The 144,179-nt window shown below is 44.3% G+C and overlaps 1 protein-coding gene across 6 annotated transcripts; it reads left to right on the plus strand.

The window, feature by feature from the left end:
• The first annotated feature begins 13,702 nt into the window (after window positions 1-13,702).
• Window positions 13,703-81,543, plus strand: C4H11orf58 (chromosome 4 C11orf58 homolog). Of its 6 annotated transcripts, XM_030201061.1 has the most exons (6): window positions 13,703-13,898; window positions 29,855-29,938; window positions 38,913-38,973; window positions 71,778-71,887; window positions 78,775-78,871; window positions 81,076-81,191. In XM_030201061.1, the coding sequence occupies exons 1-6, from the start codon at window positions 13,842-13,844 to the stop codon at window positions 81,087-81,089; spliced, it is 423 nt and encodes a 140-aa protein (XP_030056921.1). In that variant the 5' UTR covers window positions 13,703-13,841; the 3' UTR covers window positions 81,090-81,191. The 6 variants fall into 6 exon arrangements, with proteins under 6 accessions (XP_030056921.1, XP_030056916.1, XP_030056917.1 ...); XM_030201056.1 differs by lacking the exon at window positions 78,775-78,871 and having other exon boundaries at window positions 81,076-81,543; XM_030201057.1 differs by lacking the exon at window positions 78,775-78,871 and having other exon boundaries at window positions 13,703-13,883; window positions 81,076-81,543.
• Window positions 81,544-144,179: the final 62,636 nt, after the last annotated feature.

Here is a 144,179-nt window from a genome sequence, read left to right on the forward strand (position 1 = left end):
GACCCCTGAAGCAAGCCAGAGCCGCTACCTGGACTTTAAGGGAACTGAGCGACAGGCCTTTCTCCAGACCTTCTTGCAGGAACGCCAACACTGAAGAAATTAGAGCAGTGAAGGGAGAAAGAGAGCCTGCCTCACACCACGATGCAAAGGTACGCCAAACCCTTGCATAAGCAGTAGAAGTAGAGCGCTTCCTCGCTCTCAGCATAGTGGCAATGACCTTGTCTGAGAAGCCCTTCTTCCTCAGAAGCTGCTGCTCAATAGCCAGGCCGTAAGACCAAAGGGGGAGGGATCCTCCATCACCACGAGACCCTGGTGCAACAGGCCCCGCACCGCTGGCAGCCGCAGAGGGCCGTCCACCGAGAGCCTGATCAAGTCCGCATACCAGGGACATCTGGGCCAGTCCGGACCCACAAGGATTATCCGACCCGGATGCTTTGCCACCCGGTCTAGCACCCTGCCCAACATGGGCCAGGGCGGGAACACATAGAGAAGCTCCTGTGTCGGACACCGTTGGAGAAGAGCATCTACTCCCAGAGAGCGAGGGTCCCGTCCTCTGCTGAAAAAGCACGGCACTTGGCAATTGGCCGATGACGCCATCAGATCTAGGCTCGGCTGGCCCCAGCACTTCGTGATGTCCAAGAACGCCTGAGCCGATAGCTGCCACTCTCCGGGATCCAAGGACGACTTTAAAGCCGCCTCCAATCTTCTGTCTTGGGCGTCCTTTAGGGCCGTGCCACCTTCCACCGGCAACGCCGTTTTCTTAGTCACCGCAGTGATTAAGGAATCCACGGTAGGCCAAAGAAAGGCCTCCTGTTCGCTTTCCGGCAGAGGATAGAGGCGGGACATAGCCCTAGCCACTTTAAGGCTCGCTTCTGGGAAATCCCATTGAGCCGAAATCAATGTGTGCATGGCTTCATGCACGTGGACGGTTCTAGGCGGGCACTTTGTCCCCAGCATAATGGCAGAGCCAGCAGAGGCTGAGGGAGAGACGTCCTCCGGAGAGGAAATCTTCAAAATGCTCATGGCCTGCACTAACAGGTTAGGCAAATCCCCTGAGCGAAAGATCCGCGCTGCAGAGGGGTCATCCGCTCCATCCGAGCGGGAATCCGTCTCCTCCAAGGAATCCCCAAAGGACCGTTGGGAGAACTCAGATACGCTGCCCTCATCTACATCAGAGGAGACAGAGTCCTCTAGGGCCTGGAAATCCACCCGAGGGCGTTTGCTTCCGGAGGCCTCAACCCCTTTATCAGACAGGGGAGCAGGCGCAGCGTTTTGCATAAGAAAAGCCCGATGCAGCAGCAAAATGAACTCAGGGGAGAAACCCCCCAGACTGTGCACTTCTGCAGCCTGGGCCACGGCCCTAGATGTACCCTCAACTGGCGCTCGCAAGAGCGGGGGAGAAACATGCTGCGCATCCAAAATGGCGTCCGGTGCGAAACTCCGAGAAGCAACCGCGCGGGAAGAACGGCGCTTAACTTTGGCCGCTTTCTTGCCGTCGACCGAATCAAGGGCGACCATAGCATTAACGTCTCCCACCTCGAGGGCGGCCCAAGAAGAAGCCGTCCGAGCAGAGTGGCCGGCCAAAATGGAGGGGGCGAGCAGCGGGGGATGGGCGCTTATGGCGGGAAAAACCACCGCACCGGAGGAAGAACCGGGACATTGACCGGACTCCAAACTGACGCCCAAAAAGGGCGATTCAGGCTTTGAAACCCCCGCATCCCCGCTAGACGCGCACACGCGGTTCGGGGAGCGATTCTTCGCGCCCTCGCCCTCCATAAGCCACGTGGAGACCGATTGGGGAATCCCCTGCCCGCTACAAAAGGTAAAAATTACCTGCTCCTCACTACGAGCTGTAACAAACTGGTGTCCCAGTGAGCAGCTGCAATAAACGCTGATATAAACGTTGAAATAAACACCCTTAAAGGACGTCCAAAAATTTATTTATTTTTTTAACGGAGCCAGCGGGAGGGGGGAGAAAAGGAGGGACCTGGCACCACCAGGTTTGCACTTGCTCAAGAAGAGCCCTCAACCCCAGGTACTCAACAAAACCTAAGAATTAGGCCTGGAGACCTAGCCAGAGCTGCTGCTGTGTGTGACCACCACCTGCTGAGATAGAGAACATACTGAGGAGTTTCCGGCAGCACATGACCACATATACTACTACTACTACTACTACTACTACTAACTAGCATTTCTAAAGCGCTACTAGGGTTACGCAGCGCTGTACAATTTAAACATAGAAGGACGGTCCCTGCTCAAAGAGCTTACAATCTAAAAGACAAGAGAACAATCTAAAGACAAGTGAACAATCTAGAGGACGAGTGAACAGTTAATCTGATAGGGTGGATAGATTGGGGCATTCTATCTATCTAGGGAGGCAAAAGGATTGCTCTCTATCTCCACCTGCTGGCAGATGGACACAACCCACCAGTCTATAGATTGATCAGCATGATGATATGGAAATGTTGTTCCATAACTATGGAGGATTGTAGGACTGTGTTGAATAATGTGGAAAAGACATTCAGGGCATATATACTTCCCCCCCTCCCCACCCCCAACCAGGGCCGGTCCTAGGGTTTCTGGCGCCCTCCTGCAGCCTATTAGTCACCGCCCCTACCCATCCAGTGGCGGGATCACTATGGCTCAGCCCCTACAGTAGTCACACCCCTTTTACCAGCCATGGCATCATTGAAAATATTACACCAGTATAGAAGAAAAATTGTGTTTTTTTTGTTTTCATTATAACTAACTAGTAAAAAAGGCCCGTTTCTGACATAAATGAAACGGGCGCTAGCAAGGTTTTCCTCGGAGTGTGTATGTTTGGGAGAGTGTATGTGAAAGTGACTGAGAGTCAGAGTGAACGTGTGAGTGTGAGAGAGAGAGTGAGTCTGGGTGTGAGTGTGTTTGTGAGAGAGTGTGTGTGTGAGAATGAGAGTGTGTGCAAGTGTGTATGTGAGACACAGTGTGAGAGAGAGTGTGTGTGTGTGGGCGAGAGAGAGAGTGTGTGTGAGACACAGATTCTCTGTGAGAGTGAGTGTATGAGACCAAGCGAGTGTGTGAGTGACTGTGTGGCACATAGAGAGTGAATGTGATACAGTGTGAGACTGAGTGTGTGAGAGTGAGAGTCAGAAAGACATTGTATATGAGAGAGAAAGTGTGAGCCCTGCCCTCCCAATCCATGCCCATCTGTCCCCTGCCCCCTCCATTCATCCCTATCCAGCAATTCCCCTCTCCCTGAGCCCTGCCCTCCCAATCCATGCCCATCCATGCTCCTGTCACCTGTCCCCTCCATTCATCCCTATCCAGCAATTCCCCTCTCTCCCTGAGGCCTGTCCTGCAATCCATATCCATCCATGCCCATCTGTCCCCTCCATTCATCCCTATCCAGCAATTCCCCTCTCTCCCTGAGCCCTGCCCTCCCAATCCATGCCCATCCATGCTCCTCTGTCCCCTGCCCCCTCCATTCATCCCTTTCCAGCAATTTCCCTCTCTCCCTGAGCCCTGCCCTCCCAATCGATGCCCATCCATGTTCCTCTGTCACCTGCCCCCTCCATTCATCCCTATCCAGCAATTCCCCTCTCTCCCTGAGCCCTGCCCTGCAATCCATATCCATCCATGCCCATCTGTCCCCTCCATTCATCCCTATCCAGCAATTCCCATCTCCCTGAGTCCTGCCCTTCCAATCCATGCCCATCCATGCTCCTCTGTCACCTGGCCCCTCCATTCATCCCTATCCAGCAATTCCCCTTTCTCCCTGAGGCCTGCCCTGCAATCCATATCCATCCATGCCCATCTGTCCCCTCCATTCATCCCTATCCAGCAATTCCCCTCTCTCCCTGAGTCCTGCCCTCCCAATCCATGCCCATCCATGCTCCTCTGTCCCCTGCCCCCTCCATTCATCCCTTTCCAGCAATTCCCCTCTCTCCCTGAGCCCTGCCCTCCCAATCCATGCCCATCCATGCTCCTCTGTCCCCTGCCGCCTCCATTCATCCTTTTCCAGCAAGTCCCCTCTCTCCCTTCCATGACCCCCCCTCGCATCCATGCTCCTCTCTCTCCCATGTCCCAGCCTGGCCCGCCCTCTTCTCCCCCCCCTTCGCATCCATGCCCCCCCCTTTGCATCCATGCTGTCGTTTCTCCCCTGCCCTCCCACTCCCATTGTTCTACTTTACTGGCCACCCTCTTCTCTCCCCCCAACATCCCTTTTTGTTTTTTTTCTTCTTTTTAAATTTACCTCCGTGGCGGTTCCGGCAGCGAAGCGTCAGGGAAGGAGGCGGTGCTCCCGAAGTCTAGCTTTCCCTTCGCTGTGTTCCGCCTTCTTTTGACGTCATCCTTGACGTCAGAAGAAGGCAGAACACAGCGAAGAGAAGGCTAGACGTCGGGAGCGCCGCCTCCTTCCCTGACGCTTCGCTGCCGGATTTGTTTGGTTTTTTTTTTCCGCCCTCGACGTCATGACGTTTGACGCGAGGGCGGGGCAGAGACAGCTGGCTGGCTTGAAGGCTTCACACCACGAATCCACGAACCCTTCAGCCTGGGAGTGACGTCAGATGGCTTCAGAACGTTGTCCTCAGAACGTTGAGGGTGCGTTTTATTATATTAGATTTCTGTAAGCTGTTACAGCTCCATTATACTCAAAATAACACAAACCAAATTAGCATACAGACCAGGAATTATGAGAACAGACAGTCTTGCCAACTCTGAAAAACAATGTGTTAGCAAAATCTCAGAATCTAACAAACAGATCCCTATTCAGACACTTGCAACCTTGCAGTCACACATGCAGAACAGAGATAGTCCCTCTTCAAATTCTTCAAAAATTAACCTGAAATCCTAAGAAGTTAGACTTTGCATGCAGCACAATACCAGAAAAATAGAAAGAAACACATTGCTATACATTGCAAAATAAGATAGCAGATGTAAATTCTCAAAGCGGACATATTCCAAACACTAAAATGAAAATAAAATGATTTTTTCTACCTTTGTTGTCTGGTGACTTTGTTTTTCTGATCATGCTGGCCCAGTATCTGATTCTGCTGCTATCTGGCCTCTTAACTCCGTTTCCAGGGCTTCCTTTCCATTTATTTCTTTACTTTCCTCCTTTCTTCTTCATTTCTTGCTCTATATCCATAAGTAAAAGCTGGGTCCTCCGCAGACTTGACTGTCCACTGGATCCAGCTTCTGCCTATTTTCTCCATCCATGTGCAGTTTTTCTCCTCTCTTCCTTTTCCCTCATCTCATCTCCTTCCTCTCTCTTCCCTCCCCTCCATCCGTGTCCAGCATTTCTTCTCTCCCCTCCATCCATGTGCATCACCTTCCTGTCTTCCCTTCCTTCCCCTCCATCCATGTCCAACAACTCTCTCCCTGCCCTCCCCTCCATCCACCCATGTCCAGCAACCCTCCTCTCTCCACTGCCCTCCCCTCCATCCATGTCCAGCAACTCTCTTCTTCCCTCCCCTCCATCCACCTATGTCCAGCAACTCCCCTGCCCTCCATCCATCTATCCATCCATATCCAGCAATTCTTCTCCCTCCCCTGCCCTCCATGTCCAGAAATTTCTCCTCTCTCCCTGGGCCCTGTCCTCCCATCCATGTCCATCCGTGGCCCTGTCCTCCCATCGATGTCCATCCGTATCCATCGATGTTCCTCTCTCTCCCCTGCCTCCCTCCCTCCATCCATATCCAGCAATTCTCCTCTCTCCCCTGCCCTTCCCTCCATGTCCAGCAATTTCTCTTCTCTCCCTGGGCCCTGCCCTCCCATCCATTTCCATCGATCAATGCTCCTCTCTCCCCTGCCCTCCTGCTCCCATATCCACCTGCCCGCCCTCTTCTCAGCAACGCGGCCGCGCAGGCTTCTGCTTCTTCTCCCTCCTTTCATTCAGCATTTCTCCATCTGACAGCTAGGGTCTCCCCGTTTCTCCCCAGCAGTTTCGCTCTCTCTCCTGCCCATGTCCCCTCTTTCTCTCCCCATCTTTCCACTCATCTCTCTCTCCCTGTAGCCGTCTTCCAGCCAGAATCTTCTCTCTAGCTCTCCCCTGCTCTTTTCCATGTCCCCTCTTGCTCTCCCCATCTCTGACTCTCCCCTGCTCTTTTCCACATCCCTGGCTCTCCCCTGCTCTTTTCCATGGCCCCTCTTTCTCTGCCCATCTCTTTTCCATGTCCTCTCTTTCTCTCCCCATCTCTGTCTGACTCTCCCCTGCTCTTTTCCATGTCCCTGGCTCTCCTCTTTTCCATGGCCCCTCTTTCTCTCCCCATCTCTTTTCCACTCTCTCTCTCTCTCTCCTCCAGCGTCCTCACTTCCTTACCGTTTCCAGCCATGTTCTCTCCCTCCGGGCCTCTCTACAGCAGCACTGACACAAGAACAAAAAGAAGCGCGGGGCCGCAGCAGCCTTCAGGCATGCGCTGTCGGCTCTGCTGATCCTCTGCCCCCGGAACGGGAAATTGACGTCAGCAGGGGCAGAGGACTGTAGAGCCAACAACGCATGCCTGAAGTCTGCTGCAGCCCCGCGCTTCTTTTTGTTCTTATGCTGGCTGTGGAGAGAAGCGGCGGTAGCGGTTCAGTGTGGAGCTTGTTCCTGCCGTCGCTCAACAGAAGCTACAGCAGAATTCAGCGGAATTCGAGTCGGAGCTACATTTGGAAGAGGAGGCAGGCAGGGAAGGTCACAGCTGGGCTGGGGAGGCTTAGCCTCCCAAAGCCTCTTATACAGGGCGCCTATGGGCGGAGGAAACTGAGGGCTGGGCTGCTGTCGAGGTCCGGGAGCTGAGGTAAGCAGCGGCGGTAAGCATGGCGCAGCGGCGCCCTTCAGAGGTCGGCGCCCCCCTGCCATGCTTACCTCGCTTACCGGGTTGGGCCGGCCCTGCCCCCAACAACCTTGAGAATGGATGGGCACTTCATGACAGGGGTTCACCACATAAAGAAGGATGGAACTTAGTGGGGAGACACATGAGGTGCAAAGCGGGAGAAAAACTACCAGATGTGGATACCCATGAACCTGGTGAAAATAGAAGTAAGATTTGAATGCAGAGAACGGGGAACCCTTGACCATGAGGGATGCACACATCCATTCTCAGGGCCTCTTCCCCTCCGCCACCCCACAGGCAGCCACATCTGAGTGTGTCCAATAGAGAACAAGACATCTGTACAATGAATTGGGTAGAAACAATTATGGCTCTCAAAGTCCAGTGTATTACAGTCCACTGCTGTCTCTTGCAATCCTCTTGACCAGCTGTCCTGCAAGATGCAAGAAGTGTTTGTTTAGCACCTACATAGCAGAAAGGGAAGAGGTGGCTGAGAGGTATGAGCTTACCTTGTGGTGCAAGAATCTGTTGGCTCCAGGGGACCAGAGGCTGCCTGCTTCAACAAAGGAGAGAGAGAGAGAATGGGGGGCAGTGAGGGAGTACATCACACACAGCAAGGAACTCCTGGAGGGTAGAAAATGGAGAGTTCGTCACATGCAGAAAATGCAGAGTATATGCTAAGCTACCAGCTAACACCCAGTCTGAAACAAAGCCCACGCACCAGTTATCTTTCAAGAATTGGCAAAAAAGTTCCCTCCCCCCCCCCCCCAAAAAAAAAAAAAAAAAAAAAAAACAGGTGTACAAAAGCATACAGTGGCAAAAACAAGGTTTACTATAACTGGAGCTAAAACGCTTTGAAATACCACCCCATAATCTAAAGAAAAACCTCTAAAGTGCAAGCACAGAGAAAGCCGTTTTAAAGAGGCGCCAGTAAAGGGAATGCAAACTTGCAAATGGGAAGAGCAGCTGCGGACGTTTATCATTATCATCCTCAACTGAAATGAGGACACCCAAAACACAGAGCAGCTGGGGACGCCCATAGTTCCCTACCTATAATCGAAATTAGGGCGGCAAAAATGGCGAAGCAGCTGGGGGCATCTAGGGATTTTGTCAATAATCAAAATTAGGCTGATCATCTCAGAAACGCCATTTCTCATTCTCACATGGGCGTCCCTGAGAGCATATTTAAGCGCCCTTCTCTGTATTTTCGATTCTTTCCATCGCATTGGTACAATGGCACCAAAACAACCACCCACCCGCAAGGGTAATTTCACCGACCCTGAAATTGAATTGCTGGTTCAAGAAATACAGAGGAGGCACATGCATCTGTTTGCTCCCATGGGCCAGAGGCTAGCTGCTACAACAAAGCAGCGAGAATGGGAAGCAGTAAGAGACCGGCTCAACGCGGTCTTCCACTGTGGAAGGGATGTGGAAGACTGCAAACGAAAGTGGCGACGGCTGAAGCAAGATGTCAGGAGGAAGGCTGGTGCCAAGCCCCCCAGCAGATGACACCGCTAACTTGACCCCCATTGAGCGTATCATTCATGGGCTCTTGCCCCAGGAGGGGATCCATGGCATTGGGTCCCTTGACACATCAGCACAGCCTGAGGGTTCAGGTAGGTTGACCATTAGGAAGCTGGGGTTTCTGTTGTGCAGGACTACAGTCTGTTTTACACAAGTGGGGGCACAGTGTGGTGCTCCTCAGTAGGGAAAGGGGGGGGAACACCACATGCAATGCAAATCACTATTCATTACAGACCATGAAACAGGGAGTAGCAGGGGGGGAGGGGAGAGTTTTCACCAATGCATATAATATATCTAAATAATATATTTAAAATCTAAATTCTAAAGAAAATAATTTAAAGTGTGTGTAGGTTAACACTGTTTCACAGCTTTGGGGGCCTTCCCCATCACCAAACTCTGCAGATCTCCTTCCCACACCTCTGTGCTGTAGCCACTGTGTCCTCTGCACTCCTTCCACAGTTCTATGTCTACCCACCTGCCTGTGTGGCTCTCTTGCACATCAGTCTCTGTAGTACACTGCACTCCTCGTCTCCAGCTCTGTACCATGTACAGTGACATCTGTGGCTTGCCTGCCAATCCCATTCCTCACCATCTCTTTGCTGGGTCTTCGCCTGTGGGGCTATGTATATGAATGCTGAAAAACAAAAGTGGGTTATTTTGACCAACACACTTCCTCCCCTTTTGCTATGCAGGTGATGACAGCCAGTCAAAAGGAAGAAGATGGCCCTAGTGGCCACCAGCACCGACACACAGAGCACCAAACCAGTGGGCCTGCACAACATTCAACCATTCTGCTAATTTTTGTAGATCCCTTCTCATGTTGTCCACTACCTCAGGGAGTCCACTATGTTGCAAATCTTGGTACCATCCTAAAAAAGGCAAACTTTTCCTTTTAACCTTTCAGCAATGTCGCACATGCTCATCCAATGAATGGGATATAAACATACCAGGCTATACCCTATTTAGGAAAGATAGAGATATTTGGAATGGTGGAGGAGTATCTTTATATGTGAAAAATAATGTTAAAGCGGCTGAAATGCAGGGGTCCTGGGTAGAGGAAAAAGCAATATTTATTGTCTTAGAGAAGATGGAACATCCATCCATATGGGTATTGTCTACATAAGAACATAAGTCTGGCCATACTGAGTCAGACCAATGGTCCATCTAGCCCAGTTTCCTGTTTTCCAAACAGTGACCAAGCCAGGTCACAAGTATCTGGCAGAAACCCAAATCATGGCAACACTCCATACTACAAATCCCATACTCCATGCTTCCCATGTCTGTCTCAGTAGCAAACTATGGATTGTTCCTCCAGGAATTTGTCCAAACCTTTTTTAAACCCAGATAAGCTAACCGATGTTCCACCTCCTCTGACAAAAAGTCCCAGAGCCTAACTATTCGCTGAGTGAAAAAAATATTTCTTCCTATTTGGTACCACCCACAAAAAGGCAAACTTTTCCTTCTAACCTTTCAGCAATGTCGCCCATGCACTCCACTACTTACATTTCAATCCTCTGAGTAGACTCCATTTACCACTACCCTCTGCCATCTGTCAGACAACTAGTTCCCAATCCAGTTCACCGCTTTGGGGCTCATTTTCAAAGCACTTAGATATGTGGACAGATGTGAGCCAGTTCCTTTGTAACCCACTTTGGAACAAAGCAGGATATAAATCTCAAAAATAAAACACTGTATATCTGGACTTTCAAAAGGCATTTGACAAAGTGCCTAATGAACAACTCCAGAGGAAATTAGAAAGTCATGGGACAGGAGGCAGTGTCGTATTGTAGATTAAGAACTGGTTAAAAGAAAGAAAACAAAGAGTAGAGTTGAATGGTCAATATTCTGAATGGAGAAAGGTGGAGTTCTCCAGGGGTCTGTGCTTGGACCGCTACTTTTAAACATGTTTTATAAATGATTTGGAAACGCGAACAACAAGTGAGGTGATTAAATTTGATGATGACGACAACAGACCTTACGAGACTGGGAGACTGGGCACCCAAACAGAAGATGACATTTAATATGAGCAAATGCAAAGTGATGCATGTAGGGAAGAGGTACCCAAACTATAGCTGCATGATGCAAGGATTTAGGTATTGTCGTTGATATGTTGAAACCTCTGCTATGTGCACTAGCAGCTAAGAAAATGAATAGAATGATAGAAATTATTAAGAAAGGAATGGAGAATAAAACTAAGAATATTATAATGTCACCTCAAATATTTTGTGAAAGTTTGGTCACTGCATATCAAAAAACATGTATCAGAATTAGAAAGCATAAAGAGAAGGGCAACAAAAATGATAATGGGGTTGAGATGACTTCTCTATGAGGAAAGGAAAAGAGGCTAGTGGCTCTTCAGCTTAGAGAAAGCTGAGTGGAGATATGATAGAGGTCTATAAAATACTGAGTAGAGTGGAATGGATAGACATAAATTGCTTGTTACTCTTTCCAAAAATACAAGGACTAGGGGGCATGCAATGAAACTTCTAAGTAGTAAATTTAAAACCAATTGGAGAAAATATTTCTTCAATCAATGTGTAATTATACTTTGGAATTCTTTGCCAAAAAATGTGGTAAAAGTAGTTAGTTTCCCAAGGTTTAGACAAGTTCCTACAAGAAAAGTTCATAAGTCATTATTAAAATGGACTTAGGAAAATCCACTGGTTATTCCTGAGATAAGTAGCACAAAATCTGTTTTCACTCTTTTGGGATCTTGCCAGGTATTTGTGACCTGGATTGGCCACTGTTGGAAACAGGATACTGGGCCTGATGGACCTTTGGTGTGACCCACTATGGCAATGCTTATGTTCCTATGAACGTCTAAATGAGGATCCGACTGAACTTCAAGCACTGGTAACATACAAGCATTGCATGAAATTCCATTACCACAAAGTTATCTTCAGGCCAAATTATTGCCTAAAGTAGTGACACCTTTTCACTCATATTGGGAAAAACTGCTTTCTACTTTCTGTCTGAAGCCCCATTCACATCATCATGAGAAAGCCTTCCATACTCTGGATTGTACATGGAATCTCACCTGGTATCTAAAACAACTGAATCCTTTAGAAAGTGTACTCACCGTTTTTGTTTCCTATAATCTAAACAAACTTGTTATGCCAGCTGCAAAAATGATTTTAGCAAACTGGCTGGCTTTTTATGTACAATTCTGCTATGAACAAGTAGATGTTCCTCTCAGCTGTAAGGTCAAGTCTCATCAAATTGCAGCTACTGCAGTGATAGTGACCTTCTTAAAGTCCACCTCACTGAACACCATCTGCAAAATGCAACAGTGCATTATTGTATAGACCAAGCCTCAGAACAGCCTATGGTCAGCAGTGCTTACCAATTTGCCCTTATAAGCTAACAACTATTGCAACTATATGGACTTCTCTAAAGACTAAGACAAAATATCAAATTGAACAGTCCCTATACTTAGGAGTCACCCAGTTGTGTGCCTGATTCAGTTTTGCTTGTCAATGGAAAAAGCAATGCTGCTCACCTGTAATAGTTGATTTCCACAGACAGCAGGATTGATAAGGCACACAATTGCTCCATCTTTCCTGAGAGTTACTTACAATAAGCTTTGAAACCAACTGAAGAGTTGAGGAGACTACTGCATGTGGCAAGGGCCACGCATACTTTGAACTTTACACTAAATTCTGAGCTCTGGGAGAGCAATTCCATCCCAGTTTCTTATTAATCCTGATTTCAATGGAAAACACCTGTGACAAGTGAACAACACTGCTTTTTAGTTTTGCCAATAGCAATTCCTAGGAAGATCATCAAGTGCCTATAAAGAACAATTTTGGGGTACATATGGTGAAAGAGGCTGTGTTTCAGGGCAGGGATAAAAGAATGGCTTATTGTCCCTGATATGGACCTGTACTACAAGGCAGTTCAAATCTGGAGCTATTATGGACTGACAGGAAGTGGGAGGGGAGAAGCAATGACTTAGGATAGGGTAAGTATAGGTGCATAGATTAATAGATGCTATGGCTAATCCATTTACAAAATCAACTTTAGAATTTTGAGAAGCGCAAAGTAGGCTACTACAGGGGAAGAGTGTATCAGGCTTCATGCTCATTTGTTACATAGCCAATGGATGTGGTAAAAGCAGTTAGCATAGCTGGATTTAAGAAAAGTTTGGGCAAGTTCCCAGGGGCGTAGCCACAAATGGGTCTGGGTCCATCCACTCTTGCCTCAGTCCTACCAAGCAGCCAGAGGAAGGTGTAGCTGGGGGGATGCCCAAGCCCTGCCAGCTGAAGAAATCCAGAATCTCTGACTCCAGTCAGAAAAGCTCAGCAGTCAGTGGCAGCACTTTAAGCAGCCAACACAGGCACCATAAGCATGCTCAGTTCTACTCATGCTGTTTATGCATAGAACTGAGCATGCTCGCGGTGCCAACATTGTCCACTGACCCTCAATGTGCTGCTGCTGACTATGGTGCTTTATTGATAGGAGTGCAGGCTCTGGATTTCTTCAGCTGGTGGAGTTTGGGGATCCCCGCCAGCTAAGGTACTTTTCATGTTAATTTTAATTTTCATGTTAACTGCTGCGCTGCCCTCCCCCCCCTAAAAAAAAGCAGCTCATGTTTGGCTATGCAACTGGCAAGTTCCTAGAGCAGTGATTCCCAAATATTTTAGTATGGCAGTACCCTTAATATAATCTTCATACACAAAGATGCCTTCAATTTATGTAAACATATACAGATTCTATAATCTAATTTCTTAAGCAACCCCCGAAGAGAGTTTGAAGAATCCAGTTTGGGAAGCACTGTTCTAGACAAAAAGTCTATAAATTGTTATTAGAAGTAGAGAAATATTTACCCCTGAGAGCAGGTAGCATGGCCTCCTGCTACCTTTTGTGATCCTTGTCACCTGAGTTGTCTGATAGAAACAGGATATGGGGCTTTGTTCAGACCCAGTACGGTACTTCTTACATTCTTATATCAACCAACTCATCTTCATTCACGTGTTTATATATTTACAACTTTAAAAATCCCAATAAATTGGTAAGGCAGCCCTCCCTTTACTAAAACTATGTCATTTCCCATGTCTACTTGACTACTCCATCTGCTTGATCAAGGCTAAGCGGAACCTAGGAGTCCCTGTATGATGAATATTCCATCAAAAGGATATCAAGGTTGTACAACCAATTTGTTTATTGCAGTGAAGAATGCACTTGGTTACCATTTAAAAAAAATAGAAGAGTTGTGCTTTATTCTAAATGCCTCAAATGCAAAATCGGTACTTACTTAGCAAGTACCTCACGATTCACGAAGAAGTTAGTTTTAGGCGTCACTCCGGCTTTCTGGAACTTGTAGTTCATGCGAGACGGCGGCTGCGTTCCTCCCGAGTCGCCAAACCAAGAACTCCAAGTCCCGGCAAGCTTAGCGGGGGATGCGCCTCCATCGTTAAGGTGGTGGTGGTGGTGTTAGTGGGCCCGAGACGAGAGGTCCAGCCTGCAAATCGCGGGACCTTGAGAAAGGGGAGGTCTGGTGGCAGCGCGGCTCGGGCCCGGCTCGAGATGAGCTCCGCAGACGGGCTTCGGCGTGGAACAAAGCGAGAGGTCTCGACAGATGATGTAACGTGTGCTCTATGGCCATCTTTTGTGTAGTGCAGCGCTGAGGCCTAGGCCGGGAAGAGATGCTTGGGAGTTATATTGCCTTTTCCCATGGGCCCGGAGGAGATGGGGTGGCCTAAGAGGAAGCAGGGTCTTCGGTCACAATGCGTGTAAAGAAACAGGGCCGCGGCCATTTACTAGCGCCTCCTCTCCCTCCCCCCCCCCCCCCCCATAGGAAGATCTTGTTTAAATAAGCACATTGTTAGAGTTGTGGTTTTTATGCAGTGGTACTTTTCTTTCTTTCTTTTTTTAACTCCCTGGGGGAAGAAATAAAATCCGTGTCCCACCCCGGATGAAATTAGGACCATTTGTCGAGGGAAGGGGAGCCCTTCTGATTATTAATCCCTCAGTAATTATTGCTGTTTAAATAATTGAAGAAGTTTCGGGTGCTGTGCTAGCTATTATTGATCACTTGAGTTGGTAGAACCGTTAAAACCCTGGATTTTGAAAGGTAAATGGGACTTGATATACTACTACTGCTATAAATCACTTCTATGGCGCTACCAGTCTTACGCAGCGCTTTACAATTGAACATGAAGAAGACAGTCCCTGCTCAAAAGAGCTTACAATCTAAATCAGGACAAACAGGACCAAAAAGGATAAGGGAAGGACAGACAGAAGGATACATAAGGATAAGATAAGATAAAAATTACAAGTCAGGAGTTGAAAGCAGCATCAAACAGGTAGGCCTTTAGCCTGGATTTGAAGGCAGCCAGGGATGGAGCTAGACGTAATGGCTCAGGAAGCCTATTCCAGGCATAAGGTGCGGTGAGATAGAAGGAGCGGAGTCTGGAGTTAGCGATGGAGGAGAAGGTTGCAATTAGGAGAGATTTGCCTAGTGAACGGAGTTCTAGGGAAGAAGTGTAGGGAGAGATGAGGGTGGAGAGGTAGTGAGGGGCTGCAGAGTGAATGCACTTATAGGTCAACAAGAGGAGCTACGAGAATGGTATGGGATTTGCGTTACAAGACGTATGAGGAGAGACTTACTGAACTAAACATGTATACTCTGGAGGAAAGGAGAAACAGGGGTGATATGATACAGACGTTCAAATATTTGAAAGGTATTAATCCGCAAACGAACTTTTTCCGGAGATGGGAAGGTGGTAGAACGAGAGGACATGAAATGAGATTGAAGGGGGGCAGACTCAAGAAAAATGTCAGGAAGTATTTTTTCATGGAGAGAGTAGTGGATGCTTGGAATGCCCTCCCGCGGGAGGTGGTGGAAATGAAAACGGTAACGGAATTCAAACATGCGTGGGATAAGCATAAAGGAATCCTTTGCCGAAGGAATGGATCCTCAGGAGCTTAGTCAAGATCGGGAGGCGGGGCTGGTGGTTGGGAGGCGGGGATAGGGCTGGGCAAACTTATACGGTCTGCACCAGAGCCGGTGGTGGGAAGTGGGACTGGTGGTTGGGAGGCGGGGATAGTGCTGGACAGACTTGTACGGTCTGTGCCAGAGCCGGTGGTTGGGAGCCAGGGCTGGTGGTGGGGAGGTGAAGATAGTGCTGGGCAGACTTATACGGTCTGTGCCTGTGCCAGAGCCGGTGGTTGGGAGGTGGGGCTGGTGGTTGGGAGGCGGGGATAGTGCGGGGCAGACTTATATGGTCTGTGCCTTGAAGAGCACAGGTACAAATCAAAGTAGGGTATACACAAAAAGCAGCAAATATGAGTTACCTTGTTGGGCAGACTGGATGGACCGTGCAGGTCTTTTTCTGCCGTCATCTACTATGTTACTATGAATTGTATACGGAAACGAATAGGGAGCCAGTGAAGTGATTTCAGGAGAGGGCTGATATGGGCATAACGACTTTGGTGAAATATTAGTCGTGCGGCAGAGTTTTGAAAAGATTGAAGAGGAGAGAGATGGCTGAGTGGAAGACCTGAGAGAAGCAAGTTGCAGTAGTCTAAGCGAGAGGTGATGAGAGTGTGGATGAGGGTTCTGGTAGCGTATTCAGAAAGGAAAGGGCGAATTCTGGCGATGTTATAAAGGAAGAAATGACAGGTTTTAGCAATCTGTTGAATTTGGGCAGAGAAAGAGAGGGAGGAGTCGAAGATGACCCCAAGGTTGTGAGCAGACGAGACAGGAAGAATGAGCGTGTTGTTGACAGAAATAGAGAATGGGGGAAGGGGAGAAGTTGGTTTAGGAGGGAAGATAAGGAGTTCAGTTTTGGACATATACCGCCTTTCTGAGGTTATTGCAACTACATTCAAAGCGGTTTATATATATTCAGGTACTTATTTTGTACCAGGGGCACTGGAGGGTTAAATGACTTGCCCAAAGTCACAAGGAGCTGCAGTGGAAATTGAACTCAGTTCCCCAGGATCAAAGTCCAAGGCAAAGGTTGGATGCGTTTTCCCATTAACCCCCCCCCCCCCCCCCCCAAATCATCATCCGTATGTGTGACCGGCTGTATACTTACTAGTTCGGCTGGATTTCTGGTTTGTGTACTGCCATTATGCGAGAGGTTTAAAAAAAAAACAACAAAGGAATGAGAGGAGGAGAGGACATCCTGTTCAGTCTTAAATTGTAGAAGTTTGGCGTTAAGATTTGTGATATCCCTACAACAGTATATATTTTTTTACATTTTCCATATCTTATTCTTTTGTTTTATGATTGTCGTTTGTCGAACATAAATGTAAGCACTACTGTGTTAATTATGGACTGATAGCACAGAGAGAGAGTGGGAAGTGGACCAATGACTCCAGGAGAACGGGAGATAAGATTTCAAAGAACCATTTTATTCAATGACTCATTGAATAAAGTGGTTCTTTGAAATCTTATCTCCCGTTCTCCTGGAGTCATTGGTCCACTTCCCACTCTCTCTCTGTGCTGTTATTTTTACGTGGGAGTTAGTGTTCATCCACTTAGGTGGATTACTCTCTCCTAATTATGGACTGATAACATTTTAAGTTCTCCATGTGAGTTAATGAAACAGAGTTTTAGAAATTGAATTCAGAGTAAATACTTTTTCCTTCTCATCAGCAGCAGATGAATCCATTAACTGATGGGTTATGTCCGCCTACCAGCAGGTGGAGATAGAGAACACTGAAAAACCATAGTGCTTTATGGACGGCTAGCTCCATCTGCCTTCAGTATTTCTCTATCTCCCAGCAGGTGTGGATGTAGCTTGATCAGCTTCTGGAAAATATTCTGCCTGGGGTGGCTCCTGGCTTTTGCCAGTTGAAGCTGGGGTGTTGTGGCTAGTGGTGCCCACTTTGAAGGCATATAGGTTCGCCCTTTCCCTGCCTTACCCGTCCCCCTGCCTACCAGAGTACCTCTGTTGCTGCCTGCCTCCAACTTTCCTCACAGCGTCAAAAAAAAAAAAAAAAAAGGAGTACGCATTGGTTCTGCGTAGCTATTCTGAGGCTATTTTCCACATGCAGCTTGACCGGAGTTCGTTTGACTCGGTCTTTTGAGGTGAGAGTGGTGCCCAGCTCCTTCAGGAAGGTCCCGCGGACGCCGTTCCGATCAGGGTAAGTTTTGGTGCGAAGCCGCCATTTTACTTATATAATTCCGTCCGGTCGGACGATGGCTGCTGAAGCAGTTAAACGCTGCTCCCGTTGTAAACGTAGATCAGCAGCTGGGCTCTGTAAGACGTGTCTTTAGACGCTAGAGCTGGTACGAGCATGGTGAGCGATGGTTCTTCCCACTCAGTGGAGCTGGCAGTGGGTTCCATTTTGGAAGCGCCGCACGCCTCGACCCTTGCTGTTGCGGAGGAGTCTGAGTGCAGGGGGTTGCCTCGGTTAGAGGCTATCAGAGGAGCTCTTGTTCCCGTTTCTCCTGATTCGGAGACGGAGGGTCAGGGTGAGTTTTTCTCCCCGGAGTTTGTGCTTTTAATGCATAAAGCTTTCATGCTGAAAAGAGCTCTGCCGCACGTGTCTGACACTGCGCTGCTACCTGGTTTTCCCCCGGGTGTTGATGGCCCGGGGCTGGCTGATTCCCCCGAGCGTTGGAAGGACGCAAAACATAGACGGGTAAATTCCCCATCGGAGAATGGCGCACTTCCTCCCCCCCCCCCCCCCCCGTGGTCGGGTGGTGTGGATTCTGAGGGTTCTGCCATGGCCTCATTGTCTGAAGAGCCAGAGGAAAGTGCCGATTTGCCACTGGATCTGGATGATCCCAATGTGCTGAGGATTTTCCACCGCAATGAGCTGCCAGCGCTCATTTCTGACGCCTTTGCAGGCCCTCTCGATTGATGATCCTGTCAAGGGGCGAGGCCTCCTCTGGTAATCCGAGGATGGCGAGTACTAAGAAGCCTGCTCGAGCCTTTCCTGTGCATGACTCCATCCAAGAGCTTATTTCAGCTCTATGGTCTGAACCCGAAGGGCCTTTGAAAGTGGCCAGGGCTATGGGTCAGCTTTACCCAAGTGAGGAGCACTTGGACCCTTTGGAGATGCCTAAAGTGGACGCCTTGGTCACGGCAGTGACTAAGAGGACCACCCTCCCCGTAGAGGGAAGGGTTGCCCTGAAAGACATACAGGACTGGCGGCTTGAATCCGCGTTGAAACAGTCTTTTGAAATATCGGGCCTTGCCTTAAAGGCATCTATTTGCAGTTCCTATGCTGCCCGGGCCTGCCTTTCTTGGTCTTGATCTCATCTTCTCCTCCAACTGTTCACCTTCTAGTTTCCTTGCCTCTGATCATCCCTCCTCTGATCACCATCTTATAACTTTCACACTTAAATCTCCTCCCTCCCAGTCCCGTCCTATCCTATCTAATTTATCTAGGAATCTTCACGATATTGACCCTTCATCTCTATCCTCCCATGTTTCAAACCTCCTCTCTACTGTGGCACCTTCCACGTCTGTCAACGAGGCTGTTTCTTCTTACAACAATACTCTATCCTCTGCCTTAGACACTCTTGCACCTTTGATGACCCGCCCTGTAAGGCATACAAAACCCCAACCTTGGCTGACTTCTAATATCCGCTACCTACGTTCCTGTACCCGCTCCGCCGAACGCCTCTGGCGGAAATCTCGGGCCCTTGCTGATTTCTTACACTTTAAGTTCATGCTGACCTCCTTCCAATCTGCTCTTTTACGTGCCAAACAGGATTATTATATCCAACTGACCAACTCTCTTGGCTCTAATCCTCGACTTCTCTTCACCACATTGAACTCTCTCCTCAAGGTGCCCCCTCCCCCAACTCCCCCTTCATTTTCTCCTCAGACCCTTGCTGAATTCTTTCACAACAAGGTTCAAAAGATAAACCTTGCTTTCTCTACCTCACCACCTCTCCCTCCACTAGTCCGTTCCCCTCTCTCTCCTTCCCCTCATTCCCTTTCCTCCTTTCCTGAAGTTACTATTGAGGAAATTACACTTCTCCTTTCTTCCTCAAAATGTACCACCTGTTCCTCTGATCCCATTCCCACCCACCTTCTTAATGCCATCTTTCCTACTCTTATTCCTTTTATCTGTCACATTCTCAACCTCTCACTTTCCACTGCAACTGTCCCTGCTGCCTTTAAACATGCTGTGGTCACACCTCTCCTTAAGAAGCCTTCACTTGACCCTACTTGTCCCTCTAATTACCGACCCATCTCCCTCCTTCCTTTTCTCTCCAAATTACTTGAGCGTGCTGTTCACCGCCGCTGCCTTGATTTTCTCTCCTCACATGCTATTCTTGACCCATTACAATCTGGTTTTCGCCCTCTCCACTCAACCGAAACTGCGCTTACTAGAGTCTCCAATGACCTATTACTGGCTAAATCCAGAGGTCAATATTCCATCCTCATTCTTCTTGATCTTTCCGCTGCTTTTGACACTGTCGATCACAGCATACTTCTCGATACCCTGTCCTCACTTGGATTCCAGGGCTCTGTCCTTTCCTGGTTCTCTTCCTACCTCTCCCTCCGCACCTTTAGTGTTCACTCTGGTGGATCCTCTTCTACTTCTATCCCTCTGCCTGTCGGCGTACCTCAGGGTTCTGTTCTTGGTCCCCTCCTCTTTTCTATCTACACTTCTTCCCTTGGTTCATTAATCTCATCCCATGGCTTTTCCTACCATCTCTATGCTGATGATTCCCAAATCTACCTTTCTACCCCTGATATCTCACCTTGCATCCAAACCAAAGTTTCAGCGTGCTTGTCTGACATTGCTGCCTGGATGTCTCAACGCCACCTGAAATTAAATATGACCAAAACCGAGCTTCTCATTTTCCCCCCCAAACCCACCTCCCCGCTCCCCCCGTTTTCTATTTCTGTTGATGGCTCTCTCATTCTCTCTGTCTCCTCAGCTCGAAACCTTGGGGTCATCTTTGACTCTTCTCTCTCCTTCTCTGCTCATATCCAGCAGACCGCCAAGACCTGTCGTTTCTTTCTTTACAACATCCGTAAAATCCGCCCCTTTCTTTCCGAGCACTCTACCAAAACCCTCATCCACACCCTTGTCACCTCTCGTCTAGACTACTGCAATCTGCTTCTTGCTGGCCTCCCACTTAGTCACCTCTCCCCTCTCCAGTCGGTTCAAAACTCTGCTGCCCGTCTCATCTTCCGCCAGGGTCGCTTTACTCATACTACCCCTCTCCTCAAGACCCTTCACTGGCTCCCTATCCGTTTTCGCATCCTGTTGAAACTTCTTCTACTAACCTATAAATGTACTCACTCTGCTGCTCCCCAGTATCTCTCCACACTCGTCCTTCCCTACACCCCTTCCCGTGCACTCCGCTCCATGGATAAATCCTTCTTATCTGTTCCCTTCTCCACTACTGCCAACTCCAGACTTCACGCCTTCTGTCTCGCTGCACCCTACGCCTGGAATAAACTTCCTGAGCCCCTACGTCTTGCCCCATCCTTGGCCACCTTTAAATCTAGACTGAAAGCCCACCTCTTTAACATTGCTTTTGACTCGTAACCACTTGTAACCACTCGCCTCCACCTACCCTCCTCTCTTCCTTCCCGTCCACATTAATTGATTTGATTTGCTTACTTTATTTATTTTTTGTCTATTAGATTGTAAGCTCTTTGAGCAGGGACTGTCTTTCTTCTATGTTTGTGCAGCGCTGCGTATGCCTTGTAGCGCTATAGAAATGCTAAATAGTAGTAGTAGTAGTAGTAGTTACAACAAACAGTGGAACAGCCCGCGGATGGTGCGGAGTCCCTCGCTGAGGTTGCACCACGGATGGAGTCGGTCATGTCTTTTTTTGGCTGACGCCCTCTATGATCTGGTCAGAGCTTCGGCTAAGCAGTCTGTGGCGGTTGCGGCCCGCCGCCTTCTATGGCTACAGCATTGGGCGGCTGACGTGGCCTCTAAGCATAGGCTGTTGAAGCTTCCCTTTCGGGGTCACCTGTTATTTGGAGAGGAGCTGGAGAAGATTGTGAAAGACCTGGTGGTCCCTAAGCCCCAGCGCTTACCTGAGGATAGGCCGAGGCCTTCTTCCAAGGGTTCTGTGTGGCCCTCCTCTTCCAGACTTTGCTTCCATGAAGCTCGCAGGTATCGCCCGGGGCGCTCTGCTGGGGTTTCTCAACGTGCCCGTTTTCAGCAGAGGAACTCCTTTCGCTCGGACAAACGTTCTGCAGCGGCCGGTTCAAGGCCTTGAGTTCAGGGGCGGCCTCCTCAATGACGGGGCGCCGGTCCATTCCTCGATTCCTGCAGTAGGAGGACATCTTTTTCCTCTTGAGGAATGGACCAAGATTACCTCCGATCAGTGGGTCCTGGACCTGATCAGAGAAGGTTACTGATTGGAATTTAGCACCCCGGTTAGAGACGTGTTTGTGGAGTCCCGATGTGGTACTGCCGTCAAATGGGCGGCGGTAGAGGAGACTTTACAAGTCTTGTTGCACCTTGGAGCGCTGATCCCCGTGCCTCCCGCCGAACGCGGCTGTGGTCGCTACTCCATTTACTTTGTGGTGCCTCGGAAAGGCGGGTATTTCCGACCCTCAATTTAAGGTCAGTCAACGAGGCACTAACAGTGCGACATTTTCGCATGGAAACCCTGCGCTCCGTCGTTGCGGCAGTAGAGCCAGGAGAATATCTTACGTCTCTGGACCTAAAAGAAGCTTAGTTGCACATTCCTATTTTGCCCCTGCATCAACAGTTTCTCCGGTTTGCAGTGTTGGGAAAACATTTCCAGTTTCGGGCCTTGCCTTTTGGCCTCACCACAGCTCCCCGCACCTTTTCCAAGGTTATGGTGGTAGTAGCTGCTTTTCTCAGGCGACAGGGTATCCGGGTTCACCCGTACTTCGACGACTGGCTCATCAGAGCGGATTCGGCAGACGAAAGTCGTCTGACCACAGCCAGAGTGGTCTCAGTACTTTAATCTCTGGGCTGGGTCGTCAATATAGCCAAAAGTCACCTGACCCCCTCTCAGTCTCTCGAATATTTGGGGGTCCGGTTCGACACGGCCTCGGGGTTTGTCTTTCTACCCGACCAAAGGCAGTGCAAAATTCAGAATCAGGTCCGTCTGCTCCTGCGGATGCCTCTTCCGCAAGCTTGGAACTTTGTCCAGCTGCTGGGGTCGATGACCACTTTGGAGGTAGTAGCAGCAAAAGGAAGTGGAAAACACAACTTCAAGAGATCAATCCGAGACACCAGGGTGAGCTGCTCCAGAAAAACCTTTATTAGGACCCTACTCGGTCCGTGTTTCGGCTTTTAAAAAAGCCTTCATCAGGGGTCTATAAAACAACATATATATAATAATTAAATTAAAATCAGACAAAATATATAACAACAAATATGAAAACACACCATATATTAGATTAGTTAATAAATTAAATATAATCCACTAACTTAAGTGTTGGAAAAATTAAAACATTAAATGTTAATTAAATTAATAAAGATACTGTTACTATATCATCAGACAAACATCATAGATAATAGGAGTCAAATAATAAATAATATTTGAATAATTTTGGAAGCTTTATAAAAACATACCTCAAAGAGATATATCTGTATCTCCATGGGTATATTATATTAATCCATAAATACATAAGTTAATGTGACGTGCAGCAGAACAGATTTATCTAAAAAAAACTAAAGAATAATGATAATAATATAACATGCTAAATAAAAATACAAATATCAACCACAAATGATTTCATTTGTTAATACATACAAATTGAACAGAAATGAAAATTGAACATACCGATCAGTGGGTGAACAAAGTATGTACTGATTGACAGTGGAGCACATGAAATGTCGTCTCTATAAGAGAACAACAACAAAAAAATTACAGAGATCAAAAAAACATATGAATGGAAAAAATGAAAAAAAGGAAAAAAATAAAACTGAATACAAAAAATATTAATAATACAAGAGAAAACATATAACGACCAATATCATGAAAGAAAAAATGAAAAAAAAGGAAAAACGATAAAAATAAATGGAGAAAATATATCTATATGTTTAAACGTTTACATCTATACTTAAAATGTATATAAATGTATTTCATAAGAACATCATGGTAATGAAAGTCGCAAGCAAATTCAAAAAGTAGCATAGAGGTAGACAAATATATATTAAAAATGGGGCATATTATGTTAGCAAAGCATGATGGACAATGAAATATAGAACGGACATCTATAAAAAATAAATAATAAAAAGAAGTGCATAAAAGGTAAATATGTATATTTAGACGTCTATACCAGTCTTCAAAATGTATATAAGTATATTTAATAATTATGATATCCCATGATAAAAGCCACAGACAAAAGCAAGAACAACAAAAAAACAAAGCTACCCCGGAAAATGAATAAGATGTGCAATCTCGCACCACAAAGTGTGAAAAGAAAGACACAAAGGACTACGTACAAACGTGGACATATGATATGTACTACATTTCAAATATGCTGTCGGGTGAGCTACAAATGAATGTATATATCCATAACGGTAAGAGCGCCAAAAAATGTACAAACAAAAACGTAGAATAAAATGCTAGGCAAATAATTATCAAGCTATAAAACTAAGGGCGAACTGGGAAATGTATCAGTAATGCTGTAACAACAAAACATGGTAGAGTAAATAAAATCCAAAGTAAAAAGTACCTTACCTAAATAAAACGAGGTGTACTGCCTCGCACCAACAGGTTCAGTTTGAAAAAATTTGGCGCCAAAACCAACCCCTAAATACCGCTGTACTAAAACGTGGACTTTATTGATAGGATACGTTGGGTTTTAAAAATAAAGATTGACAGGTATGCTAATAAAATGCGAGTGACAGTTATATCAGACAATTAATTAAGAAGCTGATGAGTGAAATTAATAAAAACGATCAAGGGTCGTAGAAGATGTAAAAACTGATTAACTGAAATTGATACAAATTCAATAAGCTGGACAATGAGGTGCTTAAACTACATACTCCGGAGGTAGTGATTAGCGAGAGTGGTAAAATGATGATCGGATATTTAATCAAGAAGTACTTAAGTCAATAAAGGATGTGTATAAATGCCAGAACAAACGAGGAATTAAAAAACTGATAACAAACGTAAAATTAAAAACCTAAACTGACTACATGTGTATAGAATCATTAAAGAAAAATGTGTCCGCTGAATTAGTTTATGAGTAGGTAATATGCCATAAGGATGGTTAAAAAGAGACAGAACATAAAAATAAACGCTAGCCAAGTGGTCCTAATAAAGAAGAAATTAACGAACACACTAAAACCTATTGTGCTCTGTTAATTATCTACCTAAATCAAAATAATGGCCTCACTGCACGAACTAGTCAATAAACTGTTGGAAGATAACAAAATAATACAGATAAAGATATATAATCAGAAAGAAATATATATATCAGAAAAAAAAATAGCAATAAAAACAAATAATTATATCCCTTGGTCATAAAATTGTGGCATCTAGACACAATTGCACAAAAATTGATCCAATTATAAATTTTTTTAATTAATATACTCTGTTGATGTATAAACATCACATCAGAACACAAAACAATATAATGGACTCATAAATGATGAATGAATTGTGACAATGTTGATATTGTAAATGGGAATAAATGCATACGGTATATATATATGGAGAAAATAAAAATAAATTAAATGAAAAAGAATTTGATATTTAGATACTTAAATACCCTTGACAGAATTGACTTGAGGACACTATAAAAAAGGGTATATTAAAAATAATAATGAAGGTAGTAAAGATAATGAAAAAAAATTAAAAAATATATGAATATATGATATTGGTCATAAATAAAAAATATTAATAATTGTATTGAAAAATTGTAAAGAAAAAGATATGCAAAAAATAGACAAGCTAAAAGAATAAAATGAAAAATAAAAAAATGAAAATAAACACTGCCAATAGATAAAAAGGATAATAAAAAGCACTCAGAGAAAGTGTAGATATTCAATATGTATCTTTGAGTTATGTTTTTATAAAGCTTCCAAAATTATTTATTCAAATATTATTTATTTATTATTTGACTCCTATTATCTATGATGTTTGTCTGATGATATAGTAACAGTATCTTTATTAATTTAATTAACATTTAATGTTTTAATTTTTCCAACACTTAAGTTAGTGGATTATATTTAATTTATTAACTAATCTAATATATGATGTGTTTTCATATTTGTTGTTATATATTCTGTCTGATTTTAATTTAATTATTATATATATGTTGTTTTATAGACCCCTGATGAAGGCTTTTTTAAAAGCCGAAACACGGACCGTGTAGGGTCCTAATAAAGTTTTTTCTGGAGCATCTCACCCTGGTGTCTCGGATTGATCTCTTGAAGTTGTGTTTTCCACTTCCTTTTGCTGTTGAATTTTTGTGGAAACTGCGAACCCCATTTGTTTCTGCACTTTGGAGATAGTGCCATGGGCGAGAGCGCACTTGAGACCTCTGCAGATTGCCTGCTTCAACGATGGTCTCCAATGTCCCAGGATTATCAACGCAGACTCACGTGGCTCCCTGCGGCCCGGCTCAGTATGGAGTGGTGGCTCTCCGACAGCATGCTACGGCGAGGAATGCCGCTGGCGCTTCCCTCTTGGTACTTGGTGATAACCGATGCCAGCCTGGTCGGCTGGGGAGCACATTGCAAGGGAAGCTATGCCCAGGGCCTGTGGACACCGCGGAATCGGGGTGGTCCATCAGTTGCTTGGAACTGAGTGCGATATTCCAGGCTCTTCTGGCCTTTCACAAGTCTCTGGAGGGGCTGGCTGTCAGAGTTCTGTCGGACAATATGACAGCTGTGGCCTACATAAATCGACAGGGTGGCACTCAGTGCACAGCACTGGCCGCAGAGGCCGCTCAGGTTTGCCACTGGGCCGAGCTACACCTGCAGCTTCTGTCAGCAGCTCACATAGCAGGTCAAAGCAACGTGGAAGCCGATTTTCTAAGCAGGCATCAAATCGACCCAGCGGAGTGGGAACTGGCAGACGAAGTGTTTCTTCAGATCTGTGCCAAATGGGGAACGCCCGTAGCGGATCTAATGGCATCAAGCGCAAATGCCAAAGTCCCATGCTTTTTCAGCAGACAGAGAGATCCTTGCTCGGCAGAGTTGGATGCCTTGGCTCAACCCTGGCCTCTGTAACATAGTAACATTGTAGATGATGGCAGAAAAAGACCTGCATGGTCCATCCAGTCTGCCCAACAAGATAAAGTCATGTGTATACCTTACCTTGATTTGTACTTGCCTTTTTCAGGGCACAGACCGTACAAGTCTGCCCAGCAGTATTTCCCGCCTCCCAACCACCAGTCCCACCTCCCAACACCGGCTCTGGCACGGACCGTATAAGTCTGCCCTCCACTATCCTCGCCTCCCAACCACCAACCTCTCTTCCCCCACCTGCTCCGCCACCCAATTTCGGCTAAGCTTCTGAGGATCCATTCCTGCTGCACAGGATTCCTTTATGCATATCCCACGCATGTTTGAATTCCGTTACCGTTTTCATCTCCACCACCTCCCGCGGGAGGGCATTCCAAGCATCCACCACCCTCTCCGTGAAAAAAATACTTCCTGACATCTTTTTTGAGTCTGCCCCCCCTTCAATCTCATTTCATGTCCTCTCGTTCTACCGCCTTCCCATCTCCGGAAAAGATTTTTTTGCGGATTAATACCTTTCAAGTGTTTGAACGTCTGTATCATATCACCCCTGTTCCTCCTTTCCTCCAGGGTATACATGTTCAGGTCAGCAAGTCTTTGGTCATACGTCTTGGAATGCAAATCCCATGCCATTCTCGTAGCTTTTCTTTGCACCGCTTCCATTTTTTTAACATCCTTCGCAAGGTACGGCCTCCAAAACTGAACACAATACTCCAGGTGGGGCCTCACCAACGACTTGTACAGGGGCATCAACACTTCCTTTCTTCTGCTGATCACACCTCTCTCTATACAGCCTAGCAACCTTCTCGCTACGGCCACCGCCTTGTCACACTGTTTTGTCGCCTTCAGATCCTCGGATACTATCACCCCAAGATCCCTCTCCCCCTCAGTACCTATCAGACTCTCACCGCCTAACACATACTGTTTTGCTGTTTCTACTCTGGCCTCTGGGCCTCATGTATGTGTTCCCTCCTTGGCCCTTGATAGGGCGAGTGCTCCTGCGAATTCGACTACATCAAGGAGTGCTGATTCTCATTGCCCCGGATTGGCCCAGGCGGCCGTGGTACGCGGACCTCTGGCGGATGCTGGTGGAGGCCCCTCTTCCTTTGCCTCTGGTACTGAACCTGTTGATGCAGGGCCCAGTGACCATGGAGGACCCCTGCCGCTTTGGTCTTACGGCATGGCTCTTGAGAGGGCGCAATTGAGAGACAAAGGCTATTCTAACAAGTTAATTTCCACTCTCTTGCAGGCCTGCAAGCGGTCCACTTCCATTGCTTATGCTTGGATCTGGCGCCAGTTTGGGGTGTGGTGTGTTTCAAAGGCGATCACACCCACGAGGGCTGCAGTCTCGCCGATACTGGAGTTTCTGTAGGATGGTTTACAAAGAGGCTTGGCCTACAATTCCCTGCAAGTGCAAGTGGCAGCATTGGCATGCTTTCGAGGGAAGGTCTCTGGCCTTTCCCTGGCCGCTCATCCGGACGTTGCCCAATTTCTCAGAGAGGCGCTTCGTGTCCGCCCGCCAGTGCGGCTGCCGTGTCCAGCTTGGAACCTGGGGCTGGTGTTGAAGGCTCTCCGGTGTTCACCCTTCGAGCTGCCTGGCGAGCTTCAGAGAAGGATGTGACTCTAAAGACAGTGTTTTTGGTGGCCATAACCTCGGCGAGACGTGTGTCTGAGCTCCAGGCTCTGTCCTGTCGAGACCCTTTTCTGCAATTCTCAGAGTCCAGAGTTACGGTGCGTACCGTGCCTTCCTGCCTAAGGTGGTTTCAGCATTTCACCTAAACCAGCCCATTTATCTGCCCTCCTTTACTAGGGAGGAGTTTCTGGAATCTTTTGGGCAGTTACATCTTCTGGATGTTCGCAGGGCTCTCTTGCAGTATCTGCAAATGTCAAATGACTTCAGGACCTCTGATCACCTTTTTGTCCTGTTGTCAGGTCCTCGACGCGGGTGTCTGGCGTCTAAGGCCACTATAGCCTGTTGGCTCAAGGAAGTCATTTTTTCTATGTATCTGCTTTCAGGCCGGTCTCCGCCTGAAGCGTTTAAGGCGCATTCCACGAGAGTGATTTCCTCCTTGTGGGCTGAAACGGGTGCACTCTCTCTTCAAGAGATCTGTAGTGCGGCTACTTGGGCTTCTCAGTTCTCTTTTGTCCAGCATTATAGGCTGGGTGTTGCAGCGAAGCAGGATGCGATTTTTGGAGCACAAGTGCTTGCTCGCGGTGTGGCCTGTTCCCACCCTAAGTAGGGATTGCTTTTGTACATCTCATCAGTTAATGGATTCATCTGCTGCTGATGACAAGGAAGGGAAAATTATTTTCTTACCTTGGTAATTTTCTTTCCTTTAGTCACAGCAGCTGAATCCATGATTCCTCCCTGTCTGTTTATTTGTTCATTTGTTTCCTGCAGACATGTTCCCTCATTGGGAGAAGTTGGAAAACAGTCTACAGGATTTCTGTTCTGTTACAGGAGGTTGAGATCGTCCCTCCTTTGTGTGATTATTGCTCCTGTTCTGGGGCATTCGTTCGCTGTGAGGAAAGTTCATGTTATTCTACTTTTAGGATACACTCTGCTTTGGAAGTTTCAAATACTGAAGGCAGATGGAGCTAGCCATCCATAGAGCACTATGGTTTTTCAGTGTTCTCTATCTCCACCTGCTGGTAGGCGGACATAACACATCAATTAATGGATTCATCTGCTGTGACTAAAGGAAAGAAAATTACCAAGGCAAGAACCTAATTTTCCCTTTGTTTCAAATTCATACATGTTTCTTTGAGGTATATTTGTTAACTGTCACATTGAACATCATTGATACCCCCTCTACTTAAATGTATGCTTTTTGTTCAGTGACATTCACTTCCTGTGCTCAAGGACAGCAAACAGTTCAGGTATTCTAGCTATGTTTAATGAAGATGCAAGCGAAATTTGGAAATAATAAAGGTAGTTTGATTTGTATGCATGCTTAGGTATATCCATTACGGATAGGTTGAAAACACAATGGGAGGCCCTCTGTTTGAGAATAACCAGTTTACTGATTGCACCCTGCAAATTTATGGGGCAACATATTTGAATAATTAGCAATAAGTGTGTGTGTGTGTGTGTGTATAAAAGAGAGAAATGTAAGTGAAAAGGTAATTAGAAATCTAAATTGATTTTGTACCATTTTTATCCTACAGCACACTTTTAAATATGGTGTACAAGGAGTTCAGCTCTTCTAAACTGTAATTGCACGTTTATATTAAAATATACAGTGAATTAAAAAATAAAAGGGGGGTGGGAGAGAATGACTCATGCAGGAGTTCTCAGCAAAGTTGTGTAATCAGACAGCAGGGAAGGAGTGTACAGGTAAATTACAAGATTTTCTTTTTGTTCCAAGCAAACTGATCCTGTTTAAATTGATTGACAAGTGATATATCTTGTTTTGTAGCAAGGATCTGGCAACTGGGAACAGGCAGATTTAGGTAATGAAGAGCGAAAGCAAAAGTTTTTGAGACTCATGGGAGCAGGCAAGGTGAGTTTTCCTTTTGGTTTTTGGTAGTACATTAGTTAAAGTTAAACATTTGAAAGCAGCAGGGGCTGGGAAAAGTTGTGGTGTATCCTATTATAATTTTGCCCATAAGTCACCATTTGGGCACTTGAAATAGTATGCACTAGATGGTAAATATATCCCAAGTAGAACTTTGCACTCATTGCATGACTATAGATTAATGATGCTGCATCAGACAGAAAAATTCTAATCATTGTCGCGTAAAAGGGCATTCTTTGGTTGGCACCGTAGTTTTGGAATAAGATAACTAAAGTTTTTCGAGGAGAGGCAATGTTAAATTCAAGGTCTTGCTAAAAATTTTGTTTAAGCAGGTTTTTTTTTTTAATGAGTAACTATGGTGGTGGTGTACAGTAGAGGTTCTGTGAATTGAAAAATATAGTTTTTATTCTGTTCTGTATATATGGCTTGGGGGTTGCCTTTTGTCTGGGTTAGGCTTTCCTGTTTAATTGTGGTGGTCTATAAATCATAATTGCTTTTAGATGTTAATGTTTTATGGTGTAAACCACCTTGTACTATATAGTTTAAGTGGTATATTTAATGAGTGGATAGCAAGGGACCTAGGACCTCATGACTGTTTTCTTGGCTTCCCCTATAACTTCATTTTTGTGTAAACTAGATTTACTTTAGTAACAAGATGTTTCACATAGCATGGAGGGGCGTAATCGAACGGGGACGACCATCTCTAAGGGCGCCCCGGCGAAGGGGCGGGGAAACCGCTATTATCGAAATAAGATGGGCATCCATCTTTCATTTCGATAATACGGTCGGGGACGCCCAAATCTCAACATTTAGGTCGACCTTAGAGATGGTCGTCCCCGTTTTTCGGCGATAATGGAAACCGTGGACACCCATCTCAAAAACGACCAAGTCCAAGGCATTTGGTCGTGGGAGGAGCCAGCATTCGTAGTGCACTGGTCCCCCTCACATGCCAAAACACCAACCGGGCACCTTAGGGGGCACTGCAGTGGACTTCACAAATTGCTCCCAGGTGCATAGCTCCCTTACCTTCGGTGCTGAGCCCACCAACCCCCCCCCCCCCCCCCCAAAAAATAAAAACCCCACTCCCCACAACTGTACACCACTACCATAGCCCTAAGGGGTGAAGGGGGGCACCTACATGTGGGTACAGTGGGTTTCGGGTGGGGTTTGAAGGGCTCACATTTACCAGCACAAGTGTAACAGGTGGGGGGGGGGGGGATGGGACTGGGTCCGCCTGCCTGAATTGCACTGCACCCACTAAAGCAGCTCCAGGGACCTGCATACTGCTGTCATGGAGCTGGGTATGACGTTTGAGACTGGCAAAAATAAATTGTAACTTTTTTTTTTTTTTTAGCGTGGGGGGTTGGTGACCACTGAGGGAGTAAGTGGAGGTCATCCCCAACTCCCTCCGGTGGTCATCTGGTCAGTTTGGGCACCTTTTTGAGGCTTGGTCGTGAAAAAAAAAATAGACCAAGTGAAGTCTACCAAATGCTCGTCAGGCACACCCTTCTTTTTTGCATTATTGGCCGAGGAAGCCCATCTCTTAAGCACGCCCCAGTCCCGCCTTCGCTATGCCTCCGACACGCCCCCATGAACTTTGGTCGTCCACGCAATGGATTGCAGTTGAGGACGCCCAAAATCGGCTTTCGATTATGCCGTTTGGGCGACCCTGAGAGAAGGACGCCCATCTCCCGATTTGTGTCGGAAGATGGGCGCCCTTCCTTTCGAAAATGCCCCTTCTAGTGTTGTCCCGTCCCGTTCCCCCCCACACCCCCCCCCCCCCCAAAAAAAAATGCCCCATCAGAAGCTTCATCTTAGAGAATGACACGGGGACGGGGAACTGCAGTAACCGTGGGGATGGGGACGGGGACCCGTGTCATTTTCTACTTTGAAGCCTGTTAATGAACTGGACTGTTGTTTATGTTTAAGTGATGCCTACAAAGATTTTGATTTTTTTGGAAAAACAAGCAAACATACTGGCCACAACTAGCAAAATTTGCATGGGAGATCCTGTACATCCTGCTACTGGCACATCTTCTAAGAAGACAACTTCTATTCCAGGAAGGACTGTGGAAGACAGGAGAGCTAGATTGAATCATAAGATTGTTGATGATTTCTTATTTATCCACAGATTAAAAAAACCATAACAGTGCTATAGGGCATATTTTTCCCCTCTAGGGCTAATAGAACGGGTTGTATTTTATACCTCTGGACATTTTAACTGTGAATTAGGATTCCTTGGTGTAGTAGAAATCACCTGTTGTTGGGGTTCGAAGGGTAGAGGGTGATGGTGGGGTTATTATAGCTGCTATTGTTATTATTCTCTATTTGTAATTTATACACAACAGTTGCACAGCATATTGTTCCTTTTTACATTTTAATAAGATTTAAATATAAAATCATAAGTGTTCAAGGCTTCTGCAGTGAGGACAGAGCCGACGGGGACAGAACCTGCGGGGACGGGGTGGGGATGAAGACAGGGCCTGCGGAGACGGAGACAGAACCTGCAGGGATGGGGTGGAGACGGAGACAGAACCCATGGGGACGGAGACAGACTTTGTCCCCGTGTCATTCTCTACGTCATCTAACCTTTTGACAAGTCTTGAAATGTTGATATGGAAATAAAAAGGTATCAGGGGCTTGATTATCCACGGTGATATGACTTCTTTTAGAAAGGAAGTTAAAAATGGGACTGATGGTTCTTGTCCTTTCTTATGTTTAGAAACTACCATTCTTGTTTATAGTAAAAATAAGTTTTGTCCTGAGTTAAAAGTAGTGCTGGATTTAAAATGTCAAAATTCTCTTCTCTGCGTTGAGCTTTGTTGTTAAACTGCCTAAATCTGTGTATATAGTTGGAGCTGCACTGTAACATGTCCCAATACAATAATACTTTAAATGTACTAATTGCTTTGCAGCTCATTGCAGAGTACAGCAAAAGATAATTAGTCATCATTAGAAATTATTACAAAATCAATAAAAATTTAACAAAGTATTTTATCTACAATAAAACAAACTTAATTGTAAAAAGAATCTGTTTCAGAAATAGAACAATTTTCACTTCATGACAATCATATATTCAAATGTGGCTAGAAAGCACGCATGTTTGATATATTTACTAGGATTTATTTACCGCCTTTTTGAAGGAATTCATTCAAGGTGGCGTACAGCAAGAAGGGTAGTTAGTGGGGTTCCTCAGGGGTCTGTGCTAGGACCGCTGCTTTTTAATATATTTATAAATGATTTAGAGATGGGAGTAACTAGCGAGGTAATTAAATTTGCTGATGACACAAAGTTATTCAAAGTCGTTAACTCACGACAGGATTGTGAAAAATTACAGAAGGACCTTACGAGACTGGGAGACTGGGCGGCCAAATGGCAGATGACGTTTAATGTGAGCAAGTGCAAGGTGATGCATGTGGGAAAAAAGAACCCAAATTATAGCTACGTCATGCAAGGTTCCACGTTAGAGTTATGGACCAAGAAAGGGATCTGGGTGTCGTCGTCGATAATACACTAAAACCTTCTGCTCAGTGTGCTGCTGCGGCTCGGAAAGCGAATAGAATGTTGGGTATTATTAGGAAAGGTATGGAAAACAGGTGTGAGGATGTTATAATGCCGTTATATCGCTCCGTGGTGCGACTGCACCTTGAGTATTGTGCTCAATTCTGGTCGCCACATCTCAAGAAAGATATAGTGGAATTGGAAAAGGTGCAGCGAAGGGCGACTAAAATGATAGCGGGGATGGGACGACTTCCCTATGAAGAAAGACTAAGGAGGCTAGGGCTTTTCAGCTTGGAGAAGAGACAGCTGAGGGGAGACATGATAGAGGTATATAAAATAATGAGTGGAGTGGAACAGGTGGATGTGAAGCGTCTGTTCACACTTTCCAAAAATACTAGGACTAGGGGGCATGCGATGAAACTACAGTATAGTAAATTTAAAACAAATCAGAGAACATTTTTCTTCACCCAACGCTTAATTAAACTCTGGAATTCGTTGCTGGAGAACGTGGTGAAGGCGGTTAGCTTGGTAGGGTTTAAAAAGGGGTTAGACGGTTTCCTAAAGGACAAGTCCATAAACCGCTTCTAAACGGACTTGGGAAAAATCCACAATTCCAGGAATAACATGTATAGAATGTTTGTACGTTTGGGAAGCTTGCCAGGTGCTGTTGGCCTGGATTGGCCTCTGTCGTGGACAGGATGCTGGGCTCGATGGACCCTTGGTCTTTTCCCAGTGTGGCATTACTTATGTACTTATGTAAGTCAAACATAAACAATAGACAATTACAGCAGTAAAAATATTCAAACAATACAAAGTATGGCATAGTATGCTACAGTACACAAAACATTTTTATAGATAGCATAGGGTGTAAGCAAGATAGAAAATATAGATAGAATAACAGGAGTAAGAAAATAAGGAGATTAATTTAAAGAAAGTTGCAAGTGAGGTCAGAAAGGTGCTTAATCATTATCTTAGCTAGGATAAGAGTGGGTAAACATGTCCTGCTATAGTATATGCAGCTGGTGTCATTTACTTCTTCCATTTAAATGGTTGAAGATCCAAGCGTTCACCTGCTTCCTGAAGTATAGATAGTCGTCTACTGTGCTCTCTTTTTTTTTTTTTTTTTTACTTCTTATAGATATGTGAAAGTTTTAGGACCTTAGCTGACATTTGTTTCTAATCTTAATGCAGTAGCATAGACTTGAAACAGTAAATACCATGAATAAATGTGCCTTGGGTATGAACAAAACTCCACAAATTTCAGATTCCAATGTTTGTAACCACAGGGGCCCTTTAAATACTTAGGGCCCTATTTACTAAAATGTAGTAAAGTTTTGCATTTACCATACAATTATGGTAATTAGTATACGTTAACGACAGATGTTCTACTTTAACTGTTGTGGCATCCCAGTACCTTTCTGTTCAGTTAGCACAGAGGAAATATTGCTGCATGTTAAATGCATTGCAGATATAGAGATACTAGTAAAAGAGGCCCGTTTCCAGCAGAAAGGAAACAGGCAATAGCAAGGTTCCAGGGCCCCCTCCCTCCGTCTTCTGATGTTCATGCCCCCCCTACCTGCCTCCCTCCCTCTCCACCGAGTTCCAGACACCCCTCCCCCTCCTCTGAGTTCCAGGACCCGCTCCTCCCCTTCCCTCCTCCTCCTCCCCCCATCTCTCCTCCTCCTCCCCCATCTCAAGACTCCGTCCCCACTCCAGTCCAACAGCCCTACTCCCGTGCGTTTTCCGCCGCCCCCCCCCCCCTCTCCTTCGATTTCCGCCACCCAGCGCCTCCCTCCCTCTGTCTCTTTGGTCTCCGAGTGCAAGGAGGACATGTGCGGGTGCCCCAACCCTTCGTAAGTGGCAGCTGTTGTTTAAAACATTTTACCTCCCATGTCTCCCCATCTCTCTAGGTCCTCCCCAATGATCCTGCCCAAACCCTTGTAGTTTGCATCAAAAAGGTTTGAAAGATCTTTGGTCAAATTAACCCCCAGGTATTTAATTTGCGTGTGAACCCACCGAAAGGGGGAGGATCTCTTTAAAGATTCCACCACTTCCTCTGGTATTGTCATGTTAAGCGCCTCAGATTTTGCCATGTTCACCTTAAAGCCAGACACCGCAGAGTATTCATTTATCAGTCGCTCTAGGTGTGGGAATGTAGACTGGGGATGAGTCACCAGGAGGAGAACATTGTCTGCAAAGAGTGCCAGTTTATGAATTCTGTCCGCTATCCGCACTCCTGTTATGTTTGGGTCCAGTTGCACCTGGTCTGCAAAAGGCTCCATCACCAGAGCAAACAGCAAGGGCGACAGAGGGCAACCCTGTCTAGTCCCCCTGTACAATGTGAATAAGTCTGAGTTACCACCATTGACTCGGACGCAGGCCCTTGGGGACTCGTAGAAAGCCTGAATCCATCGCCTGAACTGCCCTCCAAACCCCACAGTCTCCAAGATCCTGTGCATGAAAGGCCAGTGAACCCGGTCAAAAGCTTTTTTCGCATCAAGGCTCCTGCTGTGCCGGCAGCAGAGAAGTCCAACACGCACGGACGCCGCTTCAGACTGCCTTTGCTTTCGCTTCTGTTTCAGCTGTTCCTCTGGTCCCGCCCTCATTTCCTGTTTACGGAAGCGCGGGACCAGAGGAACAGCTGAAACAGAAGCGAAAACAAAGGCAGTCTGAAGCGGTGTCCGTGCATGCTGGACTTCACTGTTGCCGGCAGAGCAGGAGGTAAAATGTTTTAAACAACAGCTGCCACTTACGAAGGGCTGGGGCACCCGCACACGTCCTCCTTGAACTCAGAGGCCACAGAGGGAGGGAGGCGCTGTGCGGCGGAAAAAGGAGGAGAGGGGGGCGTGGAACTCGGACTGGAGTGGGGCGACTGGAGTGGACCCTTGGAACACGGACGGGAGTGGAGGGAGGTAGGGGGTCATGGAACTCGGGGGGGGGGGGGGGGGCACGTTTGTTTACTCACCTCCGGTGGCCGCTGCTGGGTTCCCTTCCCTCTCACTTCCCATTGGTCCGCCCTGTGATGTGATCCCCAGGGCGGACCAATGGGAACTGTGTTACGAACCCAGGCAGCCAGACGGAGGTGCAAATTATTATATAGGATAGTTAGTTACACCTACTAAGATAACATAAGAACATAGAGTAAATGGGTTATCGGGGGAGGGATTATGGGTGGGGAGGAGGGGTTGGGGAGGGGGAAGGGAATGGGTTAGGGGGGAATTTAGGGAGATAAGGGGGAAAAGGATGTTTAACAATTTTTGGTTGTTTGAATGTAAACTATAAGATGAAAAAGTTTGGAGGGCCCTGTGCTGGTGTAGATGTGCTATTTTCAATTTCAATAAAATTTATAAATTAAAAAAAAAAAAAGAACATAGCCATACTGAATCAGACCGGTATCCTGTTTCCAGCAGTGGCCAAAACTCAAATTCCAGGGTAAGCAGTCGCTTCCCCATGTCTGTCTCAATAGCAGACTATCCAGCTTATTTTTGAAGGAGATCGACGGCCATCGTCTGACACAAATCGGGAGATGGCCGGCCATCTCCTGAAGCCAGCCAAATCGGTATAATCGAAAGCCAATTTTGGCCGGCTTCAGCTGCGTTCCATCGCGGGGCCGGCGAAACTTCAAGGGGGCGTGTCGGCACGGTAGCGAAGGCAGGATGGGGGCAGGACGTGGGTGTGCGTTGAGATGGCCGGCTTCGCCCAATAATGGAAAAAAGAAAGCCGGCCTTGACAAGCATTTCGCCGGCTTCACTTGGTCCCTTTTTTTTTCAGTCCCAAAAAAGTGCCCGAACTGACCAGATGACGACCGGACGGAATCGGGGATCACCTCCCTTGACTCCCCAAGTGGTCACCAACCCCCTCCCACCCTCAAAAAACAACTTTAACAACTTTTTTGCCAGCCTCAAATGTCATACTCAGGTCCATCAAAGCAGTGTACAGGTCCCTGGAGCAGTTTTAGTGGGTGCAGTGGACTTCAGGCAGGCGGACCCAGGCCCATCCCCCCCCTACCTGTTACACTTGTGATGGAAAATGGGAGCCCTTCAAAACCCACCCAAAACCCACTGTACCCACATGTAGGTGCCCCCCTTCTCCCCTTAGGGCTATGGTAGTGGTGTATAGTTGTGGAGAGTGGGGTTTTTTTGGTGGGGGGGGGGGGGGGGGGCTCAGCACCCAAGGTAAGCGAGCTATGCACCTGGGAGCTATTTTAATTTTTTTTTTTAACTTTTTAGAAGTGCCCCCTAAGGTGCCCAGTTGGTGTCCTGGCATGTGAGGGGGACCAGTGCAGTACGAATCCTGGCCCCTCCCACGGCCAAATGCCTTGGATTTGGCCGGGTTTGAGATGGCCGGCTTCGGTTTCCATTATGGGCAAAAACCGAGGCCGGCCATCTCAAACCCGGCCATCTCTGACATTTGGGCAGCCCTAACCGTATTATCGAAAAAAAGATGGCCGGCCATCTTTTTTGAAAATACGGTCGGCTCCGCCCACTTGTGGAGCCAGCCATGGAGATGGTCGGTGCTGTTCGAAAATGCCCCTCCACGGAATTTTTCCTCCAGGAACTTGTCCAAACCTTTTTTTAAACCTCTGATATTCTAGCCACTGTTACTACATCCTCTTAAAGTATTTCCATGTAGTTTCCTTGAATGTCCCTTAGTCTTTGTACTTTTGGAACGAGTAATAAATCAATTTACTACTTCTCGTTCTACACCACTCATGATTTTGTAGACCTCTATCATATCTCCCCTCATCCGTCTGTTTTCCAAGCTGAAGAGCCCTAATCTCTTTAGCCTTTCCTTATATGAGAGGAGTTCCTCCTTCTTTATCATTTTGATGCTCTTCTTTGAACCTTTTCTTATTCTACTATATCTTTTTTGAGATATGGTGACCAGAACTCGATTTTTCACGCTTTCAAAAAGTACATAGACTAGGGGACACTCAGTGAAGTTAAATGGAAATACTTTAAGAAACAGGAGAAAATATTTTTTTCACTCAAAGAATAGTTAAACTCTGGAACTTGCAGCCGGAGGGTGTTGTAACGGTGGTTAGCATATCTGGGTTTAAAAAAGGTTTGGACAAGTTCTGGAGGAAAAGTCCATAGTCTGTTATTGAGATGGACATGGTGGAAGCCACTGTTCGCCCCGGGATTGGTAGCATGGAATGTTGCTGCTAATTGGGTTTATGCCAGGTCCTTGTTACCTGGATTGGCCACTGCTGGAAGCAGGATACTGGGGTAGATGGAGTATTGGTCTGATCCAGTATGGCTATTATGTTATGTTCTTAAAACTACTTTGTCTCCCATTTATGATAGGGGAAGAAGGTGGTGTAGAAAAAAACGTGGACAGCTCAACTTCATAAATAATCGTATAACTTTCTTGATAAAGTTTTTTTTTGCTAACTTTAGATGTAAATAAAAGTGGCCTCAGTTTAACTTCTTTGTATTTGGTTGTTGTATGTATACAGAAGGAACATACCGGCCGTCTTGTCATAGGAGACCATAAATCTACTTCTCACTTTAGAACAGGTAGGTCTGACTCCCCCCCCCCCCCCCCCCCCCCCCCCCCCCCCCCCGCCACACACACAATTATTTGTTAAATCATCACTAATTTTAACCTTGTGGTTCCAGAACAATACAGGAGGAGACTCTCTTCTGTTTCTATGATTATAGAAACAAAGTTCTTTGCAGTTCAGGATCACTAGGTCCATCTAGTCTTTACAGTTAACTTAATGTTAAAAGCAGAGATGGAAATGTATTTCACCTTTTCACTGCTGCCTTTGGCTCCTAGCCGCTACTCATTTGCCCTCCTCCTCCCCTATTCCTCTTTACCCTGTAATTCCCTTGCCCGTAATGTCTTGTCTGTCTGTTTTACCTAGATTGTAAGCTCTCTGAGCAGGGACTGTATCTCTATGTCAAATGTTCAGCGCTGCGTGCGTCTGGTAGCGCTATATAAATGCCATTAGTAGTAGTAGTTAGCAGTATACATCTGTGAAGTGGGATTTCTCAAAATGCAATAGGTTAGTAATGATGGAAAGGGATGGTGCATAACATTAGCAACTGCCTCCACTTCTGAACTGCACATGTGCAATCTTGCTTCTCCATGGAGTAAAACTAGAACCAGTTGGTTTTGCAATGTGTAAGAAATATAAACTTTTCTTCAAATGCAATGTACTCACTTGCTGAATTTAGTTAATTTTGAGAATGAGAGAATGGATTATAAAATTCTGTTATAGATACCACAAAGGAATTTAAGGTGACTGGAAAATTAAGAGAAACAATTTAGATTCCCCTTTGAGTGCGCTCTGGACTCCCCTTTGTTTTATTATAATGGCAGAAGGAGTATTGCTTTACAAGACAGTAAAATCCAGTTTGTCTGCAGCAATGCGAACAGTTAATGTCGGCTCTTAAGCCTAACAGGATGGAGGATAAGTAGAATTTGCTAGCAATTCTTCTGAGGGAAATTTGGGTACACCCAGCAGTTATGGATTCTCATTTACCAAGGTGCACCGAAAAATGGCCTGCGCTGTTGTAGACGAATGTATTGGATGCGTGCAGGTCCATTTTTCACCACGACTGCAAAAAAAGGCCTTTTTTGGGGGGGGGGGGGGGCTGAAAATGGATGTGCGGCAAAATAAAAATTGGCGTGTGTCCATTTTGGGCCTGAGACCTTACCGCCACCCATTGACTTAGCGGTAAAGTCTCACGCGTTAACTGGGCAGTAATTATCAGTTACCTCATTACTGCTCAGTGAATTTCCGGTGCGCATAAAAAATGAAATTACCGCCTGAGCCACATGGTAGCCAGGTGATAGTTCTGAATTGGCGCTCATAGTCACCTTCGTGGCTTAGTACAAGGGCCCCTAAATGGGGAGAAAACCTTAAATGTTGTTACTTAAGAACTTTATGGCTTCAACAAGAAAAGCTAGAGACTGACACAGAATTTAAGTATCTAACTTTGGAGTCAAGCTCCAAAGTTAGTACCTTGGAACATTTACTAGGGCTGCATTCCTAAATATAAGTTTCTTGGTTTATTAAGATATTTTAAAAAATGAGTGCTTATTGGGGTGGATTTGGAGTGTGGAGGGAAAAACAAAAAAGTTTTCTCTAATTTTCAGCACTAGTAAAGTGAGTTGCAGACCTAAATTTAAATGAATTTTTAGCTGAAAATTGGTGCCAAGCTTAGGGCCCTGTTTACTAAGGTGCGCTAGTGTTTTTAGTGTGTGCTAAACAGCGCGTGCTGTGTAGATGGCCATAGGAATATTATGAGTTTCTACACAGCATGCACTAAAAACGTTAACGCGCCTCTGGCGTGGCTTAGAAAACAAGGCCCTTAGGATTCTGAATTTAGGAGCTCAGCTTTATTTGTAGAACTTTATACATACTCTGAGCCAGCCCAATTTTACGTAGATTTTCGAGGAAGGAATTGAGATGTCCAGGTCAGAATGTTCACAGTTCCCAAAGTATTTTACAAAAATGCTTGCTGAACATGGTCCTTTAGTAGGTATGGTATGTTATGTTACTTCATGCTTATATTCTGCGGCTACCATAAGTTCAGCATAGATTGAAAAATTAAGATTAACTGGATGAGCAAAATACAGGAGCTACATAGTTATAACAATTCTCTTCCAATAAAAAACTAAATAATAGTTTAAATAGCACATATTTACAAAGCATAAGGAGCGTCAAAGCAAATGCAAGGCGCAGATAAAGAAGACCAAGAGGGATTACGAAAAAAAGATAGCATTAGAGGCATAAAAACATAGTACAAATTTTTTTCGGTATATTAAAAGCAGGAAGCCGGCAAAAAGAATCGGTTGGGCCGCTGGATGACCGAGGGGTAAAAGGGGCGATCAAGGAAGACAAAGACGTAGCGGAGAGATTGAATGAATTCTTTGCTTCGGTCTTCACTGAGGAAGATTTGGGTGGGATACCGGTGTCAGAAATGATATTTCAAGCGGACGAGTCGGAGAAACTTACTGACTTCACGGTAAACCTGGAGGACGTAATGGGGCAGTTCAGCAAACTGAAGAGTAGCAAATCTGGACCGGATGGTATTCATCCTAGAGTACTGATAGAACTGAAAAATGAGCTTGCGGAGCTACTGCTAGTGATATGCAATTTATCCTTAAAATCGAGCGTGGTACCGGAAGATTGGAGGGTGGCCAATGTAACGCCCATTTTTAAAAAAAGGTTCCAGGGGAGATCCGGGAAATTATAGACCGGTGAGCCTGACGTCAGTGCCGGGGAAAATGGTAGAGGCTATTATTAAAAACAAAATTACAGAGCACATCCCAGGACATGGCTTACTGAGACCGAGTCAGCACGGCTTTTGTGTGGGGAAATCTTGCCTGACCAATTTACTTCAATTCTTTGAAGGAGTAAACAAACATGTGGACAAAGGGGAGCCGGTTGATATTGTATATCTGGATTTTCAAAAGGCATTTGACAAGGTACCTCATGAAAGGCTACAGAGGAAATTGGAGGGTCATTGGATAGGAGGAAAAGGCCTATTGTGGATTAAAAACTGTTTGAAAGATAGGAAACAGAGAGTGGGGTTAAATGGGCAGTATTCACAATGGAGAAGGGTAGTTAGTGGGGTTCCTCAGGGGTCTGTGCTAGGACCACTGCTTTTTAATATATTTATAAATGATTTAGAGATGGAAGCGAGGTAATTAAATTTGCTGATGACACAAAGTTATTCAAAGTCGTTAACTCGCGACAGGATTGTGAAAAATTACAGAAGGACCTTACGAGACTGGGAGACTGGGCGGGTAGATGGCAGATGACGTTTAATGTGAGCAAGTGCAAGGTGATGCATGTGGGGAAAAAAGAACCCGAATTATAGCTACGTCATGCAAGGTTCCACGTTAGGAGGTACAGACCAAGAAAGGGATCTGGGTTTTGTCGTCGATAATACACTGAAACCTTCTGCTCAGTGTGCTGCTGCGGCACGGAAAGCGAATAGAATGTTGGGTATTATTAGGAAAGGTATGGAAAACAGGTGTGAGGATGTTATAATGCTGTTATATCGCTCCATGGTGCAACCGCACCTTGAGTATTGTGTTCAATTCTGGTCACAGCATCTCAAAGCTATAGTGGAATTGGAAAAGGTGCAGCGAAGGGCAACTAAAATGATAGCGGGGATGGGACGACTTTCCTATGAAAGACTAAGGAGGCTAGGGCTTTTCAGCTTGGAGAAGAGACAGCTGAGGGGAGACATGATAGAGTTATATAAAATAATGAGTGGAGTGGAACAGGTGGATGTGAAGCGTCTGTTCACGCTTTCCAAAAATACTAGGACTAGGGGGCATGCAATGAAATTACAGTGTAGTAAATTTAAAACAAATTGGAGAAAGTTTTTCTTCACCCAACGCGTAATTAAACTCTGGAATTCGTTGCTGGAGAACGTGGTGAAGGCAGTTAGCCTGGCAGAGTTTAAAAAGGGGTTAGAAGGTTTCCTAAAGGACAAGTCCATAAACCACTACTAAATGGACTTGGGGAAAAATCCACAATTCCAGGAATAACATGTATAGAATGTTCGTACGTTTGGGAAGCTTGCCAGGTGCCCTTGGCCTGGATTGGCCACTGTCGTGGACAGTATGCTGGGCTTGATGGACCCTTGGTCTTTTCCCAGTGTGGCATTACTTATGTACTTATCTTAAGAGCTTTTCGAAACTGTTAACTTTTAATATTCTTATAATGGCAACAAATTCCAAGACAGAGATGCTTGGTATGAAAATGAAGAATTGTTTGTTTATTTGTTACATTTGTATCCCACATTTTCCCACCTATTTGCAGGCTCAATGTGGTTTACATAGTACCGTAAAGGCGTTCGCCAAGTCCGGTAGAGAAACAAATACATGGTGGTGATGTGGTCAATTAAGGTTCAGGCGCAATGGGGATCGAAGAGAGGAGAGGTTATATAGAGGCATATTTTCAAAGCACTTTGGGAGGCTAAGTTCCATAGGTTTCTATGGAACTTTGGAAGGCTAAGTGCTTTGAAAATATGCCTCATAGTGTCCATTATGAGGTTTGCTGTGTTGCAGAGTGTAGGTATTTATGTTGGGTCAGTAGGGTACGCCCTTCTGAACAGGTTGGATTTTAGTGATTTCCTGAAGTTTTAGATGGTCTTAAGTTGTTTTCACAGCTTTTGGCAGTGAGTTCCATAGTTGTGTGCTTATATAGGAGAAGCTGGATGCGTAGGTTGCTTTGTATTTGAGTCCTTTGCAGTTTGGATAGTGGAGGTTTTAGGTATGTTCGTGATGATCTGGATGCATTTCTGGTTGGTAGTTCTATGAGGTCTGTCATGTAGCCTGGGACTTCGCCGTAGATAATTTTGTGGACCAGGGTGCAGATTTTGAAGGTAATATGTTCTTTGATTGGGAGCCAATGCAGTTTTTCTCGGAGGGGTTTGGCACTTTTGAATCGTGTTTTACCAAATATCAGCCTGGCTGCTGTGTTTTGAGCGGTTTGGAGTTTCTTTGTGAGTTGTTTCTTTACATCCCGCATAGATTCCATTGCAGTAGTCTGCATGGCTTAGTACCATTGATTGTATTAGGTTATGGAATATTTCCCTTGGGAAGAAAGGTTTTATGCGTTTAAGTTTCCACATTGAGTGGATCATTTTCTTTGTTGTGGAGTTCACTTGGCTCTCAAGTGTAAGGTTGCGGTTGATTGTAACGCCGAGTATTTTCAGGCTATCTGAGATAGGGATGGTGTGGTCTGGGGTGTTTATGGTTGTGGGTTTGTACGTGTTGAGATGAGAGGATGAGGCAGTGTGTTTTGTCAGTGTTCAGTTTCAGTTGAAATGAGTTTGCCCATGAGTCCATAGTGTTCAGACCGAGCTTGATTTCATTGGTGATTTCTGTCAGATCATGTCTGAAGGGAATGTATATTGTGACATCGTCTGCGTAGCTACCTTGATTGGATAAGGACTTAGCCAGCGGGATCATCATTATGTTGAAAAGTATTGGTGATAGTGGTGATCCTTGAGGTACTCCGCAGTCTGCTTTCCAAGGTGGTGATATGTTTGAAATTTGATTTCAATTGATATGTTCTTGTGGTTAGAAAACCCTTGATCCAGCTGAGTATATTTCCACCAATCCCGATGTAGTCTAGGAGTCTTAGTAGTACATAAGTATTGCCATACGGGGAAAGACCAAAGGTCCATCGAGCCCAGCATCCTGTTTCCAACAGTGGCCAATCCAGGTCACAAATACCTGGCAAGATCCCAAAAATGTACAAAACATTTTATACTGCCTAACCCAGAAATAGTGGATTTTCCCCATTTAATAACGGTCTGTGGACTTTTCCTTTAGGAAGCCGTCCAAACCTTTTTTAAACTCTGCTAAGCTAACTGCCTTTACCACATTCTCTGGCAACGAATTCCAGAGTTTAATTACACGTTGAGTGAAGAAAAATTTTCTCCGATTTGTTTTAAATTTACTACATTGTAGCTTCATCGCATGCCCCCTAGTCCTAGTATTTTTGGAAAGCGTGAACAGACGCTTCCCATCTAACCGTTCAACTCCACTCATTATTTTATAGACCTCTATCATATCTCCCCTCAGCCGCCTTTTCTCTAAGCTGAAGAGCCCTAGCCGCTTTAGCCTTTCCTCATAGGGAAGTCGTCCCATCCCCTTTATCATTTTCGTCGTCCTTCTCTGCACCTTTTCTAATTCCACTATATCTTTTTTCAGATACGGCGACCAGAATTGAACACAATATTCGAGGTGCGGTCGCACCATGGAGCGATACAAAGGCATTGTAACATCCTCATTTTTGTTTTCCATTCCTTTCTTATTAATACCTAACATTCTATTTCTTTCTTAGCCGCAGCAGCACACTGAGCAGAAGGCTTCAACGTATCATCAACGACGATACCTAGATCCCTTTCTTGGTCCGTGACTCCTAACGTGGAACCTTGCATGACGTAGCTATAATTTAGGTTCCTGTTTCCCACATGCATCACTTTGCACTTGCTCACATTAAACGTCATCTGCCATTTAGACACTCAGTCTCGTATGGTCCTCTTGTAATTTTTCACAATCCTCCCCCGATTTAACGACTTTGAATAACTTTGTGTCATCAACAAATTTAATTACCTCACTAGTTACTCCCATCTCTAGGTCATTTATAAATATGTTAAAAAGCAGTGGTCCCAGCACAGAGCCCTGGGAAACCCCACTAACTACCCTTCTCCATTGAGAATACTGACCATTTAACCCTACTCTCTGTTTTCTATCTTTTAACCAGTTTTTAATCCACAGTAGACACTACCTCCTATCCCATGACTCTCCAATTTTCTCTGGAGTCTTTCATGAGGTACTTTGCCAAATGCCTTCTGAAAATCCAGATACACAATATCAACCGGCTCCCCTTTATCCACGTGTTTGTTCACCCCTTCAAAGAAATGTAGTATATTGGTGAGGCAAGATTTCCCTTCACTAAATCCATGTTGGCTTTGTCTCATTAATCTTTTGAATATGCTCTGTATATTGTGGTTTACCATGTCGAATGCGCTTGATATGTCGAATTTGAGAAGTTCGCTTTTACCTGAAGCTATTTTCTGCTTGAATTTGGCCAGTAGAGTGACTAGCACAGTTTCGGTACAATGGAGGGGGCGAAATCCTGATTGTGATTCATGTAGTATTGAGAACTTGTCCATGTAATCAGTAAGCTGTTTGGTCACCTTGCTCTCCATCCGTTTGACTGCTAGTGGGATAGATGCAACTGGGCAGTAGTTGGCGAGTTTGTTTGTTTTTTTTTTTTTTTCTTGGTGTCTTTTGGAATTGGGGTGAGTAGGATGTTGCCATATTTCTCAGGGATGGGACCTTGTTGGAGCATGTAGTTTAGGTGGGATGTGAGGTCTGCTGTGAAGTGGTTGGGAGCGGATTTAAGTAGATGGGTGGGGCAGGTGTCCAATTTGCAGTGGATATTGGAGAACCTATGAGTCACATGGGTAGCTGATTCAACGGTGAGGAGAGCAATGTTTGACCTGGTTCAGTCTGCTGGGTATTCTCCAGAGGGTGGGTCCAAGCCATTGATGAAGTTTTCGATGTCGGTGTTGTGCTGAGGAAGTGTATTGCATAGCTTTATTATTTTTTCGTTGAAGTATTTAGCAAGTTTGTCTGCGGATGGGATGTCTATGTTGGTTGTGGTGACTGGGGTGGTGTTTAGTAGCTTATTTACGAGTTGGAATAGTTTCTTCAAGTCTTTGTAATCCGGTCCTATTCTGTCTGGAGAGGGAGAAACAAAAAGAATGCCATGAAGAGAAAAGGCCAAAAATTATACGTCCTCTCTCTCCCTTCTCTCTCTCTGTCACATACACACGAAGCTGTCTTCCCTATTATCAAGCCGATCAATCCATAGACTGGTGGGTTGTGTCCATCTACCAGCAGGTGGAGATAGAGAGCAATCTTTTGCCTCCCTATATGTGGTCATGTGCTGCCGGAAATTCCCCAGTATGTTCTCTATCTCAGCAGGTGTGTGGTCACACAGCAGCAGCTCTGGCTAGGTCTCCAAGCCTAATTGTTTAGGTTTTGTTGAGTACCTGGGGTTGAGGGCTCTACGTGAGCAAGTGCAAACCAGGTGGTGCCAGGTCCCTCCTTTTCTCCCCCCTCCCGCTGGCTCCGTTAAACAAAAACAAAAAAAAAAAATTTTTTTAAACGTTCAAAAAGGACGTCCATTTGCAGCTGCTCACTGGAACAAGTCGTCGCTGCTCGGAGCAAGAAGCAGGTAATTTTTACCTTTTACTAGCGGGCAGGGGGTTCCCCGAACGGTCTCCACGTGGCTATGGCCGCAGAGGGCAAGGGTGCGAAAAGACGCTCCCCGGAACGCGTTCGCGCGCCTAGCGGGGAAGCAGGGGGATCGAAGGTAGAGTCGCCCTTTTTGGGCGCCCTTTCGGAACCGGGAGAATTCTCCGGTTTTTCCTCCAGCGCGGCGGCCTTTCCCGCCTTAGGCGCCCATCCCCCGCTGGCCGCCCTCCCGGTCGTGACTGGCCACGCGGCTCGGTCGGCTTCCTGGGCCACCCTCGAGATGGGAGACGTTAACAGCTTGGTCGCCCTTGAATCGGGCGACAGTAAGAAGTCGGCGAAATTAAAACGCCCTTCTTCCTGCGCGGCTCCTCGGAGTTTCGCGCCGGACACCATTTTGGACGCGCAACACGCCTCTCCCCCGCTACTGGGAGCGCAGATGGAGGGCGCCTCTAGGGCCGCAGCACAGGCTGCAGAAATGCACAGACTGGGGGGTTTCTCCCCTGAGTTCATTTTGCTGCTGCATCAAGCCTTTCTTATGCAGAACACTGCCCCTGCCCACCCCTCTGATTGGGGTGATGAGGCCTCTATGCTTAAGCGCCCTCGGGTGGATCTTCCACCCTCGGGGGACTCGGTCTCCTCTGATGTGGATGACGGCAGCATGTCTGAGTTCTCCCAGAGATCCTTAGCGGAATCGATGGAAGAGACTGATCCTTGCTCGGATGGAGTGGACGACCCCTCTGCAGCGCGGCTTTTTCGCTCAGAGGATTTGCCTAACCTGCTTGTGCAGGTCATGAGCATTTTGAAGATTGCCTCTCCGGAGGAAGGCTCTCTCTCAGCCTCTACTGGCTCCGCCATTATGCTGGGAACGAAGCGCCCGCCTAGAACCTTCCACGTTCATGAAGCCATGCAGACCTTAATTTCAGCGCAATGGGATGCCCCTGAGGCGAGCCTGAAAGTAGCCAGGGCTATGTCCCGTCTGTACCCCTTTCCTGAGGGGGAATGGAAAGCCTTTGTCTGGCCCACGGTAGATTCCTTAATCACTGCCGTGACTAAGAAAACGGCGCTGCCGGTGGAAGGTGGCACTGCCCTGAAGGACGCCCAAGACAGGAGAATGGAGGCGGCCTTAAAGTCGTCCTTTGAGGCGGCTGCTCTGAGTTTGCAAGCCTCGGTTTGCTTCTTCTACGTGGCTAGGGCGTGCCTGACTGTTTTGCAGCGGGCTTCCCCCTCGGACCCTTCGATGAGACATCCGAGCAGTAATGATAGACTTGGGCGTGGATTCCTGCTGAATTTTGTGGTGTGGAGCAGTAGATCTGGGAATCATCAGCATAAAGATGATACTGAAAACCATGGGAGTAGTTCAGAGCTCCAAGGGGTCCTTTTACTAAGGTGCGTTGAAAAATGGCCTGCGGTAATGTAGACGTGTGTTTTGGGCGCGCACAGAATTATTTTTCAGTGCACCTACAAAAAATGACATTTTTAAATTTTTGCCAAAAATGGATGAGCGGCAAAATGAAAGTTGCTGCGCGTCCATTTTGGCTCTGAGACCTTACCACAAGCCATTAACCTAGCGGTAAGGTCTCATGCGGTAACCGGGCAGTAATGGTCTAAGCGCGTCAGAAAATTTTGTGGATGTGCGCCAAACTCGAACACCTGTATTTCTTCCTCTAACCTCATCATAATAGGAGATATTAACCTACACATGGAAGATCTCACCAAAACAAACACCCAAGACTGTAAAGAGTTCTTACAACTATGGGATCTACAAGGATCAAATACGCAACCAACACACAAAAAAGGACATACATTAGACATCATAACACACAGATTTGACGACGACGCAAACCTCAAATTAACATACACTAAATGGTCACCCATACCGTGGTCAGACCATTACAAAGCACACATCACCCTCCAATGGAGAATGAAAGAATCGCCTAACAAACAAATACGAAAAACTTACACTACAAGAGGAAAAATCGATCCGGTTAAATTCTGGCAACAGATCTACCACGACGAATGGACAATAGAAACAGATACAATCCAATTCCTTTCCATATGGGATAACTGATGTAAATTAATACTAGATAACATTGCCCCAATCCAAACCAGAACCTCGCACAGAAAGAACTCAATACCATCTCTCTATATAAAAGGCAACCCCAACGTTCTGAAGCCTCCACGGAAGTTGAGGCGCCCAAGATATCCGGTGTGCCCTGGAGTGTCTGCACCGCCCTCGCGTCAAAACGTCATGACGTCGAGGGCGGAGCTATAACACTCGAGGGCCGAAACGCGAGGCGAACGCCAACCCCGAACAAGTAACGCAAGTAGCTCCGAGGGACGGAGGGAGGGGGCCCCTTGCTAGCGCCCGTTTCATTGCACTCAGAAACGGGCATTTTTTCCTAGTGGTTCAATGAAGAACTGAAAAAACTCAAAACACAAGTCAGGAAACTAGAACGTGCGTGGAACAAAAAGAAAGACGAGCCCACACTTAACGCTTGGAAGCAACTCCGAAGGAAATATAAATATACCATAAGACAAACCACAATACTACAAAACTGAAATTGGACTAAATTACAAAGACACACACAAACTCTTCCTACTCGTCAATAAACTTCTGGACACCCACCCCAGTCACCAACAACAGCAAAGACACACCAGGAGCTGATGACTTGGCGAAATACTTTAAGGAGAAATCATACAATTGCGACTCAAAATACCTGCTAGCCCCATCGAATACACCACAATCCTAGACTGCCTAGATCCAGACCCTGGAATCTATCCAGCTGACAGGATCTGGACCGAATTCACAATTCTACCGGAAGCTCTCATCTCACAAAAACTGAAAAGATTCGCCAAATCTCACTGCAAATTGGACATATGCCCAAATAACCTCATGAAGTCGGCCCCTCAACAATTTATAACGGACCTAACAAACCACGTGAACTTTATGCTACAAAACGGACTATTCCCAAGAGAGAGAGGTAATATTTTACTCACCCCTATACCCAAGGATGCAAAGAAAAATGCTAATGAACTAACGAACTACAGACCAGTAGCATCCATCCCCTTAATTACCAAAATAACAGAAGGCTTGGTAACCAATCAACTTACGGATTATCTAGACAAGTTCTCAATTTTACACGACTCCCAATCAGGATTTCGCTCTAATCACAGTACCGAAACCGTACTAGTCTCGCTCATGACCAAACTCAAACAACTGATAGCAAATGGCAACAACATCCTACTGCTACAATTCGACATGTCAAGCGCATTTGACATGGTTGACCATGGAATTTTACTACACATCCTCGAATACTTCGGAATCGGAGGTAACGTTCTCAATTGGTTCAAGGGGTTCCTAACCTCACGCTCATATCAAGTGACATCAAATTCGACCACATCAGCTACATGGACACCTGAATGTGGAGTTCCACAGGGTTCCCCCCTTTCACCAACCATATTCAACCTAATGATGACACCCTTGGCCAAACTACTATTGAATCAGAACCTAAACCCATATATATACGCTGATGACGTAACGATCTTCATCCCATTCAAACAGGATCTAAGAGAAATCTCCAACGAAATCACTCAAAGCATGCACATCATGAACTCCTGGGCAGATGCATTTCAGTTTAAACTGAATGCAGAGAAAACCCAATGTCTAGTACTCACCTCGCAATACAATAAGAATAAATTCACTACTATTAACACACCGAAACTAAATCTACCAGTCTCGAACACCCTAAAAATTCTTGGAGTCACCATCGATCGACACCTAACTCTTGAGAATCATGCGAAAAACACAACTAAAAAGATGTTTCATTCAATGTGGAAACTAAAAAGAATTAGAGCATTTTTCCCAAGGACTGTCTTCCGCAATCTCGTACAATCATTGGTACTCAGTCTTCTGGACTACTTTAACTCACTCTACGCCGGTTGCAAAGAGCAAATACTTAAAAAAACTCCAAACGGCCCAGAACACGGCAGCCAGATTAATATTCGGCTCATCAAAATACGAAAGCGCAAAACCCCTAAAAGAACACATCACATTCAAACTCTGCACCCTAGTCCATAAAATAATCCATGGTAACGCTCCTGCCTACATGTCAGACCTAATAGAATTACCACCAAGGAATGCAAAAAAATCTTCTCGCACTTTCCTTAATCTTCATCCTCCCAAGTGTAAAGGTCTGAAATACAAATTGATGCATGCATCTACCTTTTCCTATTCGAGCACACAACTATGGAACGCGTTGCCACGGAACCTGAAAACGACTTATGAACTGACCAATTTCCGAAAATTACTGAAAACCTATCTCTTCGACAAGATATATCACAAAGATCAACATGAGTAACTTCATAACCTCTAAAACTTCCAGAATTGTCTTATAATGTCTGCTGCTTAATACTATTATTTATTTCATCACCATGTAACACCTAATCCTCTGTAACCAAATGTATATTCTCTTCCACTTCCAATATCCATGATGAATTGTAAGCCACATTGAGTCTGCAAAGAGGTGGGATAATGTGGGATACAAATGCAATAAATAAATAAGTAAATAAACTTGAAATTACCGTAAGGGCCACGCGGTAACTGGGTGGTAACTCCAATTTGGCATGCGTAGGCGCCTATGCAGCTTAGTAAAAGGGCCCCCAAGAGAATAAGTATAGATGGAGAAAAGAAGAGGTCCCAAGGTAAAGTCCTGAGGTACACCAACCAATGGTGGGTAGTAGCCAGTGCTGATGCATAAACGCTTTTTGAATATCTTAACAATATTAAAAGAACTGTTTTCAATATGATGCTCTTATTGGAAGCTTGGCTTGTACAAAACTCCTACAGTGAAGAACATTAAGCATGAGGTTTCCATTACTACGGTATTAACATTTAAATATTTTTCTTGTGAACTATTGTTTCTACTTTGGAGATGTCTGTTTTGCTCATCAGTTATATGAAATCAGAGTAACTGAATGATTTGCTTTGTACCTTGTGGTTGTAGTGATGGACCATGATGTAAAAATTAAGATGTTTAGCCTTTGTTTACTAAAAATAATACGGCCTTACGTCTGAGCATGAAGAACTAGAGAATTCAAACAGTTGAACCATAGGCTACTGAATTTTGTTGTCATTGAACCCCCAGGACGTTTTGGTAATAGCACAACAGACTTTCCCTCTGACATGTTTAAATATATTGCCTCCTCAGAACAGAGGACTGAGAATGAGGCCTTGGGATGAAAACAGTTTTCTTTGGACAGTCATAATGTTAATCGCATAGTAGAAGGATCAGTGGAAGGACATTGACAGCTGCCCTCATAGTCTCCAGTGTTTTCCATCCAGACCCTGATTGGATATTTTAAAACTTATTTCTATCACAGGAAGAAACTTTACGAGAAGACATTTATATGTTTCCCTACATCTCCAGCTTTACCCATGAGAGCCATAAACAGTTTCTTTTATTACACCAGAAGGATGTTGTCCTTGTCACTCATATATTTTATGTTTTCCTGTACATTTTTGTATGTATTTAAATGAGGTCAGAGATTTTCTGTGATCTCCAGCATAAGACTTTTTCTGAAAAATGAGTCTCGGGCTGGTTTAAAATCTGCATCTGCCAAAGCTAGTGCCCTATAATGTTTTTTGTTTTTTTTTTGTTTTTTTGGGGGGGAGGCGCTTAGAATAAGTATATGCTTGCTTTTTTAAATGCATTTGTTTTGATTTCTTAACTTGATATACTGCATTTACATAAAAGCATCAGAGCAGTTTACAATAAAATTATATAATACAGTTCAGAAAAATATTAAAATAAACATATTAAAAAATCACACTAATACAATTTCCCCTCAAAAAGTACATAAACCCAAAATATCACTCTACAATTTTCCAAAGAGAAAGTTTCACTTATATAGTTTCCCAAGAGAATACAGAGACAACTTCTGGTTGTTACAGTGCTCTACAAATCAAAATGCAGGCGCACTAATACAATTTCCAAAGAGAATTAACAAAAAAACAGAGAATAAAATTCTCTGAACGAACTTGCATAAAGCTAAGTCTTCAAGGCTTTATGAAACATAAGGAATGTTTGAGCCCCCTCCCCTGGAGGATTAATATGCATTACATCAAGGCTTTGTTTCTTGTTTACTTTTGTTGAACTATATTGAATATGATTTATTGCAATCTTTATGTATATACCTTGAAATTTATTTTAAAAACCATTGCAAAAATCACAGCTCTCAATGGTAATCAATGTGTTCAAATTTGACTGCCCATCCCTAAGATTTGTCTTTTTTTTCCCAAAATGAATGTCATTAATAGTGCCCTTTCTTTAAAAAAGTGTGCACTTTCCTGATAGTACATTTTATCTTAAATGACAGCCCATCCTTAGTTCAAACAGATAGTCTAATGCAGATTAATCCAGTGAAAATACCAGCTGAGTTTGTTTGTTTTGTTTTGACATTTATATCCCATGTTTTCCCAAACAGTGTTTAGGTTCAATGTGGCTTATAGATACAAATATTTAGAGAAATACATATTGTAGAGTGCAGTTGACCGCAATTAAGCATAGTATATTTTTTAATATAGTTTATAAATCAAAACAAAAACATGTGAATTGTTTTATAATGTTACAGAATCATTAAATGTGTTACTATAGAAATAGTCAAAGACTGTATAAGATTGGATTAGAATTCATCTTTTTGTTGTAAGAACTTTTTAAACAAAGGTTTTTAGTGATTTCCAGAAGCTCATATAATCTGGGATAGCTGTTTATGTTTTTTTGGTAATGAATTCCACCACTTAGTACATTAATATGAAAAGTCAGCTGAAAGGACCGATTTTTATATATAATTTTCTCACAGTTGGGGTAGTGAAGAAATAGGAAGTCCCTGGATCCTCGGATGGAATTACTAAGGAAATTCAATCAAGGGAAGCATGTAATCCAATGTCAATCCATAAATGATTTGGAAAGCAAATACACATAATTTAAAAGCTACCCTAGCTTTAATCGGAAGCCAGTGTAATGAATGAAGCAACAGAGAGGGTTTGTTAAATCGTAAAACATTACAAACAAGTTTTGCTGCTGTTTTGAGCAGTTTGTAATTTCTTCACCATTTTGTCTTTGCAGCCCACATAAACTGCATTTCAGTAGTCGAAATGGGACAGTATTTAGAGTTTGATCTAAGTTCCTGAATAATTCTTTACAGAAAAGGTCTAATTCTTTTCAACCGCTAGTTTTTCGTTACTACTGTTGCTTGAGGCTCAAAAGAAAGATGTTGATCGAATATTACACCCAGGATTTTCATATTCTGCTCTAATGGATATTTGCATTTGTCTATGTTGAATTCTACCTGGTGAATCCTTTAGTAAGGTAGGAATGAAACGAGCCTGTTAAGACTAGAAATTAGTTTTTTCCCTGTTTATAATTAGTTGGAATCATAGGCATCAGCATTCAGTTAGGTCAAATCCTGATTTAATGCTGTTCAGAATTTCATTAATATCATTATTAAATAGTAAATGGTCATGTCATCAGTATAAAGCCACTTGCTTCTAGATTCCTTCCCAGTGGTGCTATAATGATGTTAAAGAGGATAGGGGATAGAGGTACTCCACATACAGGAGACCATAGCGGGGAGATGGAACCTGCAAATTTCACTTGGTAAGGTCTCAACTTGAGGAAGCCATTGAAGCACTCAACACCCATGTTGTCTAGAATGCTTAGTAGAATATCATCGTCTACCATATTGAATGCACTAGACATGTTGAATTGTAAAATGAGTTTCTTCCTCCGTTTACTTCCTTTGAAAAGTTTGATATTAGAGTTGTTAGAACTGTCTCATACTGAAGCATGGTCTAAAGCCAGACTGTGATTTGTGTAATAATGAGAAGGAATTTTAAAATTCCATAAGTTTCTGGGCTACCTTGCCCTCCATTAATTTGACAATCAGTGGGATGGATGCCACTGGTCTATAATTGGACACATCATTTTTATTTCCAGATTGGTTTTTAGGAATGGGAGTTAACATGATATTCTCCGAGGACAAGCAGGCTGCTTGTTCTCACATGTGGGACGGCGGCCCCAAGATGGGAAGATTTTCCAGTAAAATCTAAAACTTTTGCGACGGCCTGCAGGATGCGGGACGGAGGCACCGCGCATGCACAGCCATCTTCTCGCCCGCGCGCGTCCGTTCCCACCCAGTTTTTTCTTTTCCGCGGTGGAGAGTGGCTGTTTTCGGTCTCTCTCCCTTAGGTCCCAGGAAAAACTAAACTTAGGCATCTTTTGTTGCCGTTTATTGCTTTCTTTTTTTCTTGTTTTTCTTTTCCAGTTAAAAAAAAAAAATCCTCTTTTTTTCTAGTCTTTTGCCCTGGTAAGTTTCCTTTCGATTTTCGTTGTGGCCTTCTTTGGCCGCCCGTCTGTGGTTCTCCTATTTTGTGCCCTTCATTGGCACCATCGAGCTGTTTGACTTCACCGCTGCAATTTTTCCACTGATGTCCTCGAAGCCTCCCAGCAGCTTCAAGAAGTGTGCTCGATGCCAGCGGTCTATCGAGCACTGACCCGTACTCCTGGTGCGTCCAGTGCCTTGGGCCCGACCATCGCCCAGACGCTTGTAAGTTGTGTCTGAGTTTAAAGAAGCGGACACAGGCGTCGAGAAGAGCTCTTCGGGACTGTCTTTTTGGAGCTCCGACTGATTTCTCGGCGTCGACATTGACAGCGGTACCGAGGTCGGCGGCGGCGATATCGGCACCGGGGATGGGATCGACACCAGGAGCGCAGGTAATGGCTGTCTTAACTTCACCTTTAGCTGGGAGCAGTGAGCCGTCGAGTGGGTCTCCACCTGTCTCCAAGGATCCTGCTGGGCAGGCCCACTGGGACCAACCGATGTCGGACCCGACCCCGAGGAGGCATGTGGATTCCACGTCCTCCTCGTCGGTACCGAGGAGTACCAGTGACGGCACCGGTCTCCTTCGAGGCACGGTACGGGGAGCTCTGGGGCGTCGAAGGATTCGGCACCTGGAAAGCGTCAACGCCGGGAGGAGCGCTCACCCTCCATACAAGAGATGTCGATCTTCAGACAGCCTGGTACCGCCTCCCCGGCCTTCACAGATTCTGACTTCGACTCCGGTACTGGCCCCACAGCCTTCCTCGACAGCGACTCTGGAGGAGAGGATTCGAGCCATTCTTCCAGGCCTTCTGCATCACTCTGTTACGGTACAGGGGGTGCTTGCGCCCTCGGTACTGTCGATGGAAGCGGCACCTGGCTCCGTGCCTGTGGTGAGGTCCCCAACGCCAGTACCGCTTGCGGCATGGGCCTCGGCTGCCACCCAAGTCGACGTCGTTGGAGGAAGCTTCATCGCCGCTGGCATGGGAGTCAGCTTCTCAGCATCACCATCGGGGACATCATTCCTTGGCGTCGAGACGGGCCCGGTTTCGGACTGCAGTTCGAGAACTCTTGTCCGATACCGAGGAAGATGCCTCCTGGGATGAAGAGGATGATCCCAGATATTTCTCTTCCGAGGAGTCTTGTGGTCTTCCCTCTGATCCCACTCCTTCACCTGAGAGGAAGCTTTCTCCGCCAGAGAGTCTCTCCTTCTCGTCATTTGTCCGGGAAATGTCTGTGGTCATTCCCTTCCCGGTGGTAACTGAGGATGAGCCCAGGACTGAGAGAGATGCTCGAGGTCCTTGACTATCCTTCGCCACCTAAGGAGTCATTCACTGCTCCTCTGCATAATGTCCTTAAGGAGACAGTGCTCAGGAATTGGATGAAACCATTATCTAACCCCCACCATCCCCAAGAAAGCGGAGTCCCAGTATCGGATCCATGGAGAACCTGAGTTGATTGAGGTCGCAGTTACCTCACGACTCTGCGGTTGTGGATTCCGCTCTCAAGAGAGCCAGAAGTACTAGGGATTTCGCCTCGGCGCCCCCAGGGCGGGAAGCTAGGACTTTAGACTCTTTTGAGAGGAAGGCCTACCAGTCCTCTGTGCTCGTGTCCAAAATTCAGTCCTACCAGCTCTACACGAGCATTCACATGTGGAACAATGTTAAGCAACTGGCGGACTTGGTGGATAAGCTCCCTTCGGAGCACGCCAGGCCTTTTCAGGAGGTGGTCAGGCAGCTGAAGCCGTGTCGTAAATTCCTGTCCAGGGGTGCTTATGACACTTTTGATGTGGCATCCAGATCCACTGCTCAAGGTATAGTGATGCGCAGACTGTCATGGCTGCGTGCCTCTGACCTGGACAATCGGACCCAGCAGCGGCTTGCGGATGTTCCTTGCCGGGGGGATAATTTTTTGGTGAGAAGGTCAATCAAGTGGTAGAGCAGCTCCACCAGCGAGAAACTGCCCTCAACAAACTCTCCCACCGGGCGCCTTCAGCATCTATCTCAACTGGTAGACGGTTTTTTTCAGGGAAGGAGGACTGCTGCCTATGCTTACAATAAGCGTAGGTACAATCCACGTTCCCGACAGCCTATTCAGGCTCAGCCCCAGCGTGCTCGTTCGCGTCAACAACGTGCGCCCAGACAGGCCCCTGCAGCTCCTCAGCAAAAGCAAGGGGCGAGCTTTTGACTGGCTCCAGCTGAGCATAGCCGCCATAAAAGTACCTGTGCCGGATGATCTACCGGTCGTGGAGAGGTTAAAGTTTTTTCACCAAAGGTGGCCTCTCATAACCTCCGACCAGTGGGTTCTTCAAATAGTCCAGTTAGGGTACTCCCTCAATTTGATCTCCAGACCTCCAAATTGTCCACCGGGAGCTCAGTCCTTCAGCTTCCAGCACAGGCAGGTACTTGCAGAAGAACTTTCCGCCCTTCTCAGCACCAATGTGGTCGAGCCCGTACCACCAGGGCAAGAAAGGCTGGGATTCTATTCCAGGTACTTCCTTGTGCAAAAGAAAACAGGGGGGATGCGTCCCATCCTAGACCTGAGGGCCCTGAACAAATATATGGTCCGAGAAAAGTTAAGGATGGTTTCCCTGGGCAGCCTTCTTCCCATGATTCAAGAAAACTTTTGGCTATGCTCTCTGGACTTAAAGGATGCTTATACACACATTCCGATACTTCCAGCTCACAGGAAGTATCTTCGAATTCGTCTGGGAGCACAGCATTTTCAGTATTGTGTGCTACCCTTTGGTCTCGCGTCTGCGCCCAGGGTCTTTACAAAATTCCTGGCAGTTGTTGCAGCGTCACTACTCAGACTGGGAGTGCCTGTGTTCCCTTATCTCGATGATTGGCTGGTGAAGAACACCTCAGAGGCAGGAGCTCTACAGTCCATGCAGATGACTCTCAAACTCCTGGAGCTACTCGGGTTTGTCATAAATTACCCAAAGTCCCATCTCCTCCCAGTTCAACAACTAGAATTCATAGGAGCTCTGCTGGACTCTCGGATAGCTTGGGCATACCTTCCCGAGGCGAGGGCGGACAATCTTCTGTCCCTGGCTTCCTGGGCCAGAGCGTCTCAGCTGATCACAACTCGGCAGATGTTGAGACTTCTGGGCCACATGGCCTCCACTGTTCATGTGACACCCATGGCACACCTTCACATGAGATGTGCTCAATGGACCCTAGCTTCCCAGTGGTATCAAGCCAACTGTCCACCGAATTTCACAATTCCCTTCAATGGTGGACCATTCGATCCAATTTGATCTTGGGACATCCCTTCCAAATTCCTCAGCCGCAAAAAGTGCTGACTACGGATGCATCTCTCTTGGGGTGGGGAGCCCATGTAGATGGGCTTCACACTCAAGGAGCTTGGTCCCTCCAGGAATCAGGTCTTCAGATCAATCTCCTGGAGTTGCAAGCGATCTGGAACGCTCTAAAGGCTTTCAGAGATTGGCTGTCCAACCAAATTGTTCAAATTCAGACAGACAACCAGGTTGCCATGTACTACATCAACAAGCAGGGGGCACCGGATCTCGCCCCCTGTGTCGGGAAGCCGTCCGGATGTGGCTTTGGGCGCGCTGTCATGGCATGATTCTCCAGGCCACGTATCTGGCAGGCGTAAACAACAGTCTGGCCGACAGATTGAGCAGGATCATGCAACCTCACAAGTGGTCGCTCAACTCGGGCGTAGTTCGCAAGATCTTCCGAGTGTGGGGCACCCCCTTGGTTGATATTTTTGCCACTCAGATCAATCACAAGGTCCCTCAGTTCTGTTCCAGGCTGAAGCCCATGACAGGCTAGCATCAGATGCCTTTCTTCTTCATTGGGGGAAGGGCCTTCTGAATGCTTATCCTCCCATACCTCTGGTGGGGAAGACTTTGCTGAAACTCAAGCAAGATTGCGGGGGACCATGAGTCTGATTGCGCCCTTTTGGCCGCGACAGATATGGTTCCCTCTAATTCTGGAGTTGTCCTCCGAAGAACTGTGGAGATGGGAGTGTTTTCCAACCTTCATCACTCAGAACGAAGGGGTGCTTCTGCATCCCAACCTCCAGTCTCTGGCTCTCACGGCCTGGATGTTGAGAGCGTGGACTTCACCTCCTTGGGTCTTTCTGAGGGTGTCTCGTGAGTCTTGCTTGCTTCCAGAAAAGATTCCACAAAGAGGTGTTATTCTTTTAAATGGAGGAGGTTTGCCATCTGGTGTGATAGCAAGGCCCTAGATCAGTGATAGCGAACCTTTCAGAGACCGAGTGCCCAAACAGCAACCCAAAATCGAATTATTTATCGCAAAGTGCCGGTACTCATTATGGGCGGGGTCACCACATATGACTCCACCCCTATGATAGCCACACCCCTTACACCAGCCATTGAAAATATTATACTAGTATAGGAGAAAAAAATAACATTTTCTTCCATTATAAATCATTTCTGTAAGCTGTTACAGCTCCAGTATACCCAGTGCAAAATAAGACAGCAGATGTAAATTCTCAAATTCGACATATTCCAAACACTAAAATGAAAATAAAATGATTTTTCCTACCTTTGTTGTCTGGTGATTTTGTTTTTCTATCCATATTGGTTCTAGTCGCTGATTCTGCTGCTCTCTATCTGTTCTCTTAACTCCGTTTCCAGGGCTTCCTTTCCATTTATTTCTTTACTTTCCTCCTTTCTTCTTCATTTCTTGCCCTCCTTCCATGTCCAGCAACCATCCTTTCCCCTCCAGCCACAAATGTCCAGCAACCCTCCTCTCTCCTTCAGCCACAAATGTCCAGCCACCCTCCTCTCCCCCCTGCCCTCCCTCCCACCCAGGATCAGGCCTCCCTCCCACCCAGCACCCACCATCAGGCCTCCCTCCCAGCACGCAGCAGCAGGCCTCCCTCCCACCCAGCACCCAACACCAGGCCTCCCTCCCACCCAGCACCAGGTCTCCCTCCCACCCAGCACCCAGCATCAGGTTTCCCTTCCTCCCAGCACACAGCAGCAGCCCTCCATCCCACCCAGCAGCACACAGACAGCACCAAGCCTCCCTCCCTCCCAGCACCAGGCCGGCCTCCCGCCCTCCCTCCAACCCAACAAGCATCAGGCTGGCCGCCCATCCTCCCTCCCTCCCAGCACCAGGAACCCCCCTCCTCCTGAAATTTAAAAAGCGTACCGTCCTCTGAGTCGGGGTTAAGGCGGCGTGCGTTGGCAGCGAAGCACGTGTTCTTCGCTCGGCGCGCCTTCGGCCTTCCCTGTCTCTCAAGCTGTGGTCCCGCCTAGGTTCGCCATAGGTTCGCCATCACTGCCCTAGATCCTCGCTCTTATCCTAAATAGACCCTGCTTGAATACCTTCTACACTTGTCAGTGTCTGGTCTGAGGACCAACTCCGTAAGAGTTCATCTTAGTGCAATTAATGTGTTCCATTATCGTGTAGAGGGTAAGCCTGTCTCTGGACAGCCTTTAGTTGTTCGCTTCATGAGAGGTTTGCTTTTGTCAAAGCCCCCTGTTAAACCTCCACCAGTGTCATGGGATCTCAACTTCATCCTCACCTAGCTGATGAAACCTTTTGAGCCACTGGATTCCTGCCATCTGAAGTACTTGACCTGGAAGGTCATTTTCTTGGTGGCTGTTACTTCAGCTCATAGTCAGTGAGCTTCAAGCCTTGGTAGCCCATGCTCCTTATACTAAATTTCATCATAACAGAATAGTCCTCCGTACGCACCCTAAGTTCTTGCCGAAGGTGATGTCGGAGTTTCATCCGAACCAGTCAATTGTCTTGCCAACATTCTTTCCCCGTCCTCATACCCGCCCTGGTGAACGTCAGTTGCATACATTGGACTGCAAGAGAGCATTGGCCTTCTATGTGGAGCGGACAAGCCCATTCAGACAGTCCGCCCAAATGTTTGTTTCTTTTGATCCCAACATAAGGGGAGTTGCTGTCGGGAAATGCACCATTTCCAATTGGCTAGCAGATTGCATTTCCTTCACTTACGCCCAAGCTGGGCTGACTCTTGAGGGTCATGTCATGGCTCATAGTGTTAGAGCCATGGCAGCGTCAGTGGCCTACTTGAAGTCATACACTATTGAAGAGATTTGCAAGGCTGCAACGGTCCACAAATTCACATCTCATTACTGCCTTCAGCAGGATTCCCGACGCGACAGTCGGTTTGGACATTCGGTTCTGCAGAATCTGTTCGGGGTCTAGAATCCAACTCCACCCCCCTAGGCCCATTTTTATTCTGTTCCAGGCTGCACTCTCAGTTAGTTGTTTCTTCGTAGGTCAATCTCAGTTATGTCCTTGCTGTTGCGAGGCCCAATTGACCTGCTTTTGTTGTTTTGAGTGAGCCTGGGGGCTAGGGATACCCCACATGTGAGAACAATCAGCCTGCTGTCCTCAAAGAATACCTGCTACAGGTAAGTATCTTAGCTTTACCCTTCCATTGAGGAAAGATGGAATCGAGGGCAGATTTTAGATATAACTTGGGCATGAGTCCAGGATGCAATGTGAGGAGGAATATTTGAGGAGGGATTTGTTTTTTCTGAAAAGTTGGTATAGAAAAGTTGGGCCATATTCTGTCTGCTGCAGAGGGCAAATCAGTAGGTTCTTGTAAAAACTTGTCAAACTCCCTAGTCAATTGGATTACATTTTGTCTAAGCTTACAAATCTTTTGTTTAAAGTATGTAGCCAATTGAGAAGCAAAAGGCATAGATTCATTCGGGGATATTAACTCTTGATTATTTAACAGGTTTTTGACCAAGGCGTATAGTTTTTTTCATATTCGTACATTCAGCTCCTTTTTATTCAATTGAGTTTCATTTTAATAGGAGCTATATCATCTAGAATTTAGTAAAACATTGTCAAGAGTCTATTTCAGGGACGAGTTGGTGTTCATTAAATTTGGACCAAAATTCTATAACATTGATATTGCCTCTAGTGTTGCATATAGTAGGTTTATGTCTGGCATTTGTGTTATTCTTATCCTAATTTCCAATTATTAATTGATTTTAAACAGTAATCTACTATGATCTGACCAAGTTATTGACCCCAAGCCTATCTCGGATATAAAGAGATTAGCAGAATTTATAAATTTATAAGCTCGAGTATATGACTTTTGTTACGGTCCTTTAGGTTGGATGAAGTTCCATAATTCAAGGAGTTCTGACAAATCTTTTGTTTTAGTGTCATATGATTTCTCTAAATGGTGAGAAATGTCACCTATCAAAATGGGTACAAAAGCCTCTGCAGCATCATTCCAATTTCCTGGAGGACGATAGAATTAAATTAGAGATAGTTGATCGCATAATATATTGGTGATATTGCAGGTAAGGATTTCTAAATTGGAAGTTGGGTTATCTGTTCGAGTTTTAAAAATGATTTATTAATTGATATGCCTCTCCCCTCTTCTTTTATGTCTAGTAAGATGTTGAATTTTATAACCTAGAGGGCAGATGTCAAGTAGAGTTTGGTTGGATTTTTTTTCTTTTTTTTTTTTTAGTGCTATTGTAATTGCCATGGCACAAGGAAAGGATAGGTAGGCTGGCCTGGCACAACACTTCCGTGGGAACCCTGCAGGACCTGCTTCCATTCCCGCGGGAGTCCCCCATTCCCATGCAGCTCGGTAGTCCAGAGCCAGCGTCTGGTAGTGAGGACGGCACTATATCTCACATCCCCAGTCCTGAGGACTTTCTCATCCTCTGCCAGCCCCTCCCATGTCTTTGATGGCTGTGAGGGTCCAGTAAACCACTGGTGCACTTGTAAGGGCTAGTGCCAGGAGGACAAAGGTTAATGACAATGGGTCCTGTTGCTGAAATACACGTGTACTAGTTCAAAATGATTTGGGTTTAGCTCAGGCCTTTGTTCAAGTTGTTGTATTCAGGTACTTGGGTATTTTCCAGTCACCAGAGGGTTATAATCTGAGCCTGGGCTGCTGTGAAGGGGGGGGGGGGGGCGCAAAATATCCTGGACTTGGCCTCCAAAGGTCTGTTGTTCTCCAAAGGTCTCCCAGTTACAAACAAAGTACAAATAACCTGGTGGGGAAGTTTGCTTAATATAAGCTAAGTCGGCAGCCTTGTTTCTGTTATGCAGAAAATCCATAGAGAGTGGGATAGGATAAGTTTGTGGATTGAGTGATGTTTATCTCGGATTGAACGCAAGTTGAGGAGGCCTTTAGAGATAGAGAAAGTGGAAGAAGAAGTTGATTCAGGCCGTGGTAACTGTTTAAGTGGGATAGAGCGAAGGGTCTTTACTTGTGGTCGGTATGTCTGAGTAAAATGGCTGAATGAAGCGATGACCTCACAGGACCGATATTGGCTGCGCAAGGCACATCCCGAAATTTATGATTAAAAAAAGAGTGACAGTCTAAACCTTGACCATAATTGTAAATGGGTGTGTTCTGCTGCGGTACACGCTTATGCACCGCTAAGAAGGTCAGTAATAAATCACGCAACCAGTGATGTCACTTCTGGAGCCAGTTGCGCAGGATCAGCAGGGAACTGCCGCTTCGCGGCAGTTCAGGAGCTCAGGGTCAGCACAGAAGTGGCTCTGAGAAACGGCAGCAATCAAGCAGAGTCAGAATACATCATCCCGCTGGAGGTGGTGGAGATGAAAACGGTAACGGAATTCAAACATGCGTGGGATAAACATAAAGGAATCCTGTTCAAAAGGCAGGGATCCTCAGAAGCGTAGCAGAGATTGGATGGCAGCACCGGTGGTGGGAGCCGGGGCTGGTGGTTGGGAGGTGGGGCTAGTACTGGGCAGACTTCTACAGTCTGTGTCCTGAAAATGGCAGATACAAATCAAAGTCAGGTATACACAAAAAGTAGCACATATGAGTTTATCTTGGGCAGACTGGATGGACTGTGCAGGTCTTTTTCTGCCGTCATCTATATGTTATGTTATGTTATATGTTTGTAGAATGCCATGCTTCTGTTTATCAGTGCAAGCCCTTGTTCTTTCTCAATCCAAACACAAGTAATGCCCGTTTTGTTTACAACAGATCTCATGTTAACGTATCCTATGGAGATAGGAACATAAGATTTTTATGTTTGTTGTACGTGGTTTTATATGTATTATTTGATGATTGGGTTTATGTGTATCAGAATTGTGATGATGACAATCATTTTTTGTAGAGTGTAAAGACGAGGTCATCCCTGTGATTCTTTCGTGACTGCTAGAGAATTGGTCTCTTGAGGGATCTCACCTGGACCTCAGACAAGTTGTTTGAATTACTGGGATACTTTGAAATTCAGAGGTGGCAGTTTGGAGAACTGTATCTTGTGCTCTTCAGCCAGATATAGAATATGAAACACATGAACCATTTCCCAAGTAAAACCATTTTCTCTGAGACTGAAAGTGACAGATTAATTTGCGGAAATTGAGGCAAAGTTAACATACACATTATTTAGTAAAGTTATCTGTTAAAACAAAAGACAGGATTATAAATGCAGTAAACTATTAAGCTTGAGGTGTAGCTGAGCAAGCTAAATCAGAACCTAAAATCTGTTAAATATATAGGGTAGAATGCTTTAAATTTACCTTGAATGAAGGAATCTAGGTGAATATTTTTGACGTGATAAGACAAATTCTAAGAAGGTAAAAGAGAAATTCTTCGGTGTTGCTTTGAAAGTTGCACACGAAGGGGTGTGATCTGCCCCTTCAGCCTCATGCCTCATTGGCAGGCATGCTGATCTACGGATGAAGTCACTAACTGCTATAGTGATTTAAAATGGAAAAGCATTCAAAGATTAAATAACTCACTGAAGCAGCGCTGTATTTGCTTTTAAGGGCAAGTTGTGATGTAGTTGTACCTCTCGGTGGTAGGCACTCTGATCTACTCCATGTGTAATGTCACTAACTGCTATAGCGATTTAAAATGGAAAAGCATGCAAAGGTTCAGTAACTCACTGAAGCAGCACCGTATTTGCTTTTAAGTACAAGCTATGATGTAGCTGTAGCTCTCGGTGGCAGACACGCTGATCTACTCACTGTGTAATGTCACTACCGCTATAGCGATTTAAAATGGAAAAGCATGCAAAGGTTCAGTAACTCACTAAAGCAGCACTTTCCTTGTCATCAAGCAGATGAATCCATTACGAGTGGGTTGTGTCCATCAACCAGCAGGGGGAGATAGAGAGCACTGAAAAACCATAGTGCCTCATGGCCAGCTAGCTCCATCTGCCTCTTCAGTATTCTCTATCTCCCCAGCAGGGTGGTTGCAGCTTGTTCAAGCTCCTTCAGAAAATCTGCCTGGGGTGGCTCCTGTGCTTTTGCCAGTTGTAGCAGGGGTTTTGTGGCTGATGGTGCCCACTTTAAAGGCAAATAGGTTAGCCCTTTCCCTGCCTTACCCGGCCCCCGATGTGAAAGTAGACAAATAGGCAAGCCCTGTCCCTATCTTTGCCCACGCTGTGGATGCAGGCACATAGGTTCGCCCTTTCCCTGCCCTTGCCACGCTGCTGATCCTCCGGAGTTGGAAATTTGCCTCTTTCGCTGTTGCCTCAAACTTTCCTCACATAAGTATATAAGTACATAAGTAATGCCATACTGGGAAAAGATCAAGGGTCCATCGAGCCCAGCATCCTGTCCACAACAGCGGCCAATCCAGGCCAAGGGCACCTGGCAAGCTTCCCAAACGTACAAACATTCTATACATGTTATTCCTGGAATTGCGTTTAAAAAAAAGTTGTGTCGCGCTTTGGCACTGCGATCCCAGAAAAGAGGTTTTCTTCTGATTGTGCAGCGTGACCGGAGCTCGGAGACTCGGTCTGGTGAGGTAAGAGCATTTTGTAGCTCCTCCGGGAAGGGCCCGCATTCGGGACGATTTTGGCGCAAATCCGCCATTTTGAATTTCCGCCGTTTTCGGCGATGGCTGCTGAGAAAGTAAAGCACTGTTCCGTTTGTGGCAAGCGCAAATCTGCAGCGGGACTCTATAAGGCGTGCTTTTCAGACGGTAGAGCCAGCCCGAGCATGGCGAGCGATGTTCCTTCTCGCTCCGTGGAGCTGGCAGTGGGCGCCATTTTGGAACAGCATGGCGCGACCCCCGCTGAGGCGGAGGGGTTTGAGCCTGGAGGGGCGCCTCGTGTAGAGGCTAATAAAAGAGCTGTTTCCCCCGGACTGGAACCAGGAGGCCAGGGTGAGCCATTTTCCCTTGAATTTGTTTTATTGCTGCATAATGCATACATGTTAAAACGAGCTCTTCTGCAGGGGTCCTCTGCGGCCCTGCTTTCTGTATCCCCTCCAGTGGAGTCTGGCCTTGGATTACAGTCAGGCGCGTTTTCCCCTGACAGATGGCCGCAAGACAAGCGCAGAAAGGTGAATTCCCCTTCAGAGAGTGGCGCACCCCCACCCCCCGTGGTCGGGATGTGAGGACGCTGAGGGGTCTGGCAGGGCTTCGTGGTCTGGAGAGCCAGAAGAAGGTGCAGGATTGCCAACGGATCCAGATGATTCTTCCGCGGTGAGGATTTTCCACCGCGATGAGCTGCCAGTGCTTATTACTGATGCCTTGCAGGTCCTCTCTATAGATGACCCTTGGAGTTCTGAAACCTCCTCCGGTAATCCAAGGATGGCAAGTACTAAGAAGCCTGCTCGAGCCTTTCCTTTGCATGACTCCATCCAAGAGCTTACCACGGCTCAATGGGCTGACCCCGAGGGGCCTTTGAAAGTCGCCAGGGCTATGGGGCAATTATACCCTCTAAGTGAGGAGCATTTGGCGAGCCTAGCAGTGCCTAAAGTGGTTGCCCTAGTCACGGCTGTGACAAAGAAAACTACCCTCCCAGTGGAAGGAGGAGTTGCCCTGAAGGACATGCAGGACCGTCGCCTGGAGGCAGCTATGAAATGGTCCTTTGAAATTTCAGGCCTATCCTTACGGGCGTCTGCATGCAGCTGCTACACTGCCTGAGCCTGCCTCGCTTGGTTACAACAGGCAGTGGAACAGCCCAGAGATGGAGCGGAGCCCCTTACGGAGGTGGCACCACGGATGGAGTCGGCCTTGTCATTTTTGGCTGACGCCCTTTATGATCTGGTCAGAGCTTCGGCTAAACAGATGGCTGGTAGCGGTGGCGGCTCACCGTCTTCTGTGGCTACGGCATTGGGCAGCTGACATGGCCTGTAAGCAAAGGTTGGTGAAGTTGCCCTTTCAAAGCCTTCTCCTGTTTGGTGAGGAGTTGGAGAAAATTGTGAAAGGCCTGGGGGATGCCAAACCCCAGTGCTTACCCGAGGATAGGTCGCGGCCTTCTTCCAAGGGTCAGGCAGTTCCCTCCTCCTACAGACCTTGCTTCTGTGAAGCTAGAAGGTACCGCCTGGGGCGTTCTGCTGGGTTCACTTCGCATGCCCGTTTTCAGCAGAGGAACTCCTTTCGCTCGAACAAACGTTCCGCAGCAGTAGGCTCAAGACCTGGAGTTCAAGGGCGACCCTGTCAATGATGGTGCACCGGCCCCCTCCTTGATTCCTGTGATAGGAGGACGACTTTCCCTCTTTCTTGAGGAGTGAGCCAAGATTACCTCAGATCAGTGGGTCTTGGACCTGATCAGAGAAGGCTACAGAATAGAATTCAATGCCCTGATAAGAGACGTGTTTGTGGAGTCCCGATGCGGTTCTGCCGCCAAATGGGCGGCGGTAGAGGAGACCTTGCAAGGCGTGATTCACATTGGGGCGGTTTCCCCGTGCCTCCCGCCGAATGCGGCTCTGGCTGTTACGCCATTTACTTTGTGGTGCCGCAAAAAGGAGGGTCTTTTCGGCCTATCTTCGACTTAAAACAAGTCAACAAGTCTCTGAACGTGCGGCATTTTCACATGGAAACCCTGCACTCCGTCATAGCGGCGGTACAGCCAGGAGAGTTTCTCACATCTCTGGACCTGAAAGAAGCTTACTTGCACATTCCAATTTGGCCCCCCGCACCAGAGGTTTCTGCGTTTTGCGGTGATGGGAAAACATTTCCAGTTTCGGGCCTTGCCTTTTGGCCTCGCCACAGCTCCCCGAACCTTTTCCAAGGTAATGGTGGTAGTAGCTGCTTTTCTCAGGCGAGAGGGTATCCGGGTTCACTCGTACCTAGATGACTAGCTCATCAGAGCAAACTCTGCAGAAGAGAGTCATCAGGTTACAGCCAGAGTGGTCTCAGTACTGCAATCTCTGGGCTGGGACGTCAATATAGCCAAAAGTCACCTGACCCCCTCTGTCTCTAGAATCTTTGGGTATCCGGTTCGACACATCCTTGGGGATGGTCTTCCTACCCGAGCAAAGGCGGTGCAAGCTTCAGAACCAGGTCCGTCTGCTCCTGAGGATGCCTCGCCTGTGAGCTTGGGACATAGTCCAGCTGTTGGGGTCGATGACGGCCACTTTGGAAGTGGTGCCTTGGACGAGAGCGCACCTGAGACCTCTGCACTGCTCCCTGCTTCAACGGTGGTCTCCAATATCTCAGGATTATCAATGCAGACTCATGTGGCTCCCTGCGGCCCGGTGGCACTCAGACAGCATTCTGCAGCGAGGAATGCTGCTAGCGCTCCCCGATTGGTGCCTGGTGGTAACAGATGCAGCCTGAAGGGCTGGGTGGCACATTGCCGGGGAAGGCATGCCCAGGGTCTTTGGACACCAGAGGAGTCGGAGTGGTCCATCAATCGCTTGGAGTTGAAAGCGATTTTCCAGGCACTTCTGGCCTTTCAATTGACCCTGTAAGGATTGACTGTCAGAGTTCTGTCGGACAACACGACAGCAGTAGCCTCCATGAATCGCCAAGGAGGCACTCAGTGCATTGCACTAGCAGCGCAGGCCACACAGATTTACCACTGGGCCGAGCTTCATCTGCAGTTTCTGTCAGCAACTCATATTGCAGGTCAGAGCAACGTGCAAGCCGATTATCTGAGCAGGAATCAAATCGACCCAGCGGAATGGGAACTTGCAGATGAAGTATTCCTGCAGATATGTGCCAAATGGGGAAAGCCCGTAATGGATCTTATGGCGTCAAGCACAAATGCCAAAGTCCCATGCCTCTATAGCAGACGGAGAGATCCTCGCTCGGCAGGGTTGGTTGCCTTGGCTCAACCCTGGCCTCAGGGCCTCCTGTATGTGTTCCATCCGTGGCCCTTGATAGGGCGAGTACTCTGCGGATTCAGATCCACCAAGGAGAGGTGGTTCTCATTGCCGTGGATTGGCTCAGGAGGCCGTGGTATGCGGACCTCCAGCGGATGCTGGTAGAGGATCCCCTGCCGTTACCTCTGGTACCGAACCTGTTGTAACAGGGCCCGGTCACCATGGAGGACGCCTGCCACTTTGGTCTTACAGCATGGCTATTAAGAGGGCGCAATTGAGAGACAAGGGATATTCCAGTAAAGTCATTTCCACCCTCCTACAGGCCCACAAGCGTTCCACTTCCGTGGCTTATGCCAGGATTTGGCACCATTTTGAGGCTTGTTGTGCTTCTAAAGCGATCACACCCATGCGGCCTTCTGTCTCGCCGATACTTGACTTTTTGCAGGATGGTTTACAAAAAGGCCTTGCCTATAATTTCCTGCGTGTTCAAGTGGCAGCCTTAGCATGTTTTCGAGGGAAGGTCGCTGGCCTCTCTCTGGCTGCTTGCCCGGATGTGACACGGTTTCTTAGAGGGGTGCTTCGGCTCCGACCTCCCGTGCGGGCCCCGTGTCCGGCCTGGAACCTGGGGTTAGTTTTAAAGGCCCTTCAGTGTTCGCCCTTCGAGCCGCTTAGGCGAGCTTCGGAGAAGGATGTGACCTTAAAGGCGGTCTTTTTGGTGGCCGTGACATCAGCGAGACGGGTAACTGAGCTCCAGACACTGTCCTGTCGAAACCCATTTCTGCAATTCTCAGAGTCCGGAGTAATGGTACGTACGGTGCCTTCCTTCATGCCTAAGGTGGTTTCAGCATTTCACCTAAACCAGCCTATTTTCCTGCCCTCCTTTTCTAGAGAGGAGTTTCCAGAAGCCTATGGGCAGTTGCACCTTCTGGATGTGCGAAGGGCTCTGTTGCAATATCTGCGCATGTCAAATGCCTTCAGGACCTCTGACCATCTTTTTGTTCATTTGTCAGGTCCGCGCAGAGGGTCTCCAGCGTCTAAGGCCACTATAGCCCGTTGGCTCAAAGAAGCTATCTTTTCAGCATATCTGCTATCTGGCCGGCCTCCGCCTGAAGCCTTTAAGGCACATTCCACAAGAGCGATTTCCTCTTCTTGGGCTGCAACTGGAGCACTCTCTCTTCAAAAAATTTGTAGTGCAGCTACTTGGGCTTCGAAGCTCTCTTTTGCCCAACATTACAGGCTGGATGTGGCTGCCAGGAGAGACGCGCATTTTGGAGCACAAGTGCTGGCACGTGGTGTGGCTTGTTCCCACCCTATCTAGGGATTGCTTTGATTCCCACTTCAGGCACAGGCAGCTCCTTGTGACTCTGGGCAAGTCACTTAACCCTCCATTGCCCCATGTAAGCCGCATTGAGCCTGCCATGAGTGGGAAAGCGCGGGGTACAAATGTAACAAAAATAAATAATGGATTCATCTGTTTGATGACAAGGAAGGGAAAATTAGGTTCTTACCTTGGTAATTTTCTTTCCTTTATTCATAGCAGATGAATCCATGAGCCCTCCCTCAGTGGTTCATTATGCGATTCATGTTACTTTTCTGTTCAGTTTTTCCTGTAGATATGTTCCCTCATTGGGAGAAGTTGGAAAACAGTCTTCAAGATTTCTGTTCAGTTACAGGAGGATGAGTCCATTCCCTCCTTTGACTTATAGCTCCAGTTTTGGGGCGTTCATCCGCTGTGAGGAAAGTTCATGTTGTTATGCTTTGCGGTATAACACTGCTTTGGAAGCTTCAAATACTGAAGAGGCAGATGTAGCTAGCTGGCCATGAGGCACTATGGTTTTTCAGTGCTCTCTATCTCCCCCTGCTGGTTGATGGACACAACCCACTCGTAATGGATTCATCTGCTATGACTAAAGGAAAGAAAATTACCAAGGTAAGAACCTAATTTTCCCATAATTGCTTTTAAGTTTGACTGGTTACTGCTGAAATAGCAAATGTTCTATAAATTATTTCAAATGTATTTCAGTACAGACTTTTGATGCAGGTATTGAAGGTCACTATGTCAAGGGTGATTTCTTTACTCATCCCTTTCCAAATGAAAGCAAACTGTCATAGTCATGTGAAACCTTGTACATACTTTTGTAGTTATTGAGTAATCAAATGTTTTTGTTTGAGTGAAACGTAATCAAAGTACACTGGACATATAGGGGCAGAAGATGAGAAAATGAATGAAGAACTGGAACATCAGTATCAGCAAAGCATGGACAGTAAATTGTCTGGAAGAAACCGACGCCACTGTGGACTTGGTTTCAGTGAGGTAGCTATTAAATGTTTGTTTTCTATAAACAGGTTGTGATCTTATGGATAGTTGCCTACCAGTTCTGTAGTACAATAAATGATAAAATGTATTACAGATTTTTATTGCGGGTACTACAGAGGAATTTAAAGTGGATTGGAAATAGAAAAATTTCCTATGTTCTTCCTGCTACTTTGTCATAGATATGAAAGTTGTCATCTTCATGCCGGAGATCCATAATTTCTATAAAAGCCACTGAACTGCAAAAATAATGGCAAATTTCAGCTTAAAAAAAATTTTGTTTTGATAGTTTTGGCTGATGTTTAGGTTTGCAACCAGGGTTGCACTGCTAAAGCAGAAGCTTCCTCAACAGCACCACTAGAATCACTTTTTTTTTTTTTTTGCCTGGCTAAATTTGGCTATCTTGTGACTTTAGGGAGAAAATTCAGCTAGTCAGGGGAAAGGCTGGCAAACTGAGTTAGCCAGTAAAATATTTTGAAAGGAAAGGCAAAGCTTCCTAGTTATGTAAATATCTGATGCATATTTATTTTGAATACGTGGAAACTAAGTTTATAAAAACTTAACCATATTTATTATGAAAGCTTAACTGGCTGTTGGGTCCATAAGACAGGGAATGCCTGCCTTATTTGTCCATAGCCCAAGTCCCAGCCAGCATTTGGGTGGTAGATTGGAACATAAGTACATAAGTAATGCCATACTGGGAAAAGACCAAGGGTCCATCGAGCCCAGAATCCTGTCCACGACAGCGGCCAATCCAGGCCAAGGGCACCTGGCGAGCTTCCCAAACGTACAAACATTCTATACATGTTATTCCTGGAATTGTGGATTTTTCCCAAGTCCATTTAGTAGTGGTTTATGGACTTGTCCTTTAGGAAACCGTCTAACCCCTTTTTAAACTCTGCCAAACTAATCGCCTTCACCACATTCTCCGGCATAGTAGCAGTGCAGAATGTAGGAGCTTGCACTACTGATTTATTTCCTAATAAGATAATGTTCTAACCTGTACAGAACAGATAATGCAACCACATTTGGTTATTAGCTCTTCTCGAGCTGTTACTGTGGAGCTGCCCTCTGTAACTTGATGGTAAACAATTCAGCCAGTGGTTTTGCTTGTCTGACGAGGAGTATTCTCCTCAGTTTTTTTATTCTTACTTGCTAATAGTTGAGGAAAGGAGCTTCAAAAATGTCTCTTTACAAGCCCAGTACTGACCTAAAGGGCGTTGCACAGGTACTGAAGGACTCACTAACACCACCAGAACAAAATGCAACTATCCGTATGTAAGACTACTGGCGGAAGCCAGCTCAAATAAATCCGTGCTGTCTGTTACCTTTCCCTCAGGAGTGTACATGCAGTAAGTAAAAACAACTCATGCTGACAAAGCTGTTAAATCTTCAAAGAGACAACTAACTATTGACACAATAAGACACACAGCCTCATGATCAAAAGCAAACGCCGGTGCTAGAGGCTGTTAGCGCCATACTAGCGCCGGCGTTTGCTTCCGCCCCATGATTAGAGCCCTCGAGTGCGTGAAACAACGCGCTCGAGGGGTAGCATGCAAATGCATGCTAAACAGGGCTCAGAGCATTCATCTCCAATGATCAGCGACCAGGGCGCCAAAGATTAGGTCGCTGGCTGCGGCAAACCCTACGCCAGCTCCGAGCTGGCATTAGGGTTTGCCGATCATTGGGGAGGAATGGTGAGCCCTGTCCAGTAGGCCCCCGTTCCCCCCACCCAAAGCAAACCTGCCAGGCTGCCAACAGGGGGCTGGAGGTCCGGTGGACCTCCGGTCCCCCCCCCCCCCCCCCAAACCTCCTGAAATTGGTCCCTGGTGGTCTAGTGGCCGCCAGCAAAACCCCCTCCCACCCAGCGAGCGACCGGGGAGGGGGGGCTGGAAGTCCCCCCCCCCCCCAGCATCCGAGCGATCCCTGGTGGTCCAGCGTAAGGACAGCCCCCTCCCGGCCCCCCTACCTTAGTTGGAGGAGGGACGCAGCCTGCCTTCCTCCTCTTGGTTGACGACACAGCAAAGAGGAGGGAGGCAGGCTGCGTCCCTCCTCCAACTAAGGTAGGGGGGCTGGGAGGGGGCTGTCCTTACGCTGGACCACCAGGGATCGCTCGGACAACGCTGTTGGGGGGAGTTGGGGTGGGCTGGAGGTCTGGCGGACCTCCAGCCCCCCCCCCCCACCCCCGTCGCTTGCTGGGTGGGAGGGGGTTTTGCCGGCGGCCACTAGACCACCAGGGACCAGTTTTTTTTGGGGGGGGGCTGGAGACCCACCGGATCTACAGCCCTCCCTGAACCTGGGGGGGGGGGGGGACCGGAGGTCCACCGGACCTCCAGCCCCCGTTGCTTAGGCCTCAGGGCAGAGTGTTAGTTGACGGGGTAGGGTGTTTGACAGGTTTGGGCTTTTGACAGCCCAGACCTTGCAAACAAGTGCGGGAGAATTGTGCTGAGCGCATGCTCAGGCACAATTCGCCTGCACTTCTACCCGATGATCAGAGATAATTGCGCTGCTTAAATTTGCATGCATTATCTCTGATCATCGGTGCGGTAAAGCGCCGCGCTGTTCCAGCGCTATTTTAGAGCACTGTTTGGAACAGCGCGGGGCTTTTGATCATGAGAGTGACAGTGAGTAACAGTTTCCTCAGTTGGGGTCTAGCACGCTAATCTCTCTCCATACACAGCACAGACACATAGTTCTTGTACCTTCATTGGCACAAAATAAAAAATCTTACTTATCTCCCCTTCATCTGTGCTTCTTTCAAGTCAAACACATGCTCCGGCTACGGAGTCTGTCTCTCTTAAAGGTACAGGCACACCCCGGTCAACCCAAGACACAGCTATGCTTTTGGTGAAATTATTCCAAAACATACTTCAGCAACAGCCTTTACAGTTTGCTTCATTTTCTCCACAGCTGCAAACTTCGCATAGCGGTTTTCCTGAACCTCACAGCCCCTCACGCACTGTTCGCTAAGATACCTCCATCTCAATCTTCAGGATGGCACATGTCACCTTTTCAGGTTCTTCTTCCGAATGGATGGAAGGGTCCTATCTCAAAGTGAAATCTTACCAGATGATTTACAACCTCAAACATCAGACTCGCAGAGTAAAGCACCTATTCTTCAAGAATCCTCAGTGGATACCAGTTTTATTTATTTGTGACATTTATATCCCACATTATGCCAAACAAGTTTGAGTTCAATGTGGCTTACAATAAACAGTATAGGATACGTAACAAAAAATAGTGCTGATTCTTATAAACAAATACTTATGAAAGTAATTTGTTGTAAGAATCCAATTTTACAATACAGTATCATAAACATACTGGGAAGCTATGGATGTTTAACATTTAGAAAATCTATTATGAATGAGAAATTGTACATGAAGTAAAGACTGCTACTGCTACTTATTTCTAAAGCGCTACTAGACGTATGCAGCGCTGTACACTTGAACATGAAGAGACAGTCCCTGCTCGACAGAGCTTACAATCTAATTAGGACAGACGGACAGAACAAACAAGAGATAAGGGAATATTAAAGTGAGGATGACAAAATAAGGGTTCTGAAAAAAGTGAATAAGGGTTAGGAGTTAAAAGCAGCATCAAAATGGTGGGCTTTTAGCTCAGATTTGAAGACGGCCAGAGATGAAGCTTGACGTACCGGCTCAGGAAGTCTATTCCAGGCATATGGTGCAGCAAGATAAAAGGAATGGAGTCTGGAGTTAGCAGTGGAGGAGAAGGGTGCAGATAAGAGAGATTTACCCAGTGAACGGAGTTCCCGGGGAGGAATGTAGGGAGAGATGAGAGTGGAGAGGTACTGAGGAGCTGCAGAGCGAATGCACTTATAGGTCAATAAGAAGAGTTTGAACTGTATGTGGAAACGGATAGGAAGCCAGTGAAGTGACTTGAGGAGAGGGCTAATATGAGCATAGCGACACTGGCGGAATATTAGTCGTGCAGCAGAATTTTGAACAGATTGAAGGGGAGAGAGATGGCTAAGTGGGAGACCTGTAAGAAGCAAGTTGCAATAGTCTAAGCGAGAGGTGATAAGAGTGTGGATGAGGGTTCTGGTAGTGTGCTCAGAAAGGAAAGGGTGAATTTTGCTGATATTATAGAGAAAGAAACGACAGGTTTTAGCAGTCTGCTGAATATGTGCAGAGAAGGAGAGGGAGGAGTCAAAGATGACCCCAAGGTTACGAGCTGATGAGACAGGAAGGATGAGAGTGTTATCCACAGAAATAGAGAATGGTGGAGGAGGTTGGTTTAGGGGGAAAGATGAGAAGCTCAGTCTTGGTCATGTTTAGTTTCAGATGGCGCTGAGACATCCAGGCAGCAGTGTCAGACAGGCAGGCTGATACTTTGGCCTGGATTCCTGCTGAGATTTCTGGTGTGGAGAGGTAGATCTGGGAGTCATCAGCGTAAAGATGATACTGAAAACCATAGGATGAGATCAGAGTATCAAGGGATCCTCATATCCACCCTGGTGAAGACAAGTTGCACACCTTGGACTGTAAGAGAGCATTGGCCTTTTACGTGGAGCTGACAAAGCCCTATAGACAGTCCGCCCAATTGTTTCTTTTGACCCTAACAGGAGGGGAGTTGCCATCGGAAAACGCACCATCTCCAATTGGCTATCAGATTGCATTTCCTTCACTTATGCCCAAATTGGCTTGTCTCTAGAGGGCCATGTCACGGCTCACAATGTCAGAGCCATGGCTGCGTCAGTGGCTCACTTGAAGTCAGCTTCTTATTGAAGAGATTTGCAAGGCTGCAACGTAGTCATCAGTCCACATTCACATCTCACTACTGCCTTCTGCAGGATACCCGACGCGACAGTCGGTTTGGGCAGTCAGTGCTGCACAATCTGTTCAGGGATTAGAATCCAACTCTACCCTCCTAGGCCCATTTCTGTTCCAGGCTGCACTCTCACTTAGTTGTGTTTCTTTTCAGGTCAATCTCAGTTATGTCCTCGCCGTTGCGAGGCCCAATTGACCAATGTTCATTGTTTTGAGTGAGCCTGGGGGCTAGGAATACCCCATACGTGATAATGTTCAGCCTGCTTGTCCTCGGAGAAAATGAGGATACGTACCTGTACCAGGTATTCTCCGAGGACAGCAGGCTGAACATTATCACAACCCACCCTCCTCCCCTTTGAAGTTGTTTCTCGTATATATATTTTGCTTTTTACTAACTGAAGGAACATGCTTGCGTCGCAGGCGGGAAGCTGCTCATAAGTGCGATGTCGCTTTCTGGAAAGTTCTAACTTTTTGACTAGTTCCAGTCTCCTATGCCGTTGCGGACGACGACCCATACGTGATAATGTTCAGCCTGCTGTCCTCGGAGAATACCTGCTACAGGTATGTATCTTCTTTTTCTCTGTGTACAGGAGGATAATGCAAACACGCCTTCCCACCCTTCATCCCCTCAAAATTAAAACGGAAAGTGGGGAGAACCAAGGAACTGCAAGAGACAAGTGTAGTTATTTTTACTTCATTTGTTCTCTCTTGTTCACTTATGTTCTTAAAAACTTTATTGGTAGCATTATCTTACTGTTCTAGATCTTCCTTTGTTGAAATATGGCTATCTGTAAGAAAAGGAGTTTTACTCCTATTACTCTATGGTGCAGTATTTCTTTATTAATATCCCCCTTTCACACTAGCTACGTATCAACTGAGGAGAATACTCTTGTCAGACAGGCAGGAAGCAAAACGATTCACTGACTTGTTTACCATCAAGCTAGAGAGGGCAGCTCCGCAGTAACAGCTCAAGAAGTACTAATAATCGTGTGTCTACATTATCCTACTGTATATGAGACACACATGGACTGTTGCTGCTATTTGGGTTTCAGTCAGGTACTTGTGACCTGGATTGGCCACTGCTGGAAACAGGATGCTGGGCTAGATGGACCATTGGTCTGACCCAGTATGGCTATTCTTATGTTCTTATTGTACACAGAGAACCCCTGTTACAGGTAAGCAATCCCACATGTAATTATTGTGGCTGATATCAGCTACCACTGCTTCAGGAATAGCATCCCCTTTTGGTTAGCACAGTACAGATCTTAGTATATTTGAGTAACAGTGTTCCTGAACTCTTATGATGGTCTTGAGTCTCGAGTCACACAGCTCAGATTAGCTGAGAGTGGTGACTGGAAAAGAACAGTGTCCTGTAACTGTGGCAGGCAGAGTCAGCAACATATGGGTGCTGGAGCTAGCTAGTTGGAGGATGTGATGGGATCAGGGGGAGGATAGGGATATGTAGTGGGGGCCAGAGTTAGGAAGACTGCTTAGGATGGCAGGGGGTTGACTACATACCCATATGGTCTTTTTCTTGTGTCATCTTTCATATTTGTATAGGAGTGACTGCCACTAGGTTGGGAAGGTGAAGGAGAACTTGTTGGGGACCCAAGCTACAGTGATGTGACTAAGGTGACTTGTGTCTTTGATTCACTGATCAGGGGGCGCTAGCACACTGGTGACTGCTTTGGGGGGGTGCTCATAAAACCTTTCCCTTCAACCTCCTTCCCATAACCACAACAGAAAAGCCATCGTAAATCGCAGACCTTAAGGAACTGTGTGTAATTGAGGAGAAACCCAGTATTAGGAAACTCGCTGATGTGTGTTTTGGAAGCAGCACCTCCCCTCTGGAACTACCTTCCAAAAGTGTCTGCAAAACTCAGGACTGTCAAGATCAGGAAACAAGTCATTAAAGGGATGATACTACTGACTGGAGAGTTCATCACAATGCACAATTCGATGGATCATTTATAATAGTTACATCTTTGTTTTCTCACTCGGGATGTTAAAACATTTTGTTATACAGCTACACCTAGTTTGGGTTACTTAAACTGTTGTATCTCAACATGGATTAATTCTTTTTTTTTTTTCCAAAAGGCAGGTAATACAGTAAATCTTAACAAAGATGAGACATGTCATTTCATTTCCACATTCCCCACAGTTCATCTTCAGAGTTTGAGGCTGGGTCCTAGAGGTAAAGGAAATTTGGGCCCATTATTCAGAAGGGTTTAACTGGGCAGGAGCATATACATAAGCATGGATTAATGAAACAAAGCCAACATGGATTTAGTCAAGGGAAATCTTGCTCTGCCAATCTGCTACATTTCTTTGAAGGGGTGAATAAACGTGGATAAAGGTGAGCCAGTTAATATTGTGTATGTGGATTTTCAAAAGGCATTTGACCAAGTACCTCAGGAAAATCTCCTGAGGAAATTAGAAAGTTGTGGGATAGGAGGTAATGTCTATTGTGGATTAAAAACTGGTTAAAAGATAGAAAACAGTAGAGCTGAATGCAAAGAATAAATAGTGGAGTTCCCTAGGAGTTTGTGCTGGGACTGCTGCTTTTTAACATTTGTGAAGTGATTTAAATTTGCTGATGACACAAAGTTGTTAAATCGCAAGAGGTTTTGTGAAAAATTGCAAGAGGACCTTATGAGACTGGCCATCCAAATAATAGATGACATTTAATATGAGCAAATGCAAAGTGATGCATATAGGGAGGAGGAACCCAAACTATAGCTATGCGATGCAAGGTTCCACATTAGGAGTCACCACCTAGGGAAAGGATCTGTCGTCCTTTCCCACTGCTTAGTCAGTCTGCAGCGGTAGCTAAGAAAGCAAATAAAATGTTAGGAATTATTCAGAAAGGAATAGAAAACAAAAATGAGAATGTTACAATGCCTTTGTATCTCTCCATGGTGTGACCACACCTCAAATACTGTGTGCAATTCTGGTCACTGCATCTCAAAAAGGATATAGCAGAATTAGAAAAGATATAGAGAAGGGTGACAACTTCCCTATGAGGAAAGGCTAAAGCAGCTAGGGCTCTTTAGCTTGGAGAAGAGATGGCTAAGGGGAGATACGATAAGCGGTGTATAAAATACCGAGTGAAGAGGAACAGGTGGATGTGAATCACTTGTTTACTTTTTCCAAAAATGCTAGGACAAGGGGACATGCAATGAAGCTACTATGTTTAATAAACTGGTGAAAATATTTCTTCACTCAACGCGTAATTAAACTCTGGAATTTGTTGCCAGAGAATGTGGTAAAAGTAGTTAGCTTAGCAGCGTTTAAAAAAAGGTTTGGGTAATTTCCTAAAAGAAAAGTCCTTAAGCCATTATTAAGGAGGAGTTAGGAAAATCCACTGCTTATTTCTAGGATAAGCAGCATAAAATCTGTTTTACTGTTTTGGGATCTTGCCAGGCACTTGTGACCTAGATTAGCCACTGTTGGAAACAGGATATTGGGCTTGATGGACTTTAGGTCTGTGCCTTTATGGCAGCGCTTATGTTCTTATGGAACTATATTCAGTGCTGATGCCCACATATCTAATTGGGCAAGTAGGATTGTGTAAATAGCAATCCTAACTTTCCTCAGCTATGAGGATATGTTATTGAATGTTGGTCATACCCATATAACTTCCCAAGTAGGATTGTGTAAATAGCAATCCTAACTTTCCTCAGCTATGAGGGTATGTTATTGAATGTTGGCCATACCCATGTAACTTCCCAATTTTCAGTGCCAAGGCCTGGATCTAATTTATCCAGCAATGGCACTTATAAAAACGCTGCTGGCTGAATATTACCCCCTTTGTTTTTAAAATGTGTGTATACATACACACTTCTATGCTTTTATCTTTTTTTTTTTTTTTTACAAATATTGAAATTGCGCTTTAAAACTATTCTTTGCATGAACAAACTAGCAAAACCTGAAAATTTTATATTGGAGCGTATACTGCTGCTTCAGACCTTTTTCCTTGATCACCTATATCCACTATAGAGGGGCTGTTGAATCAGGGAAGGATTTTTTTTTTATTATTTTGTTTTTTTGATTCTGGTGAAAATTGCTGAAGTTGAAGCTGCAGAAGTTACTGTGTGAATACTTAATCTAAAATCATCCAATCCAGATGTTGGTGGATTCAGAAAATTGTGTTCTAGCTGCTATATGCATGAGAAAATCCCTGGCTGAATTGGTATTTAGTGGTACGTTTACTAAGGCGCATTAGCATTTTTAATGTGCCTTTAACGCAAATGCTCCTATACATTCCTATGGGCACATTAGCGTTTAACGTGCAGCCACCATTTATGCATGTTAAAACCACTAACGTGCCTATAGCGCACCTTAGTAAACATAGGTATTAGTGACATCTGATGAGCATTTGGCTTTTCTTCATTTCAGGCAGAGGAGCCTAAAGAAAAAGCTACTGCCAGGAGCTCTCCTGAACCTGAAAGATCAGAGGACTCTGACACTGGATGTGAGAGTGAGAGTGAGAGTGAGAGCGAGAGCGAGAGCGAGAGCGACAGTGAAGAAGAGGACGTGGTGTCTCCAGAAGCAGAACAGTTTCCCAAGCAGGACCTTGACAAGCCCCCAGCTAGCAAGAAAGAAGACAAGAAAAGCAATTATAAGATGTCCTTTGTTAAATCCAGTACTTCATAATTCCTTCCTGTAAATAGTGTTTGTATTCAAGTTGAGCCTTCCTGCTACAGTGCACAGCAGAGGACAGCTTATAGTACAAACCCCTGTGTTACAATTTTAAAAATCCTATTTTTTTTAAGCCATTGGAACTTTTATTAGCATGACCTTGATCCTTTTTTTTTTTAACTGTAAACAGTTATATCATTGAAAAATAAATTAAGATTCCAGTTTTGTTTCTGTTATTTAATTTTGATAAAGGGATTGGTTCTTTTTTTATGTATTGGTTAAATGACCTATGGTGAGGCTATAGTGATGGGGGAGGGAGATTTCAGTTTTAAGGGTTCCCTCCCCCACCCCCAATCTATGGATAAAGTTAATGTGTGTACTGAAATCTTCTCAAAACAATATAGTAACAGGTACCACATGGAAGAATATCATAATTCTGTAAATTAAAGGCTTTTCTGTGTATTCTGATTAATATGATTGCTTTTGTTACCAGGCACGTGTTCTTTGCCTGAATTGGAAAAGTACTAAACAGGGATTTTGAAATATATTTTTGGGAGACAGCTTTTGTCATTTTAAACTACAGTTGCACAACAGTTGCACTCTCCCACTGTGCGTATAGTGAGAAATAAATGTCTCTCTGCTTATAAAGTGAGTTTTTGCTTCTTAAAGCATTGATGTTACTAGCAGCAATTTCTGCCTTGTCACTCTTCTAGAAGAATGGTCTAAGGTTTGGCAATTAAAATTCAATGCGAAGAAATGCAAAGTGATGCATTTAGGGAGTAGAAACCCACGAGAGACTTATGTGTTAGGCGGGGAGAGTCTGATAGGTACTGAGGGGGAGAGGGATCTTGGGGTGATAGTATCCGAGGATCTGAAGGCGACGAAACAGTGTGACAAGGCGGTGGCCATAGCGAGAAGGTTGCTAGGCTGTATAGAGAGAGGTGTGATCAGCAGAAGAAAGGAAGTGTTGATGCCCCTGTACAAGTCGTTGGTGAGGCCCCACCTGGAATATTGTGTTCAGTTTTGGAGGCCGTACCTTGCGAAGGATGTTAAAAAAATGGAAGCGGTGCAAAGAAAAGCTACGAGAATGGTATGGGATTTGCGTTCCAAGACGTATGAGCAGAGACTTGCTGACCTGAACATGTATACCCTGGAGGAAAGGAGGAACAGGGGTGATATGATACAGACGTTCAAATACTTGAAAGGTATTAATCCGCAAAAAAATCTTTTCCGGAGATGGGAAGGCGGTAGAACGAGAGGACATAAAATGAGATTGAAGGGGGGGCAGACTCAAAAAAGATGTCAGGAAGTATTTTTTCATGGAGAGGGTGGTGGATGCTTGGAATGCCCTCCCGCGGGAGGTGGTGGAGATGAAGACGGTAACGGAATTCAAACATGCGTGGGATGTGCATAAAGGAATCCTGTGCAGTAGGAATGGATCCTCAGAAGCTTAGCCGAAATTGGGTGGCGGAGCAGGTGGGGGAAGAGAGGTTGGTAGTTGGGAGGTGAGGATAGTGGAGGGCAGACTTATACGGTCTGTGCCAGAGCCGGAGGTGGAAGGCGGAACTGGTGGTTGGGAGGCGGGAAATACTGCTGGGCAGACTTGTACGGTCTGTGCCCTGAAAAAGTCAGGTACAAATCAAGGTAAGGTATACACATATGAGTTTATCTTGTTGGGCAGACTGGATGGACCATGCAGGTCTTTTTCTGCCGTCATCTACTATGTTACTATGTTTCTGTGAATCCAGTTTTCTCTCTCTCTCTCTCATGGGGCATCATGAACACTGATCTTAGCAGAAAGGCCTGTAGTTCTTTTGATGATGATCTGGAATGTTTTGTGACTCCCCTTCACTCTTGGAGTAATTTTGGCAGGCTCTAAATGGCTTTGTAACCCTATCCACACTGATACTTCAACAACTTTTGATCATGGCATAGTGTTCTTGTAGAAATTTGGTGGTGAGTACTTCACTCTCAGGGTAAGGTTTAATAAGCTGCCTGCAATCAGGTCTGGCTGTGTTCAAGCAGCTGAATCTACTTATCAATTAAATTTGCTTGATTGCAGAACTGAGGGGGCAGTGAGTGTTGGATAACTTTGTTCCTTAAATAATTGTTATATGCTTTTTTCTCAGCTTCCCCTTTATTATGCTTTGTTTAAAGATTAGAAACCATTTGAAAGTATGACATATATCAAGGGCAAGGAGAACTTTTTCACATTTTATTTAATTATTGTAAATAGTTTGTTGCACCACACTAACAGCATCCAGTATCAAGGTGGTTAGCATTACAAATGTAGAATAAAAAAACCCCAAAACTAAACAAGGAAAGGGATATTATAACCACACCAATAATAAACCTAAAAACAATTATGCTGGTGCATACCTCTTCAGGTTCCAGCATTGAAAAAAAAATGTTAATAGAGTAGCCACATTCAAAAAGCAGATTTAAACGGAATCAGAGATGGGTCCAATCAACAAAGATGTTAGTAACTGATTCGAAAGCTTAAGAGCCAGGCAGGAGAAAGCCATCTCATGATGGGTTTCAAGACTAACTGGTGTATACATAGGAGCCAGCTCTGTGGGTGCTTGACCACCTCCAATATGAAATAAACTCATTCTCCAGGAAGGTGTAATTTCCCTTGGGTTTAGTACCCTCAATCATACTAAAAAGTTGGCTCATGGGGGCTCTTTTACAGAGCATGGGCTTAGTGCTGGCCCAACATGGCTGCCGCGGTAGTCCCGCCCTGAGCTTGCGCCATTTCCAGTGGAAAAATGAAACCGCATGGCCATGTGCGCTGGAGGCTTTTTTTTTTTTTACCCGCTGTGGTAAAAAGGTCCCTGGCACGTGGGAAAAATGGCCCCCGCCGCAGCTTGGTAAAAGGACCCCATGGGTTCTATATGATAAATGGTCAATAAATCACTAGAAGCAAGTCTCAGTAAGAGAATAAGGAAAGGTTGGAAAATGAATAAAAGATAACGAACTTTTATAATATAAAGAACAGGAAAGAGATGAAAGAAACTGAGGTGGAATCAGAAGAAAGGAACACTAAACAAGAATTTGAAAACATTTTATGTAAAAAAGAAAAAAAAAAGCTATATTAGAAAGCAAATTGGCAGACCAGAAGTACCAGTCACTGGTGGCTTTAGGGTTTTTCAGGCTCAGGAAAAGCATTTGGGACAAATTAGAAGCTTAAATTAGATAACCTATAAGATGAGATGTGTACCTGGGAACCTTATGTTAAGTCCACTTCAGTGCTCCACTCCGCTACTGGGATGTTTGCGTGGCCAGTCTGCTAAGAATACTGACTTCTACATCCCAGTGCATTTTTCACTTGGATTTTTTTTTTTCTAAAATGGACCAAAAAGAAATGCACAGAGCACAAAAGCATCTAGCAAGGAGCCAGTTTCAAAATAAAAAATGTTTTGAATTTTTGAAACTTGCTATGTAGTTGCTGTTCATATTCTGAACATTTTGATCAAAATGTCCAACATTGGACTTAGATGTCATATCATAAATGCCCCTCCATGTGTATTTAGAATTTTTTGTTTTTTTTAGAGCCACGTTGCATATTTTTTTTATATTCATTTCACTTTGCCCTCGTCACAAAAATATAAAATTGTGTCAATATTCTTAATATTGTTTGGGGGAAATTAGATAAAATGTAAATACAGGCATCACTTGTCAAATTTTTCACCTAACGTAAGATCCCATGCAATTGCCATTGAGTTATGCTTATAGTAATATATCACAGTTTCAAACACACAAAATGTGATTTCCTCATTAGATCAGTGGTATACAGCATTGATTATTTATTAGGATGGCTGTAAGACCTTTGGCTTCACACCATATTTGTCCCAGCTGTTTCTGATCTTTGGCTTGGGTACTTCTCAAGATGTTTGATACGATAAAAATTTAAAGATGACTGTGATTCAGTGTTTATTGAATGCATAATCAGAGGGAGGGACAAGATGGAAAAAATTAAAAGGGGCCCATCCACAAAAAATGTTCCCAGGGACCCATAAGTGGTTAAAGCAGTCCTAGAAAGAAGCCTTAGTGTGAATTTACAAGATGTATTGTATGAGGATAGTAGTAATTAGGATAAAAGCAGTGTTTTTGTATTATTTCTATGATTGTGATGTTATACATCATTTATTTAACCAACTGATATCTCTGTAAGGCACTTTGAAATTTTGATAGACTGGTTAAATGTGATAGGAAGTTGGCATGGATTTGGTCATTTAAGAATGGGTAGACTGTATTCTAGTAGTTTACCCAAAGGAAGTCACTCCGTTATGAATTTTTAACTAGAAAGTACCTATGAAATAAAACAATGTAGCAGTAAATTGAAGATTTAGGGTTTTGCCATTTTGTAATTGTTTTTATATTGTAAATGTGTGACATTTCACCTTTTTTCGTAATAAAATAGGGTTTGTTTGTTTTTTTAATTGGTTTAACTGAAAATTGGTGATATTTACTTCTGCATTCACCTCATGCAGAGCAAGGGGGTATTTAGACTCTGGGCATAATTCAATAACACAAAGGACATATTTATTTATTTCTTGCATTTGTATCCCACATTTTCCCACCTCTTTGCAGGCTCAATGTGGCTTACAATTCATCATGAATAGTGGAAATATATAAATTTATATATAAAATATATAAATTTACATTTAGTGTGGCAGAAGGATATTGGGTAACATGATAGTAGTTTAACAAGTAAATATTTTAAGGCAGTTCTGAATATATGTATATTTACAAATAGGTCAAAACTTCTTGGTTTATAAATGTTTCAAGAAGCTAGGCTTATTTTCTTAGGAAACAGATCTCTACAGAAGCAATAGAATGGCAGGTGTTCTATGAACATCAACTTTATTATTCTAATGTAATGGAAGTCTGCATTGTATAATACTTGATTAGGTCAGGCACACTATTTACGGTAATGTTACAAATAGCAATAGGTATCTGTGGACTCCAAAGGAAACTGGAGAGTCATGGGATCGGAGGCAGTGTATTATTATGGATTAAGAGCTGGTTAAAGGATAGGAAGCAGAGAGGGTTAAATGGCCATTATTCTCGATGGAGAAGGGTGGTTAGTGGGGTCCCTCAGGGGTCTGTGCTGGGACCGCTGCTTTTTAACATTTATAAATATATAAAGATGGGAGTAACTAGTGAGGTAATTAAATTCGCAGATGACACAAAATTATCCAGGGTCGTCTCGTTGCGGGAGGAGTGTGAAAAATTACAAGAAGACCTCGTGAGACTGGGGGATTGGGCGTCCAAATGGCAGATGAAGTTCAACGTTGACAAGTGCAAGTTATGCATGTGGGAAGGAGGAACCCGAATTACAGCTATGTTATGCAAGGTTCCGCGTTAGGAGTTACGGACCGAGAAAGGGATCTGGGAGTCATCATGGATAGGACGTTGGAATCTTCAGCTCAATGTGCTGCGGCGGCTATGAAGACGAACAGAATGTTGAGTATTATTAGAAAAGGGATGGAAACCAAGCATGAGGATGTTATAATGCCGTTATATCGCTCCATGGTGCAACCGTACCTGGAGTATTGTGTCCAGTTCTGGTCGCCTCATCTCAAAAAAGATATAAAGGAATTGGAGAAGGTGCAGAGAAGGGCGACAAAAATGATAAAAGGGATGGGACCACTACCCTATGAGGAGAGGTTAAGACGGCTAGGACTCTTTAGCCTGGAGAGAAGGCGGCTGAGAGGTGATATGATAGAGGTTTACAAAATAATGAGCGGGATAGAGCGGACAGATGTGAAGCATTTGTTTACGCTTTCTAACAATAATAGAACCAGGGGACACAAGATGAAATTAGAATGTGGTAGGTTTAAAACAAATCGGAGAAAGATTTTCTTTACTCAGCGCATAGTTAGACTCTGGAACTCATTGCCGGAGAAGGTAGTGACGGCAGCTGGCCTTGCTGAGTTTAAAGGGGATCTGGACAGATTTCTGAAGGAAAAGTCCATTGATCGTTATTACATTTTGGGTTTTTTTGCCAGCTTCTTGGGGCCTGGATTGGCCGCTGTCGGAGACAGAGTGCTGGGCTTGATGGACCTTTGGTCTTTTCCCAGCAGTGCTTATGTGGAGGCAGATTTTAGGATGTGTAATTTTCACACTTTTACAGGAGGCTCTAGGGATACAGATCCCAGGTCCTTAACATTCAGAGGGAGCAGTGATTTTAGAAGGCTGCATGTGAGAGAAAAACCATACATCCTTCAACACCCCCAAAATAAGTGTAGGAGCAGTTTTCTAAAATCACCCTATGACACTATCCTCCTATCACCCCCCCCCCCCCACCACCACCACCACCACCACACACACACACACACACTACTATCCTCACCCCTCCCCATACACAGAACCAACACTTTCTTTGGCATCTTTCAAGAAAGGTATCACACCCCCCACATGGGCATTTGTCCAGCATATGGTCCCCCCCCCCCCAAACAGCCCTCACCTATGACCAAATCCTTAAAGTAAGGTCCCCTTGCATGCTAAGCTCAGCCTTATCGAGGGTCCCTGAGGTTTAGTGAAGCAGGAGTGATAGTCACTCCAGCCACAATGTCCCTCTGGATTGACAACGGATGCCGAGATCTCTAGCAGTAGCCCTACTAGAAGTCAGGCTTCCATATATGGATATTTTACACCTGGTGAGATGTGGAGCTGCCTTGAAGGGATAGGATGGCAGAAGAGATTGGGGGGGGGGGGGGTTGGGGGCCCCAGACATAGATATTTACAGCTACCTCTACAGCAAGCACTTAGATGGGCCTCAGAGCAATTGTCCATTCCAACATCTTGGCTTCCTAATACAGATGTGGATTCCCTATTTGCAACAGCGTGTGCACTTTTGTACTGTAGGCTTACCTAGAGGGACATAATTGAACGGGGCACCCAGGTTTTCCTGCGGACATCCTCGCAGGACGTCCCCGTGAAGGGGCGGGGAGACCCGTATTATCAAAACAAGATGGGCGTCCATCTTTCGTTTTGATAATACGGTCGGGGACGCCCAAATCTCAACATTTAGAGATGGTTGTCCCCGATTTTCGGTGATAATGGAAACCAAGGACGCCCATCTCAGAAACGACCAAATGCAAGCCATTTGGTCATGGGAGGAGCCAGCATTCATAGTGCACTGGTCCCCCTCACATGCCAGGGCACACTAGGGGGCACTGGACTTCAGAAAAAGCTCCCAGGTGCATAGCTCCCTTACCTTGTGTGCTGAGCCCCCCCCCCAAAACCCACTCCCCACAACTGTACACCACTACCATAGCCCTTAGGGATGAAGGGGGGCACCTAGATGTAGGTACAGTGGTTTTGGAGGGCTCACATTTACCACAACATGTATAACAGGTAGGGGGGATGGGCCTGGGTCCGCCTGCCTGAAGTGCACTGCAGTACCCACTAAAACTGCTCCAGGGACCTGCATACTGCTGTCATGGAGCTGGGTATGATAATAGAGGCTGGAAAAAATATTTAAAAAAATTTGTTTTGGGTGGGAGGGGGTTAGTGACCACTGGGGGAGTAAGGGAAGGTCACCCCTGATTCCCTCCGGTGCTCATCTGGTCATTTAGGGCACCTTTTTGTGGCTTGCTTGTTAAAAAAAAAAAAAAGGGACCAAGTAAAGTTGGCCAAGTGTTCATCAGGGACGCCCTTTTTTCCATTATCAGCCGAGGACACCCATGTGTTAAGCACGCCCCAGTCCCGCCTTCGCTATGCTTCTGCCACGCCCCTGTAAACTTTGGTCATCCCTGCGACGGAAAGCAGTTGAGGATGGCCAAAATCAGCTTTCAATTATGCCGATTTGGGCGACCCTGGGGGATGGACCATCACCTTTTGTGTAGGCAGTAAGGGCTCACACCCTAAGTACTCACTAATTGGCTAGCTCACAGCAATGTAGTTGCACTAACCAATTAGCACAGAATACGCCCTCTTTGCCCTCAGACACAGTCCCTGTACCAAAAAGAAATAATATTTTTTAGCACTTGGGTAGTGTGCACACATGGAAAAATTACCGCAGGATGCCTCGGCATGCCCCACGGTACAATATGTTTTTGTTATAACCTCCGATGTATGAAAAAAATTTTTTTGTTGTTTTACAGAAAAGTATTTTTCAAGGAGAATAATCTACATCAAAGAATCAGCAACAATAATGTGATGGAAAATAAATTAAGTTATAACAGTTACAGTAGATTAGAATAGACACTGAAGTTAATGTCTGGGATAACCTTTGAGTTCTTCTGCAAGAACCCATTCCTAAAAGCGCAAAGTTGTGTCTTTTGGATCTGGTATGATTTGGAGTTGGATACCAGTGAATCAGCTTTGTGAGGAAAGCCTTCTTAATTGCAAAGTGCTGCATTTTGCTGCAATGGATAATCTGATTGATTTCTTTGACTGGTAGACAGTTGGATGTGGTAGGGGCGCTAGATGTGGTGTACTTGAATTTTAGCAAATAGTTTAACACGGTTCCGTACGGGCGACTGATAAATTGAGTGCTCTTGGTATGGGACCTAAAGTGACTGGCTGGGTTAAAAACTGGTTAAATGGAAGGAGACAGAGGGTAGTGGCAAATGGAGCTTGCTTTAAGGAAAGGGGGTGACCCTCGGGGAGGAATGCTGTCTTCGGCCTAACCCTGGTAAGCCTTTCCTTGGTTAAGAGGTGCCCAGTTCTCCCACCAGCTGCCTTCTAGGCACTGAGGAAGACTTGCAGCTCATCCTCACTACCTTCTCTGGGGTGACACCCAGGTCCACTCTGATCCACTGAGGGCCTTTGCTCAAGGTGCGCAGAGCTCCCAACAGGTGTTGTGGAGGACTTGCAGTCCATCTACATATCCTCACAGCCTTCTACAGGGTGACTCCCAGGTCCACCCCGATCCTCTCAAGGCCCTTTCTCCAGGTGCCGCGCATTTTCTCTATACATTTTATATTTTCTCCCAGTTACTATTTATGGCTCCAGTACACTTTCTCTTCTTGGTACTGTCCCTTCCTAATCTGTTTCTCCATCTGAAACCCACTGTACACTGGCAGTAACACATTGCCCACTCCCTGCTTTTATCATCTTACCATCTCTATTGTCTTCTCCCTTCTCAGCTCTCAACCTTCAACATTTCCTTCCTTCCACTCAACCATCTCCATTCTATCTGAGTACATCTCGCCTTTGTTGCTGTCATCATGCCTCTCCTACTCTTCTTCGTACTCTTTTTGCTCCTTCTCTCCGCTGGGTCATCAATCCCAATCTTGGTCCTCCACATCAGCTCTCATCCTATTCATGCAGGTCACACCGTGATGTCTCCAATCTAATTTCTGTTCCTCTCCTCCCTTGTTCTTCCCTGCCTTTCTCATGCGCTCTGTGGAATGCCCGCTCTGTCTACAACAAACTTTCCTACATCCACGACCTTTTTATCTCTCGTACTGTCCATCTGCTTGCCCTAACTGAAACTTGGCTTTACCCTGAAGACTCTGTTTCAGTTGCAGCCCTGTGCCATGGAGGTTATCTTTTCTCTCATACTCTTCACCCGATTGGCCGCGGAGGTGGTGTCGGGCAACTTCTTCTTCCTTCAAAGTCCACTCCGTCTATTCACTCCTCTGCCTCTCCGAGTAGCAGTCATTTATTGACCCCCTGATAAGTCCTTCTCTTCCTTTCTCACTGACTTTGATGCCTGGCTTTCCTTCTTTCTTGGGCCTTCAGCAACTTCCCTCTGACTCCTATGCTTCTCAGTTTCTCGCTTTAACATTATCTTCAACTGTGCTCCACTACCCCACTCACCAGGATGGCCACTGTCTTGATCTTGTCTTCTCAAATCACTCATTCTCCAGTTTCTGTACCTCAGTTCTTCCCTTCTCTGACCATCATCTGATAACTTTCACACTTAAACCCCCTTCCCCCCCCCCCCCCCGTCCCATCCAATTTTTTATTTATAGTGCTATTTATGTTTACTACAGACCCCTGATGCAGGCGCTGTGCACCAAAACACAGCCCATGTCGGGTCCACATTGGAATATCGATTTTAACAATAAAAAGAACTGTGTCCCGTTTCTGAAGGCTCTTGGTGCTTTTTGCTGTATTTTGCACTTGTTCTGTAATTTGGACCCTCTCTGTATTGTTATACTGGACACTTATGAGGGATGGCCTTCAGAAATAGGGACAACATTCTCAGCTACTCAGAAGACAGACTACAAGAACCACCTGTCTTTGATGACAACAATGAAGAGACATTAACAGATGGCATGAAATGATCAACTGCAGACAAGAACTGGTAAGATATGAATTACACTGTGCTGGGGCGGATTCTGTTCAATATATTTGTGAGTGACATTGCCGAAGAGTTAGAAGGTAAAGTTTGCCTATTTGTGGATGATACTAAGATCTGTAACAGAGTGGACACCCGGGAGGGAGTGGAAAACATGAAAAAGGATCTGAGGAAGCTAGGTTCTAAGGTTTGGCAATTAAAATTCAATGCGAAGAAATGCAAAGTGATGCACTTAGGGAATAGAAATCCACGGGAGACGTATGTGTTAGGCGGGGAGAGTCTGATAGGTACGGATGGGGAGAAGGATCTTGGGGTGATAGTATCTGAGGATTTGAAGGCGACGAAACAGTGTGACAAGGCGGTGGCCGTAGTTAGAAGGTTGTTAGGCTGTATAGAGAGAGGTGTGACCAGCAGAAGAAAGGGGGTGTTGATGCCCCTGTATAAGTCGTTGGTGAGGCCCCACCTAGAGTATTGTGTTCAGTTTTGGAGGCTGTATCTTGCTAAGGATGTAAAAAGAATTGAAGCGGTGCAAAGAAAAGCTACGAGAATGGTAATGGATTTGCATTACAAGACGTATGAGGAGATACTTGCTGAACTAAACATGTATACTCTGGAGGAAAGGAGAAACGGATGATATGATACAGACGTTCAAATATTTGAAAGGTATTTAGCCGGTGGTTGGGAGGAGGGGCTGGTGGTTGGGAGGCGGGGATAGTGCTGGGCAGACTTATACGGTCTGTGCCCTGAAGAGCACAGGTTCAAATCAAAGTAGGGTATACACAAAATGTAGCACATATGAGTTGTCTTGTTGGGCAGACTGGATGGACCGTGCAGGTCTTTTTCTGCCGTCATCTACTATGTTACTATATGTTATGTTACACTTTGCCACTCTAATTCAATACTGCAGACTACAACATATACCATGTGGTCTTAGAATCCAGAAGGAATCTCAAATGTTTAGAGATAACAAAGCTTTCCTTGACAAGTGGTGTGCCATTTTGAACAAATATTCATTAGACTTAATGATTTTGTTAATAGAAACATGAAAAGAAAAAAAGTTGAAACTTTAAAGATAGAGATAAACGAGGACTGAAAATTTACAAAAGGAGGACACAAACTATGAGATTCACATGTCTTCTCTTCAGACAAAAATAGATGTTTTCAGAAAAGAAATGAAACCTAATAAATATGAAAAATTCAAACGTGATGAGAGTGATTACAAAGGAGGAAGCATTTACCTATGGGCAATTCCCAAAACCTCAAAAAAAATCAAGTAGACGGAAAATAAGCTACAGAGATACACAGTTATCCAACTACACTCACATACAGGCTGATGAGGGACCTTCCAAAGCAATCTCGGAAAGAGCATGTAAAAAAAATCAGAAGACTCTGAAGAATTATTTATATCCCCCTGCTCTACTCCGAGACATGACTCGACACTCACCAATAGAAAGAATGACAAACAAGAAGATTATTTTTTTTAGAGAAAATCTGGAACCAGAATAACCCAACCAGAACAAACACACAGAACTCCTATACAATCCATCAATTTCAGGGAAGAGGACGAGGCTGATTGTGGAGAATCAACAGCTCTCAACAATGGGACAACAGACCAGTGACATCCCGATAATTTATCCAGTCACACTTTTACTGATATCCAGCTGTAAGTTCTCAACAAAGACTTTAAATTTGTACCCACTGACAGATATGACCCCCCTTCAAACCAGGAATGACCTGTCTTGATTTGAGAGAAAATTAAAAATTACACATTTCTTCTCAGAACAAATGACATCTTATATAGACCATAGTGTTATTAAGAAAAAGTCATGTTGGAATCCGCCTGGTGTTACGGACCCACTTATCACTATTTTTCAAACATGCGTCATGAATGATCTAATCAGATTGGAAAACAAAATGAAAAGGTTGTACTATAATCTCTCCAAGTGTGAAAAAGATGCACTCACATCACTTAGAAACAATAATGAGATCATCATCAAGGCAGCGGACAAAGGAGGTAGGATTGTTGTCCAAAACATGAAGGACTATGTAGAGGAGCTGCAGTGTCAACTATCTGACACTTCTTTTTATCAACGTCTAGAAGAAGATCCCACTGAAGAACTAAAACTTGAAGTTGATTTCTGGATCAACTTCAGATTTACATCAGGTTTCTTAACATATAAAGAGATTTTCTTATGGTTGAATACCCAATCATGCCAACCATATACATGCTACCTAAGGTACACAAATCATTAACCAAACCACCAGTAGGACCAATTGTTGCAGCCATCAGATCACTTTTAGAACCACTATCTAAATTCGTTGACCTAAGACCATTTATCCTAAAAGTCGAATCTTATGTACAGGATGCTTCTCATGTAATTCAACTATTACATGAATTCGATGGGGACATGGAACACATCATTCTGGTAACGTTTGATATTGAAGGCCTGTACACTAACAGCCCCCAGGATGTAGCGCTCACTATACTTGCTAACATTCTGAATGGCTGAACATAAGTTTTAAGAGTACCTACGTTTTTCATCATTCAACTAGCAATTTTAGCATTGAAAGAAAACTTCTGTTTCCAAGGACAATACTACAAGCAAGTAAAAGGGACAGCGATGGGAGCAACTATGGCTCCCCAACATTGCTATCCTATATGTCGCACAGTTTTAAAAAGAATTCTTACAATCACATCCCTTCAAAGAGAAAGTCAGACTGGAAATTATACATTGACAACATCTTGATGTTATGGAAAGGAAGTGTCGAAAGACTGCACGATTTTCATGCATGGTTGAACACACTGGATTCCAGTTTAAAATTCACTATGCATTACCATCATAAAACTATCCCATTTTTGGATATTAACATCAGGAAAAACACCTAAGGTTTTGACACTTCAATATACAAAAAAACCAACAGGAATCATTTCCTGCATTTCATCAGTTTCCAGAGCAGACGCCTTAAGGAGAACCTCCCTTATTCGCAATTTTTGCATCTAAGAAAATTTGCAACAATTTTGATGAGTTTGAATTACAATCCAAGCCAATGATGAAATGGTTTGAGGATAGAGGTTACCCCATGCGCTGTATAGAGAGAAGATTTTGAAAGCATAGGCAGCAGTCTAAGATTTTCCAATTTATCTTGCAGGGCTAGTGGTTGGGAAGCAGAGCGAGTGCTGGGCAGACTTCTACGGTCTGTGCCCTGAAAATGGCAGATACAAATCAAGGTCAGGTATACATATAAAGTAGCACATATGAGTTTATCTTGTTGGGCAGACTGGATGGACCTGACAGGTCTTTCTCTGCTGTCATCTACTATGTTACTATGATATAAAGAAGATACTGAATAAAAATTGGTACATCCTGGAAGGTCATCGGTGTTTTCAAAACAAAAAGGTCACCGTAGCATTCACCCGTGGAAGAAATATCAAAGAAATGATTGTACCATCAACACTAGCAGATCCCACTACACAGATACATCATGATACAACCAACTCAGCCACGGGTCAACACCCTTGCGGTAGATGTTCTGTTTGCTCTTCATCATTGGACATTACAGAATTCAAACACCTCTGTACTGGTAAAATATACTCAGTTTGCCATAAAGCAACATAGAACAAGTCGTTTATATTATTGTCTGTCTCTGCTCATTACTCTATGTAGGAAAGAACAAAAGAAAAACTTAAAGCATGTATGATAGAACACAGGAGCAACATACGGAGAAGCAATCTCACTGCACCAGTTGTTCAGCACTGCATGGAGTTATCACACTCATTCTCAGACCTTAGATTCTTCATCTACCAAGTTGTCAACACTTCATGGCATGGAGGGGATTTGGACTCACTACTATTACAGAAGAACAAGGATGCATCTTTGAAATGAACACCATCACTCCAGCAGGTCTCAACAATGAACTGGACTTATTTGTTTTTTTAATTATGAAATGAAGATGATGGGAATTCGTAGTGATCTTCAGATTATACTTCAAATGACAACTACTGTATATTTATCATCTTTTCCTTTTCATTCATTTTGATATGAATATGTTTACTATTTTTTATTTCTGCATGTCATTTTTTATGTATTTTAAGGTTTTTATTTAGAACTTGCCCATTTTTAAGCACACAAATATGCAATAACAGGTTGCTCTATGGTTTTATTATTTTGTGTTCCCCTGTATATTATTTCATTTTTATCATTACAACAAATATGTTTTTGATGGATGTATGAGGTTCACTGTTAATCATGCATTATTTTTTTTAAAAGATTCATCAAAGACACACGATATCAATATAATTGCTATTCACTTTATGTATTGTAAAACATTACTGTGATTTGTTTTTCTGCATTTTTAGATCATATTACAGCACTTTTACATATAGTATTTATTTAGCTTTTGCTCACACCTTTTTTCAATAGTAGCTCAAGGTGAGTTAAATTCAGATACACTGGGTATTTTTCTGTCCCTGGAGGGCTCACAATCTAATTTTGTACCTGAGACAATGAAGGGTTAAGTGACTTGCCCAAGATCACAAGGAGCAGCAGTGGGATTTGAACTGGCCACCTCTGGATGTCAAGACTGGTGCTCTAACCACTAGGCCACTCCTCCACTCCTAGTATGCATGGCAGACAGCAAATCTGTGTTAAGATTCATGTGCTCCCAGTGGAGCCACTTATTTCCAAGACCACACTCATGCAAATACAGAAGTTCTCACACAAACACTGATATATTTTAACAATATTTTTTATTAATTATTCACTGATTTTAAGTGGATTAATGGCTATATTCCACTATAACAAGTCAAATGACAATCACAATTAGAAGATGCTTAGTTTACATCGCCAGTTGCTATATGTTAAAAATAGATTTTTCTCCTCATATAAATGTTTTGTATGTGAAAACTACTGCACAGAAAAAATAAGTTCTGATATCCAATAAAAATGTGTTTAAAAAGAAATAGGTACTGTTTGTAATGTGTGACCACCAAGGGCCAGCTGAAATATTCAATGGACTTTATAAGTTTTAAAAATGCCAGCATGTGATGCCTCTATGTTTTGACCTCAGAATGTGATATGTTTCATAATGAAATCAAGCCCACTTTTTATGTCTCTTCTTAAATGCCACAGGAACTGAAAGATCAACAGGCTGAAAGCACCATCGTATTTTATTCTTTATTAATTTGCTATATTGCCTGTCATTGAGAAGTATTAAGATCCTAATTTCTGGCGAATTAAGTCATCCAAACACTGAAATTGTAAGTGATACTGTTTGTATCTGCTTCCAGTGGTAGTAAATTTCTTAAGAACACTTTGCAATACATTAAAATTTGCAACAACACAAACTATCACAATAGCACAAATTAAAACTGCTTTGCTGGGACTGGTGACAGCCGACGCTCTGAATGGGACTGCGGTTGAAGCTGGTGTAGCTTTCTCTTTTGCTTCAGTACCTATGCCACATACCAAGACAAAGGGGTAATGCAGACTGCTTCCTCCTCAGCCAGATGATCGATCCAGCAAACAATGAACCAGTTCACCATCAGGACCCCTTTACAAGTTGGAGCAATGAGTCCTGCTTTGGGGTGGGCTAAGAGACAGCCTAGCTCTTTGGGACATGATACAACTCTTTCACCTCCAGCACCTAATGATCCACTGTGTCCAGCGATCAAGTCAGCATCACATGGGAAGGCACATGCTACGGAAGTCACTGCATTGTGGCTTTCCAAGGAAGACATTGCGCTGGACAGCAGAATGCCATGGTGTGTTAACAGAGGTGCACAGAAGAATGCTTCTGGAGTGATTACCCTTAAAGTCTAGAAAGTGCTGCAAGATTTAACTTCTGTCATGACCAGAGCCACAGGAGAGGTAACTGCTTTGGTGAATAGAGTGGATGAGCTGGCTAAGTCTGTGTAGACAGTTAACATGGAAAATTCTAGTAAAATTGAGCAGGTTCAGGGGGAGCTTAAAGGTTTCCAGGACTTTAAGTCAACCACTGTGAAAGATCAATTTGAGCAGATGAAGAATTTTAATAGAAGATTGAACTTACACTTATTGAATTTTCCTAGATCCCCTGGTACACTACCAGTTTCCACAAGAAATACCCAAGGGGATATGGAAGGAAAGTGTGGTCTGGATATACAATTAGATGTGAATAATATTTCAGCAATTCTTGAAGAATCTATAACATAAAGTAACGTAGTAAATGACAGCAGATAAAACCTGAATGGTCCATCCAGTCTGCCCAACAGTCCAGTCTGCCCAACAGTCACATTTGTTCTTAATTCAAGATTAAATCAACAATGAACATGATATTATATACTTGATCATGGTCTTTCTTTGTTGTTTCTGGGACATAGACATCTGCCCAGCTTTGTCCTTATGTTCTAACTACTGGAGCTGCTGTCAAAGCCCACTTCAGCCTATCCAAATCCATCTTATCATTTGTGGGACACAGACTGTAAATGTCTACCCGGCACTGTCCTCACGTTCCAAATTACTGGCGCTCTCTCCAGATTGCTATATGTGGGAGATTGCAATTCTCACAATAACTGAAGGAGTGAAAGCTCTGGTAGGATTGGGGAGTCCTATCTAGCAGCAAGACATAGCAGAAAAACGTCTGCTCAATTCTAGGGTGCGACCCAATGAGGTACACTCACAGAAGGAGAACAGCCCTAAAGGGGTTTATGCCCAATGGAAAAGGAGAGATTAGGAGCAGGAGAAATCTAGCCCTTTTAAATCGACATCTGGCTACCAGGATAGGCACAGACAGGAGTATTTTGTCTGAGAGTGCATAGTCCCCGAGTTATAAGATTCCCTTTACATACACCCTAAGGAGGAGAGAATCTGAGCACTGAAACTGTTTAAGAATTGAAACCTTTGGATTGTATTGGAGAAAAGTTCAAGTTACTAACAGCCTGTTGCAGCCAAGTTCAATAAAAGTTAAGTTTGTTTATAAAACCTTCCAAAGTGCAGAGAGGTTCCAGGACTGAAGAGCAGGGTGGAATCCTGCCTAGTAAAGTGTCTCCCAAACCCTCGGATCACTATTCCACACCATTTATTTATTTATTAGAACTTGATATACCGCCTTTAACCAACAAACAGAGCAAGGCGGTTCACAATTTTAAAATAAGTTGTTTCAAGATGGGCAAGACAAGGCCCTGGTGATCGTTGATGCAATGTAAAACCTTGCCCTCCACTGCTCCTGCTCACTTGCGGCAGCATGCTTGGTCACGCCTGCAGTGTTTTTGGTGCCTCCAGTCCCCACAAGCCTCAGGACCTAAACCAGACCCAAAACGGGTCCCAACAATACTGGAACTGGTCCAGGCCAGCACCGAAACACCCCGGACTGGCCCAGCAGTACCAGGGACCCCCTATACTTCAAAACCAATGCAGGATGAAATTGGGCCAACAACGGCTTGAAGATAGCCAGGCCATACTCCCAAGCTCAGGTAAGCCTCCAGAACGGGCAAAATCTTTTTTATTTATTTATTTTAACTTTCATCTCTTTACACAAGGATGATTAATATTAGACATTGTTTTCTTATTTTTTTACTTCCCTGTCTTTATTTACCTGCCCTTCTTCTGTAGTAGTCTAGTTATAAATTATGGTTTTGTTTTTCCTCAGTTCTATGTACCTCTGCACTTCTGTATCAAGAAGTGTCTTGTAATTCATTTTGAAATGCTGTAGAAATTTAACAACAAAACTGCTTTAAGATGGGCCAAACATTTAATTGGAGGCCAACCAAATTTCAGTTGAGATTTCAGATTCAGCACCAAACTGAAACCCTCTCCCCAACACCCCCACCACAATCACTCTCCACCGCCCAACCACCTATAGGACCTCCTGGGGCTATGTTAAGAAACCCCGGTGGTCTAGTGGCTTCCTTGGAGGCAGGAATGAAGCCTACACGTTCCTGCTGCTGTTGCTTCTCCTTCAAAATAGCTTTTGGGACTTCCAGCAGCAGTCCCATCAGTCTGCCACAGGAGGTTTTGGCAGCCATATTGAGATTGCTCCTGCTTATACTGGTTCCAATCTCACTATGGCTACTGGGACCTCCTGTGGCAGTGAAACTGCCACTGGAATTCCCGGAAGCCATTTTAAAGGAGGAATGGCCATGTGCAGGAGTGAGTGGAGATTGTTCCTGCGCTCACTACCCATCAATGACAGGGCCCAAGAAGGGGCTACCGTTGGGGGGGTCATGAGGCGGGTTGCCGCCAATGGTTGAGCTCGGGAGGGGGGCTGCCACCAGTGGGTGGGTCCCAGAGGGGGCTCTTTTAGTAGGTGTGGAGTCAGGGCCAGTTTCATTTTCGTGTTCACTTTTGGCCGAAACCTAATCCCAATTTGTTTTGCAGATTCAGTTTCAGCAGAAACCAAAGATCTCTGGCTCTACATTTAACACAATATGTTGGACGTATAATAAAGTTTTTGCATAAAGTCTAAACCATCAAAATACCATTAATCTCTAAGTTATTCATTGCATTTTAATAATTAGTTGTGCAATACCTTTCAAATGTAAAAAAATATATATACATTTCAATTTTTTTTAAATCACATTTAATTTTTTGTATAGCATGACTAGGTGTATGCGGTGCTGTAAAGAGACATAAATGAGAGCTCCTGCTCCATGGAACTTACTAGTTGAGTGACACAAGACAAATTGGTTAAATAATTACTGGAAAAGTATTATAGTAAAATCTTTTCAAATGAGACTATAATCATGATTTTTAATTTAATTTGTGCTGCACCAGACCACCCTCTATAATCATTCAAGGCACTTGAAAGGAAGCTCTGCAATGGGGGGTAGGGGAGGCAGAAGATGAAGAAGAAAGGGGACAGACTCAGGAGTAACCTGTGGAAATACTTCTTCTGCCTTTATTTTCTGTGGGGTCCTTTTACCAAGCTGCAGGAAAAAAGGCCCTGCGTTAGCGGCGGGGGCCATTTTTCACATGCCAGGGCCCTTTTTTAGTGGGTAAAAAAGCCACCAGCACATATGGCTATGCGGTAAGAGAACCCGTACTGCATGGCCATGCAACAGGAAGCCCTTACCAACATCCACTGAGATGGTGATAAGGGCTCCTGTGCTAAACTGGCAGTAATCAGGAAGCACGTGGTTACCTGATTACCACCCATTTCAAAGGGTTTTTCTTTTCCCCTGGAAATGGTGCGTGCTCAGGGCAGGACTACCGCTGGCGGCCACATTGGGCCAGCGGTAGTTCTGGAAGAGTGAGAAGTAAGCCTGCATTGGGCTTACCACCATTCTGTAAAAGGGCCCTTCTGTAAGTGGCTTTCAATAATGTAATAAAATATTACTAAAAAGAACACTCCCGTTCTAATACACTTTGACATCATTTGAGGGAACAAAAGGAGGATAACATTAAAAGCACCTGGCCAATATCTAATCCAACTACTGGCCCCATCAGAAACAATCTAAAATGTTGGCAGGAACTTTCTGTAAGGTTCATCTTCTTATTCATATCTCATATGCAGGGCTGGCCCAAACATTTAGGTAAGACTAAGTAGGAATTTAGGTTAGCAGCTTTGGGGTGGGGTGAGGGGCAGCAAACAACAGCTGTAGTCAAAGTAAAGCAATAGATCCTTACAACCACACAAAGTCAAAGAACCTTCACAGTGAACGTCTACCTGCCGGAAGAGTGGGCAATTTTCAAATAGCTAATTTTTCTGGGTTAATGACTTTTGAAAATTGCCCTCTACAACAACAACCAAGTGTCATATTTAAAAGCATGTTGTATTGAGGGTGCAGATTAAGGGCTTGAAAAGTGGAGGAGTAGCCTAGCGGTTAGTGCAGTGGACTTTGATCCTGGGGAACTGAGTTTTATTTCCACTGCAGCTCCTTGTGACTCTGGGCAAGTCACTTAACCCTCCATTGCCCCTGGTACAAAATAAGTACCTGAATATATGTAAACTGCTTTGAATGTAGTTGCAAAAACCTCAGAAAGGCAGTATATCAAGTCCCATTTCCCTTTCCCTTCCCAATACTTGCACCAACCCTGCTCATGGATTTGCTTGACATTCTTCATTGCCTCTTTTCTACTAGTAAACTGAGTTTAGAACAGTCACAAATGAACCAGTCTAAGAAAGCTAAGAAGTCAAGATTGTAAGACCTTTCTTGATGATGGCATATAATATAAATCTAGGCAGAAAAAGACCATCCAGTTTGGCTGGTTATCTGTCCCAGCTGCCAGCTAGTTAGACATTCAGGGACCCAGGGCATTACCTGGGGAGGGAGCCTCAAAGCCCACCTGCAGCTTGAGGCAGGCTTCAAGCACCTTGTAGAAAGAGGGCTCAGTGTAATTGCCCTGCTTGCTAACCTCAAACACTGGCCTGACTAAGTGAATGTGACCATTTATAAGATGTCATATTCCTCCTTAGCCGGGGCAGTTCTTGTCCTATTTTCAGTACTCCACCACTGCATTAAATATAGTTTTAAAATATTGCAATCATTCTACAAATTTTGGGCTAACTCACATTAGTAAATGCCATCAGTGAATTCAAGAGCTCTCCAGGGAGATCTGCCATAAAAATAAAACAGGTAGTCATACAGCAAAATAAATCATCAACACAAGAAGAAAGTCAATGATTTCTGTTATAGTAGCAAAATTCAAAGGAAACAAGGCCCATAGGTAGAACTGAAATGAAACTATGAAAAAAAAGATGCTCCTTTGGATTAATCATTGTGTTTGTTGCACATATTTTCACCCTGCAGATGGATATTCTGCCAAGTCCTTCTTTAGATCTCAGCAGTACTTTTTCCTTTATTGTGGATGGCCAGTAATTTTCCACAAATTATGTTTCTTGTTTACTGAGCTATAATGCTAATGTTTAACTTTACTTCTGACTTAACATTCAAAGTATAAATATGCTATAGAATAACTCTACAGGCTTATATTAAAAATGCCCTTTAAAATTCTAAGGCTTTGAACTAAAGGAAATATCTTGAGAAGTTTTCATGGAAAGTTCATCTCAGTTGGTTCAATTCAGCTGCACTTAGATGCACCTTTTCAAATAATAACAAAAAAATGCAAAAGGGTCAGAGCCAATCAATATATGTTTTCAAACAGAATTCAAGTCACTGTGATGTACATGGATTTTGTACTTCTCCTTTGTACTGTGCCACTATGAAGAAAGGTTGCTTTTGTGGGTACAGCAATAAAAGCCTTAGCCTTTAGAGTAAGCCAACAAAACCAATAAAAATGTTTACAAAATGTAGGGGAGATATAGCTGTTCTTCATGTTTTCCCCTCTCTGCTTCTCTTTGTTCTTTTTATAACTAATCAACTCACATACTCTATATAGCAGCAAATGCTGAAAATATCCAAAGGAAGCTGGGATAAAGCTTCAATACATTAAAGTTCAAGCTCTTCTATAATTAAGTAAGCCTAGACTGCTTCTGATGAGAGGGGTAGAAGTTAACCCTTGCAAAACTCAGACCATTTTTTAAAGGCTTTACTTAGGAAGATTTTATTTTCTTCTCAACATAGATTCTTACTGCTGTGGGACTTTTTCTCTAGAACTTTTGTCTTTCACCTGTTAGGTGCCTGAATTTATCTTGCTGCAACCAAATATTCACCTCCTACATGGCTCTACACTACATGGTGTAACACCAGGAAAGAGCCAATGAAAAAGTGCCAAAAATAGACAATTCCCCAGATTCTATAAAGGTCGACCAACAATTGGGTCCAGATCCACGTGCAAAATAATTAATGATTTAATTATTGGTGTTTAACAAGCACTGGGACTGTCTTTCTTCTATGTTTGTGCAGCGCTGCGTACGCCTTGTAGCGCTATAGAAATGCTAAATAGTAGTAGTAGAATTGGCACTAATTATGATTTGCATGTGGTCTGGCTGCTCTCTATTCTGTAACAATGGGCACCTAAATTGGATTGCGTGCAAATCAAAAGGGGTGGGTGTGGCTATAGGAAAGGCATGGGCAGATCAGGGGCATTCAGAAAAAATGCACAAAGTGTTACAGAATAAACAGGGATCCGTGCCCAATTTGCACATCAGGATTTACACCAGGTTTCTGCTGGCATAAGTCCTCAAACTCTAAGCTGAGTGTGAAATGCAGAGCTCAGTGCTATTCTATAAAGAACACTCATCCCGAAATACCCTTTATTGAATAGTGTTAATAAATAGAAATAAATCAAAACATAGAAAAGAAAATAAGATGATACCTTTTTTATTGGACTAACTTAATACATCTTTTGATTAGCTTTCAAAGCTAACCCTTCTTCTTCAGATCAGAAATAAGCAAATGTTGAAAAATATCAGAATATATAAATGAAACACAAAAGCATTTTTATCAGCACCTAATTTTTGGCACTATTTATAACATTTTCCCCAATTATCACATTCAGGGGTCCTTTTACTAAGGTGCACTGAAAAATGGCCTGTGGTAGTGTAAGCACGGGTTTTGTGCAAACTCTGAATCATTTTTCAGTGCAACTGTAAAAAAGATCTTTTTTAAATTCTTGCTGAAAATGGACGTGTGGCAAAATGAAAATTGCAGCGCATACATTTTGGGTCTGAGACCTTACCACCAGCCATTGACCTGGCAAAGTCTCACCTGGTAACCGGGCAGTAATGACCTATGCGCACCAAATGCCACTTGGCGCACATACGATACGCTTGGCAAAAAATTTAAATTATTTTTCAGACGCACACCAAAAATGAAATTACCACAAGATCCATGCAGTAGCCGTGCAGTAACTCCATGTTGATGTGTGTTGGGCGCATATAGAAGCTTACGCGGCTTGGTAAAAGGGCCCCTCAGAAAGTAACTGATTCCAACTCATGAACAGCTTGATGCAAGAAAACCAGACAGAATGGTAAAGAAGAAAAGCACAAGATCAGCATAGCTACCAAGTGATTAATCTGTACAATGTAAAGAGAAACAGAAGATCTTCAAGTACCAAAAAACACAATCAGAGACCAAGAAAATGTGATAAAAATTTACAGAAATATTCACAACTGTACTTTGGCACCACTGACCAGATTAAATGAATTTCTAAACCCACCTTGATAAACTGCCTAAATGTATTCCATCCTATGAACTCCAGAAAGAAGCCCTTTTAGGCAAAATTAAGATCAGCACTAGCAAGAAACTTGAAAAATGTATCTCATTCCCAACATGTCCCAGCTTACAAGTGAGGCTCATTACTGTCATGATATGAACAAAATTAACCCACTGGGAGATGCTGTTATAAGAGTAATCAAATCATGACCCCAACAGAGTGAAGAAGTTGTGATCACCTGGAATATCCTCCTTTCCACTAATAAAAAGTCTGATGCAAGAAAAATGTGCACTGTGGTGAGTAGCACAACAATGATATACTAATCAAAATTTAATATTCTGCACAGCCTAAACAAATACAGATTCTCAAAACACAAAGATGTAATCAGAGACCAAGAAGCATTTGAGAAGTGTTCAACTTTGTAATTGTGATTGCACTAGCATCACACAGAATAGATATGAATGAATTTCCTAAACTTTTGATCAAGACTGATGGCATTTAGTTTCACTTAGAGTTTGTAACTTTATTTTATTGATATTTTAGGATTTTTGATATTGTATGTATACATTGGTTTTCTGATTTTGTATGTACAATGTGTAATCTGCCTAGGTTTATGTGAAATATAAGTCCATAAACTATAAGAAAATGTGTCAGAAAGATAAAGAATTAGACCCAGTTGTATTGGGTTCCACCAGTTTGATTGAAAAGAATTTCCAAGCACACTTGTGTATGTTGCCTATACATATGCCTACAAACTCTAGGAAGCAGTTCTTTTAGCATAATTCAAGTATTAAGAGCATTAGCAGTACATTGTATTTCTGTTATCTGCAAAACTAACCCGTTTGAAGGCGGTGTCCCTGAAAATAATCATCTACACAAATTTTTCAAATGACTAGTGAATTATTACATCAACCTCTCGGGCCCTGTTTACTTAGGTGCACTAGTGCTTTTAGTGTATGCTAAAAATTAGCACATGCTAATGCTAGAGATACCCATAGGAATATATGGGTGTTTCTAGCATTAGCGTGTGTTAATTATTAGCACCTGCTAAAAATGCTAGCACACCTACAGTTCAGCTTAGTAAACAAGTCCAACTGTTCACACAATTTATAAGCAAATTATCAGAGTCTATTCACCAAAAGAGATAAATCTAATTAGTTAAAAGTTCACCAACACACACAGCATGTAGATCAGGGGTGTCCAACCTTGGCCCTTGCCAGGTTTTCATGATTTCCTCAATGAATATGCATGAGATCTATTTGCATACAATGGAGGCAGTGCATGCAAATAGATCTCATGCATATTAATTGGGAAAATCCTGAAAGCCCGACTGGATTGCAACCTTCAGGAACAGAGGTTAGACAACCCTGATGTAGATTCTCTTCCATTATGTATGCCAGTTCTTCTAAAGTTGATCTTCTGGAGCTCTTTTCAACCAAAAGTGCTGAAAATAATGAGCAACACAAAACCTGACAAACAAAACAGTACAAGCTCTAAATCAATTCATTACCTAGAAGTGTTGCAGACAAACACTGATAACAGTGCAAAAGTCACATCAAGTAGGGGGGCTCATTTTTGTATTTATTCCAATTTATATTCCATTTTACCAATTCAAGCTCAAAACAGATCACAAATTTTGATTAACAGATGAAAGACAGAATGAACACGTGAACTTGAAGATCAGCTTAACCACAAAACATTTCTGAATATGCACACATAAAGCAAATATAACCCGTACAAAATAAGTTAAATCACAAAGGAGCAGTAGACTTCATCTGCAATCATCAATTGTAAAGACAACAAAATACAATTTAAATACAAGGTGCCACTGTTCCAAAGCAAAAGGTATTGTCATGTATGTTCACAGCTCTTTCAGCAAGATTCCTTGTTAGCTCCCTTGCCTTTACTAATTCAAGGGCCCAAACAGAAAGCTTCACAGTAGAGTCTGAACTCTACCATGAAATTACTGCAAAAAAGTACTGTGGCACGTTAGAATAAATGAGCATGCAAATTACTGCCACATTAGAATCAGGGCAGTAACCCACAACTCATTGTTAAATGTCACATTTCCTGTTTGTACCTGAGTCAATCGCCATGCAGGTCCTGACAGGAAAGGTGACATTGAATTTTTAAAAAACTTCTGGCACTGCAACAGCTTTTTGCAGGGCTCCTACCCATGATAGTCCCTCCCTCTTCCCAATCGAACCAGATCCTAATCCTACCCCATTCCTTATATGGTATGCTGGCCTTATATGGTAAGCTGGCCTTGGCTGGTGCATCCCAGGATGCACCCTGTGGGGCAGGGTGCTTCCACTTTGAAGATTATGGTGCCAGAGGTAGGAGCGAGTGGGTATCATTTCTGCCCTGAGATATGGGGCGTCTTGGGGACTTGAAAAGGGGGTCGGGGTGCCACTAGACAACAAGGTGGTTTCTTTTACAGTCGGTGGGAGAAGGGAGGGGGACCCACTAGAACTCCAGGGATTTATGTGCTAATATTGGGAGGTCAGGGTAGGGGCTCACTAGACCACTAGGTATTTTATGTTTTACCTTTGGGGGGGGGGGGAGTTAGGTCAGGTCAGGGAGGGAGACCAATGCAGAAAGCATCTGGAGGACAATCATCTTTTCTTTAATTCCTCCAAATGCAAGGTGATCCATTTCCCCTCCTGTGGTGAAAAGCTCCATTCTCATCTATCAAAACCCTGTCCAGCTAAACTCCAAACTTACCTTCAAACCCCAAACTGACTCCACAGTTCACTCATCTTTCTTTTTGCTCCATTGGATTTTTATCCACTAGGGATCTTTGCACCCTTGGCTCTTTCCCTCATCACCTCACGTCTGGAGTACTGCTGCAATGCACTTATAATGCAATTCACTCAAGCATTTACAACTCAGTCAATTTACAATCCTGAAGAGGTGCTGAGAGGGGACCTGCTGAGGGGAAGAAACCTTCACTAGTGAGTATATTACCTGCTGGGAAATTGCATTCAAATTTGGGAAAAAGTAGAGTTGGGATCAAACAGGTAATTCCAACATGCACATTTAGCAAAGGCAATTTAAAGAATAGTTCAGCACTGGAAATTTTTATGAGCGCTTCATATAAAAGCTGTTTTAGAGTGTAGTTTAGTTTATCAAAACTGGGTATCGCAATAGAGAGGTTGCAACAAAGGCAAAAGTACATGAGGAGCATTTGAAAGGGAGAGGAGATCAAAGATTGAAAATTATCCCTGTCAACTGCTAATCAGCTTGTAGATGCATAAAAAAACACACTTTGTAATGTCTGTAGACAAATGCTAGAAGCCTAAAAAAAATAAGATGGAAGAGGAAAATGTAGGCATAGGACACTGTATTACCTGGGTACGAATTATATCACAATGGTAGGGTGGTTCAAATTGGAGAGGGTGGTGGAGAATCAAGTCTAACAGAATAAAATTTCAGCAGGAAGCAGATATTAACATGGAATCCTTATGGATAGAAATTCCATGTGTGAGGGGAAAGAGAATTCTAGTCAGGCTATACTGCCATCTGCCAGGCCAGAACAGCCAGATAATGAAGTGCTAGCAAATTTGACAACACTATAATAATGGGCTATTTCAATTACCATTCACACAAAAGGAGGAAACAGTACAAAAAAAAAAAGAAAGAAAGAAAATTCAATAACAAAACAAAACCTGTTTCCTCAAAATTGTGAAAGACTTAAGAAGAGAAATGGACCTACCATTCCCCCTATTTTGAAGAGGTGCTCTATTGGTTGCAATTTATAGATGACCCCATTTTTGTATGGTGGGGAGATTCACCTGTGTCCCTAGAAGCATTTGTCCTTTTTAAAAAATAAGCATCATCCTACTTTTAAATTTGAGATCAAGTATCACACTTCAGTGATGACCTTTGCGCATGCCCAATAGAGTATGATCAAGACCAATTTTTTACCACTATTTTCATTAAACCAACTGAAAGAAACACTTTGTTACAATTCATGAGTATGCATCCATATCACCTGCAATCCTTTTGCTCAGTTTTTACGATATCTGTGGATATCCTCCTGGAGTAGTGAAAAAAGCAGTTATAAGATCATTTTAAAATCCATGCCAGGAGTTATTAAGTTAAACAACTAAATCACGTAAAGAGAATATTTTGAACTTTGTTTTGAAATATACTACATTGTTTGGCATTTGGGCCCTCTTATCAAACCCTACTAGTGTTCCCCAGTGCAGTAATGCTGACAAAGCCCATTCACTTTGATTGAGCTTCATTGGCAGTGCTGCGCAGGAACCGCTAGCACGGCTTGATAAAAGAGGCCCTCAGTTTTGATGAAATTTCATTCTTGTTTTGAAGATTTAAAGATATTTTATTTTGAAAAAAATTGGAATTTAAGTGATAGGTTGGTGTAATGAAGTATAGAAATTAGTGAGAGCAACTTTAGAGATTCAGGGGTCCATTTACTAAGCCGCGGTAAAAAGTTACTTGCAGTAATGTGGACGTGTGTTTTTGGTGCTCACTGGGGCTGGGGAAATGCCTTTTTTAATGGGGGCAGTAAATTGTTGTGCACTACAATTAAAGGTAGCACGTGGCTATTTACTGCCTGAGCCCTTACCTCCACCCATTGACCTAGTGGTAAGAGCTTGTGCGCCAATGTGGCTGTGCTGCCCATTACTTCTGGGAATGCAACCCCCCCCCCCCCCCCCCCCCCCCCCCCCCCGCCCCCCAGTGGTAGAAAATAGAAAAATATTTTCTACCGTGAGAAACAGCACATACCAACTTCAACATTACCGCTGGGTGGGTGCGCTAACCATGTGGTATTGTCGATTTGGTACATGCTACATGTGCAGTAGCCCTACCGCCACTTTGTAAAAGGGCCCCTCAGAGAGGGCATCGGAGCTGTAGCCATTGCTCATTTTGGAATTGGGCATTCAGCCGGGAAGTGCCATTTGCAGTTTTTCTTGCAAGTTTTATAGCTAAGCTATTTGGTATTACTGTGGTCTTGCATATAATTAATGATGATTCATGTTTTTAGATGGAAATAAGCACATATTAAGATGAACTTTGTCTCCTGAAGCAGCCAGAGAGTGAAACGGCTGGCCTCTATTGGGACTTTTTTCATCATCATAAGATAAATACTTGTTTGACCACATTTAAATATTGCACTTATAAGCATTTTGGAATCACAGTTATAAATAAAAAAGGAGGTTTTTCAAACTGGTAAACAATATGAGAGTCTAAAATGGCAGCAAATTCAGTCAGTCACAATGAAAGTATTGTGACAACATATATTGCGTGCTGGAAATTCCTGATGTCTTTTCCTGCTAAAAAAATGTAGCTTAACTAAGCCTGGGGGTTTTTATTTTGTCTTTGTTCATTTTGCATCATTATGTTTGAATCCTCTGAATATGGAGATATTTGCATAGGCAAGAAGTGTGGTTTGAGATGCTCTACAACCTGTCAGTCAGCCAATATGATTTATTTGATCTGTTGTCCTTATGGATTAAGTTATATTGGTCAAACTTCTTTAGCTGCTGAAAACTAGATTAATAAAGCATCATCATTATATAAAAGCATGTACATTTTTGTAGCCTTTAGTTTCCCATTGTGTGGCTAGAGATCATGCTTTTGAGTCATTACTGTCAATTGTTTTGGAGCAATTGCAAAATTCTGAACAGTCTTCATCAAAAGGAACAAAGATTATTTTAATATAGTTGAACCCCAGAGAATGGGCAGTGTATTGTTGAGGTTTTGTTGTTGTTGTTATTAAATTAGTACAAGAAAGGGAGGAGTTTTCTGACACTGTATTTTAAAATCTGGATGTCTTTGTTCTTTCTGCAGTCATTTTGAAAGCCACCTGAGATCGAGAAAAGTCGTGAATTTTCCTTGATGCAGCAGATTAGTGAACGGGGAATCCCTGTTGGAAAGTGGGACGATCTCTTTTGGATTTGCAATATGGATGGCTTTTTTGGAAGTGAAGCATTTCAAGTTTTTATTTATTTATTTATAAGGATTTATTTACCGCCTTTTTGAAGAAATTCACTCAAGGCGGTGTACAGAAAATAGATCAAACATGAGCAATAGGCAATTACAGCAGTAAACATATTCAAAAACAATACAAAGTATGGCATGGTATACTACTTACAATGTCAACACAATACGTAATAGAGCATTATAATTGATAGTGAAGGGTAAAGCAAAGAAGTAACATATACATTTATTTGTTACATTTATATTTTATTTGTTACATTTATACCCCACATTTTCCCACCTATATGCAGGCTCAATGTGGCTTACAAGTAACCATAAAGGCATTTGCCGTTACGGTTGATAACAAATACAAGATTATGTTGTGGTCAGATGAGGTAGATGTGATTCAGGTGTCATTGGGTTGAGGGGAATAATGATAGTAAGTTGTCCAGTACAATCCTTGATTATGTTGTGTTGCTGGGTGTGGGGAGTTATGTTGGATCGGAGGGTTAGGCTTTTTTGAAGAAGTGGGTGTTTAATGATTTCCTGAAGTTTAGGTGGTCATGTATTGTTCTCACAACATGCGGGAGTCCATTCCATAGTTGTGCGCTCATGTAGGAGAAGCTAGATGCAAATGTTGTTTTGTATTTTAGCCCTTTGCAGTTGGGGTAATGTAGGTTTAGGTATGATTGCGCTGACCTGGATCTGTTTCTAGTTGGTAGATCTATGAGGTCTGTCATGTATCCTGGGACTACGCCGTAGATGATTTTATGGACCAAAGTGCAGATTTTGAAGAAGATCTGTTCTTTGATTGGGAGCCAATGCAGCTTTTCTCAGAGGGGTTTAGCACTTTCGAATCGTGTTTTACCATATATCAATCTGGCTGCTGTGTTTTGGGTGGTTTGGAGTTTTTTTGTGAGTTGTTCTTTGCATCCCGCGTACATAAGTACATAAGTAATGCCATCGAGCCCAGCATCCTGTCCACGACAGCGGCCAATCCAGGCCAAGGGCACCTGGCAAGCTTCCCAAACGTACAAACATTCTATACATGTTATTCCTGGAATTTTGGAGTTTTCCAAGTCCGTTTAGTAGCGGTTTATGGACTTGTCCTTTAGGAAACCGTCCAACCCCTTTTTAAACTCTGCTAAGCTAACCGCCTTCACCACTTTCTCCGGCAACAAATTCCAGAGTTTAATTACACGTTGGGTGAAGAAAAATTTTCTCCAATTTGTTTTAAATTTACTACACTGTAGTTTCATCGCATGCCCCCTAGTCCTAGTATTTTTGGAAAGCGTGAACAGACGCTTCACATCCACCTGTTCCACTCCACTCATTATTTTATATACCTCTATCATGTCTCCCCTCAGCCGTCTCTTCTCCAAGCTGTATAGCCCTAGCCTCCTTAGTCTTTCTTCATAGGGATTCCGTTGCAGTAATCTGCATGGCTTAGGTCTATTGATTGTATTAATTTGCAAAAGGTTTCCCTTGGGAAGAAAGGTTTCATTTGTTTGAGTTTCCACATTGAGTAAAACATTTTCTTTATTACGGTTTTTACTTGGCTTTCGAGGGTGAGATTGTGGTCGATTGTGACTCCGAATATTTTTAGGCTGTCTGAGATCAGGAGTGTGTGTCCTGGGGTGTAAAGTAAAGCAGGAATTAGATGCACTTAAAGCAACTTCTAAGACTGCACAACATCATAATGCATAGAATCAAGCCAAATTCACACCACTACCTCAAAGGATAAAACCACCTAAGAATAGATGGTTCACCGTAGGCTCAGGCAGACTTCGTTATGTGACACAGAGGCATCCACCTTCACAAGTGTTGCCCCTACAGAATTCTTTTGCTCTATTACAGCACTGTGATGTTCCTCAAAATAGAACTGACGCGGAAGAACAAGCAATGGAGGTGAAACAAAAAGATATGAAGGTACCCAAAGACAAAAAACAACCCCAAATCACAAATGTTGAAACACATACCAGAAAATGTAGATGGAAAGCGATGACCACAAATGCTCGCAGTCTAAGCAATAAAGTTAATTACCTTCAAGCCCTGATGTTGGAGCAGTGGCGTAGCCAGACCTGACATTTTGGGTGGGTCCAGAGCTAACATGGGTGGGCACTATGTATATAGGTTATGAGTAGCCTTTCTTGGGATACATACAGAACATAGCGAGAATGTTTCCTCTAACAGCTTTCCATAGGAAAAATGTATTCAAATTCTGATAGCACCTCAATAATAGCAACACCAAATCCCTTCACTGCCAGGTACTTTGTGAAGTAACACTATATCCTGCAAAGAGGCTTCTTAGAGCCTATGCCGCAAACCTTAACACCAATTCTGAATAGGAATACCAGTAACAGTACCTTTAAAAAGGCAGCAGTGAATACAACAGCAATACACATCCCATTGGAATAGCCAGACAAGTCAGACTCATAGATCCTCATACAAACCACATGCCAGCAGAATCTCTCACCTGCTTGGTCACAGGTAGAACACAGACCAACCTTATCAATTACAAAATAAAGGACCAAAAATTTAAATTTGTCCTGTAGTCCTTCTTTTCCCTACCCCCCTCCCATCCATCCCATTGGCCCAGCATCAGCCCTCCCCTGCTCTCCCCTACTTCCCCATCCATCCACATAGCCCAGCATCAGCCTTTCCCTTCCTCACCATCCTTCCCATAGCTAGGCATCAGCCCTATCCTACTCTCACCCCTCCCTATAGCCTCAGCCCTGCCCTACTTCTACCCATCCCCTGCTTTTTCCATTCTTACCCTCCCCCACCCTGAAGCACACCAGCATTAAATATAAAACATTTGGGGTTTTTAAATGTCCTTTGCACTGTAGAGTCTACCCCCACCCAGAAACCTGCCTACATTAAATACAAAACTTGTTTTTTTATTTTAACCTGGGCACTGTAGAGCCCACCCCCACTCAGAAACTCGCCTTTATTAAAATTTATAGTTGGTGGGTTTCTGGGTGAAGGTGGGCCCTTCACTGAGGAGCACGGGGGGGAATGCAAGGCAGGCGACCATACTCATTTTGCAAGGCGATCCTACCTAGTATTTCTTTCCTTCGTTGAGTGTGGGGTTGATTGGTATAAACTCATTCAAAATCCTCCCTAATTACTCTGTTGCCCATGCCTTCCTGCTGGATCCACCAGCACACGACCCCGTCACACTTCTGTCGCCACCAGTATAGCGCACATAATTATGGCTGGGCTTTTATATAACTTTTGCACACCTAGGAGGTGGTACCAAGGCAGTGGTGTGCTGCTAAATTTTTTAACAGGCTCTCTCCCCGGGTATAGCCTGCAATTTTTTTTGTTGGGGGGGAGGGGGCGCAGAGGCCCCAGTCTACCTCTGCACCCCCCAAATTGCAAGGCTGGCTAAACCCAGAGAGAGAGCCTGGGAGGGGGCAATGCATTACTCTCTCCAGAAAAAAAGAAAGATTTTAAATGCTCCCTGGTTCCAATCTAATTCATGTTTAATGTGGGATAAAATCCCAAAAATAAGTAAATAGATAGAAACTCTGAATGTTGAGCACCTGATTCTCATAATATGATGTCTGTTTTAGTCTTTTAGCAGGAGAAAAAAAATCTCTGCAAGTATATAACACATGCTAGGGTGTCCCTGTAACCAGCCCCTCCCTCCAAATGACACACTAATTACGATTTATAACAAATTACTACTCTACCTATAAAAAGTTATACTTTCTCTAGTACATCCGTATGCTGCAGCAGCTGGCTGGTATGTCTTAAAATATAAATAAAATTAAATAAAAATGCTACCAACAATTAAACAATGTGGAAGCAGCAGCTCTTATTCAATCCAATCTGCTCCGGCTCCCTCCACCCTCCATCCCAGACTCACACTTTCTGTGGCTCCTCCGACTTCGTCCTCTCTGGTGGCACTGCAGGTCCCTCTCTCCTGATGATCTGCTCTCTCTGACAATAAGAGCAGATCGGGAGGGGACCCGCCACCACAGACACCTTCCATCTGGGCTTCGGCGTCTGTCTCCGCGCTGCAGCACAGCCAAGAGGACCAGGCCAAAAAAGCTGCGATCAAGGGGGCACACCGGCAAGTTGAGAAAGCGCGCAAGCGAGCACACACGCACTCGGCCGCTGCGCGATCAGTTTTTTTTTTAAAGCAGTGCTGCGGGACCCGCGGGTATACATCGGCAGGGAACAGGCTACTTCAGCCAATCCCAGGAGCCTTCCTTCAGCTTGTCCCACCCCGGAGGGTTGAAGAGAGGCCCCGGGATTGGCTGAAACAGCCTGTTCCCTGCCGACGTATACCATTCTGACCTGGATTTAAAAATGAAGCAAGGCACAGGTAGGAGAGGTGCTGTTTTTGCTGCCAGTGCCGGCGCAGCAGAACTGACAAGCGCCTGCCTATCTAGCACCCCTAGAAGATCCTCCTGATTGGGTGGGCCTGGGCCCACCCGAGCCCACCCGTAGCTACGCCCCTGTGTTGGAGGCAGACTTAGACATTGTTGCAATCACAGAGACGTGGCTAAATGGTTCCCATGAATGGGATGCATAAATACCGGGCTATAATTTATTTAGGAAGGATAGAGAGGGTCGAAAAGGTGGAGGAGTAGCTCTGTATGTGAAGAATGACATCGAGGCAACTAAAATGTCAGGGACCTGGGGAAAGGAAGAAGCGATATGGATCACCTTAAAAAGAGATGATAAAACCTCTATACACGTGGGTGTTGTCTACAGACCTCCGACACAACTGGAGGATCTAGATAAAGATCTGGTCACAGATATCCATAAGTTGGGAAAGAAGAGAGAGGTGCTGTTGCTGGGAGACTTCAATCTGCCGGATGTAGATTGGAAAGTTCCGTCTGCGGAATCGGAAAGAAGTAGAGAGATTGTGGATGCTTTTCAAAGTGCTCTGCTCAGACAAATGGTGACGGAACCCACGAGGGAGGGAGCGACGCTGGATCTGGTGCTCACAAATGGGGATAGTGTGTCAAATGTTCGAGTGGGTGCCCACCTGGGCAGCAGTGACTATCAAACGGTTTGGTTTGATATGACTGCTGAAGTGGAGGGCAGACACTCAAAAATCAAAGTCCTGGATTTCAAGCATGCTAACTTTAGTAAAATGGGGGAATACCTGAGGAAGGAGCTGATGGGATGGGAGGATGAACGAGAAGAGGAAGGACAGTGGTCCAAGCTGAAAGAAGCTATAAATAGGGCCACAAACCTTTAAGTAAAGAGAGTAAATAAAAGCAAGAGAAAAAGGAAACTGATATGGTTCTCCAAACAAGTGGCTGAGAAAATAAAGGCTAAAGAGTTGGCGTTCCTGAAATACAGAAAGACTCAAGAAGAGGAACACGGGGAGAAATACCGGATGAAATTGAAAGAAGCCAAGAGAGAGATACATCTGGCAAAAGCTCAAGCGGAAGAACAAATGGCTAGAAATGTAAGGAGGAAGGAGTGACAAAACTTTCTTCAGGTTTATTAGTGAAAGGAGGAAGACTAAAAAGGGAATTGTGAGACTGAAAGATGCTGAGAACCGCTATATAGATAATGATGAAGAAAAAGCAAATTTGCTAAATAGATACTTTACAGAAGAAAATCCTGGTGCAGGAACGCAATGGACTGGCAAAAGTACATGTGAGAATGGAGTGGATATAGCACCGTTCACGGAAGAGAGTGTGTATGAACAACTTAAAAATCTAAAGGTGGACAAAGCAGTGGGACCGGATGGGATCCACCCCAGGATATTGAGGCCGAGGGAGCTCAGAGAGGTTCTGGCGGGTCCTCTTAAAGATTTGTTTAATAAATCCTTGGAGATGGGAGAGGTTCTGTGGGATTAGAGAACGGCGGAGGTGGTCCCTCTTCACAAAAGTGGTGATAGGGAAGAAGCTGGAAACTACAGGTCAGTAAGCCTCACTTCAATTATTGGAAAAGTAATGGAAGCGATGCTGAAGGAAAGGGTAGTGAATTTCCTGGAAGCAAATAAGTTGCAAGATCCGAGACAACATGGTTTCACCAAAGGGAAATCATGCCAAACGAATCTCATTGAATTCTTTGACTGGGTGATCAGAGAATTAAATCAAGGATGTGCTATGGACGTCATTTACTTAGATTTCAGCAAAGCTTTTGACACGGTTCCCCCCAGGAGGCTCTTGAATAAACTAGACGGGCTGAAGATAGGACCCGAAGTGGTGAACTGGATTAGGAACTGGTTGACGGGCAGATGCCAGAGGGTGGTGGTAAATGGAGTTCGCTCAGAGGAGAGAAAGGTGAGTAGTGGAGTGCCTCAGGGATCGGTGCTGGGGCCGATTCTATTCAATATATTTGTGAGTGATATTGCCGAAGGCTTACAAGGTAAAGTTTGCCTTTTTGCGGATGACACCAAGATTTGCAACAGAGTGAACACCCTGGAGGGAGTGGAAAGCATGAAAAAAGATCTGCGGAAGCTAGAAGAATGGTCTAACATTTGGCAATTAAAATTCAATGCGAAGAAATGCAAAGTGATGCTCTTAGGGAGTAGAAATCCACGGGAGACATACAGTGGGGGAAATAAGTATTTGATCCCTTGCTGATTTTGTAAGTTTGCCCACTGACAAAGACATGAGCAGCCCATAATTGAAGGGTAGGTTATTGGTAACAGTGAGAGATAGCACATCACAAATTAAATCCGGAAAATCACATTGTGGAAAGTATATGAATTTATTTGCATTCTGCAGAGGGAAATAAGTATTTAATCCCTCTGGCAAACAAGACCTAATACTTGGTGGCAAAACCCTTGTTGGCAAGCACAGCGGTCAGACGTCTTCTGTAGTTGATGATGAGGTTTGCACACATGTCAGGAGGAATTTTGGTCCACTCCTCTTTGCAGATCATCTCTAAATCATTAAGAGTTCTGGGCTGTCGCTTGGCAACTCGCAGCTTCAGCTCCCTCCATAAGTTTTCAATGGGATTAAGGTCTGGTGACTGGCTAGGCCACTCCATGACCCTAATGTGCTTCTTCCTGAGCCACTCCTTTGTTGCCTTGGCTGTATGTTTTGGGTCATTGTCGTGCTGGAAGACCCAGCCACGACCCATTTTTAAGGCCCTGTCGGAGGGAAGGAGGTTGTCACTCAGAATTGTACGGTACATGGCCCCATCCATTCTCCCATTGATGCGGTGAAGTAGTCCTGTGCCCTTAGCAGAGAAACACCCCCAAAACATAACATTTCCACCTCCATGCTTGACAGTGGGGACGGTGTTCTTTGGGTCATAGGCAGCATTTCTCTTCCTCCAAACACGGCGAGTTGAGTTCATGCCAAAGAGCTCAATTTTTGTCTCATCTGACCACAGCACCTTCTCCCAATCACTCTCGGCATCATCCAGGTGTTCACTGGCAAACTTCAGACGGGCCGTCACATGTGCCTTCCGGAGCAGGGGGACCTTGCGGGCACTGCAGGATTGCAATCCGTTATGTCGTAATGTGTTACCAATGGTTTTCGTGGTGACAGTGGTCCCAGCTGCCTTGAGATCATTGACAAGTTCCCCCCTTGTAGTTGTAGGCTGATTTCTAACCTTCCTCATGATCAAGGATACCCCCACGAGGTGAGATTTTGCGTGGAGCCCCAGATCTTTGTCGATTGACAGTCATTTTGTACTTCTTCCATTTTCTTACTATGGCACCAACAGTTGTCTCCTTCTCGCCCAGCGTCTTACTGATGGTTTTGTAGCCCATTCCAGCCTTGTGCAGGTATATGATCTTGTCCCTGACATCCTTAGACAGCTCCTTGCTCTTGGCCATTTTGTAGAGGTTAGAGTCTGACTGATTCACTGAGTCTGTGGACAGGTGTCTTTCATACAGGTGACCATTGCCGACAGCTGTCTGTCATGCAGGTAACGAGTTGATTTGGAGCATCTACCTGGTCTGTAGGGGCCAGATCTCTTACTGGTTGGTGGGGGATCAAATACTTATTTCCCTCTGCAGAATGCAAATAAATTCATATACTTTCCACAATGTGATTTTCCGGATTTAATTTGTGATGTGCTATCTCTCACTGTTACCAATAACCTACCCTTCAATTATGGGCTGCTCATGTCTTTGTCAGTGGGCAAACTTACAAAATCAGCAAGGGATCAAATACTTATTTCCCCCACTGTATGTGTTAGGCGGTGAGAGTCTGATAGGTACGGACGGGGAGAGGGATCTTGGGGTGATAGTATCTGAGGACCTGAAGGCAACGAAATAGTGTGACAAGGCAGTGGCCGTAGCTAGAAGATTGCTAGGCTGTATAGAGAGAGGTTCAAAAGATAAACCTTGCTTTCTCTACCTCACCAGCTCTCCCTCCACTAGTCCGTTCCCCTCTCTCTCCTTCCCCTCATTCCCTTTCCTCCTTTCCTGAAGTTACTATTGAGGAAACTACACTTCTCCTTTCTTCCTCAAAATGTACCACCTGTTCCTCTGATCCCATTCCCACCCACCTTCTTAATGCCATCTCTCCTACTCTTATTCCTTTTATCTGTCACATTCTCAACCTCTCACTTTCCACTGCGACTGTCCCTGCTGCCTTTAAACATGCTGTGGTCACACCGCTCCTTAAGAAGCCTTCACTTGACCCTACTTGTCCCTCTAATTACCGACCCATCTCCCTCCTTCCTTTTCTCTCCAAATTACTTGAGCGTGCTGTTCACCGCCGCTGCCTTGATTTTCTCTCCTCACATGCTATTCTTGACCCACTACAATCTGGTTTTCGCCCTCTCCACTCAACCGAAACTGCGCTTACTAAAGTCTCCAATGACCTATTACTGGCTAAATCCAGAGGTCAATATTCCATCCTCATTCTTCTTGATCTTTCCGCTGCTTTTGACACTGTCGATCACAGCATACTTCTCGATACCCTGTCCTCACTTGGATTCCAGGGCTCTGTCCTTTCCTGGTTCTCTTCCTACCTCTCCCTCCGCACCTTTAGTGTTCACTCTGGTGGATCCTCTTCTACTTCTATTCCTCTGCCTGTCGGCGTACCTCAGGGTTCTGTTCTTGGTCCCCTCCTCTTTTCTATCTACACTTCTTCCCTTGGTTCATTAATCTCATCCCATGGCTTTTCCTACCATCTCTATGCTGATGACTCCCAAATCTACCTTTCTACCCCTGATATCTCACCTTGCATCCAAACCAAAGTTTCAGCGTGCTTGTCTGACATTGCTGCCTGGATGTCTCAACGCCACCTGAAATTAAATATGACCAAAACCGAGCTTCTCATTTTCCCCCCCAAACCCACCTCCCCGCTCCCCCCGTTTTCTATTTCTGTTGATGGCGCTCTCATTCTCCCTGTCTCCTCAGCTCGAAACCTTGGGGTCATCTTTGACTCTTCTCTCTCCTTCTCTGCTCATATCCAGCAGACCGCCAAGACCTGTCGTTTCTTTCTTTACAACATCCGTAAAATCCACCCCTTTCTTTCCGAGCACTCTACCAAAACCCTTATCCACACCCTTGTCACCTCTCGTTTAGACTACTGCAATCTGCTTCTTGCTGGCCTCCCACTTAGTCACCTCTCCCCTCTCCAGTCGGTTCAAAACTCTGCTGCCCGTCTCATCTTCCGCCAGGGTCGCTTTACTCATACTACCCCTCTCCTCAAGACCCTTCACTGGCTCCCTATCCGTTTTCGCATCCTGTTCAAACTTCTTCTACTAACCTATAAATGTATTCACTCTGCTGCTCCCCAGTATCTCTCCACACTCGTCCTTCCCTACACCCCTTCCCGTGCACTCCGCTCCATGGATAAATCCTTCTTATCTGTTCCCTTCTCCACTACTGCCAACTCCAGACTTCGCGCCTTCTGTCTCGCTGCACCCTACGCCTGGAATAAACTTCCTGAGCCCCTACGTCTTGCCCCATCCTTGGCCACCTTTAAATCTAGACTGAAAGCCCACCTCTTTAACATTGCTTTTGACTCGTAACCACTTGTAACCACTCGCCTCCACCTACCCTCCTCTCTTCCTTCCCATTCACATTAATTGATTTGATTTGCTTACTTTATTTATTTTTTGTCTATTAGATTGTAAGCTCTTTGAGCAGGGACTGTCTTTCTTCTATGTTTGTGCAGCGCTGCGTATGCCTTGTAGCGCTATAGAAATGCTAAATAGTAGTAGTAGTAGTAGTAGTAGTAGTAGGTGTGACCAGCAGAAGAAAAGATTTTTTAATACCCCTGTATAAGACGTTGGTGAGGCCCCACCTGGAGTATTGTGTTCAGTTTTGAAGGCCGTATCTTGTGAAGGATGTTAAAAAAATGGAAGCGGTGCAAAGAAAAGCTACGAGAATGGTATGGGATTACAAGACGTTACAAGACGTATGAGGAGAGACTTGTTGACCTGAACATGTATACCCTGGAGGAAAGGAGAAACAGGGGTGATATGATACAGACGTTCAAATATTTGAAAGGTATTAATCTGCAAACGAACCTTTTCCGGAGAGGGGAAGGCGGTAGAACTAGAGGACATGAAATGAGATTGAAGGGGGGCAGACTCAAGAAAAATGTCAGGAAGTATTTTTTCACGGAGAGAGTGGTGGATGCTTAGAATGCCCTCCCGCGGGAGGTGGTGGAGAGGAAAATGGTAACGTAATTCAAACATGTGTGGGATAAACATAAAGGAATCCTGCTCGGAAGGAAGGGATCCCCAGAAGCTTAGCCGGTGGTGAGAGGCAGGGCTGATGGTTGGGAGGTGGGGATAGTGCTGGGCAGACTTGTACGGTCTGTGCCAGAGCCGGTGGTGGGAGGTGGGGCTGGTGGTTGGGAGGCGGGGATAGTGCTGGGCAGACTTATACGGTCTGTGCCCTGAAAAAGACAGGTACAAATCAAGGTAAGGTATACACAAAAAATGGCACATGTGAGTTTATCTTGTTGGGCAGACTGGGTGGACCGTGCAGGTCTTTTTCTGCTGTCATCTACTATGTTACTATGTTTAAGGTTGCGGGTTTGTAAGTGTTATGTTGAGATGAGAGGATAATGCAGTGTGTTTTTTCAGTATTCAGTTTCAATTGGAATGAGTTTGCCCAAGAGTCTATGATGTTCAGGCCATCATTGATTTCATTGGTTATTTCAGTCAGGGCATGTCTGAAGGGAATGTAGATTGCAACATCATCTGCATAGATAAATGGGTTAAGGCCTCGGTTGGATAAGGATTTTGCCAGTGGGATCATCATCATGTTGAATAGTATTGGTGATAATGGTGATCCTTGAGGTACTCCACAGGCTGCTTTCCATGGTGGTGATGTGTTTGAATTTGATTTCACTTGGTATATTCTGGTGGTTAGAAAGCCTTTGATCCATTTAAGTATGTTTCCAACAATCGCGAAGTGATCAAGGAGTCTTAGTAGTATGTTATGGTTTACCTTATTGAATGCGCGCAACATGTCGAATTGAAGGAGGAGTATGCTTTTACCTGTGGCTATTTCCTACTTGAATTTGGCCAGGAGAGTGACTAGGTAAGAAAGTAGGATGAGTTAGAAGGTAAGGTGACTGATTTAAAGAAAGTTGCACATGAGGTCAGAGAGATGGTTAAATATTATCTCAGCTAGGGTAGGAGTGGATAAACGTGTTCTGCTGCAGTATGTGCAGCCCGAGTCACTCCTTGTGTGTGAGTGAGACTAACAAGTTAGTTACTTCTTCCATTAAAGGCCTGGTTGAAGAGCCAAGCTTTCACCTGCTTCCTGAAGTTGAGATAGTCTTGTGTTAAGCGGAGCCTTTCAGGCAGTGGGGGCTACTCCAGAGAAGGCTCGCTTGCGGGTATCACATTGTGTAATGTCTTTTGGAGAGGGTGTGGTTAGTGAGTCCTTGGGTCTTGGGAGGACCTTAGTGTCCTTGGGGGTGTGTGGAGGATCATCCTATTTTTCAGGTACTCAGGGCCATTTCCTTTCAGGGCCTTGAAGATCAGATATAGAGTTTTAAATTTAGCCTTATATTGTACTGGTAGCCAGTGAAGTTTTTGCAACAATGGTGTGATGTGGTCACGTCGCTTGCAGCCTTCTAAGAGTCTTGCTGCTACATTCTGAATCAACTGGAGCTAGTGCAGACCCTTTGTAGTCAGACCATTGTATAGTGCATTGCAGTAATCCAGTCTTGATGTTAACCCCCCTTGTACAAAGCCATGTTAGCAGCTGCCGCATGGTAATGCCGACATGGCCGATTCACTTTAAATGGGCTGTGTCGGCATTACTGCACCAGCAGCCGTAAGCGCAGCTTTGTGAAAGGGGAGTATGGGTGGGGGTAAGTATTTAGGGGCCCTTTTACAAAGCTGCTGTAAGCACGTTTTAACGCAAGTTAAAAATGTCTACCACACTGTTGCATCCCGTGGTAGTTTTGGCATATACTCGTGTTTCCTACGTGCTAAATAATTTTATGTTTTAGTACTGGGGATGTGTTTGTGAGTGGAGAGTGGACATTTTCAGTGCTAATGGGTTAGAGAGTGGTCATTGCCGCGTGCTAACCCTTAGCACGCGAGTCTTTACTGCCTAGAAAATAGGTGTAGCTAAGAGGCCACACACTAATGGAAAAATTAGCACTTGGCCATTATTGCCGATATACAAAAATCAGTAATTTTACCCCTACATTAAAAGACGGCCTTAGCGCTCAGGAAACCCACGTGCTAGTAGTAGCGCAGGCCACCTTTTAACACAGCTTTGTAAAAGAGCCTCTTAATATGTGACTACTGAACTGTTGAAAATGAGTGAAAGTGATTGTTTCATTGACCACTAGACTTCTGAGATTACATTGTGAAGGACTTCACTAAGAGCGTGCTTGAATATATTGTGACAAATCATAAAGGAAGTTATATAGAAGCACATTTAACCTTTTGAATGTTTATTAAACTTAATTAAGATGGGGGGGGAGTTAAACCTAAGATTGTATCATACTCACTCCAGGTGCCAAAGGAGTTTGAATTTTTGTTCTGAGGTCTTTTTTTCTCCACATTTTTGAGGGGTTTTGTTTGTTTGTTTGTTTGTTTGTTTGTTTTGTAATAAGGGTTGCTGTTCACGAGTCTCTCACAATTTTGAGGAAGCAGGGGTTTTTTTTCAGTTATTGGGTTTTCTGACTTCAATTACCCCAATATTGACTGGATAAATGTCACACCTGGAAATGCTAAGGAGGCAAAGTTCCTAAATGAAATAAATGACTGTTTCATGGAGCAGCTGGTTCAGGGGGAGCTATTTTTAGATCTGATCCCTAGGGGAATGCAGGACTTGGTGCGAGAGGTAACAGTTTTGAGACCAACTGACAATAGTGATCATAAAAGATCAAATTTGAGATAACTGGAGTGAAGATACTATGAGGGGAACTTATCATGGTGTGCTAAAAGATTGCTTTTTACCATACCTTGATTTACTGTGGTAGCCAGCAACCTGTGGTATAACAGTCCCGCAGGTTGATGGCTAGTGTGGTAAATGAATAATGCTGCTTGCAAGCTATAATGCAAGCAGCACTATTCTGGCAACCCAGAGCATAGAGCATAGAGCTGCCAAATCAGTCTGATGCTCCCGGCCATGATCTCAAGCCCCCCTCCCCCCGCTCTGATACACATTCCCATTCCCTCTAATGCTGTCCCCCACCCTCCACATGTCCCAATATCCCTAAAAGGACAAGTTGATTCTTCATTGGTCATGCAGGAGGTTTTTTTGGCAGGAGCAATGCTTAGTTTCTCCTGCACCAGTTCAGTACCTTTTGCAAAATGGTGACTACCACTAGGAGTCATGTTTCTGTATAAGGAAAGATGACACCTAGCGGTAGTTGCACTAGACTACCACTAGAGGTGTGTCACAAACCACCTAGCCACCCGACTAGGATTACCCTGTGGCCACTTAGAGATAGGTTTACCATATGGCTCCAGAAAAAGGAGGACACGTTGATCCAGTATAGATTTTGCTTCCACTGAAAGCAATGGAAGTAAAACCCAGACTGGCTCAATCTATCCCCAGCACAGCTCAGGTCCACCTGCACCTACCGTTTGTGCTCTACACTAGTACCCTCCTCCCACTGATTGGGTAACAACCGCCTCTGGGCGAGTCTCTTGCTCTCCAATTATACCCAGTGATTTCTAGGTTACTGGAGCCACACTCCCAGTAGTCCCACAGTTCCCAGAAAGCACTCACAGGCCCAACACACAAACCACCAGAATTCTTTATCAGTCCAGACAGGCAGAATGAACAAACAAATGTGTTTATTTTCAGAACTTGGAACAGTGGACAAAAAAATGTGCAATTAGCAAACAGTAACAAGTAACTGAAAAGTGGATCAATTAGAAAACTAATTAAACATTTGCGTACTTCCTAGAAAGTACTTGAGGACATATATAGCTGTTTAGCTTAGCAGAGTTAAAAAAGAAAAAGGTTAGGACGGCTTCCTAAAGGAAAAGTTCATAGACCATTATTAAATTGGACTTGGGGAAAATCCACTATTTCTGGGATAAGCAGTATAAGTATGTTTTGTACTTTTTTGGGAACTTGCCAGGTATTTGCCAGAAAGGGCCACACACCCGAACACACACCAGATCATCGGACCGCAGGCCACCCAGGCACATCGGAAGTACTAGGAGACCAGGCTGCAGCACCCCACAGGACTACCTGCCTTGCTTTGAAGGAAAGAACTATAATATGCTTTAGCATACCGGTAACTTGTTTCTAATATCATAATACCGCAGATAGAACCGTAATCGGCGCTTATAGATTAATACTGCACCCAGATTTATAATTTGCTCCAAATGCTAACGACCTGCATCTCATAACATGATAATGCATCCAGATTTATGATTTGCTTTAAATGCTTATAACCCTTGATCTGCTTTTATATGTCTATAATTTGTATTACATAGCATGATACTGTACCTAGAATTGGGATTTGCTTTTATATGTTCATAACTTACATCTCATAGCATGATACTGCAACCACTTAAATGCTCTAAATGTGTATAAGCTGCATCTCACAATATGATAATGCATATGACCTGCATCTCATAGCATGATACTGTACCCAGAACTGCGATTTGCTGTTAATTAACTACAATTTGCATTTCACAGAATGATACCTCATAATAGCTTAAAACATTAGGACTAAGACTAGTTAACTGAATCCTCTAACATTCCATCACACAAATTATCACACATACTAACACTGATATGAATGCCAGCAAAACACTCTTAACCATCTACTGTTTCACCCTACTCCAACATGCACTCACAACCCACGACACAGACAACAACAGCCCCACAAGTCACAAACCACAAACTACCCATGCCTACCCAAACACCCAAAAAAGACCACAAAAAACCTAATATCCACGGACAACATAAAAGGAAAGGAAAGAAAGAACGTACCAAACCCATACATCAAGAAGACAGACAACTGATAGAAATTACCACAACCCTGAATCCAATTGAACAACACCAGTTAATACAAATAGGTTACATTAATGCCAGATCAGCAGTTAATAAAACCACAATAATAACTGACTGGATCACGACCGATCACCTTGATCTCCTACTCATTAGCGAAACCTGGATCCATTATTCCAAAGATCCGATAATCTTAGAACTATGTCCTCCAGGATACAAAATTACCCACTGGACAAGAGAAGGAAAAAGAGGAGGAGGCATAGCAATAATCTATAAATGCCAATTCACAATCACAACAACAGCAGAATCTATCCTTCCCCAACTTGAAATAGCCTCAGTTAGAATCAACCAACCTAACCTACGGGAACAACTAAATCTAATCTTATTTTACAGACCCCAGGGCAATTGGCAAGATTCACAAACACACTTCATGGATTTCATATCGAATACTTGCGTGTCTACCCAGAACCTTGTCATAGCAGGAGACATCAACCTTCACCTTGAAGATACTAATGGAAGCAATGTAACTTCAAACAGCCCAGAATACAGCAGCCAGACTCATCTTCGGAAAACCAAAATACGAAAGTGCAAAACCCTTACGTGAGAAACTACATTGGCTCCCACTCAAGGAACGTATCACCTTTAAAGTATGCACATTAGTTCACAAAATCATTCATGGTGAAGCCCCTACATACATGTCTGATTTAATAGACCTGCCACCTAGAAACGCTAAAAGATCATCCCGAACTTTCCTCAATCTCCACTTCCCTAAGTGCAAAGGCATAAAATACAAAGTACTGCATGCATCAACCTTCTCTTATATGAGCACGCAATTCTGGAATACACTACCACGCAACCTGAAAACGATCTACGAATTAACCAACTTCCGCAGACTATTGAAGACTCATCTCTTTGAGAATATTTACTGTAAAGACCAAAACACATGAATCCATACACACTAAAAGAAAAGCACCAATACACTCTCTTCTGAATTCTATTCCCCCATACTCTCACCACACTTAAAACTCTACCCACAGATAAAATTGTTATACCCTATTGTTCTCTTGCTATTGTTCTATCGCCCTATCATTTCCCCATTGTTACATTCCATTGTTCTATTCCCAGATGATATTTTGACTTTGACTTTGTCTTTCCATAACTCTTCACAATGTAACCCATAATCGTACTGTGACTAATTGTATTTCCATCATTCACAATGTATTGTAAGCCACACTGAGCCCACAAATAGGTGGGAAAATGTGGGATACAAATGCAATAAATAAATGTACATGTATGCAAGGAATTCCTTCAATTTTGGGAGCTCCACTGGCCAAACATGCAACCCACCCATAAAAAAGGACATACACTAGATATCATAACCCACAAATTCTCATCAGAACATAACTTCACAATTAGAGATACAAAATGGATAGCCATACCTTGGTCGGATCACTACAAAGCACTCACTTCCCTCCACTGGAGAACAAAAAATCCACAACAAAAACAAGAAAAAAGAACCTATACTACAAGAGGCAAAATAGACCCACTAACATTCTGGCAACAACTCTATACTGATAATTGGACAACACCTACAGATTCACCCCAATTCCTACAAGAATGGGACAACAGATGCAAAACAGTACTAGACAACATAGAACCGCCTCAAACCAGAACCTCACATAGGAAGAACTCAATACCATGGTTTAACGAAGAATTGAAAGAACTAAAAACACAGGTCAGAAGACTAGAGAGAGCTTGGAGCAAGAAAAAAGACGAACACACACTCAAAGACTGGAAACAGCTACAAATAAAATACAAATACAAGATCAGACAAACCAAGAGAACATATTACAAAACCATAATAGGACCAAACAACAAGGATACACACAACTCTTGCTCATAAATAAACTCCTAAACACTACACCGATTACCTCTAACAACATAGACACCCCATCCGCAACCAATCTAGCAAAATACTTCAACGAAAAAATTATAAAGCTCTGACGCAAGATACCTACCAATACCACCGAGTGCACAAGCATCCTTGAATGCCTAGACCCAAAACCTGGGGAATGCCCAGCAGATCGATTATGGACCAACTTTGACATGATTTCTATAGACAAACTCTCACAATGACTTAGAAAATACGCCAAGTCTCAATGCAAATTAGACATTTGCCCTATTAGCCTAATAAGATCCACCCCCAAACAATTCAAAAGACCTCATGAACCATGTAAACCACAGACTCCAAAATGGTCTCTTTCCAACGGATAAAGGAAATATCCTACTCACTCCACTGCCAAAAGATGCTAAGAAAAGCACAATGGACCTAACCAATTATCGACCAGTTGCATCCATTCCGCTCATAACCAAACTGATGGAAGGATAGTGACGAAACAACTCACTAAATACTTAACTAAACACTCAATTCTACATGAGTCTCAATCAGGATTTCGATCAAATCATAGCACCGAAACTGTACTAGTGTCCGCAATGAACTCATTCAAAAAAACAATTGCAACTGGTAAGAACATACTCCTACTACAATTCGACATGTCTAGCGCCTTCGACATGGTTGATCATGGAATACTATTACATATACTAGAGTACTTCGGAGTCTGAGGCACAGTTCTCAAATGGTTCGAAGGATTCCTCACCACAAGATCTTACCAAGTAACAACGAACGCTGATATATCACCTCCATGGACACCGGAATGCGGAGTTCCTCAAGGATCCCCCTCTCACCAACTCTCTTCAACCTAATGATGATACCATTAGCCAAACTCTTAGCCAATCAAAACCTCAACCCCTACATATATGCAGACGATGTGACAATTTACATCCCGTTCAAACATGATCTAAACGAAATCACTAACGAGATCAACCAAAGCCTCCGAATCATGCACTCCTGGGCGGATTCATTCCAGTTAAAACTCAATGCAGAAAAAACTCAATGTCTAGTACTCACTTCTCAATACAACACAAACAAGTACTCCACCATAACCACACCATACTGCACTCTTCCTATTTCAGAAAATCTGAAAATTCTTGGAGTCACCATTGATCGAAACCTCACACTCGATACCCACGTGAAGAATACGACGAAAAAGATGTTCTACTCAATGTGGAAACTCAAAAGAGTAAAACCTTTCTTCCCAAGAAACATCTTCCGTACCCTAGTACAGTCAATGATAATAAGTCATCTGGACTACTGTAACACATTGTACACTGGCTGTAAAGAACAGACTATTAAAAAACTCCAAACAGCCCAGAATACTGCAGCCAGACTCATATTTGGAAAAACCAAATATGAAAGTGCGAAACCTTTAAGAGAGAAACTTCACTGGCTCCCACTCAAGGAACGCATTGAGTTCAATATCTGCACGACCGTACACAAAATTATTCATGCAGATGCCCCGCTATACATGCTAAACCTAGTGGACCTACCTCCTAGAAACGCCAAAAGATCAGCCCGCAAATTCCTCAACTTGTACTTCCCCAGCTGTAAAGGAATGAAATACAAGCAGGCATAAGCCACATCCTTCTCGTACAGGAGCATACAGATATGGAACGCACTACCCACAGCCCTGAAAACCATGGATGTTCTAAGTAACTTTCGCAAATCTTTGAAGACACATCTCTTCAACAAAGCCTACAAAAAGAACCCTTAATGACCCAAAATCACCGCACCAACCCTCCCAGATACCAAAATACACCTTTAACACTATCCTATCTATCACCTTCTTCTCTAATTCCTCATCCAATCTCTGCTTATCACTAACTGTATCTAAGATCCTGTCATGACTATGCCATAACAACTCTCTGTAAGCCACATTGAGCCTGCAAATAGGTGGGATAATGTGGGGTACAAATGCAATAAATGATAATAATAATAATAATAATTTGTGACCTGGATTGGCCACTGTTGGAAACAGGATGCTGGGCTTGATGGACCTTTGGTCTGTCCCAATATGGCAATACTTATGTACTTTTTTACAGGGCTTCAGCAAAGAGCTCTTTTTCTCTCTTCTCCCGGGTTGAAACTGAACTCAAAACCAGTAAAGTCCAAATGAGATGAGCTCCTGGGCCAATCAGAGCCCAGTCAAAGAGAATTCAAATATATACTGCTTCTTGCTTGCTGTTTGTGTCAAACTAAAGAAAAAGCACTCAGTTCTCTGTAGAAGCTTTACAGCAAAGAAACACCACCTGCTGGCCAAATAGGAGAAATACACTTCAGAACATAATCAATGCAGGAAAATATCCAATGCATTTTACAGGCTTAAAGCACACTTGTTTCTTCACAGGGTGCCTTTTTGCAAAAGGTGCCAGACTGGGCCAAAGCGACTTCTCCTGCCTGAAGACCCCTCTGGACCATGAATGAAGTACCAGATCATCCCTTCAGGGGAACTGGGACATGTAGGGGTGAGCGGAGGACTTCATCAGGGGGAGGAAGACAGAATCAGAGGCAAAATCAATATGGCAGCCCCTTTAAACTTCAGCTGGGAGCATCGGACCACAGCTTTGTGGCCCAATGCTTCTGGGCAGTGAAACCCCCCAGTACAAAGATGGAGTTGTTTTACTATGTTTTTTTGGCCCTAACACAACTTGCATTGTATCACTGCAAGTTGCATTGGGGTATTTGCATAGTAATGAGATGCAAATCATCTTAAATATCACCATGGGAAATTAAGTCAAGTATCATTAGGGCCCTTTAAATTGTGCTATTTGCCCCTTAACGTGAGTTAAAGTCCTAACACTATTTTATAACTACTCTCCTAAAGAAATCTACTGCAATAGTATGTTAACTTTCAAAAGAGTAACTATGATAACATAAGGAAAATGGTTTTTTTAAGTTTAAAGGAACAGGTGCAAAAATTAAGAATTTAAATCAGACAAGGGTATTGTGTAGAAACAGCATCTTAGAAGCCCAGACCACTTGTATTCCATTTATCAGAAAAGGTGATAGGAAGGCAAAACAACAGCCAGTATGGTAAAAATGTGAGATAGAAGAGGTTATGAGATCCAAAAGAACATCTTTCAAAAAAAAAAAAAAAGTAAAAATGATCCACATGAAGAAAATGGGATAAAGCATAAGCATTGGCAAGTTAGATGCAAGGCACTGATAAGGCTAAAAAAGAATTTGAAAAGAAGCTTTCTATGGAGGCAAAAACTCATAGCAAGAACTTCTTTAGGGACATAATAAGCAGAAAGCCTGTCAGGGAGTCAAATGGACCCTTTGATCATCAAGGAGTTAACAAAGCACTCAAAGAGGTCAAGGCCATAGCAGAGACATGCATTAAGATTTGGAGTTTATGTGGCATAATGTGGGATTTTCCCATGCATTAACTCCAAATCTAATGCAGCACTTTTTATAGAATTTTCAATTTATTTTTATTCAGGTTGCTAGGAGTTAACGCTGCTAGGAGCAACTTGGGAGCACATACTGCTTCCTATTTAGGATGCTGCATTATCTAGTTAGCATGTTAACTGGATAGTGTTTTCATACCCATTCTCTCCTCATGCCATGACCCCAAAAATGTTTTAAATTTTTTAAAATTAGCAACATATGGGTTAACATATGCCAACAAGAAAAATAGCACAAAAAGCTTTAACATATTTCTGCAGTAGCCTGTTTGCATACACTAACCACGCATTAAGGTTTAATACCCTATAGTAAAAGGATCCCTTAGAAATATGTCAAATTACAAGGACCACAGAAAACAAGTTAAAAAAATGCATTAACAGAATCTGATGGTCTGGAAAATTTGTCTGAGAATAGAGACCCTCGGGTCTGGGTTGAAAATGATTATGAGGAGCTGCCCTGGAATTTAATATAACAGTTAAATCAGGGAGACAAAAGCTTGCAGCTGGATGAAGCTTACAGCAACTAAAATAATAATTTACTGGAAATTAAGCTAATGTTGCAATAATTTGAAATAAGACGCTAGAAATAACACATATTTCTAAATCAACAGCTGAGGCTAGTAGAATGATAGAGAACAAGGAACTAGGCCGTATCCATGATCAGTAAATTTAATTATAGCTTGTTTTTGGGAAATCATAGCTTTGTCAGCACCAGTGGCGTAGCTAGGGTAGTTGACACCCGGGGCCGGTCATTTTTTAACACCCCCTCCAAATCCAGTACTAGGCATACCGAGAATACAAAACACTCAGGACCTATAGCGCAATTCTACCATACCATAAGCAGTCATTTCTACAAGTCACATAAGCATCTTAAACGCTACAGTGAGCACAAGAACATCAATTCACCTATTGTAAAATGAAAACAGACAGATTAGTACAGATCGTCGATCCTGCACAGTCAATGCCAACCAAAAGCCATGTCTTTTTCACAAACACAGATACACCCTAATCCAATATAGAATAAGTAATCATAAACTTTCTATTTAGACAAAAATTAAACTGAACCCCCGATGCCAGACTCTGCATACAATGCAACACCACAGAAACAGAAAATGTCCCCTAGTACTGTGCAAAATATAAAATTTGAAAAAACTAACAAATCCGATCACCACTTTACAAATTAACAAATAGAAATAAAACAAATATAGAAAATAAAATACCATTTTATTGGAGTAATACATTTAGCTTTCAGAGGCCAAAACCTCCTTCCTCAGGTCAATACAGTATAGTGCTGTTATAGTATCCTATCCTGACCTGAGGAAGGGGGTTTTGTTCTCTGAAAGTTAAGTCAAAATGTATTAAAAATTAGTCCAATAAAATGATTACCTTATTTATATGTTCTATTTATAAACATTTATTAACACATAAACACAGATACAATACTATACCCTAAAGCAAAAAAAAAATAAAAAAATATATTTTATTTACAGTTTGTTGTCTCTGGTTTCTGCTTTCCTCATCTTCTTTTCACTGTCTTCCTTCCATCCAGCATCTGTCTTCGCTCTTTCTCTGAAATCCAGTGTCTGCCCTCTCTAATGTCCCTTCCATCCAGTGTCTGCCCTCTCTCTCTGCCCCTTCCATCCACCATCTGCCCTTTCTCTCTGCCCCTTTGATCCGTCTGCCCTCCCTCTCCCATCCATCCAGGGTCTGCCCTCCCTCACACTCCCCCCTTCCATCCAGGGTCTGTCCCCTCTCTCTACCCCCTCTTTTCAGCCCCCTCTTTCCACCTGCACCTAGTTCCAGCCCACATCTCCCACTTGCCACCCTTTTCAGCCCCACTATCCCACCAGTCCCCAGCCTTTTTCTCCCATCAGTCCTGGGCTTCAGCCCCCAGCCACTTCTCCCTGCCCCCTTTTCAGCCCCTAGTTTCAACCCAGCCCTTTTCTCTCACCAGTCCCGAGCTTCAGCCCCAGCCAGTTCTCCCTGTCCCCTTTAAAGCCCCCAGTCCCCACAGTTTCAGCCCCTGCCCCTTTTCAGCCCCCAGTTCCAGACCCCTTCTCCCATGAGCACTTCCCTCCCCAGTCCCCTTATCCCCTCTGAACTCCCCTACCCCTCCCCAATCCCCATTCTCCCCTCTGAGCACCCCCACCCTCTCTAATCCCCCACCCCCTCTCCAATCCCCTTCTCCCCTCTGAGCTCCCCCCCCGACCTAGTCCCGTCCCGTCCCCCCTCCATTGAGAGCCACAGAGCCCTCTTCTCCTGCCCACTGCCTGCCTTTTTCTTTTTTTTTTAAATCCGTGCAGCCACGCAGGCAGCGCTTCGCATCTGCCCTGTGTGTGCTGTGAAAGAAGTAAATCATCAGCGCTGGCTTCGGGCCTTCCCTCGATGTCCCGCCCTCTTGTGAGGTAACTTCCTATTTCCTCGAGGGCGGGACATCGAGGGAAGCCCCGAAGCCAGCGCTGATGATTTACTTCTTTCACAACACACGCAGGGCAGACGCAAAGCGCTGCCTGCGTGGCTGCACAGATTTAAAAAAAAAGGCAGGCGGTGGCAGGAGAGAGATGCGATGGAGCACCCCCCACCCGCGGACACCCGGGGCGGACCGCCCTCACCGCCCTTGCTACGCCACTGGTCAGCACTAAGTGACCAAAGATCCGCTGCCTGGACAGATACTTGACACTTGAATTAGAAAGATAAATATGGGTGGTGGTCAGATTTCTTACTAATATGCTGGATGGACAACTGCTGACATAGTCTGATATTACAAAACTTTTCCATGATTCTGCTGAACTTTCATAAGATTAATGAGTAATGTTTTCCGTATGATACTGATAACATGTGATTGGTTTCTGAAAATAATGATGTGGCTTTGATTGCTTACCAGTAAAAAGAAGAGGGCTGAAATGTATCTCTGAGCCAGTCCTGTAGTATCTCCGCGGTTCTGGAGACTCAGGAATTTGCTCCGCATTGGCCTTTGCTTTTATTCATATCAATATACCGTATTTTTTGGACTATAAGACGCACTTTTTTCCACCCAAATTTGAGAGGAAAATGGGGGGTGCGTCTTATAGTCCGAAGGTAGCGATTTCCCTCCCTCCCGCCCTCCCCCCGAGTTCGGGATCGCCCTCCCTCCCCCTGAGATTGGGATCGCCCTCCCCCCGGCCCTGTTACCACTTCTCCCTACTCACGTCACGCGATCTTCCCTGGTGGTCTAGTGATGTCGGGGCAGGAAAGAGCCCCCTCTTTCCTGCCCAGCGCGCTGCTCTCCGTCCTCCTGTATGCAGCCTGACGGTCTTGGCGAGATTCAAAATGGCCGCCGAGACTTCAATTCTCGGTGGCCATTTTGAATCTCGCCGAGACCGTCAGGCAGCATACAGGAGGACGGAGAGCAGCGCGCTGGGCAGGAAAGAGGGGGCTCTTTCCTGCCCCGACGTCACTAGACCACCAGGGAAGATCGCGTGACGTGAGTAGGGAGAAATGGTGACAGGGCCGGGGGGAGGGCGATCCCGAACTCGGACAAGACGCACCGGAGCACCTAGGTTTTAGAGGAGGGAAAAAGGAAAAAAAAATTTTCTTATTTCCCTCCTCTAAAACCTAGGTGCGTCTTATGGTCTGGTGCGACTTATAGTCCGAAAAATACGGTATTTTGTGTGTGTTTTATTTCTCTTGACCTCTCCGTGGACAAGGATAGATAACTGACAAGACCTCTGCCTGGTGGGGGAGGGCATAGAAAAGATCAGCTTAGCCCTGAATGTTTTTAGCTGTTGCTGTGATCAGATCCTGATTCCCCAGGAGATGTCAATGGAAGAAGACCCCTACCCAGGTAATACCACTATTTATTTTATGTATTTGGATTTTGCTCACACCTTTTTCATTTGTAGCTCTAGGTGAGTTACATTCAGGTACATTGGATAGTTCTCTGTCCCAGGAGGGCTCACAATGATCTAAGTTTGTACCTGAGGCAATGGAGGGTTAAGTGACTTGCCCAAGATCACAAGGAGCAGCAGCGGGATTTGAACCGGCCACCTCTGGATTGCAAGCTGGTGCTCTAACCACTAGGGCACTCCTCCACTATACTTTATTATTATGGGGTTTCTTTGTTCTAAGACATCCAATGATAAGGAAGTTCTGCAGGATATTATTAAGCAAGCTACCACTAAGGGTGTGCCAATTGGTGTTATGTTAAAAATCCCCTTCTCCCCTATGACCACCCTCCCCAATCCCCTTCTTCCCTCTGAGCACCCTCACCAATCCCCTTCTCCCCTCTGAGCCCCCCCTCTCCCATCTGAGCCCCCCCCTCCGTCGAGAGGCCTGAGCCCTCTTCACCCCAAAGCCACCACCCTGCTTTTTTTTTAATCCGTGCAGCGATGCAGGCAGCGCCTCGCGTCTGCCCTGCATGAACTGAAAAGAGGAAATCGCTTTGCTGACGTCGGGCCTTCCCACGCTTGTTGTCCCGCCCTCTTTGAGGTAACTTCCTATTTCCTCGAGGGCGGGACAACAAGCGAGGGAAGGCCCGACGTCAGCAAAGCGATTTCCTCTTTTCAGCTCATGCAGGGCAGACGCAAGGCGCTGCCTGCATCGGCGATGGCTGCATGGATTTTTTTAAAAAAACTGTCGGCTCTCGCAGAGCACCCCCCACCCGCTGACACCCGGGGCGGACCGCCCCCACCTTGGTACGCCACTGCCTCAGACTATTAGTAGACACTATGAAAATTGTAAGGATTTGGATAATCTTAATGTTATAAGAATTAAGCTTAATCCGTTACAATCAGATATGGCAGTTGCCAAAGATAAAACAAAGGAGTACTGGGAACAAAGTAAAGGTATTGTTGCCAAATTAACAGAGTTAGATTATGCGGACACACTCTGTAAAATATTTCAGGATGAAGCACCCCTGAGAGTGCATGATCAACTGCAGCAATTAAAAGGTGCTTTACAAAATGCCATTATTGGCAGTAGCGTTGTGCAGGGTTCAGAACAATCTGATTTTATTAAATTGCGTGATGGCAAAATAGTAGAGAAACCTAGTGCAGCACTAATAAATCATGCTGGTAGTGCTGAGATGTTTGCCTTATACCCTTTCCCATCAGCCAAAGAGGGAATGATAATGGTCCCGGTGAATTGGACTCCTCCTGAAATTGTTCATTTAGCTAAGTCTTTTCCAAATCCTCGGGACAATCCAGTTTCTTTCATAGAAAATTGGAAGCAATTGATGGTTTCTTATAATCCTACTTGGGCAGACGTGAATAATCTCAATACCCTATTTGTCAATAAATCAGATTGTATTAAGACAACAAATAATGAAGAAACAAAAACTAACTGAGGATCCTGTTGAGGATTACACAAACTCAGACGATGTTAATGATTATATTGATCAAAGAAACAAACTGACAGCAAGCTTAGAGAAATTATGTGCACCCAGAGAGATTGGCCAAAATTGATATCTCTAAAACAGGAGCAGAGTGGTGTGGTAGCAATACCGCATACAGCCGCATGAAAAAGCAAATGAACAAACTTTTGGAAAAAGAAACAAACGTGAACAGTCATCTTTACTTTCTGACAATCTGCAAGAAGAATGACATCATTCCCAAAGGACTTTAGCTACTACTTTGGCTACTACTTACAATTCTGACTATGCAGAGAAAATCTGTAAACCCACTAGTCAGAAGCTAAGAAATGAACTTATACATCAACTCTACAAGAAGAAGAGAATAATACAAACCCAAAGGAATGAATCATGAGGACCATAGAGGAACTACATCCACACTGTATGAGCCAACTTAAGGAGGACCTCCATAACATCCAAGGAGAAAAACAATACATTGCTATCCGCAAAAAAAGAAATAAAGCTGTCTTCTCTCCTGCAGAATCACAGAGAGAAAAACAGCTTATCCTGGAACAGTAACAGCTCTGCAGAACCAACATCCCCAGACACCTTGGAGACACTTGGATATACATCTGAGGCATGTGAAAATCAGAGCTCAAACAAACCAAGAAACACTGATCACACGGGGATAATTAACCTCTCGAACCATCAATTATCACAGCATGAAGTCTCTGTACTCTCCAAAGGACTTTCATTTTGCCCATCCAGCAAACTGGACGAAATCCAACTATATTCAGACCTAGAAGAATTCCTTAGAAAAATGCTCCTGAAAACACATTTCCACAATAAAGGGACCCCCAACAGACTGGAATATAGTCTTAAACAAAAGAACACTTATTTCACTCCACAGGAGGGACAAAACTACAAGCTGGACAATTACATAGAAAGTTTCAGACATAGGGTAAAATCACAACTTTCCAACAAACAAAAGAGAATTCTGTACAATCTTACCCCACCAGAAAGAGCGGCCATAAGAACTCTACAAACTAACGAACGCATTATCATCAAGCCCGCAGACAAAGGAGGTGCAGTGGTATTTATGGACACACAAAAATACATTGAAGAGGGGCACAGACAGCTCTCAGACAATAAATACTACAGGAAACTAACTGAGGACCCCACACAAGATTATACAAAGCAGCTAAAAGACCTTATCAGAACATTTCCTAAACAAATACAGCCACATCTGAAGAAACTCATACCAAACCAACCTTCTGTGAGTACATTCTACATGCTACCCAAAATCCACAAACCTGGAAACCCGGGCAGACCAATCATATCAGGTATTTACACACTCATGGAGGAAATATCTGGACTCAGAGGGAATTCTGAAACCTCTCATGCACAAAACAAACAGCTTCATACAAGACACCACAGATTTTCTGAATAAATTGAAAAATATCAAGCAATTACCACCAAAACCCTTCTGGTCACAATGGATGTAGAATCACTATACAGCAACATTCCCCATGCGGACGGCATAGCTGCATCTGGGAGACTCCTAAAAACATCCATACTGGACCATCAATACTCACCAGAAACTATTACAAAATTAATCAAATTTATTTTAACTGACAACTACTTCCGCTTTAACAATGATATCTATCTACAAATAATGGGCACTGTGATGGGTACCAGGACAGCACCCCAATATGCCAACCTTTTTATGGCTGAGCTGGAAGAGACATTTCTGAATACATACCAGACCAAACCTCTAAAATACTGCAGGTACATCGATGACATTTTTATGATTTGGACGGAGGGGGAAGAAACTCTGAAACAATTTTACTATTCCTTCAATACATACCATCCTACAATCAGATTCAAAATTGACTAACCCCTAGAAAAAAAACAATTTTTTGGATACCACGGTTTCAATCAGTGATGGCTATATACAAACATCTATATACAAGAAACCCACAGACAGATGCAGCTACCTCCACAACTCCAGCTTCCACCCTTCACATACAAAGAGATCCATTATTTACAGCCAAGCCACAAGATACCACCGTAACTGCTCTGACCCAAGGGACAGAGACAGAAATCTTGAAATCCTGACTGCATCCTTCAAACGGAAAGGCTACAACCCCAAAATAATCTCCAAAAATATTGCCTCCTCCCTCAAAACACCCAGAGAAAATCTGCTACAATACAAAGAAAAAAAGCCACAGACAGAATCCCCCTTATAGTGACATAAAATCCAGAGCCTCTATTCCAAGAGGATGAATTACTGAAAGATATATTCCCAGCCCCACCAATGCTGGCCTTCTGACAGCCATCCAACTTGAAACACAAGCTAATCAGAAGTAAACTCCCAACACAGACTGAAGAGAAGGGCACACATCCTTGCAATATATCCAGCTGCAAGCTATGCCAAAACATTCACAAAGGAAAAATATTCAACATAAAGGAATATTTCACATGCTCATCTTCCAATGTGGTATATATCATTCAGTGTAAAAAATGTAACGAAGGATGCTATATTGGAGAAACAGGCCAGATGCTAAAGACAAGATTTAATTTACATAGATATCACATGAACAATACTGGTGCCAGCCGAGTTCCCACCCCTGTGGGCCAGCACTTTACAAAACCAGATCACTGAACCAGTGACTTCATAGTAAGAATCCTGAAAGGTAACTTTAAAACAATACAGGAACGTAAGACCTTTGAAGTCAGAATGATTGAATATTTTGACACCCAACAGACAGGACTTAACAAAGATCTGGGTTTTCTAGCTCATTATAAGTACATAAGTACATAAGTAATGCCATACTGGGAAAAGACCAAGGGTCCATCGAGCCCAGCATCCTGTCCACGACAGCGGCCAATCCAGACCAAGGGCACCTGGCAAGCTTCCCAAATGTACAAACATTCTATACATGTTATTCCTGGAATTTTGGATTTTTCCAAGTCCGTTTAGTAGCGGTTTATGGACTTGTCCTTTAGGAAACCGTCCAACCCCTTTTTAAACTCTGCTAAGCTAACCGCCTTCACCACTTTCTCCGGCAACGAATTCCAGAGTTTAATTACACGTTGGGTGAAGAAAAATTTTCTCCGATTTGTTTTAAATTTACTACACTGTAGTTTCATCGCATGCCCCCTAGTCCTAGTATTTTTGGAAAGCGTGAACAGACGCTTCACATCCACCTGTTCCACTCCACTCATTATTTTATATACCTCTATCATGTCTCCCCTCAGCCGTCTCTTCTCCAAGCTGTATAGCCCTAGCCTCCTTAGTCTTTCTTCATAGGGAAGTCGTCCCATCCCCGCTATCATTTTAGTCGCCCTTCGCTGCACCTTTTCCAATTCTACTATATCTTTCTTGAGATGCGGCGACCAGAATTGAACACAATACTCAAGGTGCGGTCGCACCATGGAGCGATACAACGGCATTATAACATCCTCACACCTGTTTTCCATACCTTTCCTAATAATACCCAACATTCTATTTGCTTTCTTAGCCGCAGCAGCACACTGAGCAGAAGGTTTCAGTGTGTTATCGACGACGACACCCAGATCCCTTTCTTGGTCCGTAACTCCTAACGTGGAACCTTGCATGACGTAGCTATAATTCGGGTTCTTTTTTCCCACTTGCATCACCTTGCACTTGCTCACATTAAACATCATCTGCCATTTAGCCGCCCAGTCTCCCAGTCTCGTAAGGTTCTCTTGTAATTTTTCACAATCCTGTCGCGATTTAACGACTTTGAATAACTTTGTGTCATCAGCAAATTTAATTACCTCGCTAGTTACTCCCATCTCTAAATCATTTATAAATATATTAAAAAGCAGCGGTCCTAGCACAGACCCCTGAGGAATTATAAACCATAAAGTTGTATTGCTATGTTTATCACCCTCCTCTCACCTATCCCATCCTGTTAGACTATCCCTGAAATGCTTTGATGTTCCCATGCATACCTCCTACCCATCCCCACCCTGTTAGACTGTCAATGAAATGCTTGGATGTTTTACTTATATATACTGTCATCTACCACATTTGCTTATTTCCGATCCGACGAAGAAGGGCAACCTTTGAAAGCTAATCAAGAAATGTATTAAGTTATGTCCAATAAAAAAGGTATCATCTAGCTTTCTTTTCCATGTTTTATTTTGCTTGATTTCTATTGATTATCTAAAACAGGAGAAAGAGGAAGATGTTACAACCTTCCATACTTATTTATTTATTTATTTGTTGCATTTGTATCCCACATTTTCCCACCTCTTTGCAGGCTCAATCCAGCTTATTTTCTAAAGAGATCACCGGCCATCTTCTGACACAAATCGGGAGATGGCCGGCCATCTCCTGAAGCCGGCGAAATCGGTATAATGGAAAGCTGATTTTGGCCGGCTCCAACTGCTTTCTGTCGCGGAGCCGGCCAAAATTCCCGGAGGCGTGTCGGAAGGGTAGCGAAGGCAGAACAGGGGCATGCCGGGGCATGCTTAAGAGATGGGCGGCCTCGGCTGATAATGGAAAAAAGAAGGGCATCCCTGGCAAGAATTTGGTCCAGTTTATTTTTCAGGTCCAAGTCCCAAAAAAGTGCCCGAACTGACCAGATGACCACTGGAGGGAATTGGGTATCACCTCCCCTTACTCCCCCAGTGGTCACTAACCCCCTCCTACCCTCAAAAAAACTTAAAAAACTTTTTTTGCTAGCCTCTATGCCAGCCTCAAATGCCATACTCAGGTCCATCGCAGCAGTATACAGGTCCCTGAAGTGGACTTCATGCAGGCGGACCCAGGCCCATCCCCCCCAACTGTTACACTTGTGGTGGAAAATGGGAGCCCTTCAAAACACACCCAAAACCCACTGTACCCACATGTAGGTGCCCCCCTTCACCCCTTAGGGCTATGGTAGTGGTGTACAGCTGTGGGGAGTGGGTTTTTGGGGGCTCAGCACCCAAGGTAAGGGAGGTATACACCTGGGAGCAATTTTTGAAGTCCACTGCAGTGCCCCCTAGGGTGCCCAGTTGGTGTCCTGGCATGTGAGGGGGACCAGTGCACTACAAATGCTGGCCCCTCCCACGACCAAATGCCTTGGGTTTGGCCGGGTTTGAGATCGCCGGCCTCGGTTTCCATTATGGGCGAAAACCGAGGCCGGCCATCTCAAACCCAGCCATCTCTGACATTTGGGCGTCCCCAACCATATTATCGAAACAAAAGATGACCGGACATCTCGTTTCGAAAATACGGTCGGCCTCGCCCCTTCGCAGCGCCGTCCTCAGAGATGGGTGCCCTTAGAGATGGGCGTCCCTGATTGAAAATGCCCCACCACATCGCTTACATTATGCCGTAATGGCGATCGCCATTTCCGGAATGAGAAGTACAGAATATTATTGCAATTAAAGTACAGAAAATATAAAGTAAATTAGAAGTAAATAGATATACAGTTCATTTCAGGTATTTGAGATCAAGGGTAATGTATAACGTTCAGTAATGACAATGTGAATAAAGTAACCAACTAAAAGAATTCAATGTTAACTTGTTATGGTAAAGTTATAATGTCAGGTCATTTATGAAGGATCCTTTTGATGTCTCTTTGAACAGGTTAGTCTTTAGTAATTTCCGGAAGGCTGTCAGATCGTGCGTTGTTTTTATGGCATTTGGTAGTGCATTCCATAGTTGCATGCAGATGTAGGAGAAGCTAGATGCAAATATTGATTTATATTTAAGTCCTTTGCAATTGGGGTAGTGGAGGTTCAAGAATGTGTGTTCCTTGCTGGTAGGTCTATGAGGTCTGACATATATAACAGGGCCTCGCCATGAATAATTTTGTGAACCAGGGTATACGTTTTGAATGTAATTCGATCTTTTAGTGGGAGCCAGTGTAATTTTTCTCTGAGGGGTTTGGCGCTTTCGTATTTCGCTTTTCCAAATATGAGTCTGGCTGCAGTGTTTTGGGCTGTTTGGAGTTTCTTAATAATTTGTGCTTTACATCTGGCATAGATGGAATTGCAATAATCCAAATGACTTAACACCACTGATTGCACCAGATTGTGGAATACCTCCCTTGGGAAGAAAGGTTTTACTCTTTTAAGTTTCCACATTGCATGGAACATTTTCTTTGTTACATTTTTCGCGTGACTTTCAAGAGTAAGATTTTGATCAATTGTGACTCCCAGGAGTTTCAAGGTGTCCAAGACAGGAAGAATGTGGTTTGAGGTATTTATATTAGTATAATTGATCTTGTTATATTGCGATGAAAGGATAAGGCATTGTGTCTTTTCTGCGTTAAGCTTTAGTTGGAATGCATCCGCCCATAAGTTCATTGTTTGGAAGCTGTGATTGATTTTATTTGTGATTTCTATTAAATCATTTTTAAACGGGATGTATATCTGTTACGATATTGCCTATGTTTCCTGCTCCCATTCATATCACCACCTGATGGCTAGATCTGGTGACTGCCATGGACTGACTGCTGGCTGTTTCCCATGCTCCAGAGGTTACTCCGGTCTGGTCCTGATCTTCCAGCCCTCCAGTATGTCCTGGAACATTTTGGAACTAAGCAGTACCAGTACCGGGTGACCGCCCTTGTTATTTGCCTTTATTAACCACCTGGTAGCTTTCTAGTTTGCCTTGCAACAGAAGGTCCTCAGTGGAGTCTTAGTCTGTGAGAGTTTTGTTGCAGTGCTAATTTGCTACTTTTCGTGTCAGTTAGACCTTGCTTGTTTTCTGATTTATTCTTCTTCTGCTTGCTGCCTGCCCCGACCCGGCTTGTTTACTGGTTTCTCTCCTGCTTGCTGCCAGCCAAGGACCTGGCCTGTTCCCTGGTTTATGCTTCTGCTGCTGTCCGCCCAAGACCTTGTGTGATTCGTGGACTTTTCTCCTGCTCGCTGCCTGTGTTTTGTGTCCCAGTCCAGCTCAGCCCTGTCCGGTAAGTCTTGTCATCCGCCTGCAGCCAGGGGGCTCAACTCCTGGTGAATAGCGGCTAAGCGCACGTGAATTCTAGGGCTCCTGCTTTGCCTGGTCCGGCGTGTGTTGCCTCTGCTGCTTCTTCTGTCCACTGTTCCAGTCCGGTCTGTGTCTTGCTGCCTGTTTGAGGGGTTCTCCTGCCACTGCCGCCCGTCGGTAGTGGTCCAAGGGCTCACTGTTCGTGACAGGCGCGTAGCGTGACAATATCGTGACATCGTCTGCAAAGATGTATGGATTGAGGCCTTTGTTGGATAGTGATTTGGCCAGTGGTGTCATTAAGTTGAAGGGAGTTGGTGAAAGCGGCACTCCTCATTCAGGTTTCCATGGTGATGATGTGATCGACTTTGATATCACTTGGTATGTTCTTGCGGTTAGGAAGCCAGTAATCCATTTCCTCCAATCCCCAAATATTCTAGGATGTTCAATAGAATATTATGGCTAACCATGTTGAACGCACTGGACATGTCAAATTGTAAGAGGAGAACATTGTTGCCAGCTGCAATTATTTGTTTACATTTAGTTAAGAGTGTTATTAGTACTGTTTTGGTGCTATGATTAGCTCGAAATCCTGATTGAGATACATGTAATATTGAGAAATTGTTTAAGTAGTC

Source organism: Microcaecilia unicolor, chromosome 4 (genome assembly GCF_901765095.1).
Source record: "Microcaecilia unicolor chromosome 4, aMicUni1.1, whole genome shotgun sequence".
Lineage (NCBI taxonomy): Eukaryota > Metazoa > Chordata > Amphibia > Gymnophiona > Siphonopidae > Microcaecilia > Microcaecilia unicolor.

Coding starts and splice junctions, on each gene's coding strand:
- C4H11orf58 (XM_030201056.1), top strand. CDS start 13,842: ATGAGCTCCGCAGACGGGCTTCGGCGTGGAACAAAGCGAGAGGTCTCG. Junction 13,899..29,854: donor GAGAGGTCTCGACAGATGAT/GTAACGTGTGCT, acceptor CTTGTTTTGTAG/CAAGGATCTGGCAACTGGGA. Junction 71,888..81,075: donor GTGGACTTGGTTTCAGTGAG/GTAGCTATTAAA, acceptor TCTTCATTTCAG/GCAGAGGAGCCTAAAGAAAA.